At 39.3% G+C, this 144,179-nt stretch overlaps 10 protein-coding genes and 2 long non-coding RNA genes across 23 annotated transcripts in view; 6 read left to right on the top strand and 6 right to left on the bottom strand.

Moving 5' to 3' along the window:
- The window catches only part of LOC117209370, a 61,372-nt gene extending 25,960 nt beyond the window's left edge, over positions 1–35,412 (bottom strand). Inside the window, exon 1 of one of the 2 annotated variants that reach the window (XM_033451340.1) lies at positions 34,987–35,412. The gene's annotated coding sequence lies outside the window, so the exon portion shown is untranslated. Of the gene's footprint in view, positions 1–24,914; positions 25,205–34,986 lie in introns of those variants that run through there. The other variant, XM_033451341.1, reaches the window with a different exon arrangement.
- Positions 25,577–33,213, top strand: LOC117209371. Its single transcript, XR_004487908.1, has 3 exons — positions 25,577–25,757; positions 32,908–33,086; positions 33,196–33,213. It is a non-coding gene; the product is annotated as an uncharacterized LOC117209371 (long non-coding RNA).
- Positions 35,413–37,317: 1,905 nt separating the features above from the next.
- Positions 37,318–40,834, top strand: LOC117209402 (proline-, glutamic acid- and leucine-rich protein 1-like). Its single transcript, XM_033451422.1, has 8 exons — positions 37,318–37,498; positions 37,608–38,006; positions 38,085–38,431; positions 38,510–38,689; positions 38,761–39,025; positions 39,119–39,319; positions 39,397–39,689; positions 39,792–40,834. Exons 1-8 carry the CDS (start codon positions 37,385–37,387, stop codon positions 40,366–40,368), a joined length of 2,376 nt encoding a protein of 791 aa, XP_033307313.1. The 5' UTR covers positions 37,318–37,384; the 3' UTR covers positions 40,369–40,834.
- A 1,170-nt stretch (positions 40,835–42,004) lies between these two features.
- LOC117209447 (60S ribosomal protein L8) lies at positions 42,005–43,780 on the top strand. Its single transcript, XM_033451517.1, has 5 exons — positions 42,005–42,072; positions 42,353–42,500; positions 42,773–42,914; positions 43,034–43,347; positions 43,557–43,780. The coding sequence occupies exons 2-5, from the start codon at positions 42,363–42,365 to the stop codon at positions 43,734–43,736; spliced, it is 774 nt and encodes a 257-aa protein (XP_033307408.1). The 5' UTR covers positions 42,005–42,072; positions 42,353–42,362; the 3' UTR covers positions 43,737–43,780.
- A 276-nt stretch (positions 43,781–44,056) lies between these two features.
- LOC117209445 (putative ATP-dependent RNA helicase Pl10) lies at positions 44,057–50,459 on the top strand. The gene is made up of 8 exons (XM_033451515.1): positions 44,057–44,509; positions 46,119–46,200; positions 46,563–47,101; positions 47,207–47,673; positions 47,750–48,054; positions 48,137–48,436; positions 48,537–48,800; positions 48,865–50,459. Exons 1-8 carry the CDS (start codon positions 44,465–44,467, stop codon positions 48,957–48,959), a joined length of 2,097 nt encoding a protein of 698 aa, XP_033307406.1. The 5' UTR covers positions 44,057–44,464; the 3' UTR covers positions 48,960–50,459.
- Positions 45,052–46,110, bottom strand: LOC117209448. The gene is made up of 2 exons (XR_004487918.1): positions 46,027–46,110; positions 45,052–45,364 (listed from the first exon to the last, which is right to left on the bottom strand). It is a non-coding gene; the product is annotated as an uncharacterized LOC117209448 (long non-coding RNA).
- Positions 50,460–54,956: 4,497 nt separating the features above from the next.
- On the top strand, positions 54,957–58,206 carry LOC117209446 (dnaJ homolog subfamily C member 3). Its single transcript, XM_033451516.1, has 6 exons — positions 54,957–55,198; positions 55,273–55,383; positions 55,545–55,744; positions 55,834–56,159; positions 56,232–56,575; positions 56,843–58,206. Exons 1-6 carry the CDS (start codon positions 55,150–55,152, stop codon positions 57,259–57,261), a joined length of 1,449 nt encoding a protein of 482 aa, XP_033307407.1. The 5' UTR covers positions 54,957–55,149; the 3' UTR covers positions 57,262–58,206.
- A 1,224-nt stretch (positions 58,207–59,430) lies between these two features.
- On the bottom strand, positions 59,431–66,871 carry LOC117209367 (5'-nucleotidase domain-containing protein 3). Of its 3 annotated transcripts, none has more exons than XM_033451332.1 (9): positions 66,231–66,871; positions 64,469–64,644; positions 63,437–63,664; positions 62,253–62,255; positions 62,040–62,180; positions 61,812–61,969; positions 61,178–61,364; positions 60,952–61,092; positions 59,431–60,717 (listed from the first exon to the last, which is right to left on the bottom strand). In XM_033451332.1, exons 1-9 carry the CDS (start codon positions 66,427–66,429, stop codon positions 60,361–60,363), a joined length of 1,590 nt encoding a protein of 529 aa, XP_033307223.1. In that variant the 5' UTR covers positions 66,430–66,871; the 3' UTR covers positions 59,431–60,360. The 3 variants fall into 3 exon arrangements, with proteins under 3 accessions (XP_033307223.1, XP_033307225.1, XP_033307224.1); XM_033451334.1 differs by lacking the exon at positions 66,231–66,871 and adding an exon at positions 65,455–65,582; XM_033451333.1 differs by lacking the exon at positions 62,253–62,255 and having other exon boundaries at positions 66,231–66,536.
- Positions 66,872–66,930: 59 nt separating this feature from the next.
- Positions 66,931–128,300, top strand: LOC117209365. 9 transcript variants are annotated; one of them, XM_033451323.1, is made up of 8 exons: positions 66,931–67,070; positions 87,049–87,184; positions 91,390–91,507; positions 108,480–108,561; positions 124,010–124,791; positions 124,959–125,276; positions 125,517–125,838; positions 126,415–128,300. In XM_033451323.1, exons 3-8 carry the CDS (start codon positions 91,437–91,439, stop codon positions 126,820–126,822), a joined length of 1,983 nt encoding a protein of 660 aa, XP_033307214.1. In that variant the 5' UTR covers positions 66,931–67,070; positions 87,049–87,184; positions 91,390–91,436; the 3' UTR covers positions 126,823–128,300. The 9 variants fall into 9 exon arrangements, with proteins under 9 accessions (XP_033307214.1, XP_033307221.1, XP_033307215.1 ...); XM_033451328.1 differs by lacking the exons at positions 66,931–67,070; positions 87,049–87,184 and adding exons at positions 91,762–92,061; positions 97,869–97,956; XM_033451330.1 differs by lacking the exon at positions 91,390–91,507.
- A 1,278-nt stretch (positions 128,301–129,578) lies between these two features.
- On the bottom strand, positions 129,579–131,853 carry LOC117209361. Its single transcript, XM_033451314.1, has 5 exons — positions 131,839–131,853; positions 131,233–131,399; positions 130,704–130,832; positions 130,208–130,291; positions 129,579–130,117 (listed from the first exon to the last, which is right to left on the bottom strand). The coding sequence occupies exons 1-5, from the start codon at positions 131,851–131,853 to the stop codon at positions 129,940–129,942; spliced, it is 573 nt and encodes a 190-aa protein (XP_033307205.1). The 3' UTR covers positions 129,579–129,939.
- A 419-nt stretch (positions 131,854–132,272) lies between these two features.
- LOC117209360 lies at positions 132,273–133,363 on the bottom strand. The gene is made up of 2 exons (XM_033451313.1): positions 132,597–133,363; positions 132,273–132,510 (listed from the first exon to the last, which is right to left on the bottom strand). Exons 1-2 carry the CDS (start codon positions 132,785–132,787, stop codon positions 132,273–132,275), a joined length of 429 nt encoding a protein of 142 aa, XP_033307204.1. The 5' UTR covers positions 132,788–133,363.
- A 786-nt stretch (positions 133,364–134,149) lies between these two features.
- LOC117209359 lies at positions 134,150–143,836 on the bottom strand. Its single transcript, XM_033451310.1, has 10 exons — positions 143,805–143,836; positions 142,009–142,168; positions 141,697–141,936; positions 140,955–141,141; positions 140,551–140,699; positions 138,947–139,024; positions 137,814–138,867; positions 137,321–137,512; positions 135,920–136,055; positions 134,150–134,434 (listed from the first exon to the last, which is right to left on the bottom strand). Exons 1-10 carry the CDS (start codon positions 143,834–143,836, stop codon positions 134,242–134,244), a joined length of 2,421 nt encoding a protein of 806 aa, XP_033307201.1. The 3' UTR covers positions 134,150–134,241.
- Between the last annotated feature and the right edge of the window lie 343 nt (positions 143,837–144,179).

The raw sequence follows: 144,179 nt of genomic DNA, 5'->3' as shown, positions 1-144,179 counted from the left end.
AGAACAATTCATCGGGATCTTGATTCATCGCGATATTATTAATGAAATCGCGCTATTTATTCGCAGCAATTTCATGGCGGTACATCGTCATCGAAGGAATATCCCGCCACGTGTCACGACGAACTGTAAAATTACGACGCTACCGGGCGAAACTTTCGATGCATCCATCACCTCTCACACGCACACACACGCAATATCGTTCGATATTTAACACTTATTGTACACGGTTTGTCGTTGGCGGCAAGTAAATACCTGGAATGCCCGTTTCTAGATTTTACATAGAAACGTTTTTACCTTAGTTTCAAAGTTAACTTTGAACAACTTACTCGATGCTACTAAAATTTCCACATGTTTTTATAACGCGTACGATACGAACATAACAGTTTTACGTAATATCTATATCTATGGATCCTATATATCTATGTACAGTGATGAAAAGGCGCGGATGAATTAGCAGCTCGAACGTCCGCGATTATAAGGACTAATTGTTTCTTATGTAGGTTTACGTAACGAAAGGTTGGTTTGTTCGTTAGTATCCGATCCGACGATAGTAACGATCCGATATTTTATAAGAAAACAGATGTAATTACTTTATCACGCTTTAATCGTACCTTTACGTACTATAGTATGAATTAAGTCGTTGAATTTGACGATTAAAAGTATTATACAAATATATAAGTAGCAAATTACTTTATTAATTGGAAAATTTCATAGGTAGCAATTCTTGATAATTAAGATAGATACAGAGTTTCTCGTGGCGAGGGAAGCGAGCCTGCGAGATGAAACGAATGTAAAATAGAGAATAACGTTTTCGAGACGAGATTGCTTTGCCACGTGTACATGTGCGTACAGTTATTTTTCTGGAAATACCGTTTCGCTAGAACCGATACTTTTTCCGGATTTATCGGCATAAAAATTACGTTAATTTTCATAGATGGAAATTTACATATATCGTTCTATCGTAACCTGTTATACCTGATAATTCGTAAATCGGTAAATATCGAATACCGATAAATACTTGGAGAATAAGAATTGAAACATTTTTACGATTATCAAATACGAACCAATGGTCATAAGGTGAAAATAACAATTTCGTGACTTGTACCAAAGACACTTGGAGTTATATCGCCATTTTTTTACAGTTTTATTTTTTAAATAAACGAATCTTTCAAACAATTTTTAATCGTAATTATCAATTGGGACGTAGCTAAAGTGCTAAATGCTAGAAACTTGTACTAAAACCTGCACGATTCGACCTGCTTGGTTCCTTATGGTTGGTCCTTCGTTCGCAAATCTCCTCGATTAAAAGTACCAACGACCGAGTATTCTGTCAGCGAATAATATCTAATATAATCGGCCGTAATTCTCTCTTTTTCTCTCGTTTTCTCGGTTTTGGGGTCGTTACGAGTAGCCGTCTTCCACGTGAACGAATTAACACGGTCTTCCTGGCCACGACTGTTGGCCAGGTAACGATCAACCGCTAAATACAACTATCATCGAGACGAATTGTAAGAACAAGAGCACGAGCCATGGCCTTCGACTTTGCCGGATTTTCGCGTTTTACGAAACGAAACGCGTAGATGTAAGATTCGGGTGACCTCGAACGTGCCTTGAATCTGCAAACATGCTTGACATTGTGAGAAATGTGCCAGCAGAAGGAGACAACACCGGTAAAATTTCCGACTAGGCGCCTGGCACTAGGATTGTATTGCCGAGTATATGAGAAATTTGTAATTCCAGTTCGCGAGAACTTCTTTCTACTTCTTAAACTGTATTTGTAGGTCGTACGATCGTGTTAACAGATCGGTCGTTAACAGATTAACATTTCTGTCGCGCCTATCTGTCAAATTGTTGCGTTCATTCGTGTACGTACACTTTGATCGCGCTATATGTTCGCCGTTTCGCTAAATCGTTCCATTGACTAGCCACGTGATTTGCTTAATTCTCACGTTGGCCTTTTTGCTCAATTTTCGACGAAGGTCGGTAGAAAGCGTTCGCATTCCTAGTAGCAACGCGAAACAATGTGTTTATGCAGCGTATTCGCGTAAATAGCGAATAGCATGGCAGAGGTCGTTTAACCAACGGATCTCGTAAATAGCGAAAGGATTTAGTGGAATTAACGACCTAGAGCCGAGCAAAAAAAAATCTTATATCTGGTGTAAACTTTCTCCGAATAAATTGCCCGACAGTCTTCTATACGACGAGATTTTTTTAGAAATATGTCTTAGCTATTTCTATCTAAAGATGAAATTATTCGTTTCTATCGCGATGCGCAACATACTAAACTATCTATATAACTAAACGATCTATATGTCAAGAACTACGCGCATGTAATCCGCGTATGTTCTTCCGAAATCCAAAGCGAACGAATCTAGACGAAATACGTACGAGCTTATGTCTCCTACATCGTTTTCAAAGGCGATTGCGTAGCACGTAATTACCACTTGATGTTTGTCAACACGAGTTTATCGAGAGATTAGTTTAGAGTTTACAGGTATAAATAATTATAAAGTACAGCTCACGGATAAATTAAACCAGATAATAGTATATGATATTATACGAACATATATCGTTACTTAGCGATAATACCGCGTATTAACTTTTAAAAGCTATGATCGAGGGGAATCGCGTTTCGTAATGCGATGGCGCGATACTATCTTATTGAAATATATCTTATCTTACTTTAGGTACTGATAAAGTCAAACAAACGCAATTAAATCGAATTCTATTACCATTTAATACTAAATAAAACTAATAACGCTAAGGAGCAACGATACTAAATAAATAGTTGTTGTTTACGATGGTTGCAAGTAACATGGATCGTAAAATCGATTATCGAATAAAATTGGCAGCGCGATAGCTTTCAAGAGGTAATACTTTCACGATATCAACGCTGACACCCACGTTCCGTTTTTACACGAGTTCGTTCGAACGCTTTCCAGAAAAAATATCAAGTTTTTGTTTTTACCGCCTAACGCGATACCAGCCACTTCTTTTCGTAAATATCCGTTTGATATCGTTCGTCTCTTTGCGTTCGGAGCTTTTTCGCTATCGCGTTGTTCTCCGTTGCGATCTGATCTAAATTTATGTTTCCAATTCTTACGCGATATAATTACTTGCTATCTCGTTTTTTCTACAGGCTGCTATACAAGTTACATCGGAAATTCCGTGACAGATAGAAAACTGTTGGATCGTAAGATCCTAGAGATCGTATTTGTCATTCGAGGTTCGAAAGACCAGCCATTGATCTTTTTATCGAGACTGTAACAAACCGAACAACTGAATCTTCCGTAATTGAGATTGTGCTAAACCGAGCGAGCCTTTACTACGCAACCCTACGACTTGGCTAAATTGAATAATTAAATCGAACCACGGTTGAATCTGTGACTCAACCTCGTTCTCTTCCAATCCAAGAGTCGGTCAATTTCTTTCCAAGACGTCCTTAGTCGAGAATTTCGTACGGTTTCCAATCGATTCCTTTCCTTCGAAACAGATATTCGAAGAAACAGATAGCCGGATATTAGGTACAATGGAACGATGCGTAGCACCTTCTTTCTTTTTTTCATTGGATGATATTTCTATGGTCCATCGTTTCTTTAGTGTCTCCAAACAGCGTAAAGTTATGCGATAATATCTCGAAAAAGAAAAAAGAAAGTAAACGTTTAAATGCATAAAAATATTCTCATGCGTAACATATAGCTCGGATGGTCGTGGACTAGTTTAAACAGACAGCAGAGACAAACGCGTCACGAAGAAGCACTATCCTTAAACGCACCTGCTACTCTCTTTTGTCGCGAAATATACTCGTGCGCGCGAAATAAGGATAGAAAAAGAGACAGAGAAGAAACACGCGCGAGCAAAAGAAAAGGATCTCGGTACTCTATAGTAGCGAGTCTATGACTCGTCGTGGTAATTATCTCGGTGGTTGGAAAAAGAAAAAAAAAGAAAAAAAGGAAGACGTTAGCAAAGGAAGACGAGACGAAGGGAAATGGAGCATAGCCCTGCACCGGAACCTCCCACGATTGTATGCTAAAGCAACGATTGCGAGAGCACTGTCTGCAAATTCACCTTTTATCCGCTACACGAAACTCAGTCGTACTTTCGTCGTTTCGTGATTTATAGATACGATAGCAAACACGAGTTCATCGGTGCGTCGAGAGTTTTACGAAAGTGGAAAGAACAAAGTCAAAAGTACGGAACTTGTTGTATTGGTTGCACGCCGGTTAGAAGGAAATCTCGACGGAAACGAGAAAGGGGATGATGCGCGGGAAAATGCGTCATCGAATTGCGTACGCGACTTGCACGTGCGTACCTATGTATAGGTGTAAGAATTACGTAAATAAGACGGATGGTATACAGTGGTGAAAATCTACATACACCTATTTTAATTACGCGTATTTCACTTAGGAACGAAACGAAGAACGCACTTTGCTACGAGATTTACCCTGCTAATTTAACACTTACATATCGATATGCGACGATTATTTGTGTGTTTGTATTTGTCAAAGGAATTTAAAAAGTTGAAAGAGTTTGCGTAACTCTGAAAAATCTTGCGATGAAATTACATCGGAAATTACAAAGCCTTGAATTTGTTCAATGCCAAGCAAATGGATAGGCGTTATTTCGATACGCTAATTACGCGATAATTGCGTGATTTTTAAGGTTCGTCTCGCTTTTTGTAAGCTTAATAACTATGAACGAGGGCGTGTGTGTGTGTGTGTGTGTGTGTGTGTGTGTGAAAACCTTTACGCTGAAACCGTCGATATTTAAAAAAAGAAAAGAAAGAGGAATAGTATATACCATTGTAGGTTCATCTACGTAAAACCTGTCTCAAGATAAGTAAGAAATATATCGCTTTTACGATATAAATTACGGCCGATTATAATATGTCGAATTGTATAGTAGCTGATGGGGGAAGGTATATACGTAAAAGCCAAAATACGTAAAAGTAATTCTTTCGTCCTCGTTGGAACAAAACGTACATATGTAATAGGTTTCCAGCTCTTGAAGCACTACGTTATTTAGATAGCTGCGATATAAAAGGGAAAGAGACGTGAACAAGGAGGAAAATAAAAAAAGCGAATAATAACTACATCTCTGATACGTAGATAGACGTAATAAGAAAAAGTGTCAAGTAAATATAGTCGTGTAACGAGCGTCGTTGTGCTGCGCTCGCTCAAAGGCCATTGGACTCTGTGAAACTTTCGCTCGACGCTTTCATGCGGTGGTGTAGGAAAAAAGAATTGTCTCAAACACAGCAGAGAAAAAACGGAGAAAAAACGGAGAAAAAACGGAGAAAAAGCAGAGAAAAAACAGCCAACGTTCGAATTACGTGGCAAACTTCATCTCGACGAAATTCAGTTTTCTTACTAATTAGTAATCTTAAATATACGATTAGGGTCAGAGATGCTCTTGACCAAGTATCGTAGCGCGTTAATACAACCTAATAATTGACCGTTCCAACGTACGTACATACATGTCGTCAACGTTAGGTTGACAAGTTTTCATCGATATTTATTAAGAACCTTCGATTAATAAACTACGATTATCGCTAAGAATGTACGAATTAATGGCATACTAACGATCGAAAGATGTTTCGTGTGTAATCTAAATCGTTTCTTTACAACCTTATTGACGATGTGTTAAAATTAGAGATACACGATTTATAGAAATATCAAATATCTGTGTCTGTGATAATGCTAAATCGATCGATCTAATAAGGGATAAAATCGTTCCGAGTCTAATTGTAATTTCGTAGTTAATTTATATACATTTTCTAACAGTGTTTGAATACTTTCGTGAGTCACTGTACAGGTAGAGATAAGGAAGCGGTAATTTCGTGATTCGGGCGAAGAAGCGTCTTTGTACCAACTGTACTTTATACTGTTGGTTTGGCAAGAAGGGGTTGCCAATAGCGGTGTTACGTCGGGCGACACTCTACCTAGACCAGGCCACACAGCGCGGGCAAGATGGCAACCAGATGTCCGCTCATCCTTACTGGGTATCCTCGATAATCTCAAGGACCCATCGTAAATCTCAGGAATTTGCCAGCCAAGGTCCTTCAGACCGAACAAACGTCTTTTTACCGAATCGTTTCTAAAGCTTATTGTTACTACAAGAAAGTTAGTTTTCTCACGTATGATGCTTACAACTCTCTCTCTCTCTCTCTCTCTCTCTCTCGGGGGCGGTTAGCACCCTTCCTCCTCCAACCAACTTGGAAAATTAAGCAATTGACAGCAAAGTCTTTCCCTCGCTCTCCCAATGAAACCTTGCCCTTGACGAATCAGCTCTTTCTTGTAGATTAGACCCACCCACGACTAGCTAGCTTTCCTCCGACACAGTGTCACGTAAACTTAGGGGTTGGTTGATGAAATAAAATAGCCGAGTCGTGACACAACTATTGTCTTTATTTTCTAGCACAGCACAGGTTTACACAGATCGGAGAGATGTTCACTGTTCGATGGTTTTGTCTATTTCTCCTCGGGTGTTCTCGTCTCATTACGGAGGAAAGCTCGGTGTGGGTGCGCTCTTTTTAATTAACAACGCGGATTCGCTGTTCGCACCTTCCGTTGCTTTCCCCGTAATTAGTAAGGACTTGTAACAACCTAAGGGCTGTTTCAAGGACCATCCATAAACAGACAACAGAAATAATAAACTTAAAAGTTTAGGTTTATGGTGGGTCCGTGGGGTAATCGAGGGTGCGCGGTGAAGACTTGCACACATCCTGCCTCTAATATGAATCGTTACAATGTCGAAACGTTACAACAGCATCGTCGCTTTAGCTCGCTTATTCTTCATCGTTAGAATAGCGAACGTGTGATTACCGGGTTTCTATCCTTGAATCAATCACTTACGTAACTTATACGTACGTAATACTTATTCTACGTAGTCCTGATTTCCGTTAAGATAATAGGGGTGGTTGGTGTGGTATAGCGCTGCGATTAACAGAGTCGTGTCGGTGGTGAAATTGGCGATCGTGTTAAATATCGGAAATAAACTGTGGCGCGGGAAGAAGAAAAGAAAAAGAAGAAGAAAAAGAAGAAGAAAAAGAAAAGAAAAGGGTAAAGGGGCACCGGCGAGATTCGTCGGAGAAGCCGGCGGCGAACCTTCTCAAGGAAGGAAGTAAGGAAACCGAGGTTCGTGCCGGGACTTTCTCACGACGGTGGCATCGTAATCGCTATCGCGAATCTCTCGTTGGATCCTAATTGCAATCTCTTACGACCGCCTACGAGTAACCGCAGTCGTTTAAATTTGTGTCGTTATATTTCTTCGTGTGCACGATGCGAGCTTCTACTTTCGTTGATACAGAACGAGAGGAGAAACGAAAGGTGAAAAAACGAGGGGCTCGGTGCGTAAAACCATCGGCCATGTCGTTGGAGGAAAGTCGAGTTTTCCAGTAGATTTTTTAATGCCTAGTAGCGACGTATCGTATTCGTTCGACGCCTTGAATCGACGACGACCCTTTGGATATTTAATTGGATATTTCAATTGGATATTTAATTTAAGTGGATATTTTTGTAAATGGAGCTGAAGAAATGGAAGACGGTATTTTATCTACCGATGGTTGCCAGATATGTCACAAGATGAACGTTACACTTTCGATATTTATATACTTTTCCATATTACGTTCCGTGTAATTCCGTGCATTTGTACATTTTCAAATTTCTAATCTAACTTATCGATAATGACCTACCTATACGATAATTAACGAGAGTTCAAGAGCAGACGAGCGAGATCGATCGATTGGACGTTAACTGAGATTTTGTTCGAATAAATGGAATTTCGTTCAAAGTTGTAGAAACCAAAGGGAATCGTTGGCCTGTGCGTCGCTCGTGTTTTCGTGGCCGCAACGGCCAAGTGCGTACAAAGTATGTACACGCGTTATTACATATTTTCTCGAAGCCAGTGATTACCGACGATCTGGTGGCTGGCGACCGAGTACGTAACGGCTCTTATACGCAGCTCTTAAAACGTGGAAATAAGCTTTGCACGAGAACATTCCTAAGGCGGAATTTACGCGTCTTGACGACGCTCGCGCGACAATCCACCTAACGGGTTCCTATTAATAACTAGCTTTCTTAGTTAAACACGGACCTTAGCGTAGCTCGATTTACGGCACGTAACACAGAGATTAGGATTCCGGCATTGTTCGACGCGATCGAAACTCGGTTGTTAGCTAAATTACGCGATACGTGCGAGTAACGTTTACTACGTAAAGGAATTCATTGTTTCGAGCGTTACGCACAGACTGTTACGACAAACTTTAAAGTGTTCCGCTTTGATTTATTCCATTTGTCCATCTTCTTTAATACTACCGGTATTTTATTCGTCTATCGTTGTACCATAAATACCACTATGATCGTTAGTGACTTTACGACGGTGACCTATCGTACACCATCGAATATCGCAAACTAATATCGCAAATGAGAATGAACATTTCTATGTTGGGTAACTTGGAGCATCTACGAGAAGTCGAAACGCAATCGAGTTGAAAGCAATTACGATACGGTATTGGCCATATTATTGTATTCGGAACCGTTAACAAACGTTTCCGACGATATTCCGCGGACGTAAAAGTCGATGGCGGTGATCCGAACGTGCCCGATTGAAAAAACCGCGCCACGAGCGACGTATAGAAGAGCGGGACTTGGCTCGGGACGATAAAAAATCAAGACCACTTTCTACAGCGTCTGTGCTCCAGTTACGATCGAGTTATATACTACAGCGTGTATGTTTGTGCGGTTATAAAGCGATCGAGGTGCAAGATCATGGACCGTTTGAAAAAAGATGGAGCGATCAGCCTGCTGGCGGCGTTTCTGGCTTCGCTCTGCCATATTATTCGCACATTCCTTAAGAACGTCGATCAGCTTAATGCAAAAGGTTTATTTGTATTTTATTTATGTTTATAAAGGATACTTGGATAACGTAAATCGCTTTCAGTCACGCAAGCAATTGGTCGTTGCCGATGATTTAGTCAATTTTAGTTTCAAAAATTCTGCGCCGAACGTGGTTGAACGCCGAACGCGGTGGAACGTTGAACGCGGTGAAACGTTGAACGCGGTGAAAACGTTTCACCTCGAACGGACAGTCAAGATCGCTTCCTGCAGGATTTCTTTTCGTCTGCAACGTGCGTTTCGTGCCTCGGCAAGGTGATCAACAAGATCCACCGACGAGGTCAACGATTCCCAGTTTTTGCGTTCTTTTCTTTCGCACGGACAACGAATCGATTTGATTTCTATTCATTTTTCCGTCATAAACGTTCAAACGTTCTCACTCGAGTCCTGTAACTATATCGATAACTGTATGTAATAACTGTACGTAGCCATGAGAAAGAAAGAAGATGGTTAGAAGGAACAGAAAGAATTTCTCCTCGAAACAGATTATAATCCAGCGACAGGTTGGTCCGTTTGCATTTTCGTCCAGACAAACTCAAAGGCCAAACAAAAGCCAGAGCTTGATTTTCAGCTGCTGGAATTTTAATAAGCCGGCGTTCTGTCTAACGACCGGCGAGAGGAACGGAAATACGCGTTCGAGCGTCTCTTCCACAGGATGATAGAAACGGGAGACGCGGGCGTCTACCACGTTTATTCCATTTATCGTCTTTATCGATATTAATTTTAGCGACGAACTCGAGTACGAGAGCGAACGAAGTAAGTAGCTACATAGCGAGCACAAAAAGCAAAAGAAACGAGTAGGTTGGTGTTTAAACGCGACACATTCGATCCCTGTACGAGTAGCTTGGCAAATAAAAGGACTAAAATCCGACTAAAGTCGAACGAGTTTGAAACTTTATTACTCTTCGAATCATTTTTCTCGATTATATCGATGAAATTCGCTATCGCGAAATTTTCACGCCTAATCTAATTGCCTGCTAATAACCGGCTATTTCCCCTTTTGTAAAGGCATGGGAGTATACAGAGCGTGCGGTTTAAACGGATCTTTACGAATGTCTCCGAAACTCGTTCGTAACAGCGGAGAATATTTCGAGAAAAGGTTAAACGACCTTTCCAGACTGATGGAGTTTCAGGTCGATGATCAACAATGAAAATACAAAGGATCGATAACATCTGGAAAGAAAAATATTCGATATTCTACAGCTTTAATTAGATTTCATCTACGCTTTAATAATATATGTATATTATCCTGATGTTATAAACCCGATATAGGATAGTAATTAAGAGATATATAAAAGTACCGCAGGAACGTATCACATTGTGGTAAAAAAAAAACCGTGTTTCCAGGACGGAACACGTACGTTTCTTAGCTTTCTTTTCGTTAACGATGCAAGTTTCTCTAATAGCGAATGCGTGCTTTTGGCGATTCCTATAAGCCGATGCACAACGCAAACGCAACAAGGGACAGGGAAATGCATTAGAAAACGCATAGATGCGAGCTCGTGACTAAACTCTCTTAATCTGTTTCCGGTTGGCGCACGCACCTGCAGGAAAGTCCGTTCCTTTCCTTTACGTGTTTAGCGTTTTCACACCTGACAGGAAGATATCGTTAAAAGTTTCGTCGCCTAAGCTCCAACCACTCGGCATTCGATCTGCTTCCTTCCAGTCTGTTGCAGTCGGAGCCAGTCGGTGAAATTTCTCAAGTCCGATATACAAATAGGCGACGCGGATCACGATAGAACGATCCAACTTTTACTCTTGACTTTTAATTAACTCTCGATAACGCACGACGACTACGAATTTCACGCGTGACAAAAACAACTTGGAATAATAGGAGAAGATACGAAGAAGTAAACGGATAATAGTAGAAGAAAAGTCGCTTCTACGTTACAATTTTATAAAATCGTCGAATGCTCTTCAAGTTTCTCGTATTCGTTTTTTACTCTTTGATAGACAGTTTAGATTTCGATGGAAATATTAACTAATATTCGATAGAATAATATACACGTGCATTTTTATAAAAGTAAAATGTCTGACTACGCGTAAAAGCAAAGCTGCGATCGAAATCGATTACTTTCTAGCCGCAATTTCCTATTTTTACCGTGGATGCGAATGACGTTTTTTCAAAGGTTAGCCCTCGTTCGTTCCGTTTAATTGAAATATCAGTCACGACTGTTTTCGCCGCCAGTGAAAAATCTACGCCGCGTTAGAAAGTGGCGCGGCGAGAATGAAAAATTTCTTATAAAACCGTGACGATCGCGTAAATCGTTTTTACGGACTTTTAAACGAGACTCGATGCCAAGAAATCTGTTCGATTCGAAGAAACCGTTGGTTTCGAAATGCGAGAAACTCCTACGCGGAACGTCGATGGATTTTCCTCGACAATTAGCATCTGCAACTACGCCGGTCGCAGAGCCGGGAACGCTCACTTTTCCGATAAACGAATTTAGAAAAGTCGCTTGTCTCGTGAGAACCGAGTCTCGTCGACTTTTCCGATGCGACGAAGAAATTAACGGAAAATAGAATCGATCGATTTTACTTTTATTAAAAGAGGGAATATTCGAATATTCCACGTAATTTGTATTTAATAATCGGCAATTTACGGGTGTGGGATAGAAGCCGCAGTCGAAATGAAACTTTTCTACAAATATAATTTACGTTGGTCGAGTGGAAGCCACGATTCAGACACGATTACATGTTCGACGTGATAAAGAAAAGTAAAGCACGATTGTCTCGTTTTAAATCACTCGCTGCCTTTTCTTTCTATTTGTATTAATATTCGTACTAGTGACCGTCTATGACACGATCGATACCGCGTCTTTCCCCTTTTCATCACCCTTTTCTCCTCGCTATTAATCTTCCATCCTTTCTAATCTTTCCTATCTCCCTAATCTGCCATCTGTAAATCGTGCGGAGATTGGCGAAATTTGTTAGCGGTCGATTCCGTTCGGAATCGGCAAAAGCAGCCGCAAGCTGCGAGATACGCGATAAGGTCGAAGAAAAGATGCAACCAGGCTGACCGCAAGAAATTTGACGATCCTACCGAAACACGTTTTTGTTTCCGTTTCAAAAAGCAATTAGCAATTAGTATATAAATGTTATAAATAAATAAACATCGACTGTGCCTAATAACTGCTTCTAAATCGAAATTTTCATTTCTCATTTTTTATCCATTTCTCGAGAACGAGTCGAATTTCGCGACAATAGAATTATTCTACTTTCAAGATGATAAAATCATTGACCCACTTTCGAATCGCTGCTCTATTTTCCACGTATTCGCTGAATAGGCTACGTTTTATCGACCGTGTTAATACTTGTTACGTAAAAGATCATTTCGAGAAAGAAAGCAATCGTTCGTTTCGATGATTTCAACTTCGCTAATAAGATATTACAGGACAGAGGACAGGAATTGACGCGACAACAACGCGATAACAACGCGTAAACAACGAAATGAAAATAGACGATAGATGATGATAGGATACGTGGATGAGTTACTAGTGATATTTTCCAATCAATTTCCAATGCCGTGGAATACGAACGAAGGAATACGAACGATGTCAGCGCATTGTGTAAGAAACAAGGTAAAGATAGAAAAAGGAGAACAGACTGGTTTTTCATTCGACGCGATAGTTAAACGAGAGTTAACCTCGACGAAGGACGGAAGAATCGATCTTTGGCTTGTAAGATCGTCGCGTATTGCGCCGCTGGATTTTCCTCGCGAAGAACGTTAAAGGAAACAATTTACCAGGTAAGATGAACGCGTATCGGCAAATTTATCCAAGCCTTTCTCATTCGATCCGATATTTTGTTTATTAGATATTTGCACGAATCTTTCGCACTGTCGTTTCCAACGTGTCGTCGATGCAGAACATCATCCACGATTCGCGCCAACAACTTATTTCCTAATTCTCGTAATATTTGACGATTAAATAAATTTATCAGAGATATTTCGATTCGCTCATTCCACGAGATTACGTAAGTTATGAATCGCACAAGAAACTTCTCTCATATTTTATTCTACTTTTATTTTTTTCTACTTCTTGCAACTGTCCTGCACCTGCTCGATGAATCTTTAATTCGAATCGTTCCAATTGGCTAGTCTTTTTTACATCGTATATCATGAATCTCTATTTAACGATACCAATTTAATTTTCCTGCACGCCTAATCATTTACTTCTGACAGCGTAATTTAGGTAATTTATAAAATAAAAGTAACGAGTTTTAATTAACATATTTTATGTAAAACGTACGTTTCAGACTGTACACGACTGTACACGATGCTCGAGAGTTTCTATGGAAAAATTGTAAATTAATAGATGCACAAGTTGGTTGCCAGTAGAGCTTGGCAAACTTCATTTGGAATTTAAATAAAATGTATAACAGTTTCACGTAGTTTCGATCTTTTAATTGCAATTAAACTTATAATTGAACGAAATATCGGTTTGTTTACGGTATCGGTTATGGTAACGGCCATTTCAAATATCATTATGCATACGTATCTGCGCTTTTTAAGCGTAAATAAAAGAAGTAGTAGTTGAAATAATTATATCTACGTTTGAAATAGTAAACATTCAAGTCCGTTTACTGCGATTCAAACGATATAAAAAGAGAAGATTGTGAAATAAAAGACAAAAATGTGAAAGCCTGCCGCAAGCAACGTTGCAAACTGTTACGAATAAACAGAAATAGGAGCGACTTAAAATACGAAAGGAGAAAAGTGGCGTGGGTGATTGGAAACTGCACGATTAGCAAGTTGGAAGGACGTTGGAACTAGCTTGACGAAAGCGTGGACACGCCTGGTCGAATCGACCAACTACGTATTATTATATTAATCGATAGGTGTTTGATTAAATTCGAGGCTTACGGTATAGAATATATACGCAGAAGCAATTTGCTTAAGAGGTGCTTGAAATTTTGCTCGCACCTATTTCCAAGGCGGAACGATCAAACGTACGCGATTAAAAGCACCGGATAGTTGGCGTAACATCGCACGTTGCGCTTCCAACGAAAACGTTGGAACATACTGAACGAAATAAAGAGAGGCAAATGGTAGAGCGAGGCGCATCTTTCCATAAAATAGCGGATATCTTTCATTTGTTCCGGCAACTGAGCCCGGGTTCCAGCAACGGACAGTGGATTTCAATCCGTTTGAAAATTCTATTTCGCCGATTACGAAATGCCGACAGCGTGCGGCTGGTATCTGTGTCGAGGCGAATTCCAAACATCGATTTTCCCCAAGCTAATTTGGATTTCATGGAGGAGCATAAAAGATATAGAGGAAGAGGTCGATGGCATTCGGCTGCGGCTGCGGCTGCGGCGCACCAGAGTTACGCGGCGGTTAACAGAATGAAAATTCAGGATTAACGTTCCTTGAAACCCGTGAGAACATTTTTCGCTGGCCAGCGCGTCGCGACTCAGGCCCGATAACAATCCCAATTTTAATTTCCCCGAGGATGCTTTCGATTTTCATTCGGTGGAGACACGTACGTACGTACGTACGTACGTTCATCTATGTGTATAAACGTAGGCTGTTTGAGAAAGTTTGCCAGCAAAAACTTGCAAAAGCTTCTACGAGCATTCAAATACTTTTGTGAGCTACTAAATATAAACTTTTTGTATTTTTGTATTGAATTTTTGTCCCAGCTTTTTCGAACATATATACACACACACACACACACACACACACACACACACACACACACACACGCACGCACGCACGCACGCACGCACATATATATACACAGATATCCGTTACGTATGTCCACGTGTACGTGAGTGTACATCTTTAAAGACGGGACTAACTAACGTCTAATCGGCTGGCCTAACGACCCAACTAACTATACGGGATACGCAACAACACTGCCAGCAGCAGCAACAACATCTTCGCATAACGATCGCCGGCTTACTGCCTGTTAGTCATCGCTGAATCATGATCCAGTGATACACGACCCGCCATTCGAGGCAAAGAAATACGTGCAGGACTTACGATACACGTGGTAGATACACCCTGCAGTTTGTCCTTCAAAGCTACTTCCGCACGTGTACCGGTCACTTATCTTTCGTCGGGGCCAACGATCACGATCACGAACATTTGTAGCCTGTCTCTCATCGGCCGAACAACTTGGCGACCGATTACCGCGACATATTTCGTATCGTTTCCTCGTTTCTTTAGATTCTACCTGCGGTAATTTCCTTTATTCGTCAACGATCTAACTTAATATCTCGTGCATTTCACGGATTTCGATGATTTTTCGATAAATTGACTGTGAGGTAGTAGCGACAATGACTTCAACAATGTCAAACAGCTATGCAATTTGAGGTATAAAGAGATGTTTTTGCCTGTGATCGTTGTTACGAATTACAAATTGGCTATCGCCAGTTTCACCGCGATCTTCGTAATACCGATTTCGAGAAGACGTGAAAAATATCGCGTCGAAGCGAACCAAGACCTTGCCTTTGAGACAATGCGGTCGCTTAAAGCGAAAAAGCGCGCAAATCCGTACGAGGAAAAACTGGCAACGCTTAGCAATTTCAATTTACGTGGAGACGCAGCACGGTAGCAAGGGTAGATGGAAATTGTTATCAGCGACGAGAGCCCCTAGTGAAATAAATTAACGCGTACGAGGTCGATGGCAAACAGCTTCATCGTGCAATCGAGAAAAATACGTAATACAACGTGCCGTGGTGCTACGGCCTGTATCCGTTGGTGGGTCGGTCGTTAATGCATAATGCACCAAGCGCACCGTGCGTGTACCAGCTACCAGACACGATCGTTTTGCCAATCGTTGATCGAAAAAAATTCGCGCAAGTATTAGATGAAAGGACGGTGGTCGCCGCGGCAACGCAAATTACGTCTCACGGCATCCGACGATTCACCGAGTCCAGTGATTTTCACCCTACTATATATCCGATTTTTTCTCGCCTCTCCGCCACGGGAAAAAGACTTTAAGAGTTCCGTGACTTTGCTACTCGTTTTTTCGAGAAAACTGGTAGAACTTGAACTTGCGCACAGTCGTTACGTACGCGTACCGTGAAAAGTGGAGCATGCGTGTGTATGAGTAAAGAAAGATCGAAAGGTTTGCACGCGATAGAAGAAAAAGGTAGTATCGCGGCGAGCCAGTCGAACGGTAACCTCTTTTCTTCCTATTTATCCTTCCTTTTTCTTTCTTTCTTTCTTTCTTTCTTTCTTTCTTTCTTCTTTTTCTTTTTTCACACCGCACATCTCGTTAATCTACTCGTTAATCCGAAAAACGAGCTACGCCTACGATGAAATCGCGTTACAATAACGTTTCCTATCCTGAAAGGGTACCGCGTATCCTATCGTAATTACGCTGTAAACGCTCGACACCTGATCAGTGGACGGAAACACGCCGTTTCTCGAGTCCGCCTTACGAGCTACATGCAATACATAAATCGAGATTGATCAGAGTATGCGTGTACGATGTACGTTATACACGTAGTCTGCGATATTTTTCATGATACTGAAAAACCGTGTATGAAAAATACAAACGAAAAAAAACGCGTAATTTTGATCGATGTAACAAACAATTGTCTACTCTCGTTATTCAGACACGATTCGAACCGTGTGATTCGTCTCTTTGCAAAGAGCGTACCACCTATATACATGTACGTGTACGTGTGTACGTACGACGCGATCGATTCAAGATCGATTCAAGATCGATTCGTATCCGGTGGAACAGCAGAAATCGTCGTTCAATGGATGAAACAGAGTCGATTGATCCTACAAGTCCTCGAACGTTTAAAGATAATGGGAATCGTATAGATATTGAAAATGTAAAAATAACGAGGAAATAAGCGGAACGAGCTTATCGGACGACCTAATAAGCGATTTGTAGTATAGTTTCTTGTTTCGTATAAAAGATACATGGAAAAGTACATGGAAATCGACAAAATCTCGTATAAAAACGTTAGGAAGGAAACGATGCGACGGCATAATTTGTACAACTCGTCGTTATATCATATGCGAGCATGTACGAATATATCTGATAGATTTAAAAACTCGTCAAATTCTGTAATAAAAAACTCAGAACGTGAGATATATCTAAAAACTATATTATTTGAAACGTATGGAGAAAAGCACAACGTTCTTTCCATTAAAATGTTCACGTAGCATTTTACTACTTTTTCTACTCGAATAATTTAGTGGGAATTCGAGATACGGATACGAGCGTGCAATACGAAATAAGATAACAGTTTAAAAATATAATAGCTTTGTATCTACCGGTTCTTTTACGTTATTCCATTTGCCAAGGTTCCTGGACTCCTGTATTTGAGACTCGTATTACGAGTGGACGTTACGAACGGGTCAAAGCCACGATAAAGAAGCGGAGAACGGTCTCGTGACGTCGAAATATTGAAATTAGAAGGTAACGAGTATCGATATCCACGCGTCCGACGTTAACATCGCGCGTTATATCTCTATATTTCATTTATCGATTTAAAATCGCTGATTTTTCTCGTTTCCTTCGCTTGGTTAAGAGGTGGCGCGTGAAAAATATTAATTTGCACAAGTTGGTAATCGAAGCACAGTTGTAGGAAAGCTACGCGTTTAAATAAAAATTGTTCTATCGGTCTTGCGATAAAATTCTTTCTGCTACCAGATTAGTATCGAGCAAGTGGCACGCCGGATTAATAAGCAGCGGTTGAATACGTCAGAGCTCGGTTGTCGACAAAGTCACGCTGTACCGGTTTAACGTTAAAATATTCATTAGGCGTAACGATCGGCCCGATACTTTCCGCGTGGTTCTGCGTGATTCCACGTGTGCTCGATACACGTGTGCGCGGCGTAATATAACCGGCGAGTAGAACGATGATAACGAGCAAGAATCGTGCTATACTACAATCGGAAATGTCATTTTTCTGCACTAGTACGCGCCATTTTACCACGATATGTATATCACCGTTGTCTTACTTGCGATTGTCTTTACTGCATGCTCGCGATGATATTTACGATGGCAATTTGTTATTTGACAGCGAGGCACGACGAAACGAATTTCATTATTTCGTAGAATTATAAGAAATTAAGATTCTACGCTGATAACCGATATTATTTTTCAAATATTTTCTATCGATAGTGTCCGATCTTGGTTAAGCTGTTTAAACGGGCGGATCAGGTATTATTGTTACAAATCGACGAAGCGGACGTTTCAGGCTTCGACGAAAGGGCAGACGAGATATCTGGTCTATAGATGTGAAAGAGAGTCGATGCAAACTAATATCATTACGCCGGTTATATGGCGCAGAACGAATAATCGACGCTTTCTTCCCTCGGTTCGGACCAGACAACGAACGGGAGAATCGAGAGACCGTGACGGAAAAGCTTGGCGTGAAAAACCTCGATAAAAGAGAAAGCCATCGGAACCTACGCCAGCTACCTGTCGTTCGTAATCCCGTGGAACGTAGATTCGCGTAGCTCGCGGCAATTACCAAGATCGTCTTATTAATTTGGCGCGGCTGAGGAAAGAAGCGATCCGGGCTACGATTAATCGCTAATGGGTCTGGACGATGATGTCGGCGACGAAACCAAATTCATTCCGTTGCGCGTAGTAGGGAGAACCGTCAGACTGGGTGGGGAAGGGGCGAGGGGGAGGAGGAGGGGGCAAAGAGGCGAAAGAGTCGTGGGATTAAACGGTCGATAATCGAATCTATCGTTACAAGAGTACGAGGTTTTCTCGCCGGTCGTAATGACCGCCGAGCTTAATGACTCGTGTGATCCAGCGAGAGAATCGAGAGACCTTCTTCCGTCCCCGCGTTCTTTCGTGTCACTGCAGAAAGTTGAAAACCCGCAACGCGGCTTAGCGCGCAGAAGGAGGATTTTTCCTTCGGCGAAAATAAATTATCGTATTCATTCTGCTAAAACGATTTGGTTAATCGCTCTACTACAGTCGTTTAATCCTAGGCGATGTAAATGTTAATTACACTTTTTCTCGTAAAAGTTAATCGTCGTAAAAGTTAATCGTTAGAAGCTTCGAATCGTATGCGTTCAACTGGGATAGTAGTCACGCGACCACACATGTTCGCAGAACTATCTCCGCTATATTATCCACCAATTCTTCATATACGGAAGAATTTTAATTGCTAGCCGCGTAATTGTCTCGCACAGATGCTTCGCGGCGCTCTACAGGCGGTCAATTTTAAATAGAAAATTTCTAATTGCTTCTATTAGCAACTAATGCAAGCGATTTACCATGTTTTACTCGATTTACGCGATTAAGCGTTAAGCTTGAAAAATTAGCAAAACCGTGGCGATTGGAACTTTGTGTCAAGAAAATCTTCCAAAATTCGAAATCTGCGTTTCGTGCTCGGCTGTGTCATTAACTTGGTATAAATTACGCTTCGTTAACACGAACGGTAGATTATACGCGCTATCTGGGATTAACAGTATCGACAGTCCATGAACAGTTTCTTTCTTATGCTTAAACAACGAATCGTCCCTATTAAAACGTACGCACTATATAAAAATATGAAATTCTTATGTAAAAACCGGAAGACTCTGCGAAAGAAAGTTTTAAACAAAGTTTTAAACATTTTTCCTCGAAAAAGCACTCGAGCAAAGAACTAATAAGAAAATGTTTGGAAATGTACGTAAGATCGGAGAAGGAAACGTTGCCTGTGACCATATACCTTTCTTCGAGATAAGAAACTTTGTACAGAAAACGGTGACGATGGAATCGGTGGAAGTTGATCGGGCCGTTTCTTTGCACGTCGAGCCGACGATATTTTTTCTCTAGCATTTCGCGGCACGCGAGAAATAGCGAGCATAACTGTTGCGCAAAGTCCTTGTCTCGTTGTCAGTCTACCGTAAACTTGACTTTACGAGCATCGCACGGCCACGAGTCAGCTTCGACGCGTAGCTTTTTCGCGGTTTCCTCTGCATTTTGCTTCGTCTCGCCTGCGTAACGGTTCCCCGTTGCAACCTGTCGAGCTTGTTGCAGCGGCCGGAAGATCGAATCCCTGCCGACCTACTGGCTATTTTTTTTCTTTTTTTCTTTTTTTATTCTCGAGGAAGTATGCCAGGGAAAAGCGTCGGCAATTTCTTCGCGGCGCTATAACATAGCAGCGTCGGAAATTCCATCGGGACACCAGGTCCACTAGACCTGGACCAATGCCACGTTACAATGCCACGGTACGACGATACGGTATGACGATGCGATACAACGATACGACACAGTTTACGACACAGTTTACGATACGATACGATTCAGGCTACGATGAAAACGAAACGGCAGATTCGTTTGGCGCTTTGCGTCTCGGCGAAAATTATCGCCGATGCCTCGATACGTCGAATTCCACGGATTCTATCGGAGATGTACGAATGTCAGCGACGATTCATCCACGAGACCGGCTATCCGAGAATGTTCTGTCCTTGGGATTCCGCGAATCGCGGATCGGTATCGGCCCATTCCCTTTTACAATTTCGCAGAGGAGAGCGCAAAGTAAATCCGAAACGTTTCTAGCCAGATTTTGTTTCCCAGCGGCTGATAAATATTTTTGGATGCTAGATACGTTCCGCGCGTCTCTACTCCAATTTTATTGTTTACGAGTACACGAACTAACTAGAAATAGACACGCGTTTCACGCTTGTACCGATCGATACGTACGTGTACATAGAGCGAGAATCTCATCGTGGCAAAGATAATCATTGGATCGAGCAATCCTAACGATCGGCAGCCTCTACACACTTACGTACCTACATACGTATAAGTATCTTTATATTTGTGCGAACGAAACGAGATGCCGTTTTTTATTCGTATGTAAATATCACGCGCGTATCACGTATTACATCGTACAACGTATTATATCGTGCGATTTTATACACGATTGCGATTTTTATATTTCCTATCCCACTTTCCTATCCACCAACAGATTTCGCGTTTATAGAGATTCCTATATTCGTATTATGTATCGATTCGATCTTTGTTAGGTTACGTTGCGTGGTTGAGGCTTAGTAATTCGTTCGCATGCTTTGCTCCAGCTGATAATATACTCGCATTTGTATTCAAGCGAAACAAATGCATCAAACATGTTGCGTATATTCTATTGTTTTCGATTAATATGGTTCGTTTGTATTTATCATTCGACGAATTAAAATTCTCCTTTGTTTTGTATCGCGTTCGCTCTTCGTATGTACTCGTATTACTTAAAAGTAATTATTCGCGGATCAACGTTGTTTCTATTATTAGAGGCGTTAGTAAGAGAATACGAGCGAGCGTGGTGTACGCAGGTGGTCAACTCGGAGGCTTCGAGAAACTTTAGATACAGAAACCACGTCGTAGCACGTACCATATTTATTTAAATGGTACACTGGATGCAAAAGGTACCATCTTGTTCACGAATAATCATAAAATCGGATTTATTCGTATCTGTATATAGTTATTCTGTTATATAGTTATTCGTTTATAAACGAAATATATCGACATTTGTATTAATTTAAACGATCAAAAGCTAATTTAGAAAAGATACGTTACTGTAAAGGAAGAAATTTCGAAATTTAGAAAAGAACGCAGCCAATCGTATCGCAGTCGCGTTAGATGGATTAATGGCGATGAAAATTGGATGGATGGCGAAGAATCGAATACGATGGAGATGGAATTTTGTTTGCTATTTTATCATCGTTGCCGTCGCTGTTATTCGATTTGTGCGAGAAAAGCAGAATACCGCGGCATTCCGCGTGAATTTCGATCAACACCGCACCACCCTGTATACCGTGTATACCGTGTGTACCGTGTGTACCGTGTGTACCGTGTGTACCGTGTGTACCGTGTGTACCGTATGTACCGTGCACGCTGCAGCTCGATGATCGCCGCTCGTTAACTTGCGCGGTTAATTACATCACGACCAATGACGTAAAGCGGGAATCATCTGCACGAAGCACGACAGGTATGTGCGAAATTATCCCAGGAATATCTTTCCAGTGGTCGTTGCGTACCGATTCTATTGGCTGCACAGCGTTAACAAATTATGCGACCATCTCACCGTTACGATTAGACGATCTATCATCGTGTTTAGGGCTCGTTATTAACGAACGGGCGCGCGTATCGTCGTGCTCTTTATTTATGAATGTACAGCTGCAGGCAGATAACGGCACTTAACAACACTGCGCGCTGGTACACGGGGCACACGCAACAAATACATGGCGCGTTAGAAAACACTTTGGTTCTCGTTATCCTAAAACGAGACATCTATCTCCTCGATATCTGGCTGCTTGGGAAATTGCGCGTTTACGCGGCAACAAGGACGTGCTATCGAGTACCATTCGATTGCATCTTATACGCGTTCAGCGCATCCAAACGATTCGTTGATCAGCGCCTCCATATCCATTTCGATCGGAGAATGTCCTCGCTGCGTACACGATTCCAAGAGATCGTGCATCTCACCAATGGTTATCGATTACCATCCGACATAGCTCATTTTCATCCTTAATTTCGTACATGCTCGTTGCACACGCGATTCTTACTTCCTTCTGTAATTGCTATTCTGTAATACGCGCATCTCGCACGAGGTGCACCAGTCATTCGCAGCAACAACGAACAGAGAACGCAGCGGTTGTAACGCCGCAAAATAGAGCGAAATCGTCCCTACCACTGGCCCTCTCTAAATTAGACCGATCCAACACCCCACCTGCTAACGCGGATATTTCTCCTTCCCTAAAGACAAATATCCGCGTAACGTCGTTAATCAGAGGACGCCACAGCCATCACAACCGCGATCTAACTTTTTCGTTCGAAACACGTTACTTATTTATTTACTCGCAGACGCGCGTGCTTTTCCTTTTTTGATCGCGATAACTGTTACGACACGGAACTCCTTCAATTTCGACTTATTATACCGTAAAATAGAAAGTTGCCTCGCTTACTTCCATAGAAACTCTTATCTTGTTAATGTTTACAGCGACACGCATTAATATTTCAATGTTTCGCTTATTTATTCATCTATTGTTATTTATTATCAGCTCATTTAGCTTGTTATTTCTTATTTAGGAAAGGTATGTGCGTTAGACGAATAAAATATACGATTCCATCGACTACGATGTTTCTTTCGATGTACGATGTTCAGAAAAACGATGCGGTTAATTACTAGAGACAAACGTATAGAAGAATAATGTTCCGCATACCGTTAATCCTGCTCGCTGTTATTACACACGCGCATAGTTGTTGTATCAAAAATATCACGTTGTGTCAAAATATTCCGTATCTTTATTTTCAAACACGAAGATATTCGCTGAAGTATCATTTTGTTGTTGGTATTGGGCTGATCTTTCTCGATTGCCTGTGAAACATTTTTTTCTTTTTTTGCTTTTCGTCTAATATCGAGTACGATGATAATAAAGGTGATAATAATCGCGTTTCTGTGTAAATTTATCGATTCCTGATACAAAAAAGTATATCCAGTTGTATAAAATTTGCCCCGTAATATTGGATTGGCAACCAAGTGATCGCGGATTTTGTCATTAGGTGGTAATGACGAAACGCTTGAAATATCTGGTTTTCCTTCGAAAGAAAAGTTCAAATCGCGCAGCAGCTATTTTACCTGCGGATCAAGATCAAATATTTGAGAAAAAATGTTTTATGCGACATTAAGACAATTATATTAAGCTTATCTATTCTTCGTATCGTTTATCAGCTTGATCAACGCGTATCTGTCATTCGGAATCTTTGGCAAACTTATCTGATCGAGAAAATCTTCGTGCTGCTTAACCGACAACGTAATAATGCTAATCGGTCAAATATCGATAAGGAGAAGAAAATATTTGTTTGGCATAAAAGCGATACGACTTTTCTGATAAAGCCAGCATAAATGAAAAATTCAATGGAAATTACGGCGTATCCGGAATACTTCGCAACAGCTTCTCCTTCCTAAGAGAAAAGAAGTTGTGCGTTGACTCGATAGAAGAACGACTGGTGTCGAATGACGATTTTGTTAAAATTAAAACGTCACGATAAGAGCGAGAAGAATCAAACTTTTATAAAGGTGCTGCGCCACGATCTGTTTGTATAATTTAATAATCGACGTAACTATTGGAAAATAAATGTATATCTCTCGAGCCGTAAACAAGGATAAGCGTTAAATTGACGAATTTACGATTAAAATTCTTCCTACGTATTTAATCCTATTTCTTTACGATCCGATTTCTTTAATCCTATTACGATTGATTAATAACTATTACGATTCGTTAGCTCTGCTCTTTTCATATTTTACGATAATTTATATTTGACGTAACACAAAAGAAGAAAAATCAATGTAAACCATGTATACGCGCTACTTTCTCACCGAACAGTTCGATCGATCTCGCCCCGTTTTCTACATTAATTACGAACGAACGAACGAACGAACGAACGAAAAAACAAAACGATTCAAAAACAAAAATCATAATATTACTGTTGGCAATTTTATCTTCAATAGGTATTATTATTGGATAGATGATAATAGATATGGTTACGGTTATGGTTATCCAACACTCGCGTCGTTTTTATCTACGTTATTTTCATATCGTTTATCTATGAGAATTAATTTATGCATTTGTTCGTTAAAGAACCGCGATCAATCTAATGCTCGTCGTCGTGTTCTTGCATTCTTAAACATCGCGTCGCATCGATAACATGGTCTTTAACGACAGTCATCCTAATTTGAATTATTTCTTATAAACGAGAATTTTCCCGTAAGCAACGTTTTTCAAACGGTATTACACATTTCCTTCCTCTCCATCTCAGACTGATATATTTAATAGATATTTTTAATAGAATCCAGATTTTGCTTCAAATTGATTCACCGAGTAAAAACATTTGTGAGAAATTCTACTTGGATAAGAAACACGTATAAAAGAAAACGCACGTCACGCTTACTTTCCGAAAATAAACACGGCCGTTTTAAATTCCAACCCCTGTCGATTCACGTATTAACGAACTCTGAGCATTAGCAGAGACATTTTGCCGAGCCAATGGACTCGAAGAGTTCGTTCGCTGCAACATTTTGCTCGCAATTACGAAGGAAATCGCCTACCTGATACGATCACTGTTTTCTCCCCACCGACCGCCCGCCCTCCCACGGTTGCTCACGGTCGTCAGTCACGTTCGATCACAAAACGTTTGATCACCTCGTCACCTTGTTTGACAGTAACTGGAAACGCGTCCACGCTGAGAAACGAATTGATAAAAAATCACGGAAGAGAAGAAAAAGTGTCGAGTGACAGAGATGGTACACGCACGACGGTCGTACACGAACTGACACGAGTCGCCAGTGTGCCGCTGGCTGGCGACGTTAGCGTTTGACTACAGACGGCGCCTGACTACTCACCACGGGATTGGTCGACGGCCGACCACCTTGCACGTATGTTCGTATGTACGTATGTATGTACGTACGTACGCGTATACACACCGTACACCTGGCTAAATTGCACGATCGTTCGTGTGCGTTTCTGCGGTCAGGAACAATAGAGGCGGAACTGGTACCGAGCTGCATTTTTTTCGCCACGAATGAATGAGATGCGCTCGCTCGGAGCTGCTGGCTCGCGTTCCCGCTGTCTCGTCTCCTACTCCTACTCCTACTCCTACTACCTCTCTACGATACGATAGAGTGGAGCGCACGCCCAATCAACCTAACGCAACACTGCGAAAAATTATGTACCTGTATACTATGCACGTATATATGTACGTATACTTGTCGCGTTCGAATACCGCTAACCTGCGAGTCCATAAAATCTGATACAGTCAATAGTCCATCTTCTACGTGGGATGCCATGCCGAATCTCGCGTTTTCGAACGTTTTCTAACGTTTCGAGAAACATTTGTGCGTATATCGTAAGTAGAAGAAGAAAATTGGCAGAAGCACGCACTAGCTACTAAGGTATTTATCATTGCATTCGAACGATTGGATTAATCGATTAATTAAATCTCAAATATTTTGCTGATTTCCCAGTACCTACCAGCTCTGCCATATAAAGCGCGTACTACTGTAACGATTCTACTATATAAACTGCATTCGTGTTTCATTTATGCATCGATAAAGAACCTTGTTACATTTTCGAGCAATTTTCCCACCAACTTATTTAAACGGATATAATCCGATATCGAATCCGATGTCTGAATCTGACTAATTTTCATTTAGTATAGTAGATTTAGAATCGTAAGTCACGCGATAAAATAAATTCCGATTATCTAATTTCGTTAGTCGCTTCGCTATTCGTTCTTCGTTGCTTTCGATAAATCTTCCTTACCGATTATGACTTTGGAAATAGAAATGAACTATCGTATCGATTAGTCGAATATCTTTATTCCATTGTCGTTCCGATCTCAGAAACTAAACTGAAAATATCCATTTTAGAAGAAAGAAAACAAAAAATACCGCTGTTTAAAAAATAATCCAAAAATAGTGTACACGTGCTTAAGAACGAGGTTGGTGCCTATGGTTTCCAGTCGTGCCATATAAAAACGAAAATCACCGTTCCGTCTAGCTAACTTTGAATAATTCCTTCTATCGAGATCCGTGCGATTCGTCTGCGAGTCTGGTAAAAGAAAACAAATCGCAATAGCTGCACGGAGTATGCAAATGGAGAAATGGATTCTCCGAAAGAAAGCTCGTGACGTTACATCATCTCTGGCAGAATTTTGTCCGACGACATAAAAGAATAACGACTTTCGCCGTGCGTCGTTTGTAATTTGGTGAAAGTACACGGCGTTTCTTCCATTTGTACTTGGTTCGATTTCAAAGGCGTCTATTGGATGTCGTTATTGCGCAGCAAGATCGTACCATTTAATTAGGCGTACAGTCGTAAATAGAAATTCTATCGGACCGCGACTATTCCACTCTTTCTTTCATCGATTCGGTCGACCGTCTTTCTTTTTTTCAACGTCTGCTGGCGACCTACGGTTTTTCAACATTACTATCCGACTCTACCCTTCGATGTTCGATACCCTTGATGTAGAAGTTTGAAAAAATGCACGAATTAAATAGCAGAAAATCATTTGCAAAGAATTATGTTACGTCGGACGACGCTCTACCTGGACCAAGCTACACACCGGCGGGCCAGACGGGAACCAGATGTCCGCTCATCCTTACTGCGTACTCTCGATAGTCTCAAGGAGCCATCGTAAATCTCGGTAATTTGCTAGCTAAGGTCCTTCAGACCAAACTTGCCAGAACTCAGACAGAATCTTTGCTTCTAAATCATTTTCTGTAGCTACAGAAGTCTACTACAGCTTGACACGGGAAAGTTAGTTTTTCTAACGTACGATGCTTCCCACTAGCAACTTTCTATCGAGGGCGACCAAGACCCTTCCTAGTCCACCAACCTTCGTTTATCCAATCGGAAGCAATGTATACTGCCTAGCTTAGGGTTAGTTCTTTTTCCTTATTGCTACGTCAACTATAACAAAACCTCTAAGAGCCTTGCTCGACCACAAACGAATATTGTGCCAGTGTATCGCATCTCTATATGCTAAATCATCTTAAGCAGATATCTTAAGCATATATCTTAAGCAGCGGAATTACTCACTTGTGTTATTGTACAAAGTTGTTGGAAATACATATTTTATAACCCTGTTGATCGCAGCGCTATACCACAACAACCACCCCTATTATCTTAACGGAAATGAGGGGATCGATCGACTCGCGGTGTCGATTCTTAGAATCGTAACGGGAATTTACGACTCCCGTTGACGCGCTTCCTCGCGATCGCGTCTCCCCACGATCGGTCGAAAATACAAATTATTTGTTATTAAAGAATTAGAATTATAGAACTAAACGAGTTATAGGTATACGTGTATTAACTGCTTCCCACTAAGCCAACCATCGTCCCCGCCAAACAATCTGCATTGCATAGCGGATGGACATTCGGCCTGGATACTCCAAGTATTATTTAAACGAAACGCACGAAACAGCGAAGCACGACGCCCGTTTTAGTGATTTGAAAGTAAAAGAAAGTCATAGAAAAATAAAAGGCCGCGTTATAAATATTTGTTTAATAATACGATGCTGATACGAACGGTACGAATAAGTCTTTAGGATATAATTATTTTACGTGCTAATATTTATGTCATATCTTTATTAGATAAATAGATATTAGATAAAATATTAAATAAATTTATTACGTATGTCTTGCTCTGTCGCATCGGTTATAGGTCATGTTAATAAATGAAGATAGGAGGAGAAAGCCTCCTACCAACGCGGCTAGTAGGTAATATCGTTTATGGGGAAAAACCAGCTTTTTCGTTAGTCAAGTATTGGGTTTTTCCCATTAAGTAACTATCTGCTTTCCCCGTAATTAGTAAAAACGTATAACAATCTAAGGGCTGTTTCAAGGACCATCCATAAACAGATAACAGAAATAATAAACTTAAAAGTTTAGGTTTATGGTGGGTCCCTGGAGTAATCGAGGGTACGGACCGAAGACCTGCATACTCGTTTAATACACGTATTATTGCAAAACCACGAAATCGCGAAATGGACGAGCCGCGTGCAGAATATCACGGCGAGGGCACGTAGCGTCGCACGTAGAAACGATAATAGCTGCGAGTCGAATGTTAAATAAAATAGAAACGGACCGATTTCCACTTGTTTGCAAAATGCCGTTTGTCCATTTCCTGGTAGGCAAACTATTCGATAAACTATTCGTCGATACTTGTGCGAGGAAAGACGAGGAAAGTCGAAGAAAACGAAATGAGATCGTGTACGTTCGTTATTGCGCAACCGTGCAGATATTAATTAACAGCTGTTGGTTGCATCGAAAATCCATTACGTTGTCGAAGGAGAAACGTAACCGAATACCTACGTATCGATGATTATGCGATTTAATGGTTTAAAGAATTTTCAACGTTTCGAACAAGTGTAACTACCGATGAAACTCAATTCATTTATAAATATACAAAATACACCACCTCCGTTCATGCATATTAAGTAATATTACGTATTTACAAAAAGCCAAGTGAAACGTGGCAAACCATTACAAAATCGCTGAACCTTATTGGCGATCTTAAATTGCAAAACAACCATGTTAGACGTCATTATGAAAATTCCATCAATTTTGGATCGTCGTGTTGTACAGGGTGCGTCGAAGTTATACGCGCGGGTTACCACAGCGTGATTCTACAGCCTCGGTTTGCTACAAATTGGCGTAAAAAAGCTAACGCGCAACATCGAGTCTAACTTTGACATTCAAAGTCGGAAGAACAAATTTGTTCACTCGTCGCGAGAGAACGATGAAAAAAGTTTTACTGGCTCCTGTATTGGCGTTATTTACGGTACGTTTAGAACTCATAATCGGATACAAAGAGTCGAATGGCGTCAGAGAGGGCACGATCTCACGTCGTTAGTTTCTTTGTAGGTAGGCACGGAAACAACACGCGAACGCGATTCCATATCCCCGGCCTCTTCTCTACAATTTTCCAGCACTGTGTAACTTTTCTGTTTTTGTTTCTCTGATTATAAAGATCAATAGCAAATGACAGAATCAAACATAGTATCAACTCTTATAATCCAAGCTACAGTACCACGCCAAAATAATTTACTTGTAATTCTCAATGAGAATCGATCGATTGTAAATAGTCTACCAAGTAAAAAAAAAAAAAAAAAAAAAAAAAAATAGCAAATGACAGAATCTCTCTGCAGAAAGGTAAATTAGCCAGACGTGTTAAGCTAAATTTCCAAAAATATCGCCTGGCAATTATATTGTATATATATACATATATTGTAAGAATTTTAAATTGCTTTTATTTTTATTTGCTGAATAATTTAATATATGGATGAGAGAACGAAGAAAAACGGCGGAGAAAGGTGAAGACGGACGAAGGAGAGAAACTGTCAGACAGACGATCGGGTAATCGAGTTGACCCCATGGACGATTAACCAAATTGGAAGGTCGCGGGATGACTGAATCATGACTTATCCGTGAGCTCGTGTCATCCGTTGTATTCGCTGAAAGTTTGTAGATTCGAGTGCAAACGTTCGATAAAAGTTAATCGAGCGAAATTTCTAAAAGTTAGCGACTATGTAGACGGAGATGAAAAAAAAGAAGGTGCCTAACAAGTCGGTAGATTTTAACGATCCTCGACCTACTCCATACATATTCATGGTGAAAGGCGTGGCAGTAACGTTATGTCAAGGTAACAAGGTGTTTGTAACTTTTTAGATAAAGGTTCGAAGAGAGAACGCGTATAGCTATATAGGAGGAAGTTATTGCGGCGAACGATATGACTTTACAGCCATCAGGAAACGAGGCTCGCGTTAATAGTTACTCTACGATTTAAATTTATCGTGTGCTTCGGAATAATCGTATTTACGTCCAACGGATTAACGTAATATCAATAATCTTATTTAACAGCTAGCCTAACCGTTTGTTGAACGGTCGATACCTCCTATTCATCCTTTAAAAAAGATAGATGGAGCTCGAAGGAAATCCGGCTAAACGTTAACCTTGTTATTTTCAATTTAGAGTGATACACGCGATATGAAATGTTTTAATTTCGCCACGCGTGTATGTATCGATGCGTGAATTTCGAATAAAAGGATATCATGGTACCCAAATTAATAACTATCAAAGGTATAAACCTTTTTTCTGAGCTTCATTGGGATTTTCAAAGTCGTTGCGAGATAAAATAAATATCGGCACAACTGTGCTCTCCTCGGAATTCTACGACATTTGTTTCGAACGTTATTTTCCATCATCCATAGTGTTCAATACTTTCATAAGCTACTTTTAACATAACATAATTGCATTTCGACAACGGTAATGCCATTTATCTCTCTCGAATTATCTGGCTCTAACAATAGATTGCAGTGTCACAGCGACACTCGTCGTCGGTACAACGATCGTCCTCCGTTTCAACGGTGACGGCTACCCCTCCCAATGTTTACCATCATTAATGTTTACTGATGTTTCAAGCATCCGACAAACAGATGTATATTCCTTTATATTCTCCGACTTGTCTAGAATTACGTAACTTGGATAAACTTCCGCCACGAATACTAAACCCGATGGAATAATTTAGATAAACGTTGGAATCTCGCCTCGAGTCGCTAGAAGATGTGATCGATATGTATTTTAGATTCTAAAGCTTTTTTTACGCGGTTCGCGTCTATAATTAACGACTTGAAAATTAATTAGTAGATATTTATGACTTTTCATTCGTGCACAGTACTATTTATTACTGGAAATTTTATTACGAGCATTAAAAAACAGCATTAAAATAGCGTAAAGCACCGAATCTACATGTATATACTTGCGTACGTGTATTATATAAGCTTCGACGCTGTTGCTATTCTATAGATCTTTTTTTGGAACGCAAACTACAAATCACTTTACGCAAACTACACGCAAACTACAAATAAGACAGAATCAGAACCTTTGATATTTTTTAACACCGCACGATTTTTATACAAAATCGCATTTTTATCAACACAACTAAAGAAATAGAAATATAAATAAAGATCTAAATCACGTACTCGATACTTTGAACGTTTTATACATTTCTTTTATATATATCTTATATGCATTTTCTAATCGTATTGTTATTATTTCACGCACGGCGGCCGGATTGAAAAATCTCAGCCCAATCCAAGCCCAATCGATTTAATCGAGTTGTAGTAGACATTTCTTGCTTTTTCTCCTTCTATCTCTAGTCTCGGATATACAGTTGTGCACGGGGCTTCAAGCTCGCCCGACCCTCCTCTATAAGCGGAAGATAAGGCGACTGGCAACCAATACTCACGCGTACGCTGTAATAGACGCACGACTATAGTCAGAATTCGCTTACCGCGTGGTACGGACAGTTTTTTACCAACTCGGAAGCTAAGCGTGGCCACGCAGGTTATATATGAGAGGGAGAGAGAGAGAGAGAGAGAGAGAGAGAGAGAGAGAGAGAGAGGGGAAAAAGTTATTCAAAATATTAATTTCTATCGCATATTTCAAAGTCATTGAAATCGGATACGAGATAGCCTTTCCGCAGTTTCACCAAGTAAACGTTGGAAATGATTCGCGATACGTGTGTGAGAAGCGAAAGATGTAAATAAACGATGGTGGTAACAGCGTTTTTCTGGCGGCAGACAACTTTGGACGGCGCTGATGTATATCACGTTCAAACATTTTTTTTTTTTTTATTCTTCCGGCGCTTATCAACGTACAAGCTTTTTTGTGGGAACGAAAGCTGTTAATTGCCAACAGTTAACTGCAAGTAGTTTGAACAAATGAACTTTTTTAATTTCATTGGAAAATCTTTCGATAAAAGAAAAATATGCCGTAAAATTGTGCGAATCAGTTTAATAAACATACATGAACAGATAAAATGTGTTAAAAGCTACCTTTTGCATAGTACGTACATTCCTTCTTCGGATACTCCGCTTACATATTCAGATACACGCTGACATCCGGAGAATATAAATGGAAACGATCGAAAAAGGTATAACGATCGTAGAGGTGAGTTTACGATAAAGGATTTATCATGCAACGTACAACGTATAAACGACCTAACAAGACTGCTTACAAGATAACACGTCTAGTTCGTTCCAAGTATATGATCCGTACTAAATTCGCCGATCGATCCATTCTGAAGAAGCTCTCTGATCCTCTGAGAATAACGAAAAATGTACCGATACAACTTTCCATCTCCGTCCTTGAAAATTCCCATCAGTTAGCACGACCACGCGCCTTGTTGTAACGATTTCCACCAAAAGAACAAGTAACTCTAAACAGATTCTGAACAATTTAATTCCTTTGCTTTTTCTCACATTCTGCGATATGAGAATGTTCAAATACGATAGAGTTTTCTTGTAACAGCGGAAATTTCAAGTATGTTAGCTAAATATTGACACGATAATATATGTACGTATCTCTCGAGGGAAAATTTAAATGTCAAGACAAAGTGAATGAATTATCGATGTTATTATTGTCGCATTAATATTACGATGTAACTGATATTCCAATTTCATGTATAAATATCCTTTCAAAACATTAAATGTTTGCGTTTCTCCTTCTATTATTAATTTCTTTTTATTATTGTTGCAGTCATTGACGACTACTATCGTGTTAAACGACGCACACGTGTATTCTCGTTTTGCTAGAGAGAAGGCTGCATTGTGGTACTCACGCTCAAGGCTCTAACAGTCTGTGGCGCATGGACCTCTCTTATCACCACTGAGACTATTGGTAGTCTAACGTGTCAGTACCTGCTACCTCCACGTACAGTGAGTAACAATTAAACACGAGAGATAGTTCTATGTTTTATGCGAATACCGAAGCACCAAAGCTGCGCTGAAATAACCACGATACAACTACGAATAAATCGCGTTGCAGAGATGCCGAGCGAAAACCCAACATTCCAACAGCTTTTATTTATTGAAATGAATTGTCATGTAACGATTGAAGGAACGCAGCATGGTTTAATAATCTGCTTAGAACAGCACACTGAAATAGCGAAACGTACAAGTATAAGTATAAGATTCCTTATGAATTGCAAAAAGTCATGGAAAGGATCGGTGTGTGTGTGTGTGTGTGTATATATATATATATATATATATATATATATATATATATATATATATATATATATATATATATATATATATATATAAAATGATAAGTCAATGAAAATACTACATCGCCTTTAAAATTTCAAATTTCGCCATCAACTTTCTAACCCAGCCAATATTAACTTCGAAATCATTGTAGCCCTAATTAATGAAACGAAGCGTAATATCGTCAAGAATATCAGGTGGATTTTTCGTTTCGAAATTTTCTTACGCATTTCAGGTTGGGTGAAAGTAGTGCAACGAGTGAAAGTCAAAGCTACAACATCGAGCCTTTGGAAGTACATAAAAATGATTGCACGAAACGAAAAGAAGTTTAACGTAATATTTAAAGAGCAATCGTTTCTAAAAGCCTCGAGATATTTGCAACACTTGGAAAATCGATTTTTCACTTTTCTTACGTACTGTGCAATAATCTTGGTGGATAACGTAATTCACCACTTTTTGCGTGTACATTCCGCGGATGAAACAGGTGCCTGTTATGCCATGTTTAGATATTAGCGCATCAGCAATTGCTGTGTACGGTGACCGCGAGAACTCATAAAGCGACCAAGTCAGACGTTGTGTCATTAAGGCCATGTTTGTAATAATCACCTCGAGAATGGTCGAATATTAGATAAATAAATAACGCGTTAGCTGCGTGTATATTAGCGTATATAGGGTGTTTCGTGCGACAGAAGCTGCGTTCTTTTTTTTCTTTTTTTACAATTAATAGAGATATAAGAAGATTTTAGAAAGGAGAATTAAATCAAGTAGCGAACATCAGCTAAATATATACTTGCTATTACTTTCGTTTTATTATTTTTGTTACTTCCATTACTTCTGGCATAACGCTATCTTTTACTTTCACTCCCGTATCATGGATAAGAGTAGCTAACTTCTTCACGCACTTCTTTTCTTTATTACACATTAACGACCAAAGATTCTCATCGGGTTCGCAACTTCCAAACGAATTTTTCGAATTAACGATCATAAGGCTATCGACTAAATGACAGAAAATCACCCGAAGAAACGGTGTATATTCTGTTTACGCGATACAATTCTAAAATATGATAATTCTACGAAAATATATTACCTTTAAATTTTCCTTAAACTTCGCCGCATAATTTTTAAACGAACCGATATATCTACCAAAATTAATATTTCCCAGCGAATCGCGTTTCCGAAAGAAGCGCGATAAAGGAAAGGAAAGGAAAGGAAAGGAAAGGAAAGGAAAGGAATGGGAAGGAAAGTAGCAAAGTAAAGCAAAACGAAGAAAAGGCAAAAGACAAGAGTCGCGGGCAAAGCAAAGGCACATACCTGAACAAGTCGCTTCGCGTCGCTGCGATCGCGATTGTCGGGCCCCACGGCTATGTTAGGTTGCCGCATTCCACCTGTCAGAAGGTGGGTCCGCTCTCTCACGGACCGTAAAGGAAGCAAAGAAGCCACTAACGGCAGAAAACGAATCGCGCTCCGGAACTTTCTTTCCTAACTGTCACGAAATCTCCTTCGGAAACCGATCCTTTTCAATATGGCTGTGTGCATACATAGGTTCTGATCCGCTATTCGCTATACTTACGTATGTACCTCTTTAATGTCCATTTTCCGCTAACGATTCGCGCCGCATTCCTGATTCGATCGTAGAAAATTCCAGCTAGAGATCCTATCGAAACTGCCGTCGACGTTGCTTCTTGAAAAATATTTTCACCTTTCTCCTAAATCTGTTCACCAAGCACACCAGATCCTGCGCAAATGTATATCGAGAAGCACGCGTGGGTCTGGAATGTAAATGGACTGGACGATTATTAAAAAATCAAACAAAACCGACCGAGTGTACTTTTTCACGATCACTGAACGCACGATCGATAACGTGATACAGTCCGCAACGTCTTTATCGAACGAACGATTCTACGGGACGTCTCCCGAAACAAAAGTCCAAACAAATTGTTGCCCGAGCAACGTTCTCCACAACATAACTGGACACCGGTAGGTAGGGGAACTGATCCGAGGAACGAGTGCTAGGGGCTAGGTAGGAGGTAGGAGCGAGTCCGAATGGCGAGAGGAAGGACGTAGGATGCCGACGAAGGAGAGGGAGGAAAGACAAAACCGACAGGAGGGGGAAAGCCTCGTACTCAACGCTGTCCTGATGAGGCAGGAGGATGGCCGGTAGGCGTTAGGGCTCAACACAGTTTTCTTCCTATGTAGCAACCTCTCTATACGCACGTGAATGTAATTGAAATATCCTTGTTTCCTTTCAGATCTTTTTTTCTATTTATTACCGTGTATACCTGTGACTCGATTTTTACCTTCCACACTAATACCCAGCAGCTACCACGTCTCAATGCCTCTCCACTTTATGTTCCTCATTGTTTACACGGCTACTTTGCTTTTTTCCCTTTTTTTTTTTTTTTTGTTTTACGCAAATTAGTTATCCTTTTTCCGTTCCTATTTGTTCTCCGTTATTACGGTTTTTAATAAATATCCTTTTTTTTATAGTCTCGTAACGGTGTGAATCATATTATTTAAAGAGAAATTTAAAGAGAAAATTTTTAGAGAAAAAACGAGATAAAAAGAAATCTACTCTTAAGGAAACGAATACACTCGTAGGTATGCTCGTAGGTATACTCCAAATACACTGGGACGTATCTTATACTATTTTCAGACTGTTCATTGGAAATCTAACGAACAGAAGAGACAAAGGAAATGCTAAATACAATTGAATAATAATACAATTTATAATAAATTACAATTTAATTTCAACAACTGACACGGAAAATAAATTTATTCTTACGTTAACGTTCTATCTTTCGCCTATGTTCCATCCATAGCTCATCCGCTTATCATTTTTATTTCGCTGTAACTGCAGCCAATTATTTTTTAGAATATTTTTACATTTTAGATCATCTATACAACAGTAAGGAAATTTTTAATAGTTATACTACATTATAAAAAGTATATTAAAAAATTAGCTTCAAACGCTTATTAATACATATACCGTACATGCATACACGTACATACATACATGTATATCTCACTTACTCTTCTATTTCTGGTTTTTAATTTTATCCGTTAATTAATGCAAGAATCCTGAAATTAAATAGCTATAGAATTAATATTTATGATTGTTTATCAAACAAATTGAATCGATTAGAAAACAATCTATATCATTATCTTATACGTTTAAACGTTACAAACATTTAAAACTGTATTTTACGTTAAAGTTATTCCTCTTATTGCAGCGGAGAGATTAATGTAAAAAGCAGCGTAAAACGTGGTTCGCGTGATCGTATACACCCATGAGAGAAGAAGAAATATTTAAATCGTCGTCACCGAGTACACCGCAAAATTACATAATATGTAATTCCTTTTACAATTGAGGCCAATCACATTGCGTAAAAGAATCTCGTCATTTACTCCGCTCTAACTGCTTCTGAGCGCGCGATTTATCTAGATTTCCAAAGATACAGATGAAGATTTAAACAAAAGATATCAAGATATAATAAAGTGAACGATCGTAATAACGATATTTAATATCAGTATCGATGATTCAGTTCTGTGATTTAATTAATCTTCATCTTGTACGAATATAGCAAAAAATTATACATGTATATATATATATATAAAATAATAATATATGAATTTTTATTTTAAAGTATAATTAAAATATAATAATGTTTTTTCATAATTTATTATGTACATATATGTATTTTTTTTTTTTTTTGAACCAAATATGTACATTTTTTAAATATACATAATAACTACTTTATGTTTAAAAATTAAATTTTTGATTTCTTTTCAATGACGTTGAATTATATTAAAAATGCAAAATGTAGTTATAGTTAAATATAGTTATTGTGTACTCATGGGATTCTTGTATTGTACATAGAAAATATTATACATACTTCATAGCTAGATTCCCTTATAGTTAACCACACTTGTGAGTTTGCCGAAAGCACGTGGATCGTTATAGAAATAAAATGGCAACAATAATGGAATTAATTAATTTTTTTGATCATGAATCAAAAGAGTATGAAGAATTCTTGCAACACTTAATATGTTTTAACGGAGATATACCATTTGATGTAGAAGAGGTAAAATTATATTTTTGAACATAACCTTACACTTGAAAAATAATACATTTCGATCGTAATTTCAACGCAAATACACCATATAATATACAATGTACGTTTCTATTTTTAGGTTGAAAAAGTACAGAATGTCATTGTCTCGACTGTAAATACCTATTTAAATCAATCACAATCTCGATGTAAAGGTTTATTAATTTTGGACACGATATTACCACAATGCTCGAAAGATATTCTTTTAAAATATTGCATACTATGGATGTCAAAAGCTACCCAAGTATTAGATAGTATCCATAGTATGCCACAGGAGTTATCCATTTCTTGTAAAGTTCTTGGACAACTGATTATCAGATCAAAAGATATTCCTGAGATACAAAAACAAGTATCTATGCAAAATGTAAAGCAGCTTATCAATGTAATTAGTAACTTGAGTACAGAAAAGAAATGTGGTCCGGTGTATTATTTAATTGCTGTATTATTACATCGATATCCAGAAGTTTGTGAACGTTCTCAGGTAGCCGATCTTCTTTACTATCGCAGAAAAGTGATGTATAGACATATTTATTTAGTGTGAAATATTTTAATATCTCAGGTGGCTATAAAAAAAATTATACTACTACAAGTTGATTCTACGCAAGAAAATCTGGTTTGCGCCAGTGCAAAATGCTATGCCCTTCTGGCAAAAGCAACAGAGCGTTCGTTTAAACCTCCACCTTCGAAACCAAATTATACTGGATGGATATATAACCAAGCGCTTATTTGCAATAGCTTACATGTAATAATGGATGAATTATTTTCAAACTTGACAGAATTAGAAAATGTGAACATATGGGATAAATTAGAATTACCTAATATATCTGAAGAGAATATCATTCAATTCTATTTTACACAGAAACAAAGATTTTCGAACTTGTGTTCTTATTTATCATTTATGTTATGGTAAGAGAATAATTTACAAATGTTAGTTTGTATGTAATATATTAGAAGGAGATTGTTTAAATAGTCTAAACTTTATAGCGGAGTTGATGACAAAAATTCAGTATTACCGCATGAGATCTTGAAGGTTTTATGTAGAGGATTAGCGATACAACCGTCAAACATAAAAAATCAAAATTCTGTCAAAGAACAGATTTTATATCTTATTTTACCAAAACTACATATTGCTTTGTTCAATGTTTTGAATTCACTAATAAATGGGTAAAAATATTATAATTTTGAAATAGCAAACTGTTGTTAAAATGAAATTTATATGAGTTTAAAATATGTAGATTTAAAGAACAGTTAGTATCGTATGGATCGACGATATTGGAACTGCTTCTTCAAACATTGCAATGGACAGAGAATGCTTTAGAAAACCAGATAACGATTAATAGAAACAAACCATTTAGAAATGTAAGGATATCTGTTTATAAATGTCTTAACTCTTGGTTAATGAATACTAATTCATTATCTGGTATAGAGACAGTTGCGGATGAATATCTTTCTTCTATATTGAAAGATATTGTACCAGAAAAAGATCGTGTTTTATTGACTGTGAGTTTATAATAGCATTTAACAAAAATTTAATTGTATTTCGATATAATACAAACTTAATTGACTTGTTTAACGGATAAATTGGTGTCACAGATTCAAAAAACACAAAATTTATCAAAAAGAGCATTGAAGCGTCTCCGAGATAGTCAATATGAGAAGGGTATACATTTGAGTAATGGAATTGCTTCTAATAAAGAGCATTATCTGGATACGGATGTATGTAAAGTGGCTCTTGATGTATTGCAAAATGTATTTTTCAATAGTGGAACTCTTTTAAAACAAACATTTTTTAAGGTAAGCTTTCCACTTTCATATTTTGTTATAAAGCTTGATGCTGGATGTAATAATTGTTTCTTTTCTTTTTTTCTTAGACTATACAAAATATTGTAATACCTTTGCTGTATGACTGTTATTTGAGCACAACTGAACAAAAATTTTATAAAGAACATGCTCACTGTCGTTTGTTACTATTTAGAGTATTGAGAGCTCTGCAAATGAATCCACATTCCTTAACGCCTTTACCTACGCAATACTCTCTAGAGATATTTGAAATGGCTTTGAATGATAATAATTTAGATATTATTCAAGAAGCCAAAGTGGCATTGGCCGAACTTGAAAAAATCACGCATCCTCATGCTCCACCTATTCAACTAACTCAAGTAGAGTAAGTTTTAAGTGTTCATATATTTGCCTAAGAATATTAATGTCAATGGCGAATAGTTTTCTATAATTTAGATTTTAAATCGAAATTATATATATTTTTCAGGACAATACAAAAGGAATTTGTCACCGATGAACAAATTGTACAAGGACACAGCACAATGGAAAACGTACTTTCACCTTTTGTTGAAACTATCGCAGACGAAGGTGTAGAACCATCGCCAAATAAAAAATTAAAAGTTACAAATTCACATCATAATGAAATTGTTGAACCTGGGACAGAAAATACTACTGAAGATAAACTGCATATTACACAAACAAACAAAGATATTGTAAAAGAACAAGATAACACGATAAAAGAACAAATAACAGTTACAATACAGAATAAAGATATTATAGAAAGTGAACAAGCTGCACAAATTTCTGACGAATCAGTAAATGAAACTGCTTCAACGACAGTCGTGTTTAGTGATACAGAAATACCGAGATCAATGTCATCATTGAACGTTATTAAACAAACTGACGGTATTTGTATTGAAAATACGAATACAACAGGAGATATTAAGCGTAGCTCGGAAAATATTTCTAGAATATCTGAAGTAAGTAAAGAGCATTTTGCACAAGAAAAAGAGGAAGAAGAAATGCTGCAATTGTTCCAGGATGTACCAAAGAATGACAGTTAATCACATCCATTTTGAACATTTTAAATTCGCGCTAAATATATTGTTATTTTATGCTTTCCGTGCATTACGTACATATAGCTATAATATTTTAATCCTTTATATAGAATTGTACTTATGGATTATACATATATTTGCCTGCTGAAATTTCTTTCCAAATATAATTTTTAATTTCTCATATTTTGTACTTTCTATCAAATCATTGATTTTTGTTTCGTTTTTTAAAATTCGTTATAGAAATTTTTTAATCATAGAGCATCATTATGAGAATTTTATAATTGTATATACAATTATTTACTTCTCGATAATTCCGACAATGCGAACGTGAAGGCAGCACTAGCTCCTGTACCATGACCAAATGCTATAATTCTTTCTTTGATGTTCATCAAAATATTCTATATAATCTTCCACTTATTTAACCACTAGCATAATGTCGAATATGCCATTATTTTACCCGGTAATTCCTTCGTCCAGGAACTTAAAAATCCTAACATAAATCTGTAACGTAATGTATGAAAAAGTACTTTTTCTATCTTACTATTATACAATGAAAATAAATATTATAATAATTACATTAATGTAGGTATTTATTTGTAGTTTGATTATCAAATGAACCCAATCTATATTGAATCGATACAACTTATATTATTTTCCTTTCAATTATATCCTTTATCTCATACTGACAAGCAGAACCTCTACTGAAACCGCCCCTCATGTACGAAAATGTTAATGCCGGATATCCATCGTTAGAATTCGGGAACGTAACTGTAAATATGTTCAAAAATCTTACATTACAATCTTCGCATCTTGTAATTCTCTTGTCGTTAATTAATATTAAGTTGGAAACACGGTGGTTCCTGTTTCGTGGCATTAATTTCATCTTCCACGTGCAGAAGAATCAGTCTCTAAACGGAATAATGATCTTTTTTACTTCCTTATTTAATGAGCATGTTTCGTTTAATAAAAGAGCGTAATTTAAATAAACTTTTAGTGATAACACTATCATGTTTATTGAGTTAAGTCCTGCAGTCCTTATTACAGGATGTATGAGTTGATAAATTGATGTCCACATACATATATTTTATAGTGATAAAGTTTTATTGTTGTGATATATATCATTAATATGTGTCAGCTTTTAAATTAAATTGGTATAATTTGGTTGGAATAATTTAAGTTTTACGAAAAATCATATTTCGTAAAATTTTGTTGATAAAGAAAATATTTCAATATTACCTAAAACATGAACTTGCGAAAAGCAAAGGAAAGCAGTGAATGAGCATACAATTATTTTTTTCATTTAAATTATTTTGATAAAATTAAAGCACACACACAAATTAAAACTAAACTTGAGAATATTATGCAAACGCGTCTACACATTTTGCATGCTTGCATTACAATAGTCGGAACATCCGTTTCCCTAAGTATTCTTGGTATTGATAACTAATACAAGTGAGAGTTTCTATATATATATACACACACACACGCACACACAGAGCAGAAGTATATAAATGCTTAATACTATAAAATTAACAATTATTAAATTATTATTTTTATAATAAAATCTATACCAAGTATCGTTTCGCCAAAGATACATTTCGATTTTTAAAATCAAACATTTCAGCGGGGCACTCAGTGCAACCAATTTAAACTTTACACGTTGATGTGATTTCCGGTTGTGTCTTTCTCTGTTCGATATTGGTTCGGTCGGTATGTGACGCGTGATTATGTTACATTTAAAATCCTCTTAAATTTATGAAAATAAAATGCATCTGCTATAAAACAATTGTTATTAGAACACATTTGTTAATTTTGTAGACGTTTCTGTAAATATTTTAGTTTTTAGGAAGGAAATTAAGTTAAATGTTGATTGTATCGTTTAGAGGTTATGTTGTTACGCTACGAGAATAACAGATAGTGTCACGTTTTTCACTGTTTCTAGCATTGTAAGAGCAAAATAATTTAACGTTTTATGTAATTTTGTGTATAGGATTTAAACCATGGGTCGAGTGATTCGTGCTCAGCGTAAAGGAGCTGGATCTGTTTTCAGATCCCATACAAAAAGGAGAAAGGGAGCACCAAAACTTCGCTCCTTGGATTTCTCCGAGAGACATGGTTACATCAAAGGTGTTGTGAAGGTTCGTTCAATTTTTTTATTTTATAATATTTTCAGTTAACTTTGTTTTGTTTCTTTTTTTTTTTCACTTTTCCTTTTTACTGTAGATTCCTACTGTATTTTCACTTTTTAGAAGTTATATTCACATTCATGATGAATTCTAGTTTGTCTACTTCTGAATAGACATCTGATGAATAGCTACTAGAGGCTCTTTCTGACACTATTATGCGTTTTTATAAAGTTATACTATAAAAATTTATTACTATCTTCTGTTAAAAATGATTGCATTTGCAGGATATCATTCATGACCCTGGTCGTGGTGCACCATTAGCTGTTGTTCATTTCAGAGATCCGTACAAGTTCAAAACCCGTAAAGAATTATTTATTGCTCCCGAAGGAATGTATACCGGACAATTTTTGTATTGCGGGAAAAAAGGTAAACGAAGAACTTTAACCAGGATATATTATTTAGAATGCATTGAATTATTTATAAATGGAAGAAATATGGAAAAAGTATTGGTATAAATCAATAATATAGAATATTTTATGTTGCAGCGAATCTCCAAATTGGAAATGTGATGCCTGTTGGTCAAATGCCTGAAGGTACCATTATTTGTAATTTGGAGGAAAAAACTGGCGACAGAGGTCGATTGGCGAGGGCTTCGGGAAATTATGCTACGGTCATAGCTCATAATCCCGATACAAAGAAAACCAGAGTGAAATTACCATCTGGCGCTAAAAAGGTTATACCATCCAACAATAGAGCAATGGTTGGTATTGTTGCTGGTGGTGGACGTATTGATAAACCTATCCTTAAAGCTGGTCGAGCGTATCATAAATACAAGGCGAAGAGAAATTGCTGGCCTAAGGTACAGTTTATCTTTTACATTACTAAATACAATATGTGCAGATTTTTACGTTTTATTAGAAAAATGTTTGTCGATGATGGTTTTTAGACATTTGAAACCTGAACAATTTGTTGTGGAAAATCTTTGAACTGAGCAAGCCTGCAGTTTGATATCTATAATATGGTGTGGCGTCACGGTATTGGGTCTGTAATATCTTTTCTTATTTACAGGTTCGTGGTGTTGCTATGAACCCAGTTGAGCATCCTCATGGTGGTGGTAACCATCAACATATTGGTAAAGCATCCACAGTTAAACGTGGAACTAGCGCTGGTCGTAAGATCGGTCTTATTGCTGCTCGTCGTACAGGAAGAATTCGTGGTGGAAAGACCGACACTAAGAAAGACGATTAGATTAAAGATTGATTAAACCCTGAGACTTATACAATAAAATGTTTTAAAAAATCATTCTATCGTAATATTATTCACGTTGCCGTTCGATTCATGTCATCGAAAGATTTATTTTACAAAAGTATTGAATAGTAATCTTATAGTTTTATTTTTCTAGTATATTTAATAGTGGAATCTGAATTTGGCGTAACAATTTGGTATTGGAAATTTGGATGTAGTCAATATGTCGAACACGGGTACCAACCGATAATAAATTAGAAAAGTAATACAATGTGTTCGTGGTTTCCATTCTAACATCATGTGTAAGCCGTAAATTTTGTTCCAAACTTTAATACGCTAGAATAGTAGGAATGGTAAACAAACAGAAAATTGTCCAGCAAAGTATGCTCTTTTAGTTGCGTCGATATCCGGCGGATATTAGTCGTCAGCCATTTTGCTAGCGATATTTCGGCGCTCGGCCATTTTTGTTGCGTCGACGTCAAGTGTGGCCAGAGGCCTTTCATCGTAGCCAGTATTCGAATTTCCTTTGTACCGAATTATCGACAGGCAGAAACTGTAATTCTAAATACTTGACTTAGTCGACGAGTTTCGTTTTTAGCTCATCAAGAAACGGAAGGAAAGAAAAAAGGAACGAACAATTGAAATTTTTTGCTTAGTGATTGCCTAGGTGAGAAATAGCTAAAGAGCTTCTGCGGCAGAGCCACGAAAAATACGCACCGAGGCGGAGTAATATGAGTAATGCAGCCAACCAGAATGGATCAGGTCTAGAGCAGCAGGTAAAGAAAATTAACGGTTTTGTTATATTTTTGACAGGCCAAGCCTTGTTCCAATCTACCGTTTCTTCCTTTATCCTTTCTACCTGAATCTTTTGTTGTCTTATACCGTCGCAAAAATTTTCTTCATATAATCGTGCGTGACTGTCCGTAAGTATTATTTTATAACCTACATTTCTGCGAATCAATCATTCTTGCATCTTTCCTACATTAAAAAGTTTGTATCACTTGGATCATCGTCGGGTTGGTTTGTGACGTACAGCTTTGTAATGGCGGCAACCAATTCCGGGAACAGCAAACCTCGTGCCGTGACGCATTCTAACATTGCTCTTCTATCATGTTCAAGTTCTTATGATTAGATGAATTACATATAATACATAATTCCGTATAAAATTGAGGGTACACCGGATGTAAAGGCTCCATTTGCTTAAGGAATAGGGAACAACATCCACACTGCTTAAATTTGTCATAGATGTGATATGAGTTTTAAACTAATAATTGCTTATTTAACAGTAAATAATTCATTATCTAATAAAGACGAGCAATATGTTTGATATTCTATTAATAAGAACAAGAAGATACATACATTTTAGTGACAAATTTAGGGCATATACCCTATAAAATAATTTCTACATATTATCATATATACATACATAGTAACATTTATGACAGCGTATAAATATCAAATAGGTATATGTTCTGTTTGTTTCCTAGTATTTAAATTTAAGATACATCTTTCCCATGGTTACTTTGTTTCGATAGTTAGGTCTGTTTTTTCTTTTTTTTTCTTTTTCATCAATCGGACGCTGTTTAATTTTGTCTTTGATTCCTTGTATAAACGCGTACATAGATTGAGATCTGGAAATTGACAAAATATTTAATAATTGTTTCCGGTTGTTATTAAAAATAGAAAGTAATTTGCAACCTAAATCTGTCGTTGATGTGTCAATCAAACAATAAATTTTATTAGCTATCTCATATTTACTTTCATCCATATACTATTTTCATAAATAAATTGACTTTGTTAAAAAGTGCTACATCATTTTAAAATTTCTTTTCACTATACATTTATTTTATGAACGTAGGGATTCTTTTATATGTTGTCATTATAGTCTTTATTGCTGTAACATGTGACGAATAATATTTGTTGACCTCAGTGAAATATCTTTTATCAACTTTGTATATTAGATCAAAGACTAGTTTGTCTTATTATATATATATATCATTATAATTATTTATGTTCATGTATGTTAAACACGATCTATTTGCTACTTTTTGTATTTTACTTAATTTGTCAATATGATATTTTACTTATTTCTCGTATCAGTCTCTTGGCTACTAAAAACCATGATGTAAATTGTCAGTGAAGTGCAAGATGATAACCAAACCTTTCATAGCGATAAAGAAATAGGAAGTAAATAGGCATGATTAAAAGAATTGTAAACAATGATGTACATGCTGTACATATATGACATAATTTAGACAATTTCATTTAAATAATTTCGTATTAAAGTACTTACGTGTTATGTTTTCAAAAAATCCAGAGTTTGCTCATTACTGTTGTATATTACGAATAAAGAAGATTTAAAAATATTTGTACTTTATATTTTAGTTAGCTGGTCTGGACTTGCAGGGCTCCCGCCAACCAAGTGGGGGTCGCTACGTAGCACCGCATTTGCGAAATAAGTCTGGAAGTGAGTCTTCTAAATTCTTATTACATTATATCTATGCTTTATTTTTAATTTGCATGTGCGTATATACATAGTATCATATCTTGAAATGATTCTGTTGATTTTTCTACTATGTTATACATCTACATACATGTATGTATGTAGAATTTGTATTGTAAACACCCAAATATAATATCAAATATTGGACGAATATCTAAAAAATGTTGCTACTGAAAAGATATACGAGTCAGTAGAGCTTCTTTGTATAGTGCTATTTTATAAAAAGTTTTATTATTTAAACGATTTCGTCTAATAATCAAAAAAAAAAAAATGATAATAATAATAATAAAGAGAAGATAAGGACTGTAATATTAATTTGCCCACAGGCAACGCGCCTTCTGGCGGTGATCACCATTTTTCTTCCAACTCAAGACCATATTCCGATAGAGATAGAGGAAGAGATCGCGATCGTGAAAGGGAAAGGGATAGAGATCGTGATAGGGGAAGAGGTGGTTCAGCCTACAGAGATACACGCTCTCGTGATGTCGACTTTGGAAATTTCGGGAATTTTGGTGGGCGCAACAGACGTAGTGCCAATCAAGAAAATGGAAGAGATTATAGATATGCCAATTCTGACCGAGAGCGAGATCGCCAAATTAATTCTGGAAATGACCGTTGGCAGGATCAACCTAGAAACGATCGCTGGCAAGAGAGCAGAAACGATCACAGAATGGGTGGTAGATGGAAGGACGATAGAGAGGGAGGTAGAACAAACTCTGAAATCGACTGGACAATTCCGACTTCAAGAGACGAGCGATTGGAGGTGGAGCTGTTTGGTAGTGGCAATACTGGCATTAACTTTAGTAAATATGAGGATATCCCAGTTGAGGCTACTGGGGATAACATACCTCCACATATCACATCTGTAAGTTTTAAAATTGCATATAATTGAATTGCACACATATAGTTTATAACTAGAAATGAGTCGTATCAACTTTTACGCATCTTATGATCTTACTTCTTCTTATAGTTTGACGAAGTTAAGCTGACGGAGATAATAAAGAATAGCATTACTTTGGCTGGTTATGATAAACCCACGCCAGTACAGAAATATGCGATACCGATTATTATCGGGCGCCGTGATGTTATGGCCTGTGCCCAAACGGGCTCTGGTAAAACAGCGGCCTTTTTAGTGCCAATATTAAATCAGATTTATGAAAGCGGGCCACGTGCACCTCCAGCCAACACTTCTGGAAAGCGTAAACATTTCCCTCTTGGTCTGGTACTAGCACCTACAAGAGAGCTTGCTACGCAAATATATGACGAGGCGCGGAAATTCGCATATAGATCACGTATGCGTCCTGCTGTTGTTTATGGTGGCTCGAACATTGTAGATCAAATGCGAGAATTAGATCGCGGTTGTCATCTTCTTGTTGCAACACCTGGTCGCCTTGTAGATATGTTAGGGCGAGGTAAAATTGGGTTGCATAATTGTCGGTATGTATAAAACTTGTGTTATTATTAATCTCGAACGTCTAATTTATAGTGTATAATGTTTAATATTTCTTTTCAGATATTTAGTATTGGACGAAGCAGACCGTATGTTGGATATGGGTTTCGAGCCACAAATAAGACGTATAGTCCAGGAGGACACAATGCCTCCTACTGGGGAAAGGCAGACACTTATGTTTTCAGCTACGTTTCCGAAAGAAATTCAAATGTTAGCAAGAGACTTCCTCAGTAACTATATCTTTTTAGCTGTAGGCCGTGTTGGTTCTACATCTGAAAATATTACTCAGAAAATTGTATGGGTGGAAGAACATGATAAGCGTTCTTATTTGCTTGACCTTCTTCAAGCTGGCAACTACTCAGATTCTTGTACGTAATCGAAATTGCGAAACATTGTGTAATACTTGTATACTTTACATGTATAACATTAACAATTATCTTTTTAATTTAGCTGCTGAGTCATTGACTCTAGTATTTGTGGAAACAAAGAAAGGTGCAGATATGTTGGAAGAATATTTACATCATATGGGATATCCGGTGACTAGCATTCACGGTGATCGAACACAACGTGAACGAGAAGAAGCTTTGCGTCGCTTCCGAGCTGGTAAAGCGCCGATACTTGTTGCTACCGCCGTTGCTGCCCGTGGGCTTGATATTCCGCATGTGAAGCACGTAATCAACTTCGATTTACCGGGAGATGTCGAAGAATACGTTCATCGAATTGGCCGTACTGGTCGTATGGGAAATTTAGGTTCGTCTTTTTTACTTTATGATATATTTATTATTACAGGCATTTATTACCCTTTGTTGTCCGATGTTTAATGATAGTACAAATGTAATTTGTGCGACAGGTTTAGCAACGTCATTCTTCAACAGCAAGAATATTAACTTGGTGCGCGATTTGGTATCTCTTCTGATCGAAGCTAATCAGGAACTCCCTCCTTGGTTAGACGATATGTTCTCTGAAGCGAGATATTCTGGAGGTGGATCTCGTCGGGCTGGGAGTACCAAAGGCCGATTTAGCGGTGGGTTTGGTGCTAGAGATTATCGTCAAACACCAAGTTCCGGATCTGCCCGTAATAATGGTTCCTCCAATAGGCCTGGCAGTTACGGAGGTTCGTAAATGTTCATTATCGTAATTTAATGAAAATTTCGTATAAATCGTTCTTTCTCTTATAGGAAGTTATGGCAATTACGGAGGTAACTATAACAGCCCGTATAATAGTTCTGCTAACAATGTCAGCGGTAATGATCCTGATTGGTGGGACAAGTAAAAATCATTATCGCCATTTCTATTTTCACTTTTACCATTATTACTATCTGTACACGTAAATTCAAATATATGTAAGAAAGACACGTACGACATACACATCGGGTACAACACGCACGTATTTGCGCGCGTATACGTATACACAAGAAAAGACAGTATCACGTATAAACAAATCACATTCGCTGACTGCCTGTGCACTACAATTTTCAAACTAAAAAGAAAAGAGATAATTGTGTTTATTCAATTCCATAAATACTTTTATTCGCGTGCGACGAAACACGATTGACAAATCCAGAATGCAATCTTCAGCATTAGGAACTGTGAAAGGGATTCATCATACGATACCAAAGACGATGAATTCGTTTCGAAGGGAAAGAGTTATCAGGATTTGTCAGCTATTGGAGAGATATGTAGGATCCATGCAAAGTTTCGTTGCCGTGCGTGTTGAACAACACAAATAGTATATCGATTAACGAATCAAATCGAACAGTCGTTAATGCCTAGCTACGGTATAACGATACGAAGCGTAGTAGGTGAGAAGAAACTTAGTGAAATTTTTTAGAACTCCTGTCGAGACTATGGGGCTCATTGTGGCTTCATTATTAAAATTTTTGAAGGACGTGGTGGGCGTATCTTCGAGAATCGTGTGGCGTCTAGATTCGTGTAATCATAGAGCTTTAAATGCACAAGTGCTTTATTATTCTCGCCTGAATGGCCAGTACCTTGTGTAATTTAATTTAATACCAGTGGCGCCATTTTCCTTCTTACTTCGTTTTTAACGCATCTATATTTGACTAGGCGCCTACGATACGCCATATCGCCATCGCCATAGGTTTCGTCACGATACCTGTTTTAAATTTACTATAGTCCAGCGACGAATGGTACTTTGTTGTTTTGCCGTCCCCAGACACAGACGACGTTGCGCCGGCGATATCATGGTTTAATCGACTAAATCGCGTTAAGTGTTCAGTAGTCGAGAGCTTTGATGTTACGAAAAGGACACACAGGCTACGTCTTAAGGTACTTTTAGAAATCTCGTTTATATTTCTGTCACGTCCTGTTAATATATAAGTAAGTTTAAAAGTCTGATGCTGTAAACTTCTTGCTTCTGTAACTCTTTTGATTCAAAGAGTTATTTTATTTAAAAGTTGGGTCATTGTATTTAGAGTAGGCTGAACATTTTCAGCGAACGTCAGGTATATTTGTACCTGAATTTTAACATACTCTAATTAGAATTTCTAAACGTAACAAAGACGTTGTCCTGTAAAATTGGTACGGTGGTCAAAATCTTAGATCGCAATACTGAATGCGAGTGCTCTAGAACGAGAAAGCTCACACACACACACACAAAAAAAAAAAAGAGAAAAAAGAAAAAGAACACAAAAAAGAAAAAACGGGTAAAAATATACGGTTGCAGTTACAGAAGGGAACTTCAAAAGAGATAAGAACAAAGAGCAAAAATACATTATGTTGTTTGTTGGCTCAACCTTACAAGACAAAAGGGGGTAAAAAAGGAAGAAAAATATACAAAAAGCAGGCCCTTTGAAAATAAGGATGCATAAAGGCGCACTCATATTTTATAACTGTATTTATCAGTACGCTATATATATATATATATATACATACTAAGTAATATTCGTAAATACATAAACATTAAAATAATTGAAAAACGACTGTGATACCGAACGATCTTGTGACATTCAATTTCCATGCTAATTGATAAATGAACAATTTAACGAAATACAAATATTAAATGTACGAATTAATCGGCATTGAATGTCCGGAAAGCATGAGCTCAGTTGTTTGAGCTGAGAATGGAAATATTAAGTCGTTAAAAGTGAATAGAACATCAAGAACAACGTGGCTGTTGTCCGATCGGGGAGGGCTGAACGCTAGCCTCTTACAGTCCTAAAAACACGTTTTTGGGGCATTGTTTCTACTTAAAATAAACGCGCATTAATAATAGATAATAACGGCGGAACGCGTCATTACTGATTGATGATGTTGGTAGGGCTTTATAGAATGTCGATATCTTTTGTGCAAACATGTCGGATTCTTACCTAATCTATGTGAGAAAAAGTACAAATTCAATTTGTGTGACAACTGACAGGATTTTTAGACATGTCATACTTATACCTGTTATATTAATAGATTTATAGTGCAATCGCGTGCGTGAATCGTATGCCGTGTGACAGTGGACCAAGGTGTGAATGCCTCTTTGACGGGGAATAATTATTTCAACTAGAACTTTCAAATAGTGTTATACGAATAATATTGTTGGCTTCCGACCACCATTGATGCGCGTGGTTTCAAATTCTAATATGATTGATTTATCGTCGAGTCCGTTTATCAACTCGGAGGCCCTGCCAAGAACATTACAAGAAGAATTCACAACGAAAAGTGATCGGTCACTTTTCTGTTAATATAGTGTACAATTTTACGGCACAATTGTTCAGTTAGACCTTAGTCTATTTAAGAGATAGTAGATCATGCCGTAATATTACTATTATTACTATCACTAGTACCACTATCGCTATTGTTCGTATTGTTTTTATTATTATTATTATTATTATTATTATTATTATTATTATTATTATTACTATTATTATTATTGCTATTATTATTACTATTATTATTGCTATTATTATTACTATTATTATTATTATTATTATTATTATTATTACTACTACTACTACTACTACTACTACTACTACTACTACTACTATTTCATCTCCTTTCGATAAAAATATTTACGTATGATTTCGTAGGTGGTACTATATGCGCAAACTTTGCATAACGGCTTTGCTGTATTGCGTTGCGTTGTTTTACTGCGATAGGCGAAAACAAGCAAAAAAAGGAAAAAAAAAAGAAAATAGGTGACTTTTGGACACTATTATCCCGAATTTTTCCTTTCGCATATTTATATATCTTTTTTCCTGTCCTCTCCGTTCTTCGCGAGATTCGTAATCGATAAAAACCCGCAATCGTCTCTGACAGTGTTCTGTTGTAGGCAGACCTCCCGTTGAAATTTCCATAGCTATGTATATGAAATCGGAGAAATTCTGGATTCTATCGTCCAATCGTTCACTCAGGCAACGAATACATATGATGTGTCAGTGTAAGTTATTAGTCTTGTGCAGTTGGAAGTAATATGTTCATTTACGAATAATGTGGTGGACAGAGATTATGCAAGTAACAACTATACACGAAAGTATTTTCATACTTGTTTCTCTCCTAGTTATAACGCTATTTTTATACATAACAGAGTGATGTTGACCGCCGAGCAATCACAATGTCATTAATTCCATGTGTACTATTATCTTTTTTTTTTCCTCTTTCCTTTCGTATATTGTGAACCAACAGGTGTTCGAGTATCGTGATCGAATCTAAACGATGTGTAGCTATTGTCGTATGTTTCATATTTAAAGCAAAAAAAAAAAAACAAATATTGATAAATATATTTGTGCGATAGTCAGATGTCCACCGTTTCGTAACTGGTAAATGTATAAATTCAAGCACGGTATTATGATTTAGGACGTATTAGCATCTTTAGAGGAAATAGGAAAGTGGTATAATAAACGAGACTATTTATTAACGTGTGTTAAGTATTTATTTTTTATGTTACATCTCTCGAAAGGACAGTCACATTTGTACGGTACAAATACCTTTAAATATTGTTTGGTCCTCTAAAGTATATCGGACGAGCAGCCTTAGAAAACATTTATGGATCTACGCAGAGTGGAATGATTAGACAAAGATCAATTAAAGTGTAAAGTGCGAAGAAATGTGAGGGGCTACGAATAGTAATCGTTACATATTATGTAAAAAAAAAAGTGGCGTTTGACTGTGACTGCAATCATTATTACGAAAAGAATGCGCAGAATTACAAAGCACACATACGAGCGAGAGAGGGAGAGTGAGAGAGAGGGAGAGATAGATAGATAGATAGATAGAGAGAGAGAGAGAGAGAGAGAGAGAGAGAGAAACATTGTAAGCCATATGTTACTCTGTACAACACGCAACAATGTCAACAAAAGAAGAAAATATAATCGGTACACGTAAATTGCTACCGAATAAAATTGTTGCGTGCGGTAGATCATAGTTTTCTTTCTTTCGTAATTTTTTACGTTACGCGTGTTTGAAAACTCGAATCTTGTTCAATTTGCTCTTGGTGAAAAACAAAAAGATTTATATACGCTAATTGTGTGTCTACCTCGAGCAATTTTCTGTTTAAGGTAAAAAGAAAGGATAAGATACTAATACTCAAAGGAAACAGAAAAAGAAGCATTGAGTTATCGTATGCGCGTGAGACGATTGTGAGGCAGAGGGAAGAAAGAAAGTAAACGAGAGAACGAGAGAAGGGGGAGAGATAGAAAACGAAGAGCACACGCGTAGGTGGCAAATTTTCGTGGGCAAAACTAGGTGGGATGGCAAAAAAAATGTCTTCTAACTTTTATGAATGTTATTTAATCGAGAAGCGTCGCTTGTCGTTGAATCGAGAACGCAGACAAGACGTGTATGGAGGAGCGGAAAAGAAAAAGAAAAAAAAAGAAAAAGAAAATAAAGAAAAGAAAAGAAAAGAAAAGAGTAAAGAAGGAAAAGAGCAAACTACAGAAAGCACAATAACGTTGCGCTTTCGATACGAGTCTCAATGGCTGTGTTTCATTTTTCTACGGCGAATGACGCTCGTTGTATCATTCACTTGTAACTCTAATGATATTGCTATATATCTACTTCACTGAGATGGCGAGCAAATGGCAAAAGTGTGAAAGAGTTAAGAAACGGAACGATGAATGTACCATTTTGTCGGTCTCTTAATTAATAATTGCACATTTACACGCTACATTAGGTGAACCGAGAAAAATACGAGAAGTAGGAAAAAAATCTGCAAACAACTGTACGTCGTACGGCTATTGAATGAAGTAATAAAAATAAAGTGTCTGAAATTTAAAAGGGAAGTCAACTTAACCTTATAAAGTGTATGATATATACATATACATATACATATACATATATACGTAATATATATACACTTGACGTTCATTAGTAAATAAGTTACGGTCGCATTGTGGATAGCATGTGCTTCTTGCGCTTGGGTAAAGCAACATGTGTGTTCCGCGAAGAATGATTGTAGAGTGTCAATATTGTTACAAATACCTCATAAGAGACGATGGATCACATATATTATTTAAACGTCGTTCATTTAGTGATTCATTCGTTTATTTATAGTATTATGCAAAGTGACAGGAGAATTCTATTAAATGAATCGTATAATAAAGAAAGGAAAGATTATGCAGTGTAGAGTCTCTCTTTATACATTATATGCGTGTTTATATGCCTTTTTACCCTGCTGTTCGCATGAAAATTCAAATGTTCCATCGTTTTTCAAACAAGCCATTGCCAAGATATTTTGCATTACAGTTTTACTATTTTTTGCGAATATGCGTCAGTAGTTCTTTACTTTTTATATTTTAACATAAAAAAAATTGCATAATCTTTTACAAATCCGTACAATTTTTAATTCATGCAATTTCAGTAGGATAATTACCTGTGTGTTCTCGCTTTCGTATCCGTGATGAAAACTACTATAAAATATTTAGTTTTCATGGGTATGGAAAAATATTAATTTATATAGAATATCCTAAATCACTATCAAAAATATACATATCGACCACACACAGATAATTTTCATGTACGTATTTTTATTATTTTATATGTCTCTAGAAGAGAAGGGAAGAACATGTTTAGAGAAGCAAATAAATTCTAAATGAATTCTCACACGCGAATTTCTTGATTTTAGCAATTTTCTATTCGTTACATACTTTCATAAATAGAATTTTTAGTTGGATCAAAAGGTTAGAGCATTAACTTATACAAGGTCTAGGTAAAGGATAAACTACTCTTAGCGATAAATTTATAGTTTAAGAAGCAGATAATCCTAGTTGGGTATCTTTATATGGTAGGTGTATTATCTGGAATTGGAATACAGGGAATACATCGTAACCGCTGATGACGAAACGCCAATTCTGTTGGGAGTAACTTGGACCAATCGTATAAGACCACGATCGCAATGGCGGCGTGGCTGAACAGTTTTGCGTTATCGGGTGGTTAGGTAGAGGCTTCTAAAGCCAGCAAGTTTGTTTTCTTATGTATTAAAATATTCATATTATCGTGGCTCAGTTTTTTATTCAGTCATGTATCATTGTGGTTTATTATTGGTCTTATTGGATCTGTCTTTGGATGGTAAATAATCCTAACCTACGGTACCTTTAATTTAAGTATTTTGCGGTGTAATACTTAATAACCTTGTATTCCAGTGGTTGGGAGTGTTTCTCAATTAGAAATTGACAGGCACTTGGAATTAGGTAGAGAGTTTTTAGCAAAAGGACAGTTACAGGATGCGCTGTCACATTATCATGCAGCTGTTGGTAAGTCTTGTTTGCAAGCGTTTATTTTAATATATTTTCTTGTAGGTAACTTTTGCGATAGATTTATAAAAAATAAAATGTACAAAAAATAAAAAAAGATATATATATACATATATATATATTAAATTTTCTTAAAATCTTGATATATATTGCTTTTATAGAGGGAGATTCAAATAACTATCTAACATATTATAAAAGGGGCACAGTTTATTTAGCATTAGGTAAAGCTAAATTTGCGCTCCTTGATCTTGATAGAGTCTTGGAATTGAAGCCAGATTTTACTTCCGCCAGATTACAACGTGGCAATGTATTGCTTAAACAAGCCCAATTCGATAAAGCAGAGGCTGATTTTCGAGATGTTGTAAGCGCGCTTTTATTTAAAAACACAAACTTATAATTAATATACGGTGTTTCCATTCTGTTCTAATATTTCTGTTTCATTCGTTATAGTTAGCAGTTGAACCGCAGAATTCAGATGCCTATAATGCCTTATATAAAATAGCACCTGTCCAAGAAGATTTGTTAGTTATAGACAGATTAATGGTTGACGGTGATTATGCAGCAGCTGCGCAACAAATTTCCAGAGTTATCGAAGTATGTCCATGGTCAGCTGAACTTAGGGAACGTAGAGCTGAATGCTACGAGGCGCTTGAAGATTATGTTAGCGCTATTTCTGATGTACGTTCTACGACCAAGTTACAATCTGATAATATGCAAGGATTTTTAAAATTGGCCACCTTGCATTATCGTCTTGGACAAGTCGACGAATCTTTAAAGTAAGTAAGAATAGAACGTAAAATTATGTACGTTGTATCTTAATTCGTATAATTAAAATTATGTATGTGCAGGGAAATTCGAGAATGTTTGAAACTTGATCCGGAGCATTCAAAGTGTTTTTCATTTTATAAGAAAGTTAAGAAAGTGGCAAAACTGTTAACAGATTCGAATGAGTACGAAAATGAAAGAGATTACGCTAGTTGTATAGACTCTGCTCAATCTGTACTTAAACTTGAACCGCAAGTGGCTAATGTGCGTTTCATTGCTCATCAGCATCTTTGTAAATGTTATACCGGTAATTCAGAACCAAGTCAAGCAATAAAAAATTGTCACGAAGCGTTAAAAATAAGAAAAGAAGCTGCGGTATATTGCGACAGGGCAGAAGCGTATCTCGCTGCTGAGATGTTTGACGATGGTAAGTGTTATTTATATAAAGTTAAAATGTTAAACTTTGATACGCGATTATCTTTCAAACTACGCATTTCGTTCTTCGATTTAAACATTGAACTACTCTCTCTCTCTACTCCAGACTTGTTAATTCGCTCGAGTATTCTCACACGACGGCTTGTTTAAGAGATAATCGCGTGAAAACTATGTACAGCTGTACGTGCACGTTGTACAGTACACGAATCTCTTGTTTTGTTAATATAAGTTAATATCGTAAAAATTATTTTTCCAAAAGCGATTAGAGATTTTAAAGAAGCTTTAGAGATTGATATGAGTCTACAAAGGGCGAAGCAAGGTCTTCATAAAGCGCAACAACGACAAAAACTTTCTGAATCACGAGATTATTACAAAATTTTGGGTGTGCCAAGAACAGCATCTAAACGTGATATTATCAAAGCATATAGGAAAGCTGCGCAGAAATGGCACCCCGATAATTTTCAAGAAGGGGAGGAGAAGAAACGAGCAGAGAAAAGATTTATTGACATTGCAGCTGCCAAAGAAGTATTGACTGACGATGAAAAAAGAGCGAAATTTGATCAAGGAGAAGATCCATTAGATCCTGAATCAGGGAAACATCAACAAGGTTTCAATCCCTTCCAAGAATTCCATCACTTCCATGGCTCTCCCTTCCAATTTAAGTTCCATTTTAATTAGTAATTCTTTTCATCTTCACGGCATTAGGTCAAATAAAATTCCTAATTTTTCATAGTATGAAAATATTAAATCGCTATGTATGCAATATGACATTTGCTAGCTGAAATTTAATTTTGTTAATCTACCTCGTCGGTAGGTCATATGTCTTGTATCTGCATTGAATCAGAAGACTGTACACGGAAAATTGTTAATGAATCAGTAAGTCAAGAAAAAGTGACCAATAACTATAATAATAATAATAAATGATAAACATAATAAACGATGAATCGTAACACATGATTAAAAATTATGTTGTTCGAATCACACGAACTATAAAATATCCTCTCATTGTCAGTTTTCAGTCAGTAACTTGTTATTGAAATTCAATATATACATAATGTAAATAACGTATGCATGTAATTTAATATGTTAGTTATAATAATTTATATAATATGGATTGTAGTAACTTTGAGTAATTGACTTACTGAATAACTGATAAACGACATACTTGATGCAGACTGAACGTATAATTAGTTTTCAGCGATGTGAATATTCGGTACCATCGATACCACCATATAGACATAGATTTCGTATCATTGACATACGAAACGAAAATCGTGATTAAACTCGCATTTTAATAAAACTATAGGATATATGGCGGCGATAATGTTGCTGCTACCTAAATGTTACAGCGGTGGGCTGTGTATTATTGAGTTTAGCTTAAAATCATGCGACGATTAGATGAAGTAAATACTATTAAAGCCATTTTTGGTAATGTAACGGATCGAGTACAGATACACTTGAGGTATGGATAGCGGAATCATGTTACGGAGTGATTGTATTCGATGTTAATAAACACATGTAGGACAATGCTGTGTGCGTGTTGTATTCGCATGAGTGTGAGAGAACTTTATGTAAATACTGTATCTCTAATATTTGTTTAAATATATTTGATTAATTTATATACATATATTACACTTTATAAAATACGCGACGTATGTCGTACATTACGCTCTTAAATACCTGCCGCATCCTAGGAATATTTTAACGTATATCGATCTATTTCCATCTAAATTTCTCTTTAAATGGCTAATATTTGTTCTAGATTTCATTAATCCTACCATTGACTATTTTCAGTTTATTATAGACAATCGATTATGGACAATTTCGGATAATTACAATTAGTTTATGTCATGAAATAGTTCATTTATACAAAAAAAAAGAAAAAGTGAATTAAAGAAATTTATTTCGCTTTTACGTGATTAGTTTTGTAATCACTGTAATTATCATTTATCATTACTATCATTTGCAATTTTCTTTCTCATTATGATGTTTCGAATGTAGAAAATCGTTAAAGCGAGTCAACTATTCCCGCATTTTTTCTGGAATGTTATGTTGTATTTTTCATTTGCAGTTGAGAATATCGTAAATTTTACTACTAATTATTAATGTAACAAGGACAATAATAATGTAAACGAAGGATGAATTAATTTTTAAACACCTTTTATGATGATTATATGAGTTACAATAATAATAATATTCGTTAACTTTATTATTTATTTTATATAATAATTATTAAAATAGGAATGGTAAAACAAGTTATTCAAATTGAGCAGTTAGACTAAAAATTAGAGTAAAAATTCATCTTTTAACGTTACCATTCATTGTCATTTATATGGAATAAGGTAAAATATGATGGCAAAATAAATATATCTTTCGATATAATTTAAAGAGCGAGGTGCTGACAATGAAAATAAAACTAAATCGATGATGGCATAAGTGTAAATGTCGAAGGTTATAATAACTTTGTCTAAATTTAATTTTATTAACTATCTCGACTATCTACGTACATTTGAACACATGTCGTATTTAGCGGAAACAAAACAATCTTAAAACATACTATTGTACTACTATAAACAAAATATTAAATGGAATTTCTTTTTTCTTTTCTATATTAGTAATTTCGATATACTCTAATTGGATATATTGTATTCTCTTTGCGTAGAACCTAGTAAACTCCTATATATGTATATATATATATATATATATATATATATATATATATATATATATATATATATATATAGAGGATATATATATATATATATATACACACACACACATATATATGAACAAAAAGAAAAGAAGAAAAAGAAAAAAATATTACAGTAGACGAAACTAATACGAAGAGAGAGTGATTTCTACGGTTTTTATTCTCGAAAATATTTGATCTGCGTTTAAAAACGAAATATCTTATATAGATGAGATTATTCAATTGGACAGGTTTCGTTGTGGTCAATTGTTCTTGCGGTTTTCTTTTTTCCGAGATTTCAATATCATACACATTTGCTAAAATTATGTACATAATATATGTTTTTTACTAGACGGTACACCACTATTGCCACGAATATCGTAATACCTCTTGTTAGGTAAATGAATATTCTCGTCCAAGGATAGCAGCGCGAATATTTCTAGCAGTAAAAATAAAAGTTCCACCTTGTACTTGTTGTCAGTGCGTAGTTTTTAATGCTGAATAAGCAGTGCACCCTTTTTATCGTTCTATATAGATCATCTCATTTTTCTCTTTGTAATACTATTCCATTTTTCTTTTCTTTTCTTTTGTAAACTTTCCGTAATTTTGTAAATTTATTCTCAAGAATTTTCAGACGTTCTAAATAATAACGCGACATATACGAATCATTTATACGTATATATAGTTTATGTTAATTCATTTTGAACGAATTAACTTTCGAGCAAAATAGTTATATTGTCTAAAAGAAAAAAGAAGAAAAAAGAAAAAAAAAAAAGAAAAAAAAGAAAAGAAAAGAAAAAGAAACGACGATGATGCATACGTAGATTTATGCATATCAGGTATTTTTGCGTCAAATATCACATAATTTTAACGCACGAAGCAGTGACAAATTGTTCTTGTTATATACATAAAATTGTATGCAAATGCATTTTAACTTTCTAAATACCTAATTTTTGACATTGTTGTCCGATTCGGAAGTTTTGATTGAAATACTTTTGATCATCGATCCGTAAGCCCCTGTGTCACGCTTCAAAGCATTGGCTATCTTCGGTCATAAACTTAAATAACAGATATTATTATACGAAGTATTATACGAAATAACTTGTATATTCATGCGGCATTACGCCTCTTCTCGGATAGAAGGTATGACTCGTCGCGTATTCTAATAGATTCGTAATTGAGCTCATATAAATGTCAGCAAATCTGAAAAGTCTTCTTGAAAAATACGTGGGGTTATGATATGTTCTAAACACAGAGCCGAATTGTTCGTTGAATACTCGTTTTATCTCGTTCCTTAATTTATCTCTTTCCTTGATCCATTCATCGAGTACCGCTTGCACATCCGTTCCTTCGTAATCTTGATGTTCTTCGATCAATCCTGTCAGCATTTGTAGCCAATTTGCATTTTCTTTAAATTTTGGATTATTTAACGTTGCAATCTCATGCTGTAACACGCAGAAATAGTTTCTGTTATGCGGTTGATCTTTGAAAATAATAACTTTTGATAATATCAACGTAAGATTTGTTTTCTCATTTACAGATGTTTAGATTTAGACTGTAGATGTAGATTAAGATGTATGTTTTATATAGTAGGCTAAAGTACAGCGGACTACGTAAAACGTAATTTTCAACGAGTTTCTCAGTTCTCAGTATAAAAGTGCAAGAAATTGCAAGTTTACCGTTAATTCCGTAATTATAGCTCCAGTTCGCCAACCGTGCTCCAACGTTACATCCGCTAAATCGCTGTAAGGATGATCTCCAAAATATAATACTTGATGCCCCCGCCATCCGGTCATATCTTGTAATTGTTTAACCGTGCCCTAAGATTGAAAATGAACGTTAGCCTTTAAATATCGGAAAATGAGTAAAATAATGGAAAAATAAAACGCTGAAATTCAGCCATACTTCAAGGTATATAACTCCTTTTTCGAGTTTGGTCACTCGGTCCCATAGCTGCGTTTTGTTAACTTCGTCGTATATTCTAAGAGGTCGAGATTCTTCGGTAAAAAATTTCGGTTTTCTTGCTTGTACTATCACTACGTCGAAATAATCTTTCCAATTATCGCCAACCAAAAATCTCATTCCAGTATCGCTATAAAAAATATCAATATACGCACGATGATACGCATCATATAGGATGAATTTACGGAATATGAGAGCCCACTGACGTTCGATCAAATATTCGTTTTATTTATTCGATTAACTTTATTATTTAAACATTGGAACAAATATTAGTTTCATAGATGTTCGATGCTATTTACTACGAGACCTCTGTTTGAGAAAGTATCTGGAATTAGGAAGAGCGTATGGTCTCGCACTGGCAACGTGTTGCATTCGAAGAAAGAAATGAAATTAATCCGAGACGATAGTAAATTAAATTATTCCATCTTTGTTAGTCTTATCGGTATTATCAAGCTATTTATTTACTTTGTATGTCGAGATAATTTACTTTGTACACGGATAAATAACACGTATTCACGTATTTTAGTATCTTATGTATTATTGTGGTTATTAACGTCGTTGGTTACACGATACTTACACAAAATGAAAAGGGCTATTCGTTACTAAAAACATTTTTTTATTAGCTTTCTTAAGCCGATCAAAAAATCTTTTTAAATCCTTATTTTGTTCCAAATATTCGGATACATTTTGTACTACCAAACCATGCATTATAGGATGACAACTTTTTACAGAATTCTAAAATATAAAAAATCAACGATATTCATTTTTATGGAAACAATACATACGATATAACATATCGTCTTACCTTAACATCTCTGAAAAGTATTTCGGGGTGATAATCGATATGATTTCTAAGGAAGTACTCCGTAACGTTACATAAAAGACCCATTTCCGGTACCGAAAATAGATCAGCTAGCTGAATCATTTTCGTTCGGTGCGGTGCATCCTAAGAAAAATGAATTTCAACTATACATAGGAAATCTGTCCAATCTGTAAAAAGTTACGGCTCGATACTCACTTTCTTACGTTGGAAAAAACCCATCGTGTAAAACATACAAGTTGATGCGTGCAAACAAACAAAAGACGTTTAGATTTTGAACGTTTCGATCGTTACAAGACCATTCATTCGCAGTGTTTTTCAAGTATTTGAAGATTAAACGATACGATACGTAACAATTACAAAGGAAGATTAAAACGTATTCATGCCGTATTCTTACGTTGCCGGTAAAAGTGTTATTCTTCGTTTCTATTATTATTTCTATGTTATTCGAAATGCTTGTTTGCCCGTTGAAACGCCTTTGAAACACCTTTGAAACGCCTTTGAAACGTTTCATCATCTACTATGACACTTATCGTTTTGAACATAGACAGGAAACGTGACAAGTTTTACAAAGTGGCAATTTAATATTATAACTGTACATAGCTGTACATACGTGCATAAGAAATATAGAAATATAAAAAAGGTCTACGGTAAAATTATTCGTATATACGTGTGTACACACGCGTATATATTATTTATGTGATTATCGTATGTCGTATATCGTACGTGTCGTACGAATCTCGTTGAAATTTCATTGGTATCGTAACGAGATACAACTATCACGATCGTAGTGGTAAAATTGAAACTAATCCGAAGACTAACAAGCAACGTGATAATTGGAAATGTACACTTGGAAATTAGTATCACAGCTGTCATTAAACATAATACGTAATATTACAGCGTTGCAGACGATTCTCCACCATACATACGTACATATGTCGTCGAGGTTTGCTCGTACAATGCTTTATCGACTGTTTAAATAATTTCGTGAAACCTATCTATCGAATAAATATCTTTCAAGTTTTACGTAGATTTTTGGATTTGTTTCGAACCTTATCGATGTAATCATGGTAGTCGTATCGTATATCGAAAAATATCGTCGTAGTATATTGAAAAAATGTTCCTACAAGCGTTTCGATAATCTCGCGAGCCAACCTATGCATTAGTACGAAGATCGCGATTAAACAACATTGAACAGAAAGCGTAATTTCGCATTTGCTGGTAGTAGTCGGATACTTTGGAACGTTGGCGTATATTCGGTAATAACGCAACAGGCTCTCTATGGCATATCGATTTCTAAATTATCAGGGAAACGATAGTTTCCTCGAGAAACGACACCGATCCATTATTCTTAATTATTCAGTTCATTCGAGTATGCTTACATGAGAATGTTTATGAGGCGCTTCCACATAAGCGATCGGTATTATCCGGTTTTTATAGAGCCTAAGGACCTCCTCGGCGGGTACTGGATGCAAACCGCGGTAAACGGCGCCAAATTGAATTTGCAAGAAGCTGTCGAGTTTCAGCAGCAGACCCTTTTCGATGTCGTAATGCAGGCCACGAACTGCGAAATCCTTCTTGTACTCGAGGTTGCCGATTCCCACGGGGTACTGTACAGCCGATTAAACGAGTTTGCGTCAACTTTCAATCGAAATTCTCGTTCGGCTGTAATTGTCGCTTGATTTTCGAGAAAACGTTGTTGCTGACGAGCCGAATTCGCGAGCAGAAACCAGTTAGGAAGTTTCATTCGTTGGCTCGAATTAGTCTCGACGAGTTTGAGAGTTTGTCGCACGTTTCCCTACCGGAGTACGTATATACGTATATACGAGAAGTCTCCTCGTGTCAGTGAAAAAAATCACGGTAAATTGATTTAACGGCTATCATGCCGTAATACACTGCGTGTCGCAACTAGATCGTCCATGTTTGAAATTAAAGAATTAAGGAATTTTCGTAGATTTTCGTAGATTTCGTAGATTAATTTAATTTAACGAGCACCGTTCGCTGCATTTTGCCACCTTTAAATTTCCATCTTGGCAAACTATCTCAACATTTTCAATTTTTATACAGGTATAAAGTACACAGGATACAACACGAGGAAATTTAATTTGAAGATTATTGTATGGTACGACTTTGTTTCGTTACGCCATGCATTCGATTTGTACGCTGATTGTATCGCTGAAAACAGCGATAAATATAATGCAACCATTTTGAGAAACAGAAATTACTTTTCAGTACGATTTTTCAGATTTCGAACGTGGCATACTTTCTTCTCGTTTCTTATCGCGCTATATAACGTAATTACGATATCGACAGAAATATATCACACAAGATGAAAGTATAAAAATTGAAAGTTGCCGAGGATGGTTTTATAGCTATAAAATATCCATAACATAGCGACGTATATCTTTATATACCTTATACTTTTGAATGAGCATATCACGGCCCAGACTGTACAACAGGTAATCCATGGATGGCTTGTAACAAGCCAACGTGTAATCGTAATCGAATCCATAAACTTGAACCTCTTTCAGGTCGAGTTCGTTGCAGGCAAACACCCCTTTTGGATTTACGTCGAGGGGAAGCTTTTTAGCTGAAAAGAAATTCATCTTATTAACATCGAGCCAGCCTGATTGCATAATAAACGTAAGTAAAGTTCCATTTATCTCGAGCCATCGTACAGTTTGTATCATCGGTTCGCTAGAGTGGCGCAACTAAGAAAAGTAAACGGAATTAAAATAGAAAATTATTAATTATACGATCCTTTAACAAGGAAAAATACCTTTCCTTCCATTCCAATTTAGCTAATAATCTCCGAATTTCAGTAATACGATAGTTCTAATAATACAAAGTACGTCAAGTGTATTGCCTAAAAGGGATCGGAACAATCTTATTTTACGATCGTGGCATTGTTTCCGCTAGATAGCGTAATTATAATTAACACTTATTTACACGTAAATGTTGTAATTCATTTTTACAGATAACTTTTGCAGATACGTAAAAGTTGACTTTTGGACGACTTTTATCATTCAAATAATAGGAATTGACGTTCGAATAAGAAGTTGCGATCGGTAGTCGATTTGGTCGAGTACTAATTAAGCGGAGGTTATTCCAATTCCTATCTTTCGTTAAAAACAATTAAACGCAAATGTATTAAAACATTCGTTTGACATTTAACACGCGAGTTAAAGTTTTCATCTCTTTCGTCTCTTTTCTTTCTTTTTACGTATATATCGTATATTTAGAAGTAGACTGGCGCTATTCTTTCTATGTAATGTTTCAGACTGTCTTACAAACGGATGTATGATATACATATCGGACGTATATATGCATATATATGCACTTGCCTCCATACACGTGACCTTGTACGAGGACTTTTCAATTAAATGGCAGGATAACGCACGGCATTATTTCTCCATTTCGATTTACGATAAGTCCGTGCTCTCGTTTTGTTCCGCGGATGCCTGATACGAGATACTTTTCACCGTCCTAGATTTTTCTGCTCGACCGTTCGTCCCGTCTCTCCCGCGTTCTTTTACTAATTGTCTCTGTCTGTCTGTCTCCCCCTCCCCCTCCCCTCTCCTATCCATCTATCCATCTATCTATCCATCTATCTATCCATCTATCCATCTATCTATCCATCTATCTATCCATCTATCTATCTATCATTCTGTATACAGCGGAAACTGTTCCAATAGATCCAATGTACCAAATATTTTTGAAATTGGCCAAAAAAAGCAATTGTTATATGGTCGTATCGTTGTTGTTTCGCGCGACAGATACAACTATACTCGACAGTGGTACGTATGTATATCTGATTTAGCTTGGAGATTAAGCGTAAATCGAATGCTTCCTGAAAAGGGGGATGCATTAACAAATCAATTATGATTTCCGCATGAATGGACGCGGGTATCAAGGTCTCGCGCCAGTCGCATCGATTCGAAATACGAAAATATCGAAATATCGAACTATCGAACTATCGAACTATCGAACTATCGAACTATCGAAATATCGAAATATCGAAATATCGAAATATCGAAACGTGGAGGCGCGCGCATGCGCGGACGAACCGCGCGGCAGAACGCGTAAAAGTTCGACCAAGATAGAACGCTGAACGATGTGACGGAACTGAGAAGGATGCCGAGATAAGATGGCCGCTGTCTGCATACTGATACTCACACTCGTACTTTTCTCGTGTCTTTTGGTAATTGTCGAGCATGTCCTTGCGCGATATTTGGCCACGGCTAAGGGCACGATCGCCGACGGAACGTTTGGGTACGACATGGCTGCCGGACACGCGAACCAACCAAGACGGTAAGACACTTTCGATTACGAGAGGCGATGCTGCAGCGACGGCGAGGGTCCTCGTGTGCAGCATCACGAACGATTGGCGGGTGTACACCTATGATCGCGATGTTCGACGATTGGCGCTGTGCACGGCGGGAAATTCGAAATAGTACACTGGCAAGCGTGTTGGAGGCTTCGACGTCGGGCTAGGAGTCTGTCGGGCCGCTTGTTGTCTTTCCGCTTGTTACTTAATCGTAATCGAGCACGCGTAACTTGTCGATAAACTCTGATAACGATAAATTCCGGCTCCTCTCTTATATATACGTTCTTCTTATGAAATACACATTTTCCTCGTTATTGGTAAGTACTCGCTATTTATATCGTCATACCGTGTGCCTGGTTGGAAGGGAATTGGGAAGGCTTGGGAACGAGTTTGAAGCGCGATAAGCGTACGCACGCCACGTCCGACCAACTATCACTGTCCGTTTTTACGTTCGCTTCGTAACGAGGGAATGAAGGGACTGTGTACGGTTGCGGTTCGATCATGTAGTTTGGAACGCTTGGCGCAGCGTCGCTGTCTACTACGATACGTAGTACGGCCAGCTGTCGCAAGTGGGGAAAGCGGCGATACCTAAAAGACGGAAATAGATGTAACTGTTGGTATGCGACACGTGGTGTGTTGCCAAGCGCAGCACCTCTTTGGAGTTTAAACTTGTGCCGATTCGTGGTCAGGTAATCGCGTCAACAATCGGTAGCGGACAAACTTTCTATTCGATATCGTACGTTCGTTTCGTATCGTTGCACGAGCGAACAACATCGATCATCTTAGCTTCGCAAACATCAACTTTTATCGAAAAATACTTTTTCCCAAATTGTTGAATATGTTTCTACGAGATAAATGTGAAAGCTGATAATTAGGAAATGACAATCGTTTAATTACTCTGATCGATAGCAGATCGGCAACGTTTCTCGAAATCGATATTGCTGGTGTTGTATTATTGGTATTATTGGTATTATTGGTATTATCGGTATTATCGGTGATATTGGTATTAGGTATTTTTGGTATTAGGTTAGGTAATTAGAAAGGATCGCGAATCGCGATTCACAGTTGCAAGGGTAATCCTTAAATTAATTAACGTAGTGCTTGAACTCGACCGGTTAACGTGGAACTGCTTGGTCGGACCGAGTATCGTAGTCGCTTTCGATCGCTATCGTAGTCGATTCCATAAATCGACGATATTGTTCGATGTGCAGGGCATCGCGGTAAATCGTAACGGCAGGAAAGCGCATGCGCGTGACTAGGTGATACAGTGACTGGCGAAAGTATTTCGACGTATCGCTACAAACCAGCCACGACTGTGCTAATTGTACTGGTCAAGTTCGAAGCCAATCTGAAAATGCGCATAGAGTTGCGGATAAAAAAGAGTTTGTACGATAAGAAATACAAAAGGACACGGTAATTCTAGAAGATGGATTTACATTTAATAAGAGCTAATGCTGGGATTAAAGAGAGAATAGAATAGAAAGTTAGTAAAATTCATCGTGTACCAATTTTAAACTTTCTTTTATCCGCCACTGTGCGTAGCTTCTACGCGTTTAGTAGCTAAACCATACTGTAGGAAAAAGTAAAGAGCGTTAAGGACGGTCCGATCGAATACTTAGGTTCGTCGATATCGAGTTTATTATAGCGGATAATTAATTTATTGACCGTATAAATACGTTGGCGATGTGTGTGCGTTTTCAGGCTTGTTTCGAACTTTGCCAATATAACTTTGCCGAAACGATAGTGGAGTTTCGTTACAGCGTTTAATAGTGCTAAAAATAAACTATTTCGTACAACGTGTATCGTTTCTCTAAATAGTCGAATACTTTCCTAAGTAACCGTATATGTCGCCTCGATCCAATCCGCTGATATTCGAGTCTTCCGTAATCGTTACCCTGGCAATAGCTGTGCCGATGTTACGAGTAACGACGAGCCGCGTCCTTCGCACGGTCATTCTCACGTTTCTGCTTCCGTATGTTATGTACTCGTCGCTACTGCTGACACAATTTTCTCGATTAATTATAGGCAACGCGCGCGCAAAGTGGCAATTTGGCGAGACTTTCTTGCCACGGTATGTTTTAACGCAAGTGTCGTTTCACCTCTGTACAGTTGGAAATTACGCAGGCAATTTGCGAGCGTGGAAGAAAACGCCTACTCGTTCGTTTCTTCCTTCCTTCTAGATGAAACGCTTTTCCTTGGCTTCCTTGCTCGCGTATTTATCGAGCAGAACGTACTTTTAGGATTTGAAGTAGCAACGACCGCTGTCGTCTACGATATCTGGTATACCGTCTGACACTCGTCTTTCCCTTCGTGATAGAGTACAAACGCTACTACTACCAAGTAGAGAAAGATTTCGAATTAGAATTCGCGAGGTAATATAATTCGGTGGATTTTGTCAGTGGAAGAAATTTATAGACCGAAATTTCTGGCGAAAACCTACAGAAGCAGTAAAGTAACCAAAGTAAAAAGTTTTTCGTTGAAACGTGTCTCTCCGCTGCTATTTCGCGCTACTTTTGGTTGGAAACTGAAAGCTAAAATGCGTCACTCTAGCCGAATGTTTAAACGCATCGTGCTAGCAGATAACGTTCGATCAGATCGAACAAACAACTACTTATCCTCGCTCCATTTTTTCGGCCGCATTCGTAAAACTTTGAATTTGCATAGACATCCGCGGTCTATTAATAAAAGTTTTCTGCGTACTGGAAACATTGTTGTTGCCAAGTAGGCGAAATTTGAATTGAATGGCGAAATGTATTTATACGGACGAGCGACTATCTACGTATGCTTTCGCGTAGAAAAAATTTGAAGGAGTTTGGTTAGCACGCGATATTTCATTGTTTTAAAGATAACACGTACCTACGTAGACTAACTCGAGACCGTGGTATCTCGAAAAATTCATCGTGTACACGAGCTAGATAAAATTATATAACTAAGATTTATTTTTTAAACCTATTTTCAACGAATAAACTACTTTATATAGTTCAAGTTTCTTACGCAACGTTCCACCTATATATGTATATGTGATATGTATTTCGCGAAAGATAATTCGTCGCAAATCTATCGGAGAACGTAGCGTTTCGGCTATTTACTTACTCGTTCCAATCATGTACCAATTATGCAGCAAAATGTTACGCCTACTTGATATAACACGCTTAATAATTTCGCTACTTTATTAATAGAAACAAATTAACGCTTTAGATCGCCGATCTATCTGTGAAGAAAATTTACGAAAGGAAAAATGAAGGAGGATGGATTGTACTGTGTGACTGTGTTCGAACAGATCGCCTATCTCGTTACGTGACTGAATTTTACGTTAATTTTAGATTAACTTATTACGAAAGTGTAAATCGCAAGGTGAATGTTACGAGTTGCCAACTATAGCAAACGATAAATTGGACATAACGTCGGCTATTCGGTCGATAATAAGTGTAATAACACTTACCTGGTAATATTTTATCGTATTATTATGCATAGATGTTTCGATGTACGCATAAAACCTTTGAATAATATTAGAACGTTTAACCAGTAGATATTTTATTAGATAATGGTATAACAGCAATGGCGAGCGACTAATGTAACACGACGCGGACGAGCGATGGCAGAGAAGATCGTTTCTCTGTAAATTAGCGTTAGGAAGGACAGTTTAGTCTTGTCGATTAATAGCAACGGTCGTCTGTTATCGCTAGCTAAAATTTCGCTTTAAAGATGACTTTATCGACAGAGTTTGCTAACCGAAGGCTCATAAATTCCCTTTCGATAATTAATGATAAAGTCGATAATTCCAACTACGTAACAGCGCTATGAACGCGGAGTAACGCCAACTAAGAAACTCGGTTGCCTGCGAAGCCTTTTCATCGAACGAAGTAACTCGTAAGAAGCCTTTTCGTTTAAGCAAAAAGTATTTGCTATTTCCATATCGATTTAGAAGGTGACGATATTCGATAGACGGACTCGAAAGATTAACTAGGCCGATAATTCGGTGGATTTTACCTTTTACCTTACCTTTTACGAATATAAATGCAACGATATTATTTAGTTTCGATGGAAAGAAAATTTGCAAAGGGAACGCGACGTATAACCGATTCGAAACAAGTTATTTTCGTAAGACGTTGACGATCCAAGCGACGAGTTAATAATTTTGGCAACTCGATCTTCCAAAGATAGTATCGTTCGAAGCTGGTTCGATTCAGCAAGTTTTACCAAGACTACTTTGTAAAAACTATCTTTACGAACAAGTGGTTATGGACGATGGCATTGAGAAAAATTGAGTTACCATGGTGTGGATTTGCCGTGGAATGGCTCGTACGTAACGATACCAGTGCCTACCGCTGGCACGTGACCTCGTTGCCTTAATCTAGCCCAGTCGTCGCGTCGGTCGTCGGTTGTCGGTTGTCGGTTGTCGGTTGTCGGTTGTCGGTCGTCGGTCGTCGGTCGTCGTACTCTTGGTAATGTTTCCGATCGGCGGTACGCAGCCCCGAGAAGCGCCTCTAGCGAAAAAAGCCCGATCAGAAATCGTTCCGGTATTTCACGGTAATTCGCTTCACGTTCGCGCGTTCCATTCTGTCGAAGGAGGAAAAGAGATAGGCGAGAGAGGAGAAGAGAAAGAGGAGGAAAGAAAGAATCGAAGGAAGTACAACGAAAAGGATTATGCACCGACTTTCCATTCTTTATGGAATGCAATTTCACGATACAGACTTTCTATGCTCTTCCGCGCCTCTCACTCGACTCCACCCATCCGGCCGATTATCACTCGCCATCGATTCTTACCTGGTTCGCGAATCTATCGATTCCCGGATTCGCTTCGATTTTTCAGCCGATGCTCTCTACTTTACTTCCATTTTTCTTCGTCTCGTCTGCTTCGTTTCCTTTTGTTCGGCCAGACCACTTTCACGGTTTAATAGTTGCGAGGATCGCACGTACCGTTTCTTACGAATAAGTAATAGTTTAAATTGCGAAGCGGTAAAACACGTGCCTGCGTGAAATTGGTCGTCTCTCTATGGGACGATCGCCACCTTTCTTCGACGTAACAGGAACACTCGCGAGCTTGTATTTGTGGGTTTTACGGTGTGTCGGGTTATAACGCCGTGCTGGATGTGTCGTAAAACGGAATTTAAATAACACACGGGCCTTCGTAGAAAGTAGAAAACACAACGTTTTACGTTTACGATGAAAGTGATTAATCGGAAGTGAAATATGTTATTTCGATTATTTTATATCGGATCATTTCGGAGATCGAGTACCTACGAACTCGTGCGTTCGACCGAGTTGAACGCAATAGTGCGAGTATCGCGTTTCAAAGGATACTCGTCGATCGTTCGTCTCTAGAGAGATACCACTAAATCGTAAAGTATTGAAATTCAAATTTGTTCAAACTCTTGTCGGTTTCTGTATTAGTTTTGTATCGCGTCGCGCATAAGCTGTATAACAGTTTTCGTTTCGCTATTTCGCGTATACGTGTTCCAACGCGTGTATCGCACGGATATGTATCGATGTGTTTGTTCGATCCGTTTAATAATCGTTCAAACCTCTTAATACCACGTATACGTACACGCGACAAATTTCTTTTCTTTTATTTATCGATTTGTCGATTTATCGATTTATCGATTTATCCAGAGAGATTCTATTGAAATTTGATAATTTGTCACGTTGGTGAAAACGCGAGTAGCTTCGTATCGTTTGACGGTCGATTATGGAACGATAATCGACGTCTACGTTCTATGGCAATCGTCGAAAGTTAACGAACGTATTATGGTTTTTATCGTTGATCGATCTCGCCGGTGAATCGTCGTTCGGTTAAATCGTCGTTCGGTTAAATCGTCGTCGGTTAAACGATCGCGAGCGTTCAGGGAATTGTTCGCTGAGTTGAACGGGGCGTACGATCGAGCGACTTTGTTAAGCTAATTAAAGAAAGACGTATTACGATATAATAGACGTGTCGAGAGAAACTTTGCCAACGGAAGCTCGTACGTCTGTTTGGTATGAAATATGGTACGAAAATCCGTGCGCGATCACAGAGATTAGAACCGCGAATCGCGCTCGATAACCGGATATCGTAACAGAACGAGTACAGTGTAATTTACCTTTATTTTCAATGATACCGGAAAGTAGGTAACGAAGGTTCGTCGATGCTGAAACACAACAAATTCGTTGATCCATGTGTGAAAAAAGATATGCGTCGTAATTATATTTATTATTTATTATTATCTCAGTGTTATCGCGTTAACGAAGACTGTTTGCTCACATGCCGCGCGTATATCGTAAAGTTTCGTAAAATTGCTTTCGAGTCTCGCTCGAGGTAATCGTACGCGACACTGTTCGATGCTTTCGGGAAGAAATTCCAGCATAACGGCGTAAAGTGTGACAATTCGGACAGTGAAAGCCTGAACTTTTTCCAAGGTTCGATGAAAACATTCCATTTCGATGTATATATTTCCGAATTCACTCGTCCGAAAAATCCTCTTTGTTATTTTTATTACGTATTATCGATCGACCGTGAATTACCGAATAGCGTTGAACGTGCTAAAGAAAGGGACGCGGCTGTCTCGAAGGATATTGCTCCGCTATCTACCATGACGTTCCATAGACACTGACTATTTTCACCGTGAACGATATGTAATAAATATCTGGAGAATCTGTTTGAAGCGTCGTTGCTAAAAAAAAAAAAAAAAAAAACATCGCTTTTGAAAATCTACAAACTACGTCTAGATTATATATAGTCAGAGCTCTCAATGATTCTACTCTCGACGTATTTCTCTTGTTATTTGTATTTTCTATTTACGTTTGTATTTACAAACACAATTGATTTGCTACCACGTTAGCGACTTGCGTTTTACCAGTGTCTATCCGTTTATCGATATCAGAGTGTAAACGATCTTATACAGAAGCGCGGAGACAGTTAAAAACAAGCACTGCCTTGTTTCTCGTTGTACGAACAAACTTGTCGTATTTAGCGAGTAATATTTGAAACGGACGCGAAGACGCGTATAGGAGTTACGAGATACGTATTTATCGGCAATAATCCGTTAACAGAAAGTTCCGTCGATCACCGAAATATCAGGCTTGCACCGAAACGAAAAGCTCGGCGAGAAACGCTTCTGCTTAGCGGAATGAAACGACGAGCAACCGAGAATCGAAGCGCGATCGAATAAAAGAAAAATCGAGTGGAAGTTGACGGGTGTTTGGTGCAGACGACATCGTCGTTTCGCCGACTCGTTTCTTGTCATACACGGTCGGCGTACTTTTATCCGTGTTCATGCACGTACACGAGTACGCTGTGTATACGTGGGCCGAGCAGCCTCGCACGTATAGGACTCGGTAAGCCGAAGAACGCAGATTGCTAGAGGCGCTGTTCCGCTGACCTACTCTACGATTATCACTCGCTGTAGCCGATCGCCGGTGCAGGTGCGTGTGCGTTAACTAGCGTTGCCAACTATACCTCCTGGAGGAAAGGAGGACGCGGCGCGTGCACGCATAATCGAATAAACATTTTCGGCCCTTTTGCTCCCACTGATTTCATTTACACGCGTCCATCCTTCTCGATTCGCAACCAGTTGCCATCGAGTTCCCATCGACTTCCCATCGAGTTCCCATCGAGTTCCCATCGAGTGTCGTCGGTTTTCCACGTATTCGTCGACAAAGAATGTTTTTATTGATTATCGATTAAGTTTCCTCGCTCTTACGATATATCGATATATTTTCTAGATGACAGAACGGGCGACAAAAGGACGAGATAATAAAATATATGCGAATTGACAAACGTTGGTAGGTATACCGAGTGGAAAGCACGTTGGAATATTATTCCGTGAAACGTGATTTGTATTTTTGGAAGTTAACGTGTAACGCGTGACGCGTTGGTTATGAGACGTTAGGCAGCGACGTCTGTTCCTAAAGTATTTATCGAATCAAAGTATCGATCGGATAGTGGAGTTTACAGTTAGACGATTAATCGCCACTTTCCTTACGAACAACCCAGCTTTGCTCCTACTTTTACCTCGAATTTCTCTAGTATGTTTCAAGAAAAACGTTGCCTGTAATATCTCCACGTATCTATAATCTCAATTTCATTCTCCTAATAGCTTTTCCGCGATATCGATCATCGACGGTTTCTATGCTCGGTGATCGTGCGTTGTATTCATTTGTCAACGTAATGCACGTTTCTCGCCGCTGCTCGCTTCGAGTAGCGTTTAATCTCGTCTTACGGTTGGTCGAACGACAAAAAAAGAAAAAAGAAAAGAGAAAGAAAAAGAAAAGAAAAAAAAATCGGTGATGGTTAGTGGTGGTCGGCTCTTCTAACCAGCGTTTTCGAAAGATCGTTACAAATCTGCGTTTGGCGAGCCAGATACACGAAATTGCCCATAAGTGTAGCAGGTAGAGTCGCGTCTATATGCTGCTATGTAATCGCTGTATGAACGCGGTAGAAATATTTTGTACGGGCGTTGTACGTGCGTAGGCCGACAGGGACAGGCGACGAGAGTGCTGTTTCGCTGCTTCTATCGCGGCATCCGTCTTCTTCCGTTCGCCGCGCCAGATCCGTGTAAGAGTCCGATTAACAGTTAACGAGGAATCTGCGAACCGAACGAGTCGACGAAGGCCGACGATTTCTGGCAAGCATCCGCGGCGAAAGTATGGCAGATGGATTTCGCGACCGAGCCTGTCGATGATGCGTGACCGACTCGAAAGCGAGCATGTTTTCTTCCTCGATCCTCGTGCTTCTTTAATCCGCTCTATATCGGTGGTTTTTGCCGCTGCACCAACGCAACGTCCACTCGTTTTTTGCGCCGTACGCCTCTGGACATGTACGCCTTACTCTGTTTCCGTGCAAGTCGAGACAGCGGCTCGAAAACTTTCTAGCGAACAAAAAGTCGTCCCATTCGAATGCTCGCTGGAAATTCGGCAGTGACTTTTTACCCAAGCTGCGGTAACGAACACAACCTCCATCGTCGCTCGACGTATCCGTGCGGACGTAAAAGGCTTGCTGTTTTTCTTTTTCTTTGGAAAATTTATCGCGTCAATCGCGTGGTCTCTTAGTTGCGCTCGGATTCGACGCAGATTCGTTCTACCTTTTACGAATCGAGACACGTATTTGGTAACGTTGATGTTGCCAGTGTGGTGAACAGTAGCAACGTATAACGTACATGTGTGGATCGCGATCGATTCTTTTACGTTACAATATACGCTTTGACGATTACCTTTTGGTAATACGTTACTGCGGCAAGTAATCCACCTATGTACGTATTTATGCGTGCACGTACGCTGTCGCATCATACCGTGTATATCGACTATTTTCGGCCGATTAAACTTTTATTACCACGTAACGATAACCAGAAATATGACAGAGCATCACGTAGAGTTCGTATAGCGCGGCAAAATTTTGCCATTAAATTGAATTTTGTCGGTGTTTGTTCGTCACAGCACAGATAACGTCGCGCGTGAAACGCCATAGAAGAATCTTATCTTTTAGAGGTATAATTTTTTTCTTTACGTATAAACGCGATTCGGCGGAATCGGCGTTACGATGCTCGTAATAGCAAAACTAAATGTAGCACGAACTGTGATGTAATTAGTTGTACGTTATTCGAGCCTAGAAACGGCTATCTTGATAAGCGCGACAACGTTTCGGTACTTACGAAGTAACGTACAATCGAGAATTACGGTCGTTCCGTTTTCCAATTTTCTTTCCATTATCTTTTTACTCGTATACCAGTTTGACTTTATATAGCTACTGATTACAAGCGCGTTTCAAACGACTTACTCGTGTTTACGCGTTCGTGTTTACGTGCTTTTATCGCGCAACAAGATACGATATAGTTGTTACGAATCGAATCTTTACTCGATCGCTATAAACGACTCGTTGCCTTATTCTTCGCGTTCTCAATGAAATATAGAAGCAGCTTTTACTCCGTTGTATCCAAGCTTTGCGTTTTGTTTTCGGATCAGCCGTACAGACAACGATCGAACCGCTAGTTTCCATTATGCACGCGATTTGTCACGACAAAACGCGTATCTCGGTACGTGTAAAAGTCACGAAGAACTTGGCACGCGACACTCGCCGCGAATGATAAAACGTCGCTAGGAACGCGTAAAGTTGCGCGGAATAGTAGCCGCTTAGTGGCGGCGTTTTCCAGGTTGAAAAGCAACCTTGACCTAGTGACGGGACCACGTGGCGCTGGGTCGTACTATCAGGAAATTGTATTTCGCGCTATCTTCCGAAGGGGCGTTCGTTTTTTGTTCGTTATCTCTTTTTCCAACACTTTTCCTCCGGTTAGTTCGTATAACGGAAGTTGTACGATATCGTTAAATATCGCGAAATTTAATATACTCGGATCTAATTAATTACTACGTAAATGCAATAATAAATATAGCACAAAGCGGAAATACTTTTTCCAGCCATTGTATATCACGCGACGTAAAACAGCATAGCGACATAACGGACGCGTTATTACAAATTCCAGTCATTCCTATGCCCTTTTTTTCTTTCGCATTTCGTTTTCTGTCGCGTAAAAGAAATCACGCGACAGATGTATGCTCGTTACCATCTTTCGTCTCTACCACACGATCGGCATGTGTTTTCATCGTGTTTAATCGAAGACAGGTATAAGTACTACTAATCGACAAGTATTTGAAACTATCTTTGTATGTTTGCGAATTTCTACGAATACGGAACGAACGAATTTCTACGAACGGATAATAATATAATAATATAATATATCGATAGGTATGTAAGAACTATGAAGAGTGAAAAGTTACTGCTTGTACGACGTTAGGCAAATTAGCATAGTTTTGTCCAGTGGAAAGTTCAGTGTTGGTCGGATAATTATTTTACGCTTGATTTTAATGCGAGTAATAGATATCAGATATTTCGTAATAGAAAAGACGAATACGACTTTAAGAAATTCTAGAAAGACATCTCGTTGGTAAATATTACAAAACTGAACTTTCTGATATAAGAACGAGTACAAATAAACCGTCCAACTATTTTCGATAGATATAAGAAAATATCAGATCGTACTGATAACGTAATCGTTTTAATAGCAATAGTTGTCCCGGTTTTAAACGGACGGAATTAAAGATTAATGGTAAGAACGGCTGAAGAAATGGAAAGAAACGATAAAACATTCGGAATAATTCGATCTTTATCGACGATATCTTGCTTTTTCTTTTCCAATTAACCGGTTACACTGATTTTTGCCTCGTTAGCCAATTTGATTTGCCCGTAGGAAGATAGGTAGTCCTCGTAGCTACGCCGACGCGTTTTCTTTCCACGTAACCGCAAGTCTTTGAGTAAATCATGTTTAATCTTGCCGAGCTAATGGAACGAGAGGTGTGAATTTGAAATGCTCGACTGCGGTGACCCCGGTATAATTGAGGAAAGGGAGGCATGGAAATACTCGCAGGATCGTCGATAGGTCACATAGTTTTCGGATGACGAACGTGTGTAGTCGATATGCGTTTAATCGTACACGACGTCGTTACAAAAATTCAAATTTCTAGCGAATAGAAGAATGGAAAAGAATCGTATTTAATTTTCGTACTGTCGAATTTGTCTAATTACACGAAAATATACGAAAAAATTCGTCTGCTTGTCTCTAATTAACCGGTACTACGTGAATGTCATAATATGGTACAACGATGTGACGATATTCGACGTAGCCACGGTATATTCGTTCGTATACGATTCCTTTTGCGAGTTCCCTTTTCAGAGATCAGCCTCGTTGTTGAAAACGCGAACAAACCGAAAACCGTAATCTCCGTAATCGATTATATTTCGATGACCGACGTTGATACGCGACGTCGGACGGACACAGACCGTCGAAGAGAGAACGAAGCTTTCAAATATTTCAACGCGATTACGTTTCTCCTTTTCCTCGCCGCGGACCAGTTCCAACCAGCGTAATCGCGACATTTGCTCGTAGAGTAGCTCCATTCCATGTAAAACTTGGATCGATCATCTCGCAGAGACGCGTTATGCACGATCACGTTGTTACCTAGATTTTTCGTTTCAGGCTTCCAAGGAACGACGACTCTGTTCGTAAGCGGATCACCGACGACAGCCGTCGTTTTATTTCCGACCGAGCGGGAGACAGGCTATACGTCGTTCGTAGCCAGACAGAGCATCGACAGAGTGGAATCGGCCTGTGCGAGGTAGCGATGGGCTGAAATAAGTTGTAAGCAGGTTCGAACATCGGCCGACTATTCCAGCCTTCTATAAGTATTCCGAAGAAAGGAGGCAATACTTTCCAGCAGATTCGAACACGGAAGGGAGAAATTGAACTTTAAAAATGAAAAAAAAAAAAAAAAAAGAACTACTCCCAAGTAGATGGATCCAACGCCGTCTTACCATAGAGGATAGATACTCCGTTCTGTTAAAATCACTTTTCTCAAAAGGTAACACGATTCCGTCCGTCCGACGATCGATTACATCGTCGGTCTTGCAAAGTTGCAAAGGCGCAAACAGGACGCATGTATAGCGTTTTTCTGATTCTCATAACTCGACTGATATTCGTAAGAGTATCGATCGAGTTCTAATGTCAGAGTACATAGCGGAGTAAGAGGAGTAAGGAGGAGCGCGCGGGTGGAAAACAGCCCGCGAAGATGGAATACCTGGCGAGTACGGCGAACGAACCGTTACGCGTCGTTACGGGTAGCGAAGCGAAACTTGCAGTCGGATTTGTAAATTACGTATTGAACTTGATCCCATCGACACGGTGGAAGCTGGTACACGGTGGAAGCACCGCGAATCAGCGTGCCTCGGGAGTATGGACCTTGCGAGCGGTCAAAGTCGTGGCCTACTTCGCTTCCTGCCTTCGAAACTTTCTCCTCGTGGCGTCGCGTCGTTGGTGCGTTCACGGCTGCCACGGCTAAGGCTCTTTCGATTCCGTCTTGGCTGCGTCGTCTCTCTTTTCTTCTCTCCCCTTCTCTGTCCCTCTTGCTTCTTCTTCGTTTGCTTCTTCTCTTCGGCTTCCGGTTCTCTTCCTCTTTTCGGCATCGGCACGACGGCGCGCTCGTTTTCCTAAACGCGCAACAACTCATCCTCCTCGACCGGACGCGTCCTCGCTGTGTCAAGCGAGATGTCGTTGCGCGTAATTATTTCATGCCGCGTTCGTCATTCTTGTTCGTGGTAATCCGGATGATTGCTTGGCTGGCTTGCGCGTAAGTAATGGCCACTAATAATCCTTAATTACAGCGTGCTCGTACACCGTGCGTTCCCCCGCCCCCCCCCCGTCAGATTTAGTAATCGCGTTGTTTGCATTATTTACGAGACACTCCGAAATTACATGCCGCGCATCGAACGTACATTTTTCGCCGATATTTTTCTTCTGCACGCGCACCACGCGCGACGAACGTTTTCCACCAGTCGCGAGATAAATGTGTCAAGGGGAAATACGATTTCGAGCAAACTTTGATCGTTATTCCTTCGATCTACCGCCGTTACTACGATCGACATAGGATAGGATAGAGGAAGCGTCTCTATCGCTTTTAACGATTTTTTTATCATTTCCATCTCGCGGAGCCAGCAACGCTATCGTTCTTATTATCATAATAGTCGATAATATTTAAAACCGACGATAGAATAACATTTTGTATATTTATGCTAGATCTACCGAAAAGTACTGCCGAACTCCGAGTAAAAGTAAAATTTATTACGCCGATTGTTTATGCTCCGTTTATGCCACCTTGTTCGTTTCTATAAAATTAGTCGTTTTTCCTTCCAATAAATAAATCTTTCGTTTACATTTCTGCAATTTTGAATAACTGCGATTGAGAATTTTCGACAGCCCTTGGCTGTTCTAAGGCTGTTACAGTTTGAATCGCATTCGCATTAATTTTCCATCGCATCTATCGCATGCACCCGTTGCATGGTTCGAACGATTCATCGTGGACGTTGGTGTATTACGTTTAAAACTAAGTAAAATCGAAATGGTAAATGAAATTTGGTAAGCAGATTTCTCGAAAACTTGCGCGTATGCTCTCGTGTTTATCGGAATCGTGAACGTATTTTTCCTACCACTGGTTTAAAACGTCACGGCTACGAGAGATTTTCTGAATGCACGTACGTGTAGGATGTGCAACTAAAAGTATTATTTGGGACGTTCCATTGGCCGAGTATCCATCGCATCCGAGTATGGGCCACGATCCATAAACCGTGTATACGAACCGTGCACGGCACGCGTTATTTACGTTTTGAAAAATTCTAAGATGCTCCTTCGACGGCTAAAACTCGTACTGCTGTTTCAAGTTTTACTATCTTTCCATCTGTCTATATTTCCTAGGAAACGAGAAAGCTGCAGATCCCGTGCAAACGTCCTAAAGATGGCAAGGATAATCGCGTTACCGAGAGTATAGAAACCACGTTAAATAGGATAATCGAAAGTTAAATAGGATTAAATAGGATTAAATAGGATTAAATAGGATTTATGCGACACAGGATACAAGAACAGAGACTGGAATTTTTTCATCCGCTCTACTACTTTCGTTTGTTGCTCCTTTTACGTTTGCGCTCGACTTTCTCCATTCGTTAGACGTTTTGCCACGGTATCGTGTCCAAATTACTTTTTACGGTCCTTGAAACGCGACCGTGTTCTTTTTCAGCACGCTTCTTCCATTCCTCCTTCTTACGGTCCTTCGTTCTCAGCTATGCATCGAAATTCATTTTCGTATCTTGTTCGGCACGAGAGCCCGCCGATTGCCATGTTCTGATTACTCGAGGAATCAGAGCGTCCTCCTCGCCGGCCGCAGTAGATTAAATTTTTAGCGAGTCACTACCATCGCCGGGCTATTGCGATTCATCGCAACGTTCCTGCAATTAGCCACCGGTGAATGGATTCGCGGCATTCTTAAGAATTTAGCGGCGGGAAAAACAGCGGCTTGGTAACGTCTTCGAAGATGGTCTTGCGTGGAGAACCGGCCGAGCAGAAATCTCATGAAAATTCGATATTCACGCAGCAACGTCCGCTACGGTACCATCCGTTCGCCATGTATCGCGAAACACCGAGCGTAACTCGTCAACGAGAATTGCTCGAACTTGCGTTTGCAAAAGTTGCATCGATATAGAAAATTATAATCGCCATAAATACGACAGTTACGCGTTGTCCCTCGTACTACTAACGGTTAATGTTTCTACTTGTCGACGATCGTGCCTTTCGGCCGATTCGGATTATCGAATTCCACTGAAATTACGCGACTATCGTGATTATAAAAGCGAATTTCAAGAATTTGCTTGTTGTTGTTTGGCAGTAGTCGCTGGAAGGACTATTTTATATACCGTGAAGTGGAACACGTAATCGCTATAGTGCAACTACCAGTTTCTTATAGTTTTAATTTATTTTTGTTGTACGTATACAGAAAGTATTTGAATACTATTAATACGCGTTATAAGTATTATATACGAAACTTTCTGAAATTTCATTACCACCGTAACGAGATGAAACCGATTATATCGAGCTAATTTGAAATCGACGCGAACACGCATACCTATAGAAATTATTCTACAAACTATTCACTACGAACATGTGCCTAATATAAAATTAGTACGGAGCAGAAATAACAATTGTAAAGCTAATATCCTAATGGTAAATGATCGAGTGGTTAAATTTTTCGGTGATTTTTGCAAAATGTACGATATTCATATTTTTAGATTCGATGCATATTTTTAGATTCGATGAAATTTCAAAATGTTTCGCCTGGTATATTCGTGACGAGTTTCTACGCGTGAGTGTTGAAATACTTTCGCGAGCCACTCTAGACTACAAAATCCTCGATTAATCGTTTGCTCGCTAATTTCGACGAAATCACCTATTTTTGGATCAGCAGTGCGCGTGCACTTGGATTTTGAAACGGGATCGCCGAGTTACGAACGATTGGAATCCCAACGGGTTCGAACGCTTCTCTCGACAATTTCGAAAAGGTGGAAAGATATTCGCGAAGCAGGCATCGACAGCGGTCTCGGCGTAGTCGCTGCCGCGTCGCTCTCCGATCGTGCATAAACTTTCGCGCATAAATAAAATTACATCTGTCGGCGGACGATCGAGCCGTGGTGCGTAGCGTAGTCTACAAACGGGTCTAACGACCGGCGAGTTTACGCCGCGTGAGTCACTGATCGTATCCTGTTTACGTATCTTGCAGCGCGTCGATCGATTCCGGATGCGGCCTCGCGAAAGCAGCCGAGAAGTCGATACTATTTTGCTTGACGCGGCCGCGACGTAACTCGAATTCCACACGGAGAAAAGCGCGCCTCTATTGTTGGTGAATGTGCGACCGCTTGGTAGCGATGTGCTCGAGTATGCAGCAAGTAGGTTCGAACATTGATCGATTGATTACGTTCGAACCGGCGATAAGTGTATCTCGAAAAAGAAGGAAGCGGTGTCTTCACATCAGAATCGTTTTTAAGCTATCGCTTAGTCGGCTACTAGTGAAATCGACACTGTCTTACGATACAGGAAGGGACAAATTGCCCCGATATCAAATAGTTTAACAACCGATACTATCTTAACGATCGTCGTTCGATGAAGTTGCATCGTGCGAAAGAGAACGCCGCTACCGACTATTCTATATATAACTAACTGTTCTTCCCCTAAAGACAGGAAATTTCGATCTTTCTTTTCATTCGATTGAAATTTTAGCTCGGTTTCGTCTTTTCTTCCGACTTTAAATTTCGAATAGTAATAAACTACTTGTCGCAATTTGATATTAAACGATAATCTTTATGGGCTTTCGAAAGATCGATGAAACGAAGTAACAAATCCTTTCGACTCTTTCTTTTCCGCTACTTTCTAAACATTGTTATTTTCTTTGATCGTTCGAGAAGCAACTCTAACCTTTCAAGCATTCTCTTGGATGAAAAGCGCAGAAACCTTTTCTATTTCTGTAACCGTTAAACACCGTAAAATGATAAAACGACGGACGATCGTATGAATTATAGCTGGCTTTTGGCAAAGATCGATAACCGTTCCCGTAACGTCCGTCGATGTGCCTCTCGTTTAAAGATACGGAACGTAAATTGGTCGTAAATTGTTAAAAATAGGATCGAAAATGTGGAGAAGGTCGTGTTTTATCTGGAATTTGGAATTTGAATTTACGACGAAAGGGGTTTTTACTTTATATTCTCGTATTTCTGGTAAAAATAATAGTTGCATCGATATTTAGGAGAGTTGGCTGACGTGAAAGTTATTAGGGCTTAAATATTATAACGGAGAATAACGCTTTACGGTGAAATAGAATATCTTCGCTTAACATTCACTCGTGGCGGTCGACACGCGTTACCGGCACGGCGTCACGGAAAAGAAGAACGAGGTTTCGCAGAAACGGAACGCACGAACCGCTTAAAACAATAGACCATCCATCGCATACCTCGAACGCGTCGATTGACCGCGTATTTTAAACATGCGTCCGACAATAGTAACGGTGGAAGAATGTTAATTGCAACGATACTTGCGGTGGATGCACGTAATATCGTTTTCGAGACTAGTAATAAACGGTAACAGATGGAAAAGAGGAAGCACGTTCGGCTCCGCGCTGATACCAAATCTTAGATAGCTTATATTTCGACTTATAACTATACTATATATGTGTTAAACTAACTTGATCGACATTCGTTTCAATTCGTTTGTCATTTTTCATTCAATTTTAACGTTCCTCGAACGTTGTACGAGATATTAAACCATTTCGTCAAATTCGAACGACGAATAAACACTTGTCTGTTCGATTTGAAATCCCCTCGATTTTAATTCTTCTTTGTTTCATTAAACATTCGCCAATGTTCTTTCTTTCGATAACGGATGTTTTCTTCCGAAAAAGGGTAACTTTACTTTTCTCTTTGTCGCACTCTCCGCTCTCGTCCGTTTCTTTTCACTGGCGAAGCAAAGCGAGTTGAAAGTTGTAGCTTAAAATCCACTTTTCCGGATAATTTACGATATTTAGGAAGTCGGAGGGAGATTGGCAAATTTATCGAGAAACAAACGCCGTTGTACTTTGTTCGAATATCAAAGGAACGAAATGCGAGGAGATGTAACGATAATTACCGATGATTACCATCGTCGTCAGTTTCGCTATGCTTCGTATGGCGATATCGCAAACGGATATCGTCGATAACGCGACGAGAGAGAATAGCGACAAAGAGATCGAAGAAGCGTAGAAAACGCGTAAAACGGTTATAAGAAAGTCTCGAGTCTTCAACCACCGGAGAAACGTTTCAAACGGGCGTGAATAATAATTAGCCAACGGTGTCCGGTCTACCTCCTTAGGAGCTTCGAGCGAATAAATAATTAAACGTTAACGTAAAACTCGGCGACCGTGGCATTTTTATATCCGTTATTTAAAAGCGGACGTCGAGAAAGAAGCCGGATAACGTTTCGTTCTTACGGTTGAACGTATGCTTATAGATACGTGTAGTTTTAGAATTAGTCTCGTTGCGAAATAAAAGTGAAAATCCATATTTTCTCACCTTCGTCCCTTTTTATCGCAGCACTTTGTACGCGTTCGTCGTTTAAATATCGCGTGGATAGTTGTATCGTTTATGTTACGATACGATAGTGTAGTAACACAGCAGTACGCTGCTGTTGGTAAATGTGCAGACACTTTGCTCGATTTGTACCGGAAACACGCGAATATTACTAAAATACATGGAATCAATGGGAAACTGATAGTGAAAAGCAATATCCGATGCCTTCTGGTGGAGTCGGCCCATTTGCTAACTCGAAGTTGACGCTTTTAAAAGGACAAATTTTCCATATGGGACGATAAAGACAAGTAACGGTAACGCGACAAATATTTTCTAAAATTTTCTGTCAACTATGCCATTCGGTTTATTATACCGTCTCTCCGCGATAAACGAATTTATTTTGAACTCGTCGCATCGGCACTCGCGTACCATATAAACTTTTAAACGCTTAAATTACTCGATTAAAACTTTATCAACGGCCAGTTGAAATTCAAAATATACCATTTATCCAAGATTTATTAATCTGTTTCATGTATTATTTGACGAGCGAACGTTACAAGCATTTCTAGCTGTCGCAAAGCAATTTTTTCAATAGGAAAGATTTCTTATTGATATTCAGGTCAAATCGTACGATAGAGTTTCGAGATCGGACAAGTTCGGTCGGACAAGTACATTTTTGTTTATCTTTTCGCGTTTTTCAAGGTGTTTCCAAGGTGGAAATGAAGCGTCGTTGGAGTTTACCGTGAAAGGCGAGTTTGGTATGAAAAGCGAGTTATCGAGCTTCGTCTCGTATCACGTCCTTATTCTATTTGCGCCGAGAATCTCGTCGATTCCGGATGCATAGGATGCAGCCGGTGAAAGTGAGTTCAGGGGCGTAGCCTTGTGACGAGAGACGAAGGAACGGCGACGTTCGAGAGGACGAACGAGTCGAGGGACACGAAAGGAAAGCATGCGACCGAGTCTCCGCTAGTATATTCGTATATACCTTTATTTCAACGCATTTCTAGATACCTACAGATTTATTTAGCGACCTCAAAAGCTTTTCTAAAAGTAACTAATTTTTCTTTCGCGTGTAACGCATATTATTAATAAATTATTTGTATATTACGCGTCGACGAGGCACGATAAAAGATAAATTCTTCGCTTGCGTGCATCTAATAATTATAATTTGGTATTTTACGTTCGAACAAAACCGTACGTACGTTCCTTTAAAAATGGATAAAATTACATCTTTCGTTGAAAATATAGAAAGTGAAATATAAGGTTGCATAAATACAGATTAAAATAAAATAAATAAATATTTGGTAAGAATAAGGTTTTCTCGCACAAACGTGAGTATCGTGGCGGGCCGAAGAGATAAAGAGAGATTTTAATCGGAACGAATTGCCGAAAGAAATCGTCGCGTGACAACAATATCGGTTTTCGATAAAAGTTACATGTTGGTCTGTGCTGACGTTCCAGAGATATCGTAGTTACGGTATGCAAATACTTTAATGGAATACGTCATCTGCGACTAATCGATATACATACATATATTAAAAGCTATTACGTATACGAAATGCGTAACATCGATACGCCTGAAAATGCATTTTCATTCGTGCATTTCTATTTCTATTTCTGTTTCTTCCATTTTAGTTAAATTTTGAATTTTATATCTGCTTGCATTCTACAACACAGTCTCGAACACCTTTTATTTGTAATGCGGTAAAAGATTACAGCTTGAAACAACGAATTATCTCATCTGATTTATTATTTTCACTTTGCGAATACCACGGAGGAAGTAACTTTTTTTATTTCGGTTATTTTATTTCAGCCGAGTGGCTTCCACTTGACCGAGACAATGAATTGTTACAATGGTAGCACGCCGGCGCTCAAAGTTGTTCTTGCTTCGAACATTTTGTCAGAAAGACGTCTATTATATATTATATACTATATATTATATATTATATATAAAATCATAGGAGCAGATTGTCGCGATAGCGTGTTACATTCGATAGAATACTTTGTTCGTATTTGAATAGTTGGAGACGCTTACTCGGAATGATCTCGAAATGATCTCGGAATGATCTTCACGAACAAACAAGATAATATGTTATTCGAGCGATCAGTTTTCAAATATATTATTCGAATAACGTCGACGTAAGATAAACCATTGATTGCTGCTCGATGGATTAATCGTATACGTAGTTGGCTGTTCTATAGTACGTAAGCGGGCAAGCATATCGGTATAGTTAGAGGAATATCGGCGAGATCGAAAACAGCGTGGAACGTTGGGACGTTCGAAGAACGAAGAGACGCAAAAGAAGGACAAGAAGACCGAAATAGACGACGGTGATGCAAAGGAGAAATGGCATAGGGAGAGTGAGAGTAACTTGTCCCATTGAATCGATATTAATCTCCCTCCGTATTAGGTAGCGGAACTAACGGCATTGGTATGCAAGACAGTGTGGCCAACAAAAGTGAAAAACGAGAGTAAGCGAACCCCGGTCGCCGCTGTATCGTCGAGAACGATTTCAAAATTGCAGCAGCACGAGAAAGCAAGTAGCCGGAGGTCCGCCAGTGACTCATTGTCACGGGATTCGTTAACTCGCCAGGTGGGAGGCTGGTTGGAACAGAAAATTCACGCGTAGGTGGTGAAAGTGAGTGGTTCGGTGACTTAACGAGATCGTTTTCGCCCGATGCCCGATGCCAGATGCCTGATGCGTCGGTCGCCAGAACGTGGAAAATAGGAGCGATTTTTGAATGTCCGCTATCTTTTACAGTGAATATTTATTAGATTCGGACGCGTGAAAAAGATATTTTGATTGATTTTATTACTGACAGACGCGTTAGAAAACGAATTATTGCGCAAGTTAAAAGTTTTGCGAATTACGCAAATCATCGCGGACGTTTTAGTTGGTTGGAATCCGGCACTACCGCGGCCTGGTGTCCGCTCCTGGGGATTTCCTCCACGTTAATAAAAAAAAAAAGTTACGTATTTTCGTGGAATCAAATACGAGTTCTATATTTGCGTACAATAGAACAATACGATTTTTACATCTCCACTTGGTACACTTTGTGCTCGAACTTTAACTTTTCAATCGTTAAAATATTCGAGTTACAAGTACGCGCTGTGTGATCTATTTCGCCAGCTGCGTGGCAACTTTATCGAGCAAACTTGAGCGCGTTTTGAACGCAATTGCGAAAGAAAGCATTCTTATTCCCGTAGAAAGTGCATTCTTCTTCTTCTTCTTCCTCTTCTTCTTCTTCTTCGACAGACCGGTGATCGGCTAAACGGCGGAGCTATTTTTTTTCTTCGTCGCGCAATGACGGTGATAAACGATCCTGCTCTCGCCCGGAGAAATCTTCGATCTATCATTCGCCTCCTTTTCTTTGATTTCCTATTCTTCGATGTTCGCGACGCTCGTATCGGAAAAGGTCGATCCTTGCTGCTTTTGCGAGTTACAGTCATAACGTATAGCATTATGACGAGACGTAAAGTGAAACGCGCGATCCTTATCTTCCTTCCGATGATACACGCTGTTACTACAACGGTGATGGAGAATATAGTTTCATGGTCGAAAGTGTAACGACTTTCAATTTTACGTGGTAATTGGCGAGCAAGTTACAATAGGCGAGAATTTATGAAATATTATACTAATAAGTAGCGATGGGCTTAAAGTATTGTACGTCGCAAGTATAGCGACTGCAAAACGTATTCCAAACTTGCAAACGTTTCCAACTGGGTTCACCGATAAGTTTCTTTACTTTTCCCTAGTACGTAATATACCTGTGTTTCGAAGAATATTATAATTTACACGAAGGAAAATTAAGGAAGACGGATGTGTGTGTGTATATATATATATATAGATAGATAAATAGATAGATGGATGATAGATTAATTCTTTTATTCATAATTTACTTTTTTTTTTAGAAGAAGAAACAGTACTTTAACGGTAGAAATAATGGAACTTTACGAGTATCTTATCAGAGATTAATCAAAAATCGCTCCTCTTAGGTATCGTTCATAGATAGTCGGAAGAGAAAACGGGTTAAAATAAACGTCCAAGTAGCTGGAAATCGCAGGATGATGCACGATGAATTTTAATACAACGTGGTTGGAAAGAGCGAAACTCGCGTTAAATCGAAGGATACGAATCTTTTAAAAATACATAACTGGTAAATGTAAGAAGCTTCGCGACGAACTAATAGCATAATGTTACGACGATCGATGTAGTACAAAGATGTTTCAAAGATGTAGTACATGTAAAATTACATAAAAAGGAAATTGGCGTTTTTTATATAAAAGTGTTAATTAATAAAAAGTATTAGTAAAATCGGCAATTTCCTTCCAAATATTCGAACTCTACGAAGCGAAGCTCGAACGTTGGATTTGATTCGGACTTGTAATTTCATGTTGAAGTTGGTCCCATCGCTACCAATAAGTAGTATAAGTTCTATATCGAGACTGAAAACAATCGAAATATCAGACAATGGAAGAAAGCGTTTCAGCAAGCGTGATAAAAATTTATTAGCTATCGAGGCTATATTCGTGATCACGCGTGTGATTTGTTTAGCAATCGGCTAATTGTTCCAGCGTCTTTCTCTGTTTCCTATACGATGACGCAGGTTTGTGTGTGTTACGCGTGAATTACGAATATCGTTACACAAAGGTAGCAGATTTCGCGGCCTCTCGTTCGTAGAACAAACGAAACGGGTTCCCTGATGCATCGCGTGCGATGCTTTAGCTAGATTTGCACGTTGCTTTATCGGGCCGCGATTCGGGTTTGAAAGCCGCTTCGGTTGAAACGACTACTTGATCCTTTGCAACGAGTACGAAGAGTAGAGATAACGATCAATTTGTATTCTTTAAATACACTTTCGCCACTCTACGATAACGTCGACCGTGTTTTTTCCATATCGCTTAATTTTCTATAAATCTACGATCTTTGGTAGTTTTCACGCGATCAGAAATGTTCAATACGAGATTTATCATTATTTATTTATGTTGGTTGATTCGACATAAAACTCGTCAGACGACGAATTTGTTCCGTTAGTTTCTTTATTTTCTCGATCGTTCTCAAATTGCACGATGTTGTGTGTGTGTGCGCGCGTGCGTAGAAAATGATCGCGAACACAGAAAACGTCAAACTACTTTCTACCGTTCGCGATGCCCGGATACCGTTAAACGCTAATACCGATATAACGAAAATCGAGGGGCCCCTTTCGAAAGTTCTTTCAGTCGAAAATGAATATCGGTAAAGAAAGTTAAGACACGCCATTCCAAATATATCTGTTTACTTTGGCAACTTGTTAGGTTGTTTGTTGTCACCTTTAATTTCGAAGTAATGAAATATCGAAGTAATAAAATAACAATCGGAATGTGGTTATTATCGTTTATCGATGCAATTTTTATTTACGATTCTGTAAATTAATCAGACTGGCAAAAGTAAGCAAGTGGCTGGGTATTTTTAAGCCACAACGTATAAATTTGTCGAGCACGTAGTAGTCGAAGTAGAACGATGATAAATACGCGGAAAATTCTTTCTCCCTTAAAATAGTCACAACTCGAGTTCGCTAACCATGCATCAAAGCTTTGTGTTTCGATAATTTATGCGTACATTTGCGACATCTCCTCGTAATTTGTACGTCAGTTTGCGAACGAATCGTCCATTTATTGGCACGCTAAACGTGTTAAAAGCGCAGCTTCTTCAGGCGCTATTCGAGGAATACGGCGCCGCTGGCGCTGATACGTCCAGGTTAAAACCGTTCTTTCAGCGATTAGCATATAGGCACACTGACACACTAAGGTCGCGTATCTACGTGCTTTCCTTTTTCTTTTTCCTTCTTTTTCTTTTTTTTGCTTTTTTCTTACGATACTTTTGGTACCAGACAACGTCCGAAGTAAAGAATTTTGGAGCACGCAGCGCGACGAGCAGTTTGGCAGAGTGGAATGACAAACAGGTAACCGATCGTGAGCGAGCGGTTGGATTTCCGATAAAACTACATTGGCTCGTGAAAATATTTGAACGTTTAGCATAGGAAACCTTTTGAGAATTATTGCGTTTACAGCGTCGTTCTTTTGTTCGATCGTCGTATCCTTATTGTCCTTTTAATATGTTAGATGACGCTAAAAACGGATCGTCGTCTGAAAATTCTATTCACGTTGTTTATCGTCTACCTTAAATATATCCGTTTGTTTGTGTCGAGACGCCGTTTCCTTCTTTCAAAGAACAAGTATCCTTATTATCCGCTCGAACGATTTCCGCGAGTTGATCGTCTTTTCCATTCTTATGCTACAGTTAGGCGTTTCTATCTACCGATCGACTATTTTGCCAATAATTTGTTATAATTATTATAATTTCTAACAAATATTTACAAATATTTACGATACGGTTATATTTTTTTCTCTACTTTCGAATTTCCGTAGTCGACCGGCATCGGTGCTGAGCAATTTATACGCTACTCTATAGTTTATATATATATACTAAAGAATATGTACACGTATGTATATCCGTTGACAGGTAATAATAATAACCTTAACGCCGATAGTCGGTATTTCCGAATAATATAAATTTCTATTGTAATTACAGGGACATTTTGGTAGAATTCGGTCACCGAAGGTGCTCAAGTTTGAAGTATGCTCTTAAGAACGTACGCCGGAGAAATGTGTACAGTGGTAATGGAATATTATGGAGATGATTTAAACGGGTAAGAGAGCAAGTTCGAGAAAGGTTCGTCAATTGCGACGAACGGGTACGACTTTCACTCCATTCGAACGAGCAGTGCGCGCCACGCTGTATTATTTATTAAGGCAAAAAGTTTTGTGCTTAATGATATTTTTCGCAGATATAAATGAATTTGTAACGTACTCGATGTTTAACGGGACGACGAGTTTGCTCGCGTTATTGCTTCGAATTGATCCGTAATCGAGAATGCAAATTAATTTCCCACTTTGATCACAGGTGAGAGCACGTTATATACGCGAAATAGTTGTTTGAAGAACAAGGACAATAAGAAATTATAACGGAAAACTGATATATAAATGCAGCGATAAACGTAGCCATGTACAGAAAGTATATTCTGTTAGCCTCGCTTCGTCCTTTTCATCCGGCAAACGGTGCATTACTTACGACGTACGTTACAAAGAGACTAAAAATTCCGCAACGGATAATGAAATTCAGACGGCCAAAGACAAAAGGGACGTGTTCGCCACCTCGATAAATCTACCCTACATCTCGTATAGTGGCCCCGTCGGTGCAACGGTAAGTCTTAAAAGGATTCGATCGTCGTTGTCCAATAAAGATTTATCAGCGAATTATGAATTTATTCTCTCTCTCTCTCTCTCTTTTCCCCTACACTTTTATATCGCTCTTTGACAAATTTTTCATCCTTTCTTTTTATCGATTTTCACCGGACACATACTTTAGTTATCGTCGCGGGCTTCGAGCATCAAGAATCGAGAATCCATGGAACGAACGAGCGTTTCCTTTTCTTCTCTTGCTCGTTTTAACAAAGAATCAAATAAATTTAAACGTTTCCACGCGCTAACGAAGACGACGTCGTACGTGACGAGGTGACGTCAGGGTGAACGGGAAGAAGGAAAAGCGATTCGGTGACCCAAAATTGACAAAGATATCGGCACGATGCCCGTAGTTCGGTGGAGGCGCACGCCCACGAACCATTGTCTTCGTAATGGCGCGACGCGACGTCCGATCGTGCACGATCGAACCAGCGATCGAGTAATCGAGCACATCCAGGTGTGCCCCCGTTGCGCGTCGTCTTACATCGCGGCGAACTCTCTATCCTACGCGAGCGTTCCGGGGATCGTGGATTCCCAGTGAAGATCGCGAGGACGCGCAATTAACTAGTCGATAAACCAGGCGCGCATTTTTCCCTTTGCGAGCGTGCATCGTAATTAGCGGACGGTCGGTCAGTCTCGGTCGCTACGCGCCGGGAGAAAGTTGGCTCAAGGTGAACCGTGAGAATGAAATAACGTGGCGCTCGTAGCGTTTCTGGTAGCTATTCCACTCTTTTCTTTCTTCTTTTCTTGTCGTTTCCCGAATCCTTGACGGGAAGATCGGACAAATTACGATTGCAATTAGCCAAATTACGATTGCAATTAGCCAAATTACGATTCGAACGTAACCGAGTTTACGATACGCTCGACTATCGAGAACGCTTTACGCTAACGCGCCGAGTCTAAAATAGGAACTTGACCGTGAAAGTGAGCGTGACGAACTATCCTTATTAACAAAAACTGTTTGACCGGTTGCCGAAGGCACTATCGATGGTAGCAGATTTTACATATAGTAGAAGAAATATACGGCGTGTCAACGGCATACGATAGTACCTAATCTAAATGACTGTCTGTTCGTCCGTACGTTGATTAGTTACAGTAGCCGATTACGTACAGCGCTATCTTGAAATTATTTCGAACGAACGCCTTACGTAATTAAACGTCGGTGACAGTCTTATATCGAATAAAATTCTCCTTTTCCAAGTCTATGACCGTTTCTCAACACGATTTTCTTGACATCCGTGTTATTGATTACGACGTTGGCGTACTACTTTTCTCGACGTTTCCTTAAAGCGATACATGACTCCCTATGTAGGTTAATCCGTTTTTGCATAACATTGTCGTTAACTTCTTAAATTCTCGTTAGATCGTCATTGATTTCTAACTATTAGCGATTACTCGCGATAGCCTGCGCATAATCTACGAATAGCGCAGTGCGGTGATAAGCGCGACGAAATTATTATAAAGGCTGATGTATGATGTTTCGTAAAAAAATTCTATGATCATTTAATTGGTAATTACCAGAGACATAATTTCTAATTATAACGTACAATGTATCTGTTTATGGCGTGTAAAAAGTCGTTCGATCGAGTTGTTAAAATATTTGATTTTTAACAGGAAAAAGTGGAACGACGATTTGAGCTTACGCGTGAGTTCGAAGTTGGCAGAAGCAACTTACAAACGCGAATCAACCTACGGATCGGAAACGACTTCGACGATAGGTACCCTGAGCTTTTTAGGGTGCGACGAGGACGAGCTCCTCCTCTCTCGATGCGGTTTCGGCGGTGGAAAGTATGCCAGAATTAAATCTTGCGTTCGACTTAATACGAAATGAACGATCGACGGTGTCGTTTGGAAATCGACTGCGAATTGACGGTCGGAACGCTGCTCGAATTCCTACAATTCGGTGGTTCGAAGTGAGAAATCGGTCAAACGCACGGTTTGATTCGATCGGATTCGATCGGATTCCGTCGGATTCCGTCGGATTGTTTCACGTACGAGGCACGCGGTGTCTTGGAAATTTCGAGTCTTCCCTCGAAATACCCGATATACCGAGTCGTTTCTAAACGCTCTGCTCATCAGGATATGCGCTATTAACCGAACGAATCGGACATCGAAGGCGAATTTCTCTTCTTCGATGTGGATGGCCTTTATTCTCGCCCGTGACCGCTCGTTGTTCGAGAGAAATTTTCTGCCCACGAACTTTGCGAGCAAAGTAAAAGAAAATCCGAAACGGGTGCTTTCTAAGAAAGTAAATGTTCGTACGTAGATGTTTGTCGCAACAGCTCGACTTTGAGTTTTGTTTCCTCGTCTTTCGGCGATCTGGCGCGATCGTGGCAAACAAGGTGTTGCGTAGACACGTAGAGTTTCTACGATATGCGCGCAAGATGAAGTTTGAATTTATACGAGTCGTAAGCGGACGTAATTGCAACGGAGATTTAACGAGTTTTTGTATATGGTGTAATTGGCGCACAGTCCGTTTCCCCGCGCGTTTTTCCTTCCTCGTTCGAGCCAAACGACGAGAATGCACTTAACAGGTAGATAAAATGACTCACTCGTATCTGAAATAGCGTTATTTGTCCCCTGCATTATCTCCTTCGATATTTTTTTAACTTGGCTGTGTTCAGTGCCATCGAGCGACTTTAAACTCGCATAGTCGTAAAAATATTCCGATCGGTGAAAAAAAAAAAGAAGAAAACGGAAGAAAGCGAAATAAACGAAATAAACGAATTACGGATTGTCCGTTGGCAGTTGTCGACACTCGTTTCGCACGAAGCGCGACCATCGAGACTGTGTTTCCTTTTTCTCGACAGGTTGAACGCGTCAAAAAATCGACCTGTGGATTCTGCGCGCCGCTATATCCCTCGTACAACGTCATAGATCGCCGTTGACCCGACGTCCAAGAAGAACGAGAAAAGGCAATCGTCAAGTATCGTTTTCTCCGTGCACCGCGTCAGTATCTTTTCCGTCGGGATTGCGTACGCGTACAGTGGAACACGAAACGAGCACTTTAAGAAAATCGTAAAAACTCGTTCTCGCAAGAGAATTCTACGATTTACAGCTTGTAAGTTCGTTCGCGTTACGCTACTCGATAACACGTTCTGTTACACGATTGCGCGCCGTGATATTCGTCGTATGTGCAATTCTCCAAGCAAATTACATCGCGTCAAAAATGGGCAAATATCCGGGCAAATATCCGCGCATGCTTTGGAGCAGTAGCGTGGACGCGAGGACGACGAGGCAAGATCCGCGTGAAAGCTGAATGCGAGACTCTCGTGAATGGCTGCTGACGTCAACGCTGGTGGAAAAATTGCGCAATTTCACCGTTCCAGCCGGCGCGAAATTCGTTCGCTTGGCTTTCTTGGGGAATCGGAACCGCGACGGAGGCGGGACCCGGAGGAAGAAAAAACGCCGCGCCGGAGAGTCCGGGGAAATTAACGGGGTCGGTGTTCGGAATGCGCGTTAATTAGGATCTAATTTGCGCTCGCGATCCACAAATCGCGTTGTAATTTCCCCGGAGAAGACGCGCCTACTTACGCGGGAATAATATCTCGAAATTTATCGTTTGCTTTCCGATACGCTTGCGCTATTGTGTGGCCGTCGTAACTTTCGGCGTTATTTGTCGGTTAAACGTTTTTTGAATGTTTCTTGAATACGCGGCGCACGGTAAACGCGCCGCGTTATCGTACAAAAGTATCGGACATTTGCTTATTCTTCGCAGAATCTCACTTATCTCGATTACCAAATTACGGATCAAAGTATCCGCATCGAGTTCGTTCTTTACATGTTCGTTCGGTGCATGTAGCTGCGTTTATTTGACGTTTAAACGTTTATCGAACGACCGAAAATGTGCAGGATATACGCGATATGGAAGAATATAGGCGCGCACTAACGCTATCAACGGATTGCGATAATTATTGGCATCGTCGTAGTAAATAATATCGATATCCTCGCTATGAAACACTCGTCTCAGGCTCATCTCCTACGGAAGCAATCTTCCAAGTATCGTATCTAGGTCGATCCGATAATCCGGATTTCGATTTAGAGTAGGTCTGTACGCATGAAACGCGTTAGAATATTAAATGTCGATTTAGGAACGACGCGCATGATGATGTCTCTTACGTAAATGGGTTACACGAATGTTTCCGCGTAGCTCCGCTTCTATCATAAACGCGTACTAGCACTTTCCCCTCTAACGACGTCTGCTTGTATCCTTTGACACTCGGCGTGATTCTTTAATACGCGTTATCTCTATTCGTTTTATCGCGCGTTTAAAGAAATTTACAATTTACAATTTCTAGCTCGTTCCCTCGTATAGTACCCGTGTTTTTCCAAAGAGGATGTAGGGGAAATTTCTATAGACAGTTTTATATATTTTCTCAGCTAAACTTACGGCTTTCCTTTGCCAAAAAGAAATCAAAGGTTTACTTTCTCGCGTTATTTGACTAAACTAAAGTTTACTTTGCTAGAAAGTAGTAAGCTCTGGAAGATAAATTTTATGGTACGAGCGATATTATATAGCCGAAGGAAAGTGGAAAATATCTACGGCGCACGATACGGTTACCTTGTAAGTGGAAAGAACGCGTTACTTGTTAGAAATTAATATAAACGATTTGTTTGCTACGTAGATAGCTTTGCTGTAATACGAACGTCCGATCTCTCGCCATCATTTACACGTTTACTCGTTTTCGTTATCGTGGAAACTCGAATTAGCGAGCGAAAGTCGATACGCATCTTTGGATTTCTTGCACGATGATCGACGAGAGTATGCAAAACTACGTACACGTGTATAGCTTTGTAGTATCTTGTCTAAAATCAGACAGCGACCGTGAATGTTGTTGGTTGAGAACTTTCGCTGCTATCTTGACCGTGCTCCACTTCCGGTATTCGAGCGGAGAAGGGAAGAGAGACGGAGAACGGCCGCCTATCGTTTAAGAAGGCAGATACGTATCATGGAAAACTACTTTCTACGATTGGCGATAAAAATATATAAAAACATGCGTATCGCCGTTGACGATATTTCATTGACATTTGTCGTTCCTAATAATGCCGTTCGTAATTGTTCCGATTTTGTATTCGTCACGTACGATCATCATATATGATAATACGATACGATAATTCGATAATTCGATAATTGGATCGTATGCGACGAAGAAAGATTAAACTGGAGTAAGAAATTTGTATATATCTTAAGATGCTGTTGCGGTAAAACGTAACGAGGAATATGTGTAAATTCCGTGTATCGTAAAAAGTAGGTCGAATCGCGTGAAACTTAGATAAGCAATTTTATAGGTGTTAAGAAAGAGAAGAGAAGGGTAAGACGCGGGAAAAGGATTTCTTCTGGTGTTCTTCGAAATTTCATCCAAGGGAAAAACTATATTTGAGAATTCATGGAAAACTTTCGCTGATATCCGGTACCTGGTGTGGACTTCCGGTATTCGCGGTAGGCAGAGCGAGACCGCGCGTCATTCTTCGTCGAATGTCGTGTGATTCAACCTCGCTCCGTTTACGTCTCATTGTAGCTCTCTCGGCCGATGATTAAGAAAAAAGAAAGTCGAGCCTACATTCTATAGACGGCGGACAAAGTATTGTCCACGAGGTTGAAAGCATAAAAAACTATCGCCGGACTATCGTTGTGAAGAATGGTTGGTTTCGCGTGGCCGTAGGCAAACGAAATTTTCAAACTACCCACCCCTTGCGACTTTTTCGCGGCTTTCTTCCCCGACGATATAGATAAGAGGATAGACGAAGGAATTGAAATTTTTGCCGCAGGTGACGGTCCCGGCAGATCTGGCGAGGGTTTTTGGTGAAAGCCGACGGCCCCGAGAGGGGAGAGTATATAGACTGCGTTTCGTTTCTGGTGAGCTCACAACCAACTTACTCGGCAAACCCGTCGGTGTGTTTTGCCCGTCACGTTCATTAATCCACCTCTCTCCGCTGCCTTTCGTTCATTTGCCCTTCCATTTCGCGAGGATCTCGTGGTCGGGTGTCGTCGCCACCGAACGAGACGAAACCAACGAGAAAATCGACGAGCTGCGACGAGAGAAACGCTCGAGTGCCAAGTGTGTGTGCCAATAGGATTATAATCGGCTGAAACTGCCGGAGGAAAAAGGTTTGTGACAACGTTGTGATCAGTGGTACCCGATGGACTGATTCATACGCTCGTATACACGGTGGTGCCTAATCCGTGATCGTTTAGTTTCCGTTTAGTTTCCGTTTAGTTTCCGTTTAGTTTCCGTTTAGTTTCCGTTTAGTTCCCGAGCATCTTCGAAGGTGACATCTCGAAAGTCTCTTTTCGCACTACACGCGTCAACGATCACCGTTGGAAATCTTTCCGATCGTTTGTGTTTTTCTGTTTTCTATCATTTGGTGACTCGCGCTTTTGCGTTTCGTACGTTTCCACGCCGGAGAAAAAGACGATCCTCCTCGATAGTTTTCGATTCTGCCCCGTCATTTCGTTAGAAAACGCTCTTCGTTTTCCAAATAATTACGTTGCTTATCTCTGCCTTTTAATCCTCGATTAATGCCTCGTTTTTATCCGCTACGATAAAACACGCGCTTCCATTCACGCGAGCGATCGTTCGATCGTTTTCTATGAAAATAGCAGGCGTTTTTCTTTTTGCCAACGTTCATCGAACAAAGCCGATCCCTTCTCCTCGTTTCTTGCTTCTTGTCCCCACTCTCTTGGTCTCGCGAACACACGTTGAAAAGGCAAAAGGGTATGTGGGGTAGCGAGTCAGTGTGTCAGCGTTCTCACGTCTCTCTTCGAGGCGTCCTTCCTTCTCCGGGTCTATGTGGAGAATAAGGCCGCGTGTAGGCAGAGAAAGATCTTCGTGCTGGATAACGAAGAGAGAAACGAAGCTGACGGCGGACGATCGCTGGAAAAGGATGGATTCTTCATTCTGAATCTCAGCAGCGCCGTTCAACGTTCGTACTCCATCTAACTGCATAGGAGACGAGATTCGCGATAAATGCCAATGATTTAGAGACGTAATTGAGTCCAGTGGTCGACTTTTCAGCCAAGATGAAAACGTTGCTACGCGGATAAACGTTCGTTTCTATTCGAATCGATTACGCGGAAAAATTGGCCGACAAATTCGATATCGTACTTTTAGTAAAATTACCAGTTACTTTTTGGTAAAAGCAGATTTCCCGATCCTTTACAGATCCTTTTGCTCGATTCTCCGAGTTTCTTTCCTTCGTTCGTTTCATCGATATCTCTGTGTCTTTCGTCGTTTCGTCCTAATAATTTCCAATCGGTGTTTTTATCGTTTCGCTGCAATTGCTTGCGGAGCCCGTGTAAACTTTTACGTTTTATATTCCTTAATTTCGTTTGTAGATTTTTCCGTGAAAATCGGTTCGAAGGCAGTTGCCGCGAAGCGAGGGAATGCCCGCCACCTGTCGTTCGAGTCCGACGCTGTGTAGTCGTTCCGCGGCAGTTGGAACGTCGCCGGATAATTTCGCGGGATCAGCAGAAATACCATCGAAAGCCTTTTGTTTCGTCCCTTTAACAAGCGAGACGAATATTCGTGAAAGTTCCTGGGCAACCGGCCGTGTTCACGCGAGATCAATTTTCCGCGGCGCGATGTTGCCTTAATTTCCCGCTTTCTGCCTCGCCTCGGCAGCGAACTATTCCTCGGAGAAAGAAACATCGGAAAACGAGAAAAAAAGCACATACGCGTTCAAAATGTATCTCTTTGAAATCTTTCTCGACTGTTTCTCCGTTTCAACCTGTTAATCAGATCGTACGATACGTTTATCTCATCTCTCTCTCTTTTGCCTACCGAAACCACCGAATCTATCTGCTGCCCCCTTATTTTCATAAATTAAGAAAACTAAGAATTTTCTCGGCGATTCCTATCCTATTCCTGCGTTCTTCGCGCATCCTATCGATAAAAAGATGTTTCAGTCTCGTAATTTAGAGATTCGGAGAAGAGGGATTTCTCTAATTCGAAACGTTTGATCCATATTTTTCGTGGCCACTAATTATGAAAAATGAACGTTATATACCTACTTGGAAACGCGGTGAATTTGTTTCTCTCTTTAATCGTTTCGATAGAAGGTAGAGATACACCTTGATCAGCTTAACGCGCTCTTCCGACGTGCCTTTTAGCTGCACGCTTTTCCACTGGATATCGACTTTCTCAATGTCTCGATTACATTTGTTCGCTATTCTGCCTATTCTACCTAACGAGATAAAGAACTAATCGATTCAAAGGCTGCCGTAGAAAAATTCATTTCTAGTAGAACGAGACGATCGTTTCGATGAAAATCTCCTCTTTTACCAGAGATGCTTCTCGATCGTTGCTTCGACTATCCAACTTAATTTACTTTCGTTAATCGTCGGTCGTCGGCGAAGATAGTCGGTTCTCGGAACATTCGACACACTCGACGACAAAGTTCAATTTCGGAAGATCCGGACGTTCAGCGCGTCGCTTGGAACATTTTGAGCGATCGCTTGGCGAAAACTTGAATCGAGTCCACTTTCCGGTTTCCTCGAAAATACCATACGTCGTACGATTAACTTTCCATCGATAAGTGGAACGGTGTAACCATTAGCATACTCGAACCATCTTTTTTTACCTTCGCATCCTTTCCTCCATGTCACTTTCACAACGGGCGACAGAATTTCGCGCAACACCGCGTCCTACCATGCTGTGCGTTGGGCACCGCGTCGTCTGGCATTCGTACGGGGTTTCGTTCGGTGCGTGTGCCACTACCGTGCATCGTAGCTATAACGGTACCTCGTTACGTCATGTGCTCGCACCTGTCACGCCTCGGTCGAACAAAGGGTTGCACCACCGGTCGCCGCCGTCGCTAATAATAATAACCAAGCGAGAAAAAAATACGGGCCGAGGAGGAGGAGGAGGAGGAGGAAGCCGCGCTGCTATTCGATATCTGATTTCCGTGACGAGGAAACTGGCACTCGCGCCTTCTCGCTTCCTTGGTGCCGGCGACGTATTCGGAGCACCGCGACGCGCGATGCCCAGGGCGACGCTCTGTCTCCGGACCTTCGTCGCTTTAGATTCACCTTGTCGCCAACGTCGCCTTCATCGATCGCCGTATTTTTCGTTTCGTACGTTTCGCGTTCTACGCACAATTCTCCCATATACACGACTGTCTTTATCGAATCGGAACTCTTATGTTAAACGGCGCGTTGCGAAGGCGATTAGCCTGAGCGGTGTGCTATCATATACGTACGTGTGTCTCGTTCAAGCTGCCGATTCAAGATGCATAAATTCGTAAAGAAAGCAACTACCTTGCTATAGAATTGCCTATACAGAGCCAAGCTTTGTACAAGTGAGGCGTTGGATCGCGCGTTATCATAAGGCAGTTGTCGTTACAATTTCGATTACGTTGGAATATTTTCCAAAAGCTTCGCGATCGCTGTCGCGATTCTAATCTCCAAGATCCGCTATCGTTCGACTCGATCGATCGTTTTCTATCTACGATCGAATCTTTAGCCGCGCTATCGTCGTTAAGGAAGTATAATTCGCGATTAACTGGCAGAAACGGAACGGATTCTTCGATGTTTTTGAGATGTAGGTCGGTTTGCGACGGCCGTTGATGGAAAGAAAAAACGGTACGTTAAGATTTAACGACCAACGATGATAAATTCACGAAGATATCTCTCGGATCTGTTGGCAAGATGCAAGGCGAATCGCTCGACTGGCGGAAACGAGGGTAGAGGAGGCGCGTTACGGAACGTAGTTTGCTGAAATAATTGTGCAACGCTGCTTTTTCGACCAACGATTGCTCTTGGTCGCGTACTTTGATCTCACTGGACGCGCCTTTTAATACGCCGATGTCTGCCGATCTGCAACGATTTCAAGGACGAACCGCTTATTCGGATCGTTGCTAATGGTTCGCGAGCTCGATCCCATTCGGTGTCATTTTCTCCGGTGTCTACGCATCGTATTTAGGACGTGAGACATAAACGACACATTCTCGACTCGCTTGCGTTCTCTCTCTTTCCCCCTTCCCCCCTCTTCCTCTTCGTTTCTCCGGATAAAAGATGCGCGAATCACCGGCACACGGTAATCGGAGAAAAGCTACTTGCAAAAAAATCTATTCTCGTTGCGGAAGAGAAGTCGATTCATTGTGTTCGAAAGGACGATTTCCCCGATTTTTTCCTGCTAACAGACTCTCGAATAGTTCACACGTTTGTTCAAACAAAACGACTAACCTTTTTAACCGGATCTTGCAAAAATTGCAGGAAGTTTGTGAAATTCTTATCACGTTCGTTAGTCTCTTTGTTATAGGAATTGTTGGAGGCGATTAAAGAGTTTTGCCAACTTGCTTGATTTCATTATTCGTTTGCTCTTTACGATGCAATTCCGCGAGAATCCGTGAGAATCCGTGAGAATCCGTGAGACGATGATTATCCATCTTTTGCTGAAAAAAGTGATCAAGTCCGGAAAACGTATGTCCTCGTACGAGGAAAACTGGCTGCTTTTAATAAAACGTTTGCTCGTTTAATCGATAAACTCGTAATCGATAATTTTCATTATGTGAATCGGTTTTTCGAACGGTTGTTTACTCGCACGATGGCAACGAACGTTGTTAATTTGCGACTTTTCGCAACTCGAGACACTTTTGACGTTTCTCCATATATTCGGAACGATATTTCCTGCGTCGAATGTTATCGGTAGCTTCTTCGACATAGTTCTTAAACGATACGAATAATTTTTAGCAGAGACAAATTATCGATGAATCGCGATAGCCGCCAATCAAATTTTCCAATTACAAAGCTTCTCTTCGAGTCTTAAAGCTGTTATAAGTTGCAATTAAATTCTAATCGTTTCAACTTATAACGAAATCTTATAATCGAGCGTTTGGTTGTCAAGTGGTTCGCTAGATCTAAACTTTGATCGGAATCTTCCTATTCGAAAGCAGATGGTTATCTTGCTCGAAATCAGGCATATACGTTTAACAGCAGCGGTAACTTTCGTAAATTTAAAGGGGCTCGTTAAAATAATATAGCCGGCGGTACGCGTAGATACGTTGAGCAAAGTATAGCAGAGATGGTAAACAGAGGACAGAGATGCTAAGACGAAATGGGTCAAGATTTCGGTACGTGTCTACGTATGTAAATTTAAAATACGCGCAAAGACAGTCCCGCGGCAAGCAGGTGGCCCTGTCTCCGTCATCAAGCAGATAAATATTTGGGTATCCGGAACGAAATTCTAGGATACCGCCTGCCTAAATTCACGATTTTCGATCAGCTACACCGGCGCCAAGCCGAAAGATTCATTTTTGGGGCCGCTTTCTCCTATTAGTTCACCTTTCTACCGGATCCCGATTCCAGTTTGTATCTGTGCTTGTCTCGCGTGTCTTCGCATAGATCTCGTTCTTATACCGACATCGATATCGCGCATGAAAAGATATCGATATCGAGTTGCATAATACCAGAGTATTTGTACGCTTACTATAAAGAACTTTTCAAATTCCATCGTACGTATCGTATAAAATGCCCTTGAAATTTCATTACCAGTAACGAAACGAAAAGAAACGAAACGAAACGAAACGAAACAGTTAGAGAGGCGAGAAGACGAAATTCTCGACAAAGATACGATCGCGATATCTGATCGAAATAGCGGTCCATGGACTTTTAAAAAGATCCAAGTTTGTGTTTCGTACGATTCGAATCGTTGTAACAACTTTGACGAATAGGAGGGATACTTTTGCGCGTATTAAGAGAAGCCGTGGTTAGAAAGAGCAAAGGAATGCAATCTGACCGAGTAAAATGGAGGAATGTAGGCAAAAATAGAAGCAGAATATCGTGGTATTCGTTAGGTAAAATCGTGCTATAAAAAGATAATTCCTGGGGTTTTTTTTTTTACAAGCGCTATTATAACGCGTTATGAAATTTGCGAAGGGAAAATTTATAAAATACATTCCGTCACTTTCCTATCCGTGAGTTACTTCCATTTTTCTTCCTCGAACGTTTCTACAGACAAAATGTATGAAATATTAAAATACGTACGATATTAAAGTAAATCGAGAATTTGTCGTGTTACAAAAGTGTCGTACGGTAAAAGGTTATATCTCAGCTACGCTGAAATAATCCTCTCTATGAATCTTTTTATAAAAGAAATAATAAACGAATTATACGTACAACGTTCGATGAAAAACTAATAGATATACTTTCTATTCAATTTTGGGATAACGGTGTTACTATCGTGATTGGCTTTTCGATCAATTTTTATGTTCCATTTGAATGCAAATACGTGGAATCGATTTCTTGCAGCGAAATTCGATATCCAATTTTTATAACACCGTTATCGAATACGTATACGCATCGCATTGTACGTTCCACGGTATTTAAGATATTTTCGTCGAACATTTATCGTACTTTCGTCGATACATAGCTAAATTTAATCAAAACGAAGACAATTTATTTTACAAACAAGAGGTCGACTTTCTTTGGCAACGAAATTTTTCTATCGCTCGTCTAATACGCTCTAATATTTCGTTAGTGATCGCTTTATTAAAGCCCTTGGAACGCCACCTTCGTATGCGATTTACCATTAAAGTATAGCGGTTGCGTTGCATTCACTCGCGCTTTCACGTATTATCTATCGTTCGGCGTTATCCCTACGCACGACCACTACCATAGGCCACTTCCGGATGGTTTGGATTAGTAGCATGCGGGTGAGAAATGTGGGTCAGGCCGTTGCTCGCTTTTCTAGTCTGGTTCTTATCGGTTGCGGTGTTACGCAAATTCAGGTTTACGACGCGATTTCGAGAAGCGAAAAGGAAAGTGTGCCGAGCTTAACTTAAGGGCGATGTTTCGTCGTATCTTTTCGAGGGCTTGCACGTTAATCGCTCGTCTCGCGAAAGTCAGATCGATTCGTCTCGCGTTCCGTGTGCGCTGCACGCGTTACAAACACAGCCAGTTTATCGACTTGGTGATCTCTCGTATCCGCGAAAGTGGAGCGTTTTATAATATGCACGGCTCCGTGTTACCATCTCCTGCCACGTTGTAATTAATAGATACGCGATAATTATGCAAATTGCCCGCTTCTTCTTCTACGATGCTATGGCGAATCGAAATGTACCGAAAACTCTGATACGTTTTAGAAGCTTATTTACACCTTCGCCTTATTTACGCCTTAATACGCGTTAACCGTATTTGGAGCGATACCTTCCGTTTAAGAACTATTCGGTATAAGAAATATTCGTCAATTTTCTTCTTTTCTTTTTTTTTCCGGTAAACTTTTTTGGACTTGGAATCGACCATACTAGATACATTCGCGCTCAATTTCCATGTCCGACGTGCGATGTTTGTAATTCTCGAATTATTAAATATAGAGGGTTTCGTTCCAAGTTCCAATACGAAGGCAGTCCTAGGTAAGAATCTCGGTGACAATAAACGAATGCGAAAAGTTATCGGAAAGACGCGACGTTCTGATCGCTATAACATTTTTACACTTTGTCGTTATCGCTAATAATTGGATAAGCGCATAACGTGGAAACGACAAAATTAAAAAGAGGCTAGTATCGCTAAACTGTAATAGATGATCGATGAATAGTCGTCGATATCAAAGTTCCAGCAAGGTTAGTTTTAACTTGAAATATTTTTAACTAACTGGATGCTTTCATTTCACGTGGGCGATTTATCGTACGCTTATTTTCCAATAAGTCTTATTGCTGATTGTATGATAAGTTTAAATGAAAAAATAGCGTCAATTTTCGTCTTTCGTCGAAACTTGTGTCGCACGTTTATATCTTTTGGTCAACAGAGAAAAAATCGTAGAACGTTGAGACTTGGTCTCGTAGAAGGGCAATGCGGCCACCGATTCGGATCTTTCTTTCGCTAACGATTTATCGAAATTGCACCTAGTCGAACGTCCTTGTTTCCATGGTTGAGACATTTTTGTCGTAATCGATTCGTTGGTTCCGTGGCACGATTCGTGTCACGATCGGCGTACGTTTCACCTATGCGACAGATAACCGAAATATCTTTCAGAGATTTCTCTGTCTCGGCTTTTTGTCCACCAGCGAACCGACACCGCGATATCGTCGCGGACAGTGACTCGTCTGCATCGTTCGTTGTTCTATTACGTGTTCTCTCGTAAACGAGTTTCTTCGTAAAATAGCGCTTCGCGAGCGATGCCGCGTTACGAGATTCCAGACGCAATACGTTCGGCGAATGTTAAATTCGCTGAATCGAAATTTAAATAACAGGCGATAGCTTAACGGATGTGATCGAAGCTAGAAAATGAGTCTTTAGAAAGCTCGATGGATAGATGGATAGATGGATAGATGGTAAAAAATGGCAAGCGCGAGGAAAATACGTTTATCGATCAACGTTCGTGCGATATACGTATCGAGAGAATTGTATTTATAGGACGATCTGACAGATGTGGTCGATCGACGACGGAAATAAATCGAATACGTACTTTCGATACTTTACGGTGCTACGCGTAGCGAGTAATCCGAGGCACGTTCCACGAAAGGAAGATGTTTCTATAATTCCGCGAATTTAACGTTTTCCTCTTGAAGTGAAAATCTATAAGAAGAAAAAGAAAGAGGAAAAAGAAAGAGGAGGAAAGGAAAAGAAAAAGAAAAAGAAAAAGAAAAAAGAAAAGTTCGCTCTTCCCGTTTTGTCGATTCAGTTCGTCGAGCGTGGCGCTTTATTTACGATATCTAGCAGCGGGGCAACTGGAGCCAAAGAGAGCTCGTTAAAAGCGTGGAAACGTTGCCTCCGTTCGGAGAAGAACAACGACCACCGAAATAAACGCGGCTCTCTCCTCCCCATTGGCCGTTTAATGACTCTCGCGCCTCGCTCCGGCTATCTTTCACCTGTGCCCGAGCAACGTTGCACGCTCGACCGGACAGATGAAGGAGAAGGCGGTGGCAAGAGGACAAGAGAGATGGCGAAGAAAGAGGGAAAGAGAAATTGTGTATAGGGGGAAATAGAGAGAAAGAGAGAAGGACGCGAAAGGAGGAATAAGAAGGAATGGAAACGGTGGCAGAGAGCGGCGTTTTGCGGTAGGGTAGGGGAGTAACAGCGAGCGAGGACGGTGGGCCTGTTTGGGACTTTGCTTACGTAGAAGGCGGAAGAAGCCGGCGGAGGGGCGAGTGTACAGCGCGGACGATCGAGATCGTGAGTAGGTCACTGGGACGTGGCTCGTGGCGGAGACGAGCGTGGCTCGCACCTTCAGTCAGTCCCCGTCGGCCAAGGTAACCACCTCTGGGACCGTGCAGTCGCGTCACACAGAGCCACAAGTTCCCTTTTTCTTTAAACGGGAAAAGGAAGCACGCTCGCGCACTCCGCCCCGATGACGAACGATCGACGAGCGTGAATTGTCACTCGGGGTTATCGCTTCGTGTGTACCCCTTGGAAGGCGTGCTTCGACCGGCGGGTTGACAAAGGGATCGCGCGGAACGACGACCAGCTTCTTTCCGAAGGACATCGGTGGATCTCGAACGCGATAGACCATAGGATCGGTGTTTCTCTGCGAAGAAACCAAGGATTCGAGAGAGGTGCTTCGATCGATTATTTTTCTCTTTCGATTCGTTCTTGTTCACTGGCTGTTCATCGAGCAAATCGTTTTTCACGTTATCCGCAGGGGAAAGAACGCGGATATTTGTCCGGTATTTTTCGCTCATCTTTTGCTCGCGCTTTTTTCACCATCCGTCGTCGTACTATTCCACTCGAAGTTTTTGGTACTTTCTGATCGCACGGACTCGCGATCCTCGTTCCCTTTGATCTCTCCTCCCCCATTCGAAGTACAAGTTTTCTTGTTTTCTCGCGTTCCGTCTTTGAACTCTTTCCCTTGTCTCCGCGCTACCCACGGAATTTAATTTTTCTCCTATTTTTTGTCTCCTCCTCTATCTCTCCAACCCCCTTCAAACTTTGTTTCCTCGCCAATTCCGACAGAGATAAAGCAGACTTTAAATCTCGCGGAATTGAATTTCCCGACGATGCAGGGCTGCGACTTTTTCTTTGACCGCGTCATCCCGAACGAGCTTTTAATTAAGAAGCTCGGCTTTCGTAGAGTGCGGTTTAGATGCTCGTTGCGCAACGTCCTTTGTTTAAACTCCGGACGGTAAACGTGCTACTTGTGCATCCGACTGACGATAAATGCCACGAATCTCTTTTATCCGGTATATTTCCGATCCTCTCGCATTCGGTGCTCGCATTCCACTTACGTTACATTCCACGAACGGGGTGGCAACGACGTGGTTCGTTGTTAAACGGAAACAACGAATAATCCAGATGCTTCGAATCCTCGTAGAGTGGATCGAATTGAAATATCGCGCGACCTACGTGAGATCCGAGTGTTCGATCGATCCGACGTCAACGATCCATTGGAATCGGCTGTTTAACCGTGGACGCATTTATAGCAGCCTTTGTTTTGCTTTTTATTGCAGAGAGGAGACTCGCATGATGGAGAGGACGTGGCGGAGTATACGGAAATCGACTTTAATCTTGTTGCTGCCTCTGCTTTTAGCCGTGAGTACAATTTACGATTTATTCGACGATTAGATACGATCTTGTCGTCCGACTCGTTCGTCTCTTTAACCCGTTCCCTGACTTTGGCGAGTCAGACTGGCGACGAAGATTTTGGCTCAAACGCGAATATCGCCGGTCCGACTCGCGACTAGATACTTGGGCCGAACGTAAACGCAACAAGCCGAGCTCGCAGACTGTTTCTTTTGCCCGTTACGATCGTCGCTGAACGTTGGTCGGTGTTTACGAGCATCGGTCTGGTCTGTTTGGCGCGCGTCGATGTCTACCGCTTGGGCCCGAGTTTCGTCGAACTGAATGGCACGCGTTCGGAGACTTCTCTATGCGTTTCTGTACGCGCAAGTGGAAACGCGATGCGTTATGAATCGGTATTACGAGTATTACGAGTATTACAAGGGCAAAATAGGACGCGATCCCGCGTATAAACCGCAATGGGAATAAGTAAACAGAATTTGGCGACGTCGCCCGTCTCTTTCTCGCTACGATAGGTTAAATTGTCTTCGTAATCCACGCGAAACGTTAGAGTCACAGATAAGTACACGTTTCTCGATTCTCAAACTACAGAGTAATAGTAACGTTTACCATGATACGGAGAAGACTGTTGTTCTTATCGGAAATTAAGATGTCGATCCTCGTCAAAATTTGATAGATACAAGTGTGAGATGGCAAAGTTATCCTACTTTTGATAAGCTAGCTCTTGAAAGACGTTGTTTCAAGAAAACTGTTACGCAGCGAATCGATAGTCCTTCGACGCTTAACAAAATAATTAATAAGCGCCGTACTTCAACCAGCGATTACAGGAATCTCAAAGTTTCCAACCAACCTTTCGCCTTCGTCTTTTAACGAACGTCGTTTAATTAAATCGTACTCCGAGGCGACAATCATCCTCGATATCATTATCACCGATTTCGCGTCTTAACGATCGACTGTTTGTTCGTAAGCGCAGGTTACGTCGTTACACGAACGATCGATTCGTGCGTTATTACGATCGGTATTGCTACTTGCCAACCTTTGATTGACCGTCGAACGAACGAGATTAACGTGGCGGTTAGCGACTGTTCCCCCCTCGTTTAGAACGGATGCGACGTCGCGGTGTCGCAACGACGATGCCGAGCGTCGGTCACGCTTCGCGATTCGGCTATATATGTTTTTTAATCGTGCGATGCGCACGGGCGTACGATTCCGCTAGGATATCGCAACTGTCGCGTGTTGCGATCTCGCATCGGTGACGCTGTGCGATTTATTCGTAGTCGAACCCGTTACCACATCGTCCTTCGAGTGTCCTTTTCGAGTGTCGACGTCATAGCGGAAAAAAGCGCGATGAATTCTCTCGACGTTTGATCGTTCGTCGAACAAGTCCGAAAACATCCGGAAATTTAGGACACATAGCGCGTGATTTCCTTCGTCGAACTCGTGGTTAACCCTCCGACCGACACCGATTTCATATTTCTTCGTACGGAATCGCGAGAAAAAAACGTATATCTTGTACTGGTTTGTCGTAACGTAAACGGACTCGGCGATCTACTCGTAAGGATCGCGCGATAAAAACGCGATTTCTATGTCGCCGCGACTGCAGGATCGATGATTCAGATCGGACCGTTAACGATTTTCATCAGCGTTAAAAAACGCGCAATGTCCTTCGGATAGGATGAAAAAAAGCGATCGTGTTTGATCGATGTCTAAACGTTCGCCGGTTGGACCGCTATTCGCGGGACGCGCATGCTGGCCGAGAAACAACGCGACGTTGATGCTCGAGGGGAATGAAGGTTGCCGCGGGCTCTTCTCGCGCTATGTATCGTCGTGGATCGGCGCCGATCGTTTCGAGGTAAAAGCCTGAATGGAAACGGTTACCACTTTGAACAGTCTGGAACGGTCGAGTACGAGCGTGCCACGCGCGACTTAATATCTCGACGCTAAAACTGCCCCCATCTTTCGTCTTTACTATACATCTTAATATGTACGTAGTGGGATTAGGGTTCCAACTGCGGATATTTACGTAAACTCGTACTTTTATGGAATCTAGGCGGACGATGAAATCGTGTTTCTGAAAATAGCGTATCTATGAGTATTATGTGCATTCGGTGCATTTTTATACTCGAACATTTCCCATAAACGCGTAAAAATCGGTCTAGCGATTATACTTTTATCTTTTAAAGTAAATATCAATGTTACAGACAAAAAATCAGATACTAGTTATATTTACTGGCTTGGCAGTTCTATAGCTTGTACGGACTAAACTCGATCCAAGTGGAATTAATTTTGATCGACAGGTGATATGAAACGGGTTTAACGAAAATGTTCTTTATAGAATCTTCGATATCGAAGGAACAAAATTTATATTATATTTTCTTCGACAACGATTATCAACGTTTCTTCGAATTAAACGATTCTTAACATTTATTTGGTAAGTGCTCTAGAGCTTTTGTACAAGTAAACGAAGTTTTACGCGCACAAATTTCATGCAATTTCTTAGGAAAAATTATTTCGATTAACGAACAGAAAGGTAACGACGTGTTAATAAGAAATATTTCTTTAAAACGAATGGAAAGTAATTATTTCAGAAACAAAACATTACGAATAGGTAAATAAGTTCTTTGAATAACGAATAAACGAATAAACGAATAAACGAATAAACGAACGAGAAATCGATCATCGTAAGAAATTGAAATGAAAATTTATTGGAATAACGCGATTGCTGCGATCGAATGGTGTCTCGCGTGTTGAGCTATTTACAGGAATTACAGGTGCGCGATTTTAAACAAATGGAATCGAAGCGATAAATTCGTTTCAAACGCTTTCTGTCCAGTTAGGCTAACTCGTTGAATTCGAAAGTCGATCCAGTTAGCTGTGTCGTATGTATGGAGATTTGGAGGAAAGTTGGACGAGTTTTATCGGTTTTATCGTTTAATCCGTATGCCAATCGATATTTCACGGATGCGTGTATCTTTTTAGTTGCTGCATGAAAAACCGCGAAGGGTGGAATAAAAGGGAACGCGTGGTCTACACATGGTGTTTGCATATTGCGCTACTACAAGCGGATTATAACCTACGAACGTTGGCTGTGCGCGTAGATCCGTGTCGTTTTTCCACGTTCCTATAATTATGTTCCGATAAACGTAATCAATTTGTTCAGGTGTATGTAATACTTTGCCGAATAAACATTTAAATTTGCGTTAATCGGACAAAATGTATTCGCCGATCGATGCGAATTAACGAGAGCTTGCAACCATGATGTTGAATTTCATCGATACAAATGTTTTTAACGAAAACGGATAAAAGATATCCCGAGTAAGCAATTAGCGAGACTTATCGTCATTAATTTCATTCCATTCGTTCGATGGATATTTCATTCCGCTTTGTTATTTGCTTGTTAAAAATGTAGCCGCTGGGAGGACGACGAGTAGTGGGATTAAAGCGAAGTTTTTGTTAGGAATAAATTGCATTCTACGTAATTAATAAATTTATTTTTGTAACAGTTGCAAATTGATTTCGTACTAGTTTGTGCGATAACGTTTAACGGAAGCATAACGTTATACGAAGCCGGTATTGCATTGGTTACGGTTGTTTCCTTCTATTTTAATATAAAGTTTCCAACTCGAAGCTACGATTTTTCGTTCGTTTCGTCGATCGGTCGTTTTTGTTAAGCGCCATGCGATATATCGTAGGAAGAGAGTCGAACGAATAACAAGCCACTATCGCGTGTAAAATAACGTAAATAATTCGCGGAACGGAAGATCAAAAAGCAGCTCGATATATCACGATCAAGTAAGTCGATAAGCACTTTGAAAGTGCCAAGTTCAAAACGTTCCCGACAGTCTCGTTTATTAGAGAAAACGTTACTCGATCGACGATGCGATCGTACAGACCTTGTAATACGAATCGCAACAGTACGTATCGCGAAACTCGTAAAAATATAAGAAATACTCGCTACACGGTAAACGAGACTTCCATGCAAGTTCGAATCCGCATAAAGATGTCACGATCCAGTCGTAGACAACGATAGCAAAACGTTGCGTTCCTTGAAGAGAAATAAAATTCAAATAAAATTGATTTAACAGGTTTTCGTACAATCCGAACGATAATGGAAAACAACGTATACACATTGCTAATCTTGGAATAATTAGATGTATAATCAACGAGTAATCGTACAAATGACAATGGGGCTGTCTCCGTTAGCTGGTCCTGCGTAATTTTCACAAATCGATTCGATGAAATTTTACGAGTAAATTTTAGAAATTCCGAAGATTACGTAATTCGAAAGAAGAAGGAACGACGCTCGGAAACGCGAGAGGAAGGAATGAATGAAAACGGCTAGGTGCAACAGTTAGCTGTTCGCAGGTACGTACACGATGTGTACCTGCGGACACCACTACGGTGTAGTCGATGTTAACTATACGGTCGAGCAGCCGAAGCGAAGATAGTAGGTCGTCGCGCCGGACGCGATGCCCTCTTTCGACTATACTCTCTAGACGATGCTCCTTCTTCCTCGCTCGCTCTTCGCCGTGTTTCCTCGATCTCTGTTTTACCTCCTCCCCCCCCCTTGTACCCCTTTCCCTCTTTCCCTCTTTCCCTCTTTTCCTCTTTCCCTCTTTCCCTCTTTCCCTCTTTCCCTCTTTCTCTATCAAGAGGAACGACGATTCGCGAGACGATACGTAGCAGGTCAGACTCTAGTCGAGTTCCAGCCGAGGATCGACTTCTTTTCCATTGGCAGCTTTCTTTCCTGAGAAATGTCTCGCTCTGTCCTCGCGTCCTCTCGTCTCGTCTCGTCTCGTCTCGTTTCGTCTCGCTTCGGCTGTTGTACGCCTTTTAACGCGAAACGATCGCGCGCGTCTTGTTCGATTGTCTCGCAACGGTAGCTTCTTTCCTATCGTCGAAAAAATTCGAACGGAGGCGTTGTTGACGTCTTTTGTCAAGTATTTGGAAAGATCGTGGTTTGCACCAAACGAGAAACGAGAAACGAAATTTGGATAGTTGTTCTGAAAGGTACGATTAGGGTGAAGTCAAGTTTACACCATATGCGTCGCTCGCACGCGAAAATAGTTACATAATTGACTTGAAATTGAACATTTTTAATTACAAGTACACCTTATGGCTGCTCATTTGTTACGAAATCTTTTCTCGCGATGACTAGATTTACATTTGGTGTAAAGCGATTTTGTTACGTTGCTGCTAAACGGTTTAAACGCGGGAGTAGCAGAATTACGAATATCGTTGTATTTGAAATAAAGTTGTCGATGCAATCGTAGTTAAACAGTTACACGAAGACTGCATATTACGGTTGGGGGATTAAAAAAACTAGGCGAATTATCGTTCGCAAAATACACGCGACACCCACGATGATACACCGTGTGTATTATAACGTTACACGTTCCGTCCAAAGTGAATAATTCGCGTCACGTACCTGTTCGATAATTCTTTACGTTGCATCCATCGTGTTCGCGTATATTTTAGAGCCAACGTTAAACCACTATCCTTACCCGTAAAATATCATCGAACGGTACGTCGCGTCCTTTAAATCGCTTAACGAATTTGGCGCGATGAAATACGCTTAAAATCCGACTCGCGACGGCGAGCTGCGCGAAACGCGTCGCGGACGAAATTACGTTAGACCGAAATATGTTGCAGAATTAATGTAAACAGCAAACGGTCGGCGTACAATGCGAAAGACGCGCACGGGCCGCATTTTCATTTAACCGGCCGGATACGGCAGTCTCGCGGAGAAAAAAAGTCTTTTCGCGATGGTTTATGGAGAAATGAGAAAAAGCCAATTCGTGGGCTAGCGTACTCCGAAGACGGCTCGATGGTGGTCGTTTGGTAGGAGCGAAGGCTGCACGGCCGATGACCAGTCGCGACTAACGCACGAAACTAACCTATCTCGCTAATAATTCGTGGTAGAAACGGGGGATCCCGGCTTCTGGAAATTAGCGGCTGCGGTTCACCAAACTGGCATTTATCTTAGCTTCTAACGCGTTTAATTGCATTCCTTGCCGGTAGCTCGTGCCGTCCCAAGCACAGAAACGAAACCGAAGGCTCGCACGTGCGTTTATAAATAAAAAATATCGCTCTACTTTTTATCGCTCCAAGATGCAATAAAAATCTGCGTGCTTGCTATCGACGTTTCGACGATTATCATCCGACATATATTACATAGAGGATGTATATGTATATCGTGAAACGAGTGGACATACGCTTAAGAAGCGAAATCGCTAGATGATGCGAAGGAAAGAAAGAAAAGAAAAAATGTTTACGGTGTCCGGTGTAGCGATGTTTTTCACTTTTATAATTGCTTCGGTGACTTTATAGAAATGGATCAAAGTGAATTTTGCGTGGATCGAACTAACGCTCGCTGCGAAGTAAACACGCATAATGCGTATACGTTATTAAATTATTAAATTTTTAAACGTAACGTTGAAATCGTTTAACGTGTCGGTGTGGAAAGTATGGAAAGTATTTAGTCAGTGCCGTGTCGTCTCTGTTACAGAGAAAATATTTCAGATACGAAAGATTAACCTATATGAAGGTGTTTTGGTTGCGAGATCCGGAGATCGTTTAGTGGCAAGATAAAAAATTAATAAAAAAATAAGCTCACGGAATAACGGAGAAATGGGTAAAAATTTAAATTAAAAAAATTAAAAAAATTATACTTCTAATTGACAAGTCTGAAAATTAGTAACATGGACGAATAGAGGTAGGAAAACGTAGGTTGATATAGGAGGTACGACTACATCGAAAGTGTTTTATGGTCGTGTAGTCGAAGAAGAGTGAAATCATTTAGTGCAACTTTCACAGCCGTTAGCGAACCGCTATTGATAAAGGCCGATGAATAGGGAAAAGAACGCTAACATTCTTCTTCTTTGTGGTCGTTTGAAAGGTGTAATCTTGTGGGTGACCGCGAGCTGCGATACACTGTACTTGTTTCACGAACCTGCACCTCCCTAGCCAGCGTAATCGAACGTCATCCGCGTGATTCTCGATCGCTTTAAACATCTTAACAGCGACGCCTAGCATTCGCCTTTTTCTTAAATAATAACGTTAATTTCGTTATTATCGTTCGTTTCGTTCTCGGTTCATCGTTGAACTATTATTTCAATTCTTCACCACGAATATCTTTTAAAGGCAAATAATTTTATGTTAATGAAAAATAAAAATGTCGAATTGGAATATCTTTATAATGTTACTTTCTTCTTCTAGAAACGATATCGGGGTAAGAGTAAAACTAACAAAACGAAAATATTTCTCTTTCGTTTTACCGTTAATCGTCCAATTGATGAATTAACGCTCGATAACAGAAGTAGCAATAATATATCGCAACGAACGTAGCGCAATGAACCAATTATACATATAGACGTATATGACGTATGTAAAGTAACGCAATTAGGAAAATGCCTCGAACGTGTTTCAAAATATCGTATATTATATAAGGGACAAGTATGTTTTATAAAACGTGTACACTTAATTTCAACTTTCGTTTCGCGTTATGAAACAGTAGATGGCAACAGTTATTTCCTGACATCAACACATTTTAAACGCCCGAGCAAAGTCTTTAGACGGAAATCGAAGAAATACGAGTGTTAAAAACGGAAAGCGGAAATTTCGGAATGTGAAGCCAGTAGAGCCCAGGGAGCGAGGCGTAAAGAGCAGGTACCAGGCGAGAAATCAGGACTTTTAAATGTAAACCGACGAGACGAAAAGCTACAGCTGGAACCAGCGGTATACACTCATTGTCAGTGATAAGTTCGTCACGTTCGTGAAACAATTCGTAGAAAAGAAGGAACGCTGCAGCCAGTGAAGGACGGAACGGCCGTTTATGCGCTTAATGCACCGTCGCGTCGCGCCGTTTCGCATAGCAGTACCGGCGTGCGGTGTTCTTCTTTAATTAAAATCCCACCCCGCGAGTTCAGACTTGGACAAAAGAGCGTACACTCGCCACGGTTCTCAACCTGATTCTCACGGTTAGGGCTACGCGCCGTCGTTTTAATCGTCTCCTTGTAATTGGATCGCCTCGGTTTTCCCGACAGTCTCCATTTTTGACTAAAGAACAAACGATTCCCTAGTTAAGATGTCCGAGTTCTTATTACGCTACTTCCAGCCGACCAACATTTTCTCGTTATCTAAAATTACAACTGCGAAAGAGCAAAAGATCTTTACTCGTTGCCAGACAGTTAAATATCCCATAAATGCACAAACGTTCGCTGTCCACTTTTGTAGTTTCTTATAATTTCTATCGAGTGGGAATTTCCGCATAATTACGTCTATGGCAATTGGAATTGCTTTCCTTTTTATTTTATGTAAACGACGATTAATTTTACATTCAAGCAAACGATGCATTCGGCGGTAGCATTTCTTGGAATTCCTGTAATTATCCAATTTCCACTATAAGTAGTAAAATACTAAAATACCGATGTAACGACGATAAGAGACGAACTCGAAAGCAAACGTTTCGTATAAACGATTATATCATTTGTTAAATATCAACGCGTGATTTTTATACCGATCGTGACAACGAGAGACACAGGCGATCAAATATAGCGTTATAAATTTGATATCTCGAATATCATCGTATATGTGTAACAGAATCGCCGATGTCTGTTTTTTTTTTTTATAAATACAAAGCGATAATTATTTTCTAAATCGTTCGTGTCAAATTCTTTGTCATTGCGTAACGCTGCTAAAAGCTTGAAATTGAAATACAAAGTTTAACAAATATTATTACGTGCTCCTTTAACCGTTTGTAAAGTAAAACGACAAGGTCGATTATACTCGAAAACACTTTTTAATCGCACTCGTAGCGAACGTGGTTCGCTAAAATCTGCATCTGCTTGCGAAACAAGTTGGTCTTAAGGAGAACACGGCTTCGTTCGCATGAAAATGACGCGTGATCAGCGTGTCGTCGGCCAGCGAATTTTCTCCCGACATTCTAATTTCCCGAAGACGAGCTTACGATACTCGTGTTATCGAAACGCTCGCGACACGTTGGTACCATCGCGTCGCTCGAGCTGACTGACCCGGCCTACATTTTCGCCGCCATATACAGCGAAAGAGACGGTCGATATTACGAGACGTCGTGGTTTCTCTTGGTAAAATCGGCTATCTTATTTTCGACGGTGTATGTTGCGAGTACGTGGACCCGCAGAATCGGTGGAAACGCGTTGCTTTCTAAACGAGCGAAACTCGGCCGCTTCGACCACATTATCGCGCATTTCGTGTTTTCGACGGATCGCTCGGTCTTTCTCCGTTGTTTTCGTTGGCACCGAAGTTTGATTGGCGCTGTAATGAAATACGATTATCGCGATCGTATTGGTAAAATTAGAAACGAAATTGGAAGATGCATGTTGCAACGGATGGTGGAAAACGAACCGATAGTATAAACGCCGATCGTAAGTGTACTTGCTCGAATGAAATCATTGCGTTAGCATTGCCGGGCGAATAACGTAAAGCAATTTTATCGGATTGTTTGGCAACACGACAGTTTCTTGGCTCTGTCCTGCTTCGAGGCACGTCTCGCGGTGGCGTGATTCGACGGACATCGTGATAAAGCGAACGTTCTAATTAAAGGCAGGACGCTGGCGGAATCGAACCAATTAACTAGCGTCAGTTTTGTCCTCGGTGTTGGGTGAAAGTGTGTGCCGTCCGATGGGCGGCGGATACGAACGATGGGCTTCCCGCTGGATGACAATGGAAAAGTGAAATCAGTCTGGATCTTCGTACGGCTACCGTGCTTCCTTCGGGCACGGAGGTGGTTCTCGCGCCTGGCTTCTTCCATTAGCGAAACGTATCGAACGTGCGGGGGAGTAACGAAAGTAACTCGCCGTGCGGACGCTCCATAAAGAAATTCAATGCCGAACGCTATACAATACAGACCTTTTCCACTCTTACTTTCCGTTTTCTACTTCTTTCTTTTCATATACCATTCGATCGTCTTGATCTCAACTTGCCATATAAATTTCTAATAAAATCAAAGACTGCCGTTACCAAAGCACACGTTTTACCTGCGATTTGATATGTATCAGATTATTGGAAAGTATTATTGGATTATTGGATAGTATTTTTGCCAGTCGATTTATTCTACCGTATTCCGTTGCGTGTTATACGTTTAATTGCATTCCTCAAAAATTACTTATTACGCATTTCTATAAAAATATTTGATGGCAAAGATACTTGTTCCAGCTTCGAATCTTTCAGGTCATCCAAAGCAGTTCAAAGTAGATGCCCGTGTGTTACTCGATAGATAAATGCGTGTATTCAAATGCTAATCGGTTGACGATCAGCCAATTACGTACCAATCTACGACCATTTCGTCACCGTGGCAAAATACGAATAACAAAAGTCGGAATATTATTTAACGAGATACCAATTCTATACGTATATCGTACGCTGTCTTCAAATTTTGCCTAAATCTCGCTGCGAATGTTCTAGTCGAGCCAACCTTTCTACGTCCTATCGAACGTTTCGAAACTGTCGATCGCAGCGATATTCGAAGATATCTTTGATCGTTTAAAACGTTTCATAGATTTATCGTCTATTTTTTGGCAGACGCGTCTTTGAATCTGACTTAGTAGCCATCTTAATCCACGAGAGATTAATTAAAATAGGGAAATTAAAAAATCAACAAAAATTATCCTATCCTTGCGTGAACTCCGTTTATCGAGATGAAATCTTAACGAGGTCACGATCAAAGATACACCTCTACCGATTGAATTTCTTTATTTCGCTATTATTTGAACTATTATTCGAATCCATCTGCCAAAAGGAAGGATTCGGATAACAAATAACGCGTTTACAAATAACGAATAATCGCTGACGAGGACCGCCACGTAGATGGAATAGAGAAATCACGAAGGAAGTTGCCGTTTCTCAACGATGCTAGTTGAGATTAAATTTGCGTAAAGATTACCGCGTGGAAATAAAATCGCCGCTCGCTGGACAATTTTCTCGGCCGTTTTCGAAATCTCCAGAAGAGTAGAATGCGCGCTCGGTCACGGCTCGGTCTTGTCCACAATGAACGCCGCGTCGCTAGGCGATTTCGTTTCACGCATCGACCGGTTCCGCGATACTTTTCTATTCAGAAAGTCCTTAGACCAGATCGGGTGCAGGTGCAAGTAGAACAAGAAAGCGGCCAGGTATGCGTAGGTACGGTCGACCTGGCTATCGGTCAGGCACGAACTGTGCGTTTCCTGTTGATCGCGAATCGTCCTTTTTTTTTATCGTTTCATTACGATTAGAAAAGTATCAATCGATATTTCGATACTTGTTATCGTTCGACTATCGTTCTTTCTATCGTCTGTAGTTTATTTGTAGGCGTCGATCGTGTTTTTCATGGTACGTTGAGCTTCGTTGTCAAATTTTGTCAACATATCGGTTTTCCTTTTCTTATTCTGATTTCTGTGAAATCGTGTGCAGAGTTCTTTTTCACTTTTCTAATAGTACCGCTATATCGTATATTTGCGGGGTTTACGTCTAATCCTCTTCTTTTCACTTTCTTCCGTATGGAACGTTTTTTGCTCCGATTTCCAATCTTTCTTCCTTCGGACGATCCTGTTACCATACATTTGAACGAACGCGATCATCGGATGATATTAAGTCGAACGAATCAATTATTAATTTTTTATTTCCTTTTGAGAATTAAAAAGCTAGCGTATATTAGAGCGTTATTCCGATGCCAGATGACTACGTTATAGTTAATCGGCGATTTTTCAAATTATATTTTTAATTACTGCGCGTGGCGGAATATAAGGTGACACGACCAAGTTACGAAGACGGAGAAATAATTACGAACGAAAGGCATCCTATGGAAGATGCAAAAGCTTTCTCTCTGTTTTGATATAATCACGAGTAGGAGTTGAGAAAATGATTCAGTTAATGGAACACTTTCAGAGATCTTGTAATAGTATAGGTTTCTTCGAATTAATTTACGATATAAGTGTGAGAAAATCGTCGACTTTACTCGTATATACGTTAGTCGATATCGAATCGTTTTTTTTTTTACTATTTTTTTATTTTATTTTCTTTTCGTTAACTCGCGTAGAAAATTTATATTCCGTATATTCTTCGGTCTTCGCTTTCCATATAATCTTTCTTCGGAATTGACTCGGGAATTGCTCGAAATTGATTCAACGTAACGAAGCAGAAATAAAATATGACGCGAGATCTAGGTAACATCTCTATAACGTTTTTTATCCGACACCTGTAAATGATTACGAGCATTTATCATGGTTGTCTCCTTTTTTCTTTCTATCCGAGTGAAATGAATTAAATTAGCTTCGTTAATCTCGTTGGACTCGCTTGATACGAAGCGATTGGACAGAGTACTACTTGAGAAAACGATAATTTATGGTTTTATCGTGTATAAGAGAGCACCACAGTGAGACGACGGACAGAAAGCGGTTGGTAGAGAAAGACGCTTCAGTTTCGTAACTCTATTGTAACAGGAACTCGAGTAATTTCAGGAACCTGACTACATTTGTACAGTTACTTTTCGCCTTGTCTATACGTGATCCTTGTTCGTGATCTTCCTTCTTTTCTTTCTCTTTTTTTCTTTTTTTCTTTTTTTCTTTTTTGATAACTGCGACGTTCTGCGTACCATAAAATGGTTTTATAAAATGGTTTCGCTCGCGACGACGGATTAAATACAAATTGTTCGATTACAGCGAATTAAATCTTTGATATTGCAAAAAGCGGAGAGTGGAAAGTGGACAAAAAAGAAAAATGGCATCGACCGAATCGATAAAAAGCAAAGCAATGTATGAATGAGACACAGAGTCGGTAAATACATGGTACTTTCGTTTGTAAAGAACAAAAGAGATCGTCAATGCGAAAATCAATTAAATACGATACAACACGTATACGGGTAATGAGTATCAACGCTCTTGCAACATAGCTATTTTATCGTTTTATGGTTACAGGTGAAAACACGATAGGGCTCGTCCTTTGCTTTTCATGGAAAAGTTTTGGTTTTAGTTCAAATCGGTACGCTACATTAGTGGCACACGGACTGCACAAATGCACAAACCAATTAATTAGGTCTAACGCGATTAAACGAATATTATTCGTTTCTAACGACACGGAATCCATCGGGTTATTCCCAGCCAACTGTTTCATATTTAAACTGTTTCAATTTTAAACTCTTTTTAGCCGCCAAGCGACGTTATTAGACACTTTCGATATAGCACTCTTATCATATAACGATAAAACGTATGAAATATTATTTCGTCGTATTTGCTTCCGTTGTATATACCGATAATTTTGTCGAGACTCAGCTCGTTGAACAAATGTAAATTATTCGGAGTAAGCCTATTTATTCGGTACATGATTCGGTCGCGTGCGTATGTCAATTGAGTTAACCTGGAATGCGAAATCTGTGGGCGTTGGTCAGAACTCTCGACATCCTCGATATGCGTACGCGATCGATTTGAACCGAAGAATGTCTGTTGTATAACAGTACCCTTGTTTTCGGTCGCTTTTAACCGACTCACTTAGTCGTATTAATACAAATTCTGACCCATGTAATAGCTGCCAGCATGTGTCGGATACGACTCGTGACTCGCATTCGTTAAACCGCGATTGCCTCCTCAAATACAACGAAAGGCACGAAGCACGGGTTAAATTTGAAAAATCCGTGTCTTTTGCACAACAATTTTTATCGATTAATAATATGAGCGAACTGGATAATTAACAAGCACGACAAAAAACCGTAACGACCTTTGTGATGACAAAAAAAAAAAAAAAACGTGGCAATTTTCCAAACTTTTGACTTTCAAAACTTCGCAATTTTACAATTGTTCTGTATCAGCGGATGGAATGGAGTTTGTACGATTCGCTTGCAAAGCTTCGGTTATTTTACTATCGAATCGCTTAAATCAATAAAAACCGAAGCAATGTGCAAACGAAGACAGTAAATACTTACTTACTACGCTATACTTTTAATCTGTCTAAAAACTTTAGTCGGAAATGTTTACTTATTTTCAGTTTATTATTTCCAAACGATTTCTAATTTGTTATGTCAGGCGAGAAAATTTTTAACACCGTTAACTCGCAACTTCCGGCTTACTAAATTTCACTAATAATACATTAGTTTAATTGGACAAAAGCACTCGATTCGGTTGAAATTTAAGCGGGTATTAGTTACACGTTAGATTTTCATAGCTCCCTTTTGTGTTGTTCTCTTGCTATTACTAAAATGTCGATCGTGTTAATCGTAATGATTTTATGTTTTTTTTTTTTTTTTTTTTTGACAAAATAGCGTACAAGTGTTGCAATTTTCTTTTGTTTTCTATTATAAATCTGCTTATCGTATACTTTTATTTACTTTTATTTACCGTATTTCCCTATTTTTATCGATATTTATTTCATCCTTCGACAACGACGTTCTCATTTTTCCGCCATTTCTCAAGTGCCAATGGAACTATCGCAGTACGAGGGAAATTAAAGTGTCTTTTCGTTTCCGATATCTTTGACATCTATCGCAGGAGGAACTTGGACCGTCGAGCTGCGCTTGATGATCTTCAAGGTCGGATCGGTCTGACAATTCACAGTACAATTGCATGGAATCTCGAGCACCGTAACCCGCATTCGATTGGCATTCCGTGAAAGGTTGCAACGACGAACAACGTTCGTGGAATTCCTAATGCAACTCGCTTCTTCCTCGCTTTACTCCGGTGAAACGAGCCGGAGGTGCTCGAATCGAGCTCATTGTCATTCGGTGTATTTCGAAAAGGACCGGCGCAGTAGACGCGGTGAAATGGAAAGAAAAAACAAGAAAGGAAGAAATAAATGGAGGAAGAAGGGTAGAAGATAGAGGATAGAGGAAGATTTTCCGGTACCGTGTTGCCAGTCCATATTTCTGGTTAACTCGCCGTTATGACTTACCGCTGAGTTTCGAAACGCAGCCGGTTAAATTGTCTTTCCACATACGTGCGGAGCCTTGGAAAGGGCAGTTGGCCCGTCCGTCATAAAACGCGTCATTCCTTCGAGTCGTCCGTTAAGAGTCGTTTAACAAATACCTCTTATTTTTTCCTGCTTCGTCGTAGCTTCTGTACGTGTTCTCGAACCTCGATTACGAACATTTTCCCATTTAACCCTACTGCGACCCTTCCGTCGTTATATTCCGTTCTCGTTATAATTTTAGCGACATTTCTAACGACATTTCGAATAAGTTCAAACGAAATTTAAACGAGAAATCGCTCGAGATATTTTCCGAAACGACCGAAAGAACGCTGCAGAGTTAATATTCATCGAAACTCGTATTTTCCATACGATTCGAAATATAATTTGCAAAATGCATCTTGGATGGTTAATGTTTCGTCTATTAAACGATCGACGATTTAATAGAATAACTATTATTTAACTGGTAATCGCAACGACGAGTTGCAGGTAAGTCGCGGTCGATGTAAAATGCGCTTGAAAAGCTAAAGAAACGTTCGTTCGTATTTTTCAGAGGGTAAATTGCGAAGCTCCGCTGGTGGACAGTAGCGCACTGCCTTTAGAACACAGATCGGTTTACGGGGCACCGGCGCAATATGGTCCTCCTGCGACGCACGGCGCCGAGGAAAATTGGCCGCTGGCGTCTCCGGACACACCGCAAATAAAACATTTGCAGGTGCAATGCGAGAAGACGCACATGCGAGTAAACATCGAGTTCGACAGGCCGTTTTACGGAATGATCTTCAGTAAGGGTTTCTACTCGGATCCGCATTGCGTTCACTTGAAGCCAGGCACGGGTCATCTGAGCGCCACCTTCGAGATCTTCTTGAATTCCTGCGGAATGAGTTCTTCCGCTAACCATAACGTGGCGGCTTACGGAGCTCCGACACCTTCCGGTAGTTACGTGGAGAACACTATAATCGTTCAGTACGATCCGTACGTGCAGGAAGTGTGGGATCAAGCGAGGAAGCTGCGCTGCACTTGGTACGATTTCTATGAGAAGGCAGTAACCTTCAGACCCTTCCAAGTGGATATGTTACACGCCGTTACCGCCAACTTCCTCGGCGACAATCTGCAATGCTGGATGCAGATCCAGGTTGGCAAAGGACCATGGGCCAGCGAAGTCTCCGGCATAGTGAAGATAGGGCAAACCATGACCATGGTCTTGGCTATCAAAGACGACGAGAATAAGTTCGACATGTTGGTGAGAAACTGCGTTGCCCACGATGGCAAAAGAGCACCTATTCAGCTGGTAGATCAGTATGGTTGCGTTGTTAGGCCGAAGATCATGTCAAGGTAAATAATAATATCCTTTCGTCCCATCGTAAATTGTAATTTCTTTGTTCTTTATTCGCGATCGAGCGATTAAGCGTATACACAGTTTCGTAATCTTAATACTTTCGATATTGTCCACTCTATTATAGACTACGAAACAAGGTGTAACGATTCTTGGTTGCTTGCAGATTCCAGAAGATTAAGAACTTCGGTCCGAGCGCCTCTGTCGTCAGCTTCGCTTACTTCCAGGCCTTCAAATTCCCCGATAGCATGAACGTTCATTTTCAATGCGTGATACAAGTTTGTCGTTACAATTGTCCGGAGCCAAAATGTGGACATCCTGGTCTCGAGTACGGTGCTCCTGCCACGGCTCTCACTCAGGAATACGGTGCACCGGTTCATCAGAACCTTGGTGCCGAATATGGAGCGCCACCGGTACCCGAATACGGTGTACCACCGGCGTTTGCCGATCCTCGGCATCCTAGCGGACCGGCTGGAGCTTACAGGTAGATGATAACCGCATATAATTAACATAATAAATTATGGTACAATAAAGCCAGCGAAGATGCTTTTAACGACGCTCTTCGTTTCGTATCCGGAGGACGAATTAATATCGTTTCGTTGCAACGACGTATAGTTATTAATTCGATACGTTGATTGATTTGATTCGTTGCACGTTATTAGCGATTCGCAATTTCCGTTGTTTTATACGAAAACGTTTGAAACGAATATTACTTTCGAAACAGCGAGCAGAACGCGGATGTAGTACCAGCACCGCAAGCACAAACCTCATCTTCCTCGCCGAGTTCGACGCCGGGAGATGCGACGGCCAGTAGCTCGCCGCAGAGCCCGCAAGATAACATTCACCTTCCTCCGCCCCCTCTTCCTGGTCATCCAGCCGGGGCCTATCAGACCGTGAAGAGAAAGGGAACCGCCGGTTCCGAGGAGCTCGAGGGTAACCTGGCCACCCTCGGAGGTCGACCGAGGTCGGTCGAAGGTTTTCCAGCCGAGCTTAGAGGTGCCAGAAGGCGAAGATCCGCCGACGAACATTTGCATGACGATGATTCCGTGAGTATTTACTTTGCGTGGGTCAGTTTATCTATAAAAAAATTAATCAACGTACAAGGTGCTCGTAATATGCGAAGATGAAATAAAACAAATAAAATAAATTTTCGGTTAGCTTCTGATTCTTCCAGGTTCTGATTATTTTATATATAGAAAAATATCTATTTGTACAAACACGCAGTCATCGGCTGTAGAATTACAATTAGAATGGAATTTGAAATGTAGAATGACGAGTTTGATCGAGGTAGTACAGGTACGATTTAGGTAAATCGGATGATAAATAAGATTTTGCCAAGAAACTTGGTTGTCACCAGTATTTATCGTATTAACGCGGTGAATCGTCGTTGCGTATCTTTATCGGGGATATGGTATATCTAGCTATTGACTCTGTTGCTGCGAGTAATAACAACGATCGTACGATAATACAACTGAAAACGATGTAAGAAGTATAGTAAGATTTCTTTTCTGCAAATACGTCGATGTTCGTTGTTCCAGTGTACGAGTATCTTTATTATTTATTTGATCGTTGTCGAAGAATAAAAGACTTACGATACTCATTCGATCGTTTCGATTTTCCAGAGTATCTACCGCACTGTCACCTTAGTCTCGAGCCACGTGTACAAGCGAGCAGCCCAGGAGATGACGGACGTGAACACCTCGAGGACGATTCAGGTGGTCGCGCCAGGCGACGTGAACTTCGCCTTAGGCACAACGAATTCCAGCAACGATACCACGGTCGTTATCCAAAACGCCAGCGCCTCGGCCGATCCCGAGACCATCTGCATGAGTCTGCCTGGTTTCGTCGGCGGTCTCGTGATGCTTCTTCTCGTAGTAGTAGTCGCATCCCTCGTCGCGGCGTTTCTTTTCGTCAGGGTGCGCGCCGTTGACCGGAAAAATATCGTGGCCGGAAGCGGCTTCGTGCACGCGGCATACGCAGCGGATAACTGCAGCGTGCCGAACCCAGAATTCGTCAAGGTGGCCAACTGAGGTCGCGACCGTGAAAGAAATTCGATGAAGAACGAGAGAAAACGATTTCTCGAGGATGGCCGATCTCGAGGACGGACACCGTGCTGGAATATTATTTAATTTTTATGGCCGAGTTACCTCGAACATTCTCTCCGTTCTCCTTCGTCGTTCGTTCGATTTTCTCTTCCGGAATTCAGCTTCTTTTCCACAGGCCTCCTTCCTTAGTCGAATCTTATCGTTGGTCGATCGAACGTGTGCTTTTCTCTTCGATCGAGTTTGCTTGAACGAAGGAACGGACGGAATGTTCGGGTACCGTGTAAATAAGAAACGCACTAGAAACGCGACTCCGCAGCAGAGAGAAGAAGAGAAAAGGAGGATGAATCAAAGAATCGCAAGAACGACACGCATGGAACGCGTTTCACCTGTCGCGATCGTGCCTGTTAATCCTTTCACTGCCACGAAGCACCGCGTACCATCGGGTTGTTCAAACTTTTATGTTTACCTCGATACGTTTGCAACGTAACCGCTCGCAACGATCTGTACGATTGTAACGTACCGCGCCAACTACCTTACGCGAGAAGATCGATCGTACGAAGATATGCGTTTAACGCGACTAACGGCGAAACGTTGTCCGATGCGGGTCGTTCCAGGCCGGACTCCGTGGCGCGTCATGATCGCGGTAATAAGACTAAGAAAAAGTAGCTTAATCACGCGTTAAGGCGGTAAGAATAAGTCACGGCGTGCTGCGAGGGTAAGGTTCGTGGATGATCGCCGGAGCAGTCTCGGAGGGCATTGTAAATAAGTCGGAAGTAGTCGGACGGCCCTACGCGATGCCGACGCGCGGATTTCTTTTTCGATTCCGCGTTCTCGATCGCAAACTGTGTGTACACTCGATTATTTATACGTTTGTATAATTCGAAAGATATTCCTTCTTGCAACTTCGCCGTAGCTCGTATCTCGTGAGCCACGGGTTCTGCGTGTTTGATGTTTCGCGCGACCGGAAGCCGATGTCTCTATCGGAACTCGTGACGATTCCTTCGTATGTCTTCTTATTTATATCGTTTTTCTTTTTACGCTATCTCTAACTCTCTCTTTTTCTCTTTCGAACGATCTAACCCTAATTTATTTGTCGAAATTACCCGCGAACATACCTCTCTCCATCTTCCTCATTCTCTCATCCCCTTTTCCTCGCTCTTTTGTCCCCCTTGTTCGCTTAGTATTTAAGATTTTCGAGAAAAGAATATTCCCTGGATACGGGAATATGTTTCAAGTATGTGTTTTAAGCACACGCCCGCGCTTACAGAAACACACGTACGTACGAATGTATATGTAACCTACGATGCAGACAGAGTTGCACATGTACACGCATACGCGGAAGTATATATGCGCGTGAGTTACATCGTATACATTGTTACACTGGCGCGAGCAACCTATACACTGAGACAAGATTTGATTATTTCATAATTATTTTAATTACATATTCATTTTTATTTATATAATCCTGCGTTCCTCTTCTTCGTCCTTTCGGCATTGGCTGTCATTCCCTAAACCTATTAAGGACCAAGCACTGAAACAATACGTTAAACTAACGCGAATGCAGCGGTATCGATGGATGCAAATAACGTAACATATACCGTACATATCATTGTGTCACGGTACAACGAAAGTAAATGGAATAACAGACACCTCTCGCAACTTCGATGCACAAGTCAAAGGCAAAGGTCTGCTACAGATATTTCATTCTTCTTTAATTTCATAAAATTGTAAGGTTTCGGTTTGATGGAGGAAGAAGATGGAGGAAGATACGATCACGGAAAATATATCGCTTAACTTTTCTTTCGTAATCGGACGACGTTAAAAAAGACGAAACTCGATAACGCAAAATTGGTTCTTGATGGATTAATTATTTCTCAATCGTGGAAAATACGTGAAAATCATTCGAAAAGTGCTCGAGATACGATAGGAAAACAGCTCGTATCGTTCTCAAGTTGTTCTATTCTATTTCTCGATGTTCTCCGTTCCTTCAGTCGTTTTACATTTTTAGGAAACTTCGCTTTATCAAGATTCGGAAAGTATTCACGAGCGGCTTCTATAACTGCTTTCTCTCGGATTTCTCTTCAGCAAGAAATTTTTTCAACCGTGGGAATAAACGCAAGTCAGAGACGGCTAATTCTGGCGAATAAAATAGATGTCGTAATAAATCGTATCTTGATTCGTTGATTTTTTCCCATAGAAGAGCCGCGCCACGTTTGTATAGGATTGTGTCGGCTCAGTGGAAGTTTTTCGGTACATCCTTGATGTTTTCTTGTACGTGGCACACACTGACTCGATGCGTTATAGTTGCTCGTACGACTTAATTTATTCATTTATGGAAAATTTCCAGATGCAAATATTTGCAGAGTGCATATTATATGCAAAAATATACAAATTATTCAAAGGAAACTACATATCATATAAAATTATAAATGTGAATTTGAATAAACAACTACGGTAGACGTATAACGAACGAAAATCTTTAATAATAATTAATAATAATAATAATAATAATAATTCAAAGTTGCTGTAGGAAAGAGTTCGTAGAGGAAAATGAAAAATAATAATTAACAAACAATATGAAATTGAAAATATTGTTCAAATTATAAATATAAATTATATAAATATTATTCAAAAATATATCAAGGAAAAAACGTACGATTTGGGTTGTTTTTATTAACGGAGTAAGCAATAATTGGCAAATAATTATTATTTTTGATATATTTTCATTAAAAGAAAGAGAAAAACGGAAGACCGCCTTTAAAATTATGTATTTTTCAACAAATTTTCAACCATCGAAGATTAACGCACGCGGAAGGGGAAAAATGAATGTACAAGAATTATCATGTAAAATTCAGATAAAAATGCATTTAAACCGCGTTGAAGCTGTGTTTATAGAAAATTCCGGTGAAAATTGCATAATTACGTGAACTTGTTAATTGGTAATTACAGCTGTTATAAAATCTCGTATATGCATGACAAAATTTACTCCTTATTAGATATGTAAATTGTTAAATTATTAAAAATACGAGGAGGATTTATTAATTTTCAATAAGAAGGATAATCTTAATAAATTCGTTATGCTAAAGAAAGGATAAATTTCAATTATCGTGGACGACATCTAGTTCCTGACATTTTCCAGACACGCAGCAACGGTCTATACTTGGCCATCATAAGTTCACGATATCTTGCTGATCTTCTGACTTTCTGGATCTTTTCGGCTATGCCATCCATGATCATGTCCAATTTCGAACGAGACGGTAACAGTTCCTCGAATTTGCATCTGTTACAAACAAAACGATAAGTACATCTTTTATTCGTTTATATCGTAGAATCGATATGATCTCGACAAAATTATGAAGCAATTACTTACTTCAGCATACCGTGTTTTAGGCTCGCGTCCACGAAATAAGATTCTACTTCCTCGTTTAAGTTTAAAATCGTACCCAACTGTATTCTACAATTGGTAAAATGAATTACGTAATAAATTGTCAACTGGTACCTCTTGCAAAATAATCGATCAACTGTTATTAGTGAACTGAGAAGTTATAAATTCTAGGCTATAGATTCTTTCTACAATTCGACAATTTTATGTTAAATGGAAGACAATGAAGTGACTTGTAAAACCCGTTAATGTTATGCAAAAGAATTTACTAATACTACTAATAATTCGTAATTTATAACTTATCAAATTTCGCTAAAGCCATTAGATAGCTTTCGTTCCAATAGTCGCATCGACCATACGATACGAAATAAATTGAAATAATCTTATACGAACTATTATAACTCGATGATATTCGTTTTAACGTTATATCGTAACGTCGAAACTGAGCAAAGTAGACATTTGGCGTTGTTTGTTTCCATATTACCTTATACTCTTCTTGTCAGCGAGGAATCGAAGTATAATATTTGTCCGATTGAAAATTTTTAAGCCGACATGGTCGTTCACGTTTAAGTGGATCGGTCTGAAGTGGTGAGTATCGTCGGAACGAATTTGTCTAAGATGCGGAAGATTCGAATAAGTTTCACGGACCAGATATAAAATATACGAATAGAAATAAAAATATAAAAAGATACGTATCTCTAACGTACAGAGAAATAAGAAAGAAACCTTTACGTTATAACAACGTGATATCGCGATTCAGATTTGTGGCGATAATATTTCGTCCGGTGGTGATTAAGTGACAAGGAAATGTAGCGTGAATTCGTATGGGCGAATTGTTGCTGCATCAGACATTAATGTTTATTCGTCTAGTCAATGTTCGCTGGAAGGAGAGAAGTTGGAAGCTCGCCGACGTCACATATAGTTTTAATTGAAAGACACGGTTATGAATGTTTCGCGTATTGAGGCGAACCCGTTGTAATTAGCAAACCCTCGGTGAAGCGCGATTATTCTACTTTTTTTCCTCAACGTACCCGGACTCGACCTCTTCTTCCTCGTCGTCGTGCTCTGGAACAACAGGTTTCAGCTCCTCGACCTTCTTCTCCTTATTTCGCGGACTCGCAGGCGATGTCGACGCTTTGACACTTGCGGAACTGAACGGATTTTGCGTCGAACACAAATGCTAATGAAATCGTTTATGAACATTGTCGAATTTTCTCCAACATTCCTACCTTTTTAATATTCTCCTCTCTGCCAGATCCAAAAGCTTCTCTATGTGCATTGCCGATTTCTCCTGGACATACAGATACTGACTTATGAATTAGTTACTTCATTCTTCGTAATCGTCGTAGCAAAATATAACAGATTTAAGATTAGAAGGTGATATGTAATTGTAAAAAATTGGAACTTTTGGTCGTCGATTCTTGCGTTAACTTCTTTTGTTAACTCGCAGGCTCTCTATTTCCATGTTCATTCGTTTTTCCGTTATACTAATGCCAGATCAAAGAAACTCTTTGAAGCTAATCAAGAGTCTCTTGACGTTAATACGTGCAGAAACATTTAAATAATAGATGCATGCAATGGTATATACAGTTAGTCGCATCAATATTCGAACACAGTACCATGTTGCTATTCATTGTTTTGTATGATAATATAAGAGGGGGATGATTTCTAAATATCGTGTTGCCTGTTCTATGAAAATATGAATATTCTCCATTTATCGTAGCTTAAAATTACGTAAACAGTTTCTTCCTAACAATGATGTTTATTCGTACAACAGATTTTTACGTAACAAATAAAGTTACGCAAAACGTGACAAGCGTCCGAATATCGGTGTGGTGTAAGAGTAAGACGATCTTTTGTCGAACATCAAACACGTTGTTTGCAAGAAATTGTTTACGTATTTTCAAGCTGCGATAAGCGCCTCGTATTATCGTAGACGGAATAAGCAACGCGATATTTAAATCAACCCCTCTTATATAAATAGAGAGATAGTGCCATGCCCGGTTATTAATACGAGTAACAGTACGTTTACTTTCGTCTTTAGGTGCTGTCGCTAGAAATTGACTAAAGCGTGGAAACGCTTGTAAACGGTATTGTACATCGTTTTTAGAACGTTTCCATAATCAATCACTTTCAAACTAATTGCATAAATGTAGGAAATGGAGAAATCGACACCCACCAGATACACGACTTTGGTTATCGATTTCTTTTCGCGGATGTCCCACTTCCACGTCAGTGGTACTCCTGTCGGATTATCCCTCCAAATTCCTCCAATCTGGTTGTACGACAGCCTGCAGAAACAATTGGAAACTTGAACGGAAGGTGTCTAGAGCGACAGTAATTAAAAATTCCAGCGAAATTCTTTTCCAATACGAACCTGGTCGCACCGTCCTCGTCGAAGACAGCACCGTTGCCTACGGTGTCGAATACGGCGACAATTTGCGAACCTCTCTTTACTCCCATGCAATCTTTGCCTCCTGGGCTGAATACAGTATACATATCGTCTTGAAATCGATTTCGATCATTTTTACGCTTGTTTTTCGCTATTTCGCCGGGAAAGGTCTTCATTACGTTACCAGGGTTGCCGAAAGTAGCGTTCTTTTATGATCGCTAGATTACGTATTATTACGCATTTATGCGAAATTTGAAGGTGCAGAAATGGAGAAAATACATATAACAGTATTCTAATTTTATTCTACCATCGAGTAATTTTACTTTCGATGATGGAAACATATCTATCGCGACCACTGTTATTACAACATTTTTCATTTTACTTTACCTCGTCATTTCTAGAGCTTTGCCCTAGTTTTCCTTAATAGTGTCAAATATCGTGATAACGAAATTAAGATTAAAGAATAATTTCGTTCAAAGAACACCGATGAAAATAAGTTTCGCTTTTCAGCAACCCTGGCATAATCGATCGTCCAGCTGGAGGTGAATTTTTTCCATCTGTTTGATCCGTTTGAAATATTTTAAACATTCTACGAGTGATAATTTAAAATTAGCAGAATTTCAATGCCAGAATATTCTAGATATTAATTTCCAAAATATTATTACTCCCTTCAATTGTACTGGTAAAATTGATAGAGAATCTAATAATAAGTACAGGTTGTACGTAATATTACTGTATTAATATCCATTTACTTGGATCAATGTGAATTATTTATACTAATAAATCGTTGTATAAACATATTTGATTTAAATTATACACGTATAATCTCTTTCGTGATAGTCACAAATTTCATAATTAAATTTAATACGTTCTATTGACATGTATTTAACTCTAACCTTTAAATTATGAACATTCCAATATACGAATGGTAATTTCCTACCTCATTGCGCCAAGTAAATACATACTTGTTATGTTCAATGTTTTACGTATTAACTAATCTTTCAGTTACAATTTATGAAAGCCTAATAAAATTTATATCAGTAGGAATCGATAATTACCGAAAATAAGATTATAATTTTTTGCAATATGTGCATATATTGGTAGATTCGTATTTTATGATTCTACGAAATTAGATTTTCTGAAAATGTATATAAAAGAAGCAAGATAGTCTCCGTCTGTAATCACAGATTAATTAAAAAATTAGTCTACGGTATAAATAACGATCTTAAACATATAACTGGTATTAAAGATATATACTCGCACTAACTATCTTATAGTTTCTACCGATACGATCGTGACAGTCGAGTTTTGTGGCAGTGCCAATGAAATTGCAAAATATTTCTTATAACGTATAATACATTCGTAAAAGGTTTTCACAAGTGATTGAATACCTTCGTCGGCAACTGCCTGTAACAGCACGTAGTATCGAAAATAACTTTGCGAAATCGATTGATTAAATAATATTCGAAATTAAGGTCGAACGGCAATTACGCGTATCGGTGAAATTCGGTTATTCGGAATCACGTGACAACATATTTCAAGATCATTGAAATCCATGAGGTCTGTCATATGCTTTTTATGTAACTAGCAATAATTGCCTCGCCCTGCTAATTTACAACTTTCAACGAGATTATCGATTCCAATCAAAACACGTTGATACTTTACTTCGATAATTACATTTTCGATTTTGCGGTCTCTGGAGTTTAATAGCCATCTCTCCGTTCGGGTAAAACACTTCTGCCGATCCACCGGTGTGAAAATTGACAAAAATACGAGCTTCGTCGTCGTAATACATTCTTCCATTGAGTTTGTGCTTTCCGAACCTGACAACCGAATCGAACAACAGAGGATGTATTATAAAAGCAAATGTGTAAACGTGCAAAGATAGAAAAAGCATTGTCCGATATAACATAAATGAAAATGTTTTTTCCTCGTTATACGATATATTAAGATTTTCCTTGTGCCTATAATTCGCGATAGTCGAGTTTCCATATTCCGAAGCTCCTCTCATACTTGTTTTATTCCCTTTCCTGATTCTCTTCACTAACTTTTTAACTAAACAGATTATATTAGCAAGTTTAAACTAGAGATTGTGCTTTTTCAACCTAACGAACGAGAGAACATATAAAAGGATTAATGATTAATTATAATAAATTAGGGAAGTTGGTTTGTAGCAACAAGTTAGTACGCGGCACCGTCTTCAATGCCATCTTGTTAGCTTTGCTCTTCAAACTAATAGTTAACTCGTTAGCAACTAATTTCGAAGTTTGTTTACAGTTGATGCGAATGCGATGTGAATCGACGAATTTTTAGTTTGTTCGCTTTCGCGTTACTTTGGTCTCGCGTTTTCTCTTCGTTCGATCGCTAATATCGAATAATAGTTAAATAAACGCAACGAGAATTACTTTAAAGAAATTAAAGCCAGAACTTTCTGCCTTTCTACAACAAGGATACGATCATCGTACAGGTTATAGCGCGAGTCGCATCTTCTATTCCTTTTTTTAACGATACATGCTACGTTACTCTTCGTCCTCGCGAAATATTACTCGGTAATGGGCCGCAGCGTTGAGAAATCGTTGAGCGCTCATATGACTACCTACCAGGATAGCTCACAAGCATAGCGTTAGATCGTCGATTCATCGATGCATAAAATTTAACGAGCTATTTCGCCTGATCGAATTCCACGGATGACGAGTTTGGTTAATCAAATTCAGAATTTCTGAATATATCAAGAATTTGCTATCCTCTATATTCGGTAATTTATTGATTGACGCTGCCAATAATAGAAGAAAATACAGTAAATAGTTGAAATGAAAATTGATTAAAATAAAAAATTGGTTTTTAGATTGAAAACATTACTTTGTTACGTGACAACCAGCGGCTTTATAAAATATCGTAAATCTAAAATTTCCTAACTATTTCTTCCGATATTTTTTATGTGATACGTACAATTATAGCTTTCTCAAAAATTATGGCAGATTAAAAAAAAGATTAAAGAAGCGGATTATTCGATAGATGCAAAAAACATACCTTATGATATACCTTGGAATGATTATACTCTATAATACCTTTAATATCTTTGAACAAGAAATGTCTTATGAATACATACACGTGTATACAGATTTACTTAAGCTACGAAAAAGAGTTGTAAATTCGACTTCGTTACAGCTTTTCCGAGAAATTGTAATAAAAATCTGCTTGTTAAAAAGAATGCTGAAAGTGCGTATTTTAACTTGGTTAAGGCTAAAGTACGATTACGCCTTGCGTTACGATTACGTTGATTACGTCGTATTGATTCGTTTACGTACCAGTCGAGACCAGGTTTCGAAGGCTTTGCTCGATACTGGATAATTTTCCTCATGGTTTTGGCAACCGGCAGCACTGTCCAACCGAGCTTCACGAAGTGCTGGTTTGATAATTGGTACTCGATCGGGCTTCGATCGTCTGTAACGTAGAAATTTCACGAGGATGCCGAACTCGCCACGCTGTATACAGGCAAACCACATTATTTGGATGCGATACGATAATGATGACGAAACGCTGCCAGGCCCTAAATGTTCCCGATTAATGACGATTTGGTATCGGACTTTGGTCAATCTCCATCGAGTCAGAAATCTCGATAATAACGTCGAATTGGATACCATTGATGGTCGAATCGAGATCTCGCGATTTAAGTTGAAAGAAAGTAGCTTTTAAATCTTCTTTCTTTATCTTACTTATCGAACGAAGAAAGTTGAAGCTAGTAGTAAGAATGAAAGTCGATATGTTTAACCTTTAAAATCGGAAAATTATATTTTTACATAAAGTACGAAGAAAGACCTGATAAAGCAAACTAGCTGCGTTACTGTGTAGGCTGAATACGTAATTTGCTGATTAAGGTGGATACGACTGGAAAATATTCAGCGCAGCAACTCAATTTTGTTATTTTATCTGGGTTTGATTCTAGACGTCGAGAAAACGAAGAAAATTCCTCTACAGAAATGTTTTTTGAGTTAAAAAATTTTATTTTACCATAGAAATACGTTACTAGCTGGCTTGTCTCTGTGAGCGAATCGTAATAGTGGAAGTCGGCCAACTGCTATTTTATAGAAAATAGATTCCTGCGCCTATTATTATAAAAAATTCATTATTTTTACGCGAAGGAAACACTATGCAGCAAAGATCAAATTTAAATAATTTAATTAATTAAATTGATCGCTGAAACTAAAGAAGTAATTGGATTTACGACACTGTATCGAAGAGTATCCATATATTCTCATGGCCAGGCAATTCGCTCGTCTTGTTCGTCGTGAAAAATATCTGTAGCCTGATCAAATCATCCGTGTACTCGATCAAATCGCGATCGATAATGTATTATACACGTACGTATAGAGATTGAGCTGGAGTGGAACTAGAGGCTTTCCGAAACTAAAACGTTATATGTCGAGTCTGCTATTTCGTCCGACGATACCTATCTCGTCCCGATCGGCGGTCGGTGCCGTTCGAAATAATATCCATCTTATACTTACGAGCGTGGATGTATTTTATATATCTGTCGTGCATACTTACATATTTTACATCCATAAATGTCGCGTGCTTTTTGCGCATTTAATGTGCCTAAATGCTACAAATCAAACTATTACGTGCAACGATTGCAAATCAGATATGTAAAAAATGAATTTTTTCGATTTCGGAATCTCGAATCACTTGGAAACAATAATTCACCTTACCGATTTGGATATCGCTGAATATCGCTCTTTTTTTGTGGTAACGAGATCCATACGTCTTGCTAGAATTATCCTCAGTTCTATCCGAACCAGACCGTCTATGTTCCTTCTTACTCGATTTGCTTGTCTCTTTCTTATTCTGATTCTCTGAATCGAGCGTTGATTTATCTTCGGCGCTGCTTACACCACGCTTAACTTCGCACGCAAAGAGAAATTTAATTGCATCATTACGCCTGTTACTCTATACGTTGTACGCGAAACTTCTTTCGGACAGACAACAAGTTCCTGAGTACACTTTGCGTCGAACTTCACTCTCTAAGTTTTAATACTTTAGCTATTTTTTATCTATAGCAATTTTTTTAATTCTCTGTACCAAGTACAAAAGCTTGGCGTTTAACATTCGTAAAACTGTAGATTACGAGAGATCACTGACGATTCGAAATTTTGCTACTCCTTCTCATAATGTACGTATACAGCCTAATGTAGGTATACCTACCGTCCCTATGTTTCTTCGTTAAGATAGACTCAGTTTCGTTCCTTTCGTTGCTCGAGCGTCCATCCTGCGTTCCACCAGATTTCAAAACTTTGTCTTCTTTGTCGAAGGTATAAGATACCACTTTCTTTCCAGTGTCAAACGCATCTGCCTTCTTCTTCTTTCGTCCATCAGCCTCTTTACGCTCGCTTGTATCCGTCATTTCGTCCAGCTCGATGTCCTCCTCCGTTCGTGGCTTCTTCCTGTTTCGCCGGCCGGTTGTTTTCTCTTCGATATCCGTGTCTGTCGTCTTCTCGACCATTTTCTTCCTTTCGTTCTCTACCAATGTATGCCCATGTAATTTATTCTTTCTTCTTTCTTTAGGTGATTTCTCCGTTATCACCGGTACACCTTTATCCCCTTCTCTCGATCGATGAACTCCAGTTGCTTCGGATTCCGTTTCCGAGAATTCCGTGTATTCCAATCGCTTCTGGCTCAAATACTTCGCGTCCCTTTTAATTTTCTTCATTTTTCCAGCAGCTGCTCGTTCCTCGTTCGTGTCACGTAAACCACGCGATCCACGGATCTTGTCGAGCTTACTTTTATACGGAACATCGTCACGTTCCTCCCGTCCATCTGGCGTGATAGGATACTCGCCGGTTCTGTCGATATCGCGGTTCCTCTTTATTTTTCCTCTCATCTTTCCCTCCAACGTACCAGCTGCTGTCTTTGTTAAATCCCTGCCCTCGGCTCTGTCAAATTTATCCCATTCCCGACTCGAATCGTCGTATCTTTCTATCTTTCTTTCTGTTTTCTTCGAGAACACTTCAGCTTCCGCGCGACGTGTCTCACCTATCTCACCGGCAGATCGATGTTTTATCGTTCGATCGGGACTCTCTAGATTTTCCTTCACGCTCGTACGCTCGTCGAATCTCGCGCTACTGTCATCATAATCTGTGACATCTACAGCCCTGGATATTTCCACGGAAGCGTATGTTCTTGAATCGTCATCGAATCGTTCGTTCCTCGAAGATTTCGATTTCGGCCTCCAGTCGATCGCTTCGTCTTTACTGGCGTCCTGTCGATCAGAGAAGTCTTATGGATCTGTCTTTTATATTGTTCAGATTTTGACCAAGTATTGTTTTCGTGTAACTAACTGACGTAATCGACTGACGTAGAATCCATTCTATACGGATGTCGTGAAATTTTTTAGCTTCGTTGCAGCAAAATGTTCCCTGGTGAAATGAAATTGACGTTTTGGTAAAATCAGGACAATTCTAACTCGATACGTGTAAGAGGTAAATGCACTATAATAAGAATTGAACGATCTTCTATAGTTTCTATATAGACAGCGGATTTTTATGCAATTATGAGAAACTTGACGATACAGAAATGCGCGTGATATGCAAAAGTATATAAAATATCTAAAGTATAGTACTGTTCGTAATATTAACATGCCTTGGTTCTATTCTTATCTGTGATATTCGTATTTGTGAAAATATGAATTACTATAAAAATCCGCAGTCTCGTGTTTATCTCGCTTTCTGTAAAGAGTTCTAATACCTTTATGATATGTATCGACCGAGATGCGACGCGATGGAAGCAAAACACAGTACCTTATTGTAGATTGTAGTACAACTTACATAGATAGAATACGAGTTTTGTAACACTCTACGAAGACACAAACAAGTTGTCTCTACGTTAAAAATTTTCAAAATTTATATCTTACAAATAAATATTCGCATTTTATAAATAATTATAGATAACGATAACGCGATGGTTGTCAAAATATTATTAAGGAAAATTAATGAATAGAATATACTTAAAATGTTATTTCGAAGAATAAAACGAAGAAATTGGAATACTCAAGTAAAGTTTCGAGTTGTAAAACGGATGACTTTTTTGTTTATTTCAATGAGGTAGAGGAAGCTTTGAAGCAAACTGAGACAACCTGTGTTATAAATAACTTATTAAGTTAGAGCAAATTGTAGGTTTAAAATTCGAAAATTTCATTAAAAAGTTCAAGATGTTTTAAACTTAACAAGGTTTAAAGGAGTTTATGAAAGTCTAGTAAAGATCCACAAACTTTTCTCTAAAGATTTCTCGAGGAGGTTCTTTCACTGACTTCGATTAAGTTTAAGAATTTTATGACAAGCAATATGTAACATTATCCAGGCAAAGTAAAAACTATACGTATATTTTTTCATCGTAAATCGTTAGCGTTATAATGATTTCTAAATATAATAATGAAAGATATTCCGATTGAAAAATTGATGTGAAATGATAAACAACTACTTAAAGATACACAACTACTGATAGAAAAATCATAAAAATAGCTTTTGATTTATATGATTAAAATATGTATGTATAAGTATGTATAATTCTAATAAAATCTGCATATTTATCTGATATAATTTTTGTTCATATACACTATGCTAATATACGTATAAATAAATATTTTGTTGGTGTATCTGTCCTTATGTAGCGGATTTTCTCTATTCGCTAATAAATCTATTTGATTCTATTTAGGTTTCATGGTTCGTTAAAATTATTCAAGTCCCTAAACGTTATACGTGTATCCAATAAAACGTGTAATTAATAAAAGGCCCTAACGATAATTAAAAAATATATACAATTTTATTTATTATTTGGAGAAGTTTTTATTAATTTTATAATCAATTCCGTTTTTATCTTCGTTATTAGAGGCTAGCTGTGATTAACGATCGATATATCGTTATTAAATATTGAAATTATTACATACCCACTGTCGAGTGGTTTCATTAACCACACGATCGCAAAATCTACAGATCCTGAGACAGGGTCGCGATCCAGACCTCTTTTCGCTCCAGTCACGAATAAAGTTATTCACAAGATTTAGTATCAGCTTGGTCTGCGTATTGCCGAACGGTTCTACAACGACGTCATAAAAATCTCGTAAAACTCGAGAACTCGCATAATTAATACCAACTTCATTAGTAAACCTCGTAATCCCGTTAACTGTTCGAAAGGTCTTCTCGCCAGTTCGCAATTACTTTTTCTCCGTTTACGGGAACTTATAATTTAATGTATCGTTAGTTTCACCCTTTTCGTTGCTTTCCGCCCAATTTATCCGATTTATTTGTAAAAATACGATTCTTGATAGTACGCTACTGAACAAAAAATTACCTTCTAAATCCTGACCACAACAAATCAGCTTTCTCATTATTTCTTTTAAAAGGAGCGATAACGTTTGAAATTTTTCTGACATTGCGCAAGGTGCTAATCTTTCCAAAATACATAAGACATCTTTTATTCGACGTGTAATGTTCTCGATGGCACAGCACCTTTCTAAACACGTCATAATTATATCCACCTATTTGTAATAAAACAAGTACACAGAAATGGTATATATTAGGTCATCCCATATATATATATATGGGATATATATATATATATATATATATATATATATATATATATATATAAAGAGAGAGAGAGAGAGAGAGAGAAAATAAATTCATATTTTAAATAACTATTATAATTAGACGGCTGATATTTATGCATAATAATAATATGAAATTGTCTTCTATCTTATGTAGCTATGATAATTATAAGGAACAGAATGATTTCGGTTCGAGTTAATCGCAATTTTGTAATTAAAATATAATATATAATACAAGTACGTGTCCTGACGTTTTATCACGGTAGTGCAGTAAATATCGTTGTCTCGATAAACAAAAAAATGATACGAAATATTAACAGCCGTAGGAAACGATTACGACGAAAGAAATGTTTTATCGTTATACGACATACGTGTGGTTCTTCGGGCTTCGATCGTGTTTTTAATTTGTTCGGGAAACCCGAAGAGCTACAAATGTGTTATCTAGTAAATATCGCGATTCTTTAAAATCTAAATTTGAATTATTACTTTGCGAACAATTTCTTCTGGCAGAACTTCCATATCTTGACAGCGAACGCAAGGGAACATATTACGAAACAATCCAGATCGTTGAGATCCCTTTTTTACGTTTCCACAGACTATTGATGTCATTGCCGTGGCCACAATATCCAGGGCTCCGTGTAAAGGAACCGCATCGTAATTCATGCCGCAACATTTCCCCTCGTGGATCCTGATTTTTTCAAATACAGTTATTCCTTGAGTTATTTTCTGTATATGATGCCAAACCAGCTGTTTGGCATCATATGAAATTATTGCTAATTAAGCGATCGTCGGACGAACTTGTACAAGTCCATAAAATTTTTTAATAAACGATGAGCTCTCGTGAAAATCTCCAGCGCAGGTGTTAAACACTCTGAGTCTTCGGTCAACCGAGTTTTCCGATAGTAGCAGAACTTTTTGCAAGACATCGCCACGATGAATTTCTAGATCTTCGTGCAGACTGTTCAATAAACTTCTATATTAACTTCTGCAATTATTAAATTGAATAATAATTTCGTTCTCCTTTATATTAGCGACCCTGTTAAATTCGTGCCACGGTACGATCATATTTTCCGGGACATGTTTTACGCGAATATGGAATGAATAATTTTATACGAACAAATTTAATCTAACGAAGGCATTTGGCAGTAAAAGATAGATTGGTATAAAAAGTGAACAGCGTCAAATTTTTTATTTTTTACATAGAAATATTACAAACGAAGTTCAAAGCATCCAACCTGACGAAAGTATCTTGTAATTATTTCAGAGTTTTTGAAAATTTAAAATAGTAGAGTATCAGACTCGTCCATAAACAAGCCGATTTGTCTATGGAACGTGAAAAGTATATGTATTTGGTTACGGAAGATTAGATTGCAATAAATAAATTCCATGCACCTAAATAATAACACTTGGTAGCCGATCATTTTGAAAAAACGCGAACGAACACATTACTCGACCCGATACGAAGAATTCATCTTCTCACCTTCTACTTTCAACAGAGAAAGACGTACCTAAGTATATAATCACTTAATAAATCAACTTAATTTCAGATGCGATGATCGCTACCAACACGTAATGTCTCGTCCTTGGATAATTTCGATAATTTCGTAGCACGCGCCAAATCACTTTCCAGAATCAATCCATTTGTTTCTGCTGAAACTGACATCAATCGCCGCGGTAAATCATCAGTTCTCTTGACGCTTTTCATCGCACGGCTGTCGTGTAACAACTGACATTCGTCATATCGTACAGATATACGCGTAGTTGGTAGATACATCGATATTTTATACTGTTTCATACCGATGTTCGCGACGCGTTGTCGTCGAGACCGTTTCTTTTATTTGCATGCGCGTAGTTCGCAATAAAAGATATACCAACGAGCTGCTGATAATACGAAGCCTTTATATTCGTTTCGGATGGAATAATAAATTTCGCGAGTACCGTTTTGTGGACGAGTAAACGGAAGTTGTTACATCGACCAAGCGATCATCTTGCAAATTTGGTAGCACTGCGGTAGCACTATATTATATGTTCGTACTTTATATTTACATACTTTCGTATTCGATCGATTTTACGTTGCTATTTCGATTTTGTCAATATTATATTTATCATCAAAAACGTAATATTTGCACTTGTGTTAATAAGCCTTGATTTCTGTATGGATTGCCCTGGACACTTGTTACATCTTTAAGACGATTATTCTGTCGATTTAATACCAATTTTTTATACAGTATACGCTTGCTATCTATCCTCGGATTAGTCTCAAATTTTGCCAAGATAATCGTGGCATTTGTGTTTTATTACAGCGCTAATGAAATTCGAAAATGTTCTCTATCACACACACAATACATATATTCACAAAGGTTTTTCATAGTACTATCTACTTTGGATCTATTTCTAGGTCGCTCTATATATTATGTACCCGTAACTTTATTTTTATTACAGTACCTATTCAATTCCCTTTCGATTAATTTTATTCTTATTTGTCTCGATGTTTTTAGGTTCGGTGCAGGAAAACAGAATAATTTGCTTTATTTGTATTCTAGACAAAAATATGCCGCTGTATCCTAGCAACTTGTTTATTTTCGCCAGTTTACCATTTGATATTTTCGTATTGTTGCAGTGTCATATTTTCACATTTCCATATTTTTACGTGGTTATATGTTTATGGTAGCGTGGCGTAAAACACAGTAGCCAGATAAATTAAAAAATACCAAGTCGGCGCAATATTCTTGCTGCACCCCCCATTGTCGTTGTCTACTCGGGACAACTTCCGAGACGAATAACAAATCGCGTCGCTAAGTGGAAAACTCCGGGTGTTATTTTCTCTCTCTCTCTCTTTCTTTTTTTATCACTCACACTGATTGCAAGAAAACGCGTGGGGCGGCCGACCGCGCTTGTATTTATAAAAGTTTTTACGGTGCCAGATATAATTTATCTGCCACCAAACAGGGTGCCACACTTTTATGTAC

This window comes from Bombus bifarius, unplaced genomic scaffold, assembly GCF_011952205.1.
Source record: "Bombus bifarius isolate JDL3187 unplaced genomic scaffold, Bbif_JDL3187 scf7180000008176, whole genome shotgun sequence".
Classification (NCBI taxonomy): domain Eukaryota; kingdom Metazoa; phylum Arthropoda; class Insecta; order Hymenoptera; family Apidae; genus Bombus; species Bombus bifarius.
This window is presented reverse-complemented; position numbering and strand designations above follow the sequence as displayed.

What these genes read in the sequence shown, in the direction of transcription:
- LOC117209402 (XM_033451422.1), top strand. Translation starts at nt 37,385, where the DNA reads ATGGCAACAATAATGGAATTAATTAATTTTTTTGATCATGAATCAAAA. An exon ending in AAGATCGTGTTTTATTGACT is followed by an intron (nt 39,026 to 39,118) that starts GTGAGTTTATAA and finishes TTGGTGTCACAG; the next exon opens with ATTCAAAAAACACAAAATTT. An exon ending in TAAAACAAACATTTTTTAAG is followed by an intron (nt 39,320 to 39,396) that starts GTAAGCTTTCCA and finishes TTTTTTTCTTAG; the next exon opens with ACTATACAAAATATTGTAAT.
- LOC117209447 (XM_033451517.1), top strand. Translation starts at nt 42,363, where the DNA reads ATGGGTCGAGTGATTCGTGCTCAGCGTAAAGGAGCTGGATCTGTTTTC. An exon ending in ACATCAAAGGTGTTGTGAAG is followed by an intron (nt 42,501 to 42,772) that starts GTTCGTTCAATT and finishes TTGCATTTGCAG; the next exon opens with GATATCATTCATGACCCTGG. An exon ending in TTTGTATTGCGGGAAAAAAG is followed by an intron (nt 42,915 to 43,033) that starts GTAAACGAAGAA and finishes TTTATGTTGCAG; the next exon opens with CGAATCTCCAAATTGGAAAT.
- LOC117209445 (XM_033451515.1), top strand. Translation starts at nt 44,465, where the DNA reads ATGAGTAATGCAGCCAACCAGAATGGATCAGGTCTAGAGCAGCAG. An exon ending in GATCAGGTCTAGAGCAGCAG is followed by an intron (nt 44,510 to 46,118) that starts GTAAAGAAAATT and finishes TTTATATTTTAG; the next exon opens with TTAGCTGGTCTGGACTTGCA. An exon ending in TAGGCCTGGCAGTTACGGAG is followed by an intron (nt 48,801 to 48,864) that starts GTTCGTAAATGT and finishes TTTCTCTTATAG; the next exon opens with GAAGTTATGGCAATTACGGA.
- LOC117209446 (XM_033451516.1), top strand. Translation starts at nt 55,150, where the DNA reads ATGTATCATTGTGGTTTATTATTGGTCTTATTGGATCTGTCTTTGGAT. An exon ending in ATTGGATCTGTCTTTGGATG is followed by an intron (nt 55,199 to 55,272) that starts GTAAATAATCCT and finishes CTTGTATTCCAG; the next exon opens with TGGTTGGGAGTGTTTCTCAA. An exon ending in TGCTGAGATGTTTGACGATG is followed by an intron (nt 56,576 to 56,842) that starts GTAAGTGTTATT and finishes TTTTTCCAAAAG; the next exon opens with CGATTAGAGATTTTAAAGAA.
- LOC117209367 (XM_033451332.1), bottom strand. Translation starts at nt 66,429, where the DNA reads ATGCTGCACACGAGGACCCTCGCCGTCGCTGCAGCATCGCCTCTCGTA. An exon ending in GACACGAGAAAAGTACGAGT is followed by an intron (nt 64,645 to 66,230) that starts GTGAGTATCAGT and finishes ATTTCTTTTCAG; the next exon opens with CTAAAAAGCTTCCCCTCGAC. An exon ending in AAGGAGTTATATACCTTGAA is followed by an intron (nt 61,093 to 61,177) that starts GTATGGCTGAAT and finishes TTTCAATCTTAG; the next exon opens with GGCACGGTTAAACAATTACA.
- LOC117209365 (XM_033451323.1), top strand. Translation starts at nt 91,437, where the DNA reads ATGCTCTTAAGAACGTACGCCGGAGAAATGTGTACAGTGGTAATGGAA. An exon ending in AGGCCGAAGATCATGTCAAG is followed by an intron (nt 124,792 to 124,958) that starts GTAAATAATAAT and finishes GGTTGCTTGCAG; the next exon opens with ATTCCAGAAGATTAAGAACT. An exon ending in GGACCGGCTGGAGCTTACAG is followed by an intron (nt 125,277 to 125,516) that starts GTAGATGATAAC and finishes CTTTCGAAACAG; the next exon opens with CGAGCAGAACGCGGATGTAG.
- LOC117209361 (XM_033451314.1), bottom strand. An exon ending in GCTGACAAGAAGAGTATAAG is followed by an intron (nt 130,292 to 130,703) that starts GTAATATGGAAA and finishes TACCAATTGTAG; the next exon opens with AATACAGTTGGGTACGATTT. An exon ending in CTAAAACACGGTATGCTGAA is followed by an intron (nt 130,118 to 130,207) that starts GTAAGTAATTGC and finishes TGTTTGTAACAG; the next exon opens with ATGCAAATTCGAGGAACTGT.
- LOC117209360 (XM_033451313.1), bottom strand. Translation starts at nt 132,787, where the DNA reads ATGAAGACCTTTCCCGGCGAAATAGCGAAAAACAAGCGTAAAAATGAT. An exon ending in GACGAGGACGGTGCGACCAG is followed by an intron (nt 132,511 to 132,596) that starts GTTCGTATTGGA and finishes TTGTTTCTGCAG; the next exon opens with GCTGTCGTACAACCAGATTG.
- LOC117209359 (XM_033451310.1), bottom strand. Translation starts at nt 143,836, where the DNA reads ATGACACTGCAACAATACGAAAATATCAAATG. An exon ending in ATGAAACCACTCGACAGTGG is followed by an intron (nt 139,025 to 140,550) that starts GTATGTAATAAT and finishes TCATTTCACCAG; the next exon opens with GGAACATTTTGCTGCAACGA. An exon ending in TACGTCAGTCGATTACGTCA is followed by an intron (nt 138,868 to 138,946) that starts GTTAGTTACACG and finishes TCTGATCGACAG; the next exon opens with GACGCCAGTAAAGACGAAGC.